Raw genomic sequence first — 144,179 nt, 5'->3', positions numbered from 1 at the left:
ATTTCCTCTATATCTCCTGAAGTGGAAGTGGGGAAGGATTACTGCCCATTCCCAAGATCCCAGCCTACCTTTTCTCCCTCCAAAAGGAAGACTTTAGGTGGAGCAAAGTCTCTTTCCCTAACAAATGCAACAGATGGCCAAATTCCTTGAGGCAGGGATTAAAGGTGATTTATATTTGTATTCTTACTTCCCAATGAGACTCCCATATAGTAGGTGCTTGATAAGCATTTGTTGGTTGAAAGCACAAACTGCGTAAATTGCGCGTGTGTTTGGGTGGTTCAGATGGGGTGGGGATTTTAGAGCACCTCCTCTGGGTGGAGGAGGTGTCAAGCATGGGACTATACTCTTTATATGAGCTATCTCACTCACTCCTTCCACCAGTCCTACACGGGAGGTCACCAGAACTTCTCGAAAAATGGAGGCACATGGAGATTAATTTGAGTAATTGGGAGTTGGTATTTGAATCGAGATCTGTCCACCCCAAAACATGAACTCCTTTCTCACCAGGATGATGGAGACTCACTGACTGTAGTCTCTCAGTCAGTGATCGAGGCAGTGCCATGCTTACGAGGTGTGAAGCTGGGCAATCCCTTTATTATACCATTTTAGGGAAGAAGCTCCAAAACTCAAATTGTTTCCTCCTGCTAGCTGATAGACCAAGTCCATTCTGAGTTCCTTTCTGAAGGAACCTCTGGGACTGAGAATCAGAGTAATGTAAAGATTACTGAAATTGAATCTTTGGATGTATTTCCAGCATTTCCTGTAACTGGATATGATGCTCTGTGAATCAGGTTGCTTTTCTGAGCTTCTGTTTGTTCAATGTCAAACAGGAATGTGTAACATTGCCTCTGCTTTCACCACAGAGAATGATCTTGACTCAATGATTAAATTAGATGAATTTCATGAAAGAATTTGAAATCTGCTAGATTGTTAAGGTCAGACACTGTCTTTTATCTTTACAAACCCCCAAACATCTGGGAAAGTGCTCAATAAATTTGTGAAATAGAGGAAGTAGTGTAACTCCGTATTTAATACAAGATTTCCAGTTTTCTAGGTTCAGTTTAGACAACTGTTCCCACAATCAGTGGTCTCTCCCTTTCCAGTGGCCCGGGGAAGTGGGTGGTAATTTAGAAGGCATGGGTTTCCTGGTATAACTAAGTAGAGGTTTGAGATGTGTGCCTTTGAGATGTATGGAGGGATCCAACTTCAGGAAAACCCCTAGAACCCAAGGCTGACATGGAAGTAGCAGGGCTGCTCACTTTCAAGGGCACAAATGTGCTGGACAATGAACATATCGATGATGATCAATGTTGAGCAATGACACAAAGGTACTCTGAATGTTCTGGATTGCTTAAGGTTCTCATAGTTCTTGAATGATACAGAGGTATAGGAGTTTCATTTCTTGCTACCCCCTACTAACATTGCAAATGCCTGGATTTTAATTTTCCACCATCCTGATTGGAACAGATTAAATTGGCTTTAGAGGAACAAATGTATGTGCCATTTAGTGCATACTGGTATTGTGAACTAAACTTCATACTTGTCAGAAAAACAATATATAACTTATTTTTAATTTTTATTTATTTATTTTTTTAACATCTTTATTGGAGTATAATTGCTCTACAATGGTGTGTTTCTGCTTTATAACAAAGTGAATCAGCCATACATATACATACATCCCCATATCTCCTCCCTCTTACGTCTCCCTCGCACCCTCCCTATCCCACCCCTCTAGGTTGACACAAAGCACAGAGCTGATCTCCCTGTGCTATGCAGCTGCTTCCCACAAGCTGTCTATTTTACATTTGGTAGTGTACATATATCCATGCCACTCTCTCACTTCGTCCCAGCTTACCCTTCCCCCTCCCCATGTCCTCAAGTCCATTCTCTACATCTACATCTTTATTCCTGTCCTGCCCCTAGGTCCTTCAGAACCTTTTTTTTTTAGAGTCCATATATATATGTTAGCATACGGTATTTGTTTTTCTCTTTCTGACTTACTTCACTCTGTATAACAGACTCTAGGTCTATCCACCTCACTACAAATAACTCAATTTCGTTTCTTTTTATGGCTGAGTAATATTCCATTGTATATATGTGCCACATCTTTTTTATCCATTCATCTGTTGATGGACACTTAGGTTGCTTCCATGTCCTGGCTATTGTAAATAGAGCTGCAGTGAATATTGTGGTACATGACTCTTTTTGATTTATGATTTTCTCAGGGAATGTGTCCTGTAGTGGGATTGCTGGGTCATATGGTAGTTCTATTTTTAGTTTTTTAAGGAACCTCCATACTGTTCTCCATAATGGCTGTATCAATTTACATTCCCACCAACAATGCAAGAGGGTGCCCTTTTCTTCACACCCTCTCTAGCATTTATTGTTTGTAGATTTTTTGATCATGGCCATTGTGACTGGTGTGTGGTGATACCTCATTGTAGTTTTGATTTGCATTTCTCTAATGATTAGTGATGTTGAGCATTCTTTCATGTGTTTGTTGCCTATCTGTATATCTTCTTTGGAGAAGTGTCTATTTAGGTCTTCTGCCCATTTTTGGATTGGGTTGTTTGTTTTTTTGATATTGAGCTGCATGAGCTGCTTGTAAATTTTGGAGATTAATCCTTTGTCAGTTGCTTTGTTTGCAAATATTTTCTCCCATTCTGAGCGTTGTCTTTTGGTCTTGTTTATGGTTTCCTTTGTTGTGCAAAAGCTTTTACGTTTCATTAGTCCCATTTGTTTATATTTGTTTTTATTTCCATTTCTCTAGGAGGTGGGTCAAGGGGATCTTGCTGTGATTTACGTCATAGAGTCTTCTGCTTATGTTTTCCTCTAAGAGTTTTCTAGTGTCAGGCCTTATGTTAAGGTCTTGAATCCATTTTGAGTTTATTTTTGTTTATGATGCTAGAGTGTTCTAATTTCATTCTTTTACATGTAGCTGTCCAGTTTTCACAGCACCACTTATTGAAGATGCTGTCTTTTCTCCATTGTATATTCTTGCCTCCTTTATCAAAGATGAGGTGATCATATGTGCGTGGGGTTATCTCTGGGCTTTCTATCCTGTTCCATTGATCTATATTTCTGTTTTTGTGCCAGTACCGTACTGTCTTGATTACTGTAGCTTTGTAGTATAGTCTGAAGTCTGGGAGCCTGATTCCTCTAGCACCGTTTTTCTTTCTCAAGATTGTAGAAAAGCAATACATAACTTTTGACCTAGGAAAAGTTTATACAGCTCACATGAAATGTGTGTAAATGATTTAGCAACACATGAAGAAGCTTCCTAATTAATAAATGTGGCTATACGAAGCCCTTTGGGAAGCTCTGGTAGAGACCACTCCCAATATATCACTCAGAAACTTCTTTAATTCTATTTATATTCACATTATTGTTTACTCTTTACCAAGTGCTTTATGCATATTAATTAACCTGAGCCACACAACAATCCTACCAGGTGGATGATAGTATTACCATTTGACAGATCATGGTACATAAGTAACAAAGACGAGATAAGAATACAGCACTTTTGACTCCTCAAATTTCTGTCTTTTAAAAGCTGTCTGTGTTCCCACAGACTAGCAGTTATTGATTCTGAATGCAAAGTCCATATGACAGGTGTCTTGGCAAACAGGAAATGGATCACAGAGCTTTCTAATAAGTGTGTAATTTTAAAAGGCAGATCAAGAAGACATGATTATAAGATGCGGAACAGATAGCTGTCCTCTCCTGTTAACCACAGCACACAGTGAGGAGAATGCAGAGTCCACTTGAGTGTTGGAAAACAAAAATTTCCTTGCATGTCCAACACTTAACACTCTCCTCTCTTGCTTAGGGGAAATAAACACATCACAATAATTGAACAAGCACACTTGAAGTTCTGCTTATCAGTTCCTTTTAAAGAGGTTATAGAGAGAGAAGAAGAAAGAAAAATAATTAGAACAAACAAAACCCAACACTTTGCTCTTTGTTCTCACTGTGTCATCATAGCTGACTCACCAAGTTGCATGCAGATATTAACTCTGAAAGATGCATGGAGATGTGAAGGGAAATATTTATGATTCTGACAGTTGGTGATACACAACAGCTGGGGTCATGGATTCCGCAGCTTTTGTGGGTATATTGTCAAAATGTTTTGTTTGAGGAGAATATAAAATTAACAACTTTCCTTTCAGAACTTGCCTACTCTAAAATATTTTCCAATAAATGAAGTAACACATCCATGAAGTCATAAGATTTTCAGTCGGTAGAACTTTGTTTCTCCCATCCGTTCTGCACACTTTTCTTCTTCTTTCCTTGATTGTTGCCAAAGCGTCAGAACCACTCCCCACTTCGGTTCCGAAACCGAGTATGCAGACATACTCAGCCTCGTTTAGATCAGTCCCCACTGGGCTTAGGTATTTTGATTCCAACCACAGATTAACTGACCTCTCATCCTCCCATTTTCCTTCCAGGGACGCCTGTGGTTGAAGCCAAATACTATGCATCTCTAACCACTTAAAACAGAGCTACTGGTTAAGACACAGATGGCTATAACAATTGGAGGCAAAGCTCCTGTTCTGAGAGTGACCAGTGCCCTGCGCCCTGACAAACAGCCAGTCCAAACACACTGGAGACTAAATGGAGCTTTGGTGGAAGGGTGGTTAACTGTGTGTTGGTTCCCATGGACAAAGTCCATGTTTCCATGTGTCATTTCCAGAATATCCAAGAGGAATTATAGGAGAGGCCAGATGAAAGACTTGGTATGAGTGATAAATAGGGGCGAGAGAAGCAAAGAGTGGTTGGGTTAGATGAACTTGTCAGAAGGTTACTTGTGGACATTAAAGCCGGGCGTTGTGCCCTACATGGCTTGAATATGGGCCATCCTTGCTTTGATTCCTGAAGCAATATCTTCATAGGCTCCACATTAGGATCCAATTACCCACGACAGAGCTTTATTTGATCCATTTTGGTTTCTGTTTTTCTACTGATATTTATTGAGCACCTTCTATATGCCAGGCCATATGTGCAAGAAATAAGTAATGAACAAGACAGACAAAGTCTCTGGCTTCAACATAGTTTGAGTCCAGTTGGTGGAAAGAGAAAAGTGACCACTAAACAAGGTTACTTTGGGACATAAATAGTATTATAAACAAAAATAAAAGAATTAAACAGGGAGAGATGCTAGAGAGTGACTGGGATGCAGGAAAGCCCTTTAAATTGGATGTTCAGGAGAGGCCCTCCCATAATGGAAAGTGGAGGAAATTTTGGCTAAGAGTTTAAAGATGAGACAGAGGCAGCCACAGGAAGATCTGGGGGAGAAGGGAGGATCACAGAGAGCATTTGGAGGGAGAAGGAACACTACATGAGACAGTTGTAAGGCAGGACCTTAGGACCTGCATGTTTTAAAGGAGGCCATGTGGCTGGAGCATGGAGAAGAGGGTAGAGAGAAGACCAGAGGTGGTTGGGAAAGCCATCAGAAGCCACATTATGTATGACAATAGGCCATGGTGAAGAGTTAAAATTTTATTCTCAATGCAATAAGAAGATTTTGAACAGTATGGCTACAAAAGACTTGTTCTGCTTTCTTCACTTCAACTCAGTAGTCCATTCCCCTAAGTTTGCATTTGGCAGTTGGATAGCTACATTAAGGACATCCACTCCTAATCTTTGGCCAACACTGAATTGAACTCTAAGTATATAGAATTGAACTAAAAGTATATAAGATTGCAAATCATTCACTAATGACTCTTTATATTAAGCTTTTTATGGCAAGAATCAGTTCTCTCATTTGGCATATCCAACCTAATAGCTCCTCATAATTTACCATCCTACTTTGGCAGAAAATAGACATTGATTTAAGTGAATGATTTCTGAAGGAAGATTTTTACCTTTGTCGGCTATCCATCATGGGAAGACCATGAAGGATGTCTTGATGAGAAAGGGGCAGGTGATCTCTCTCTTGGTCTACAGTTAAATCCAAATAAACACTTTTATGTAAAAGAAACAAATTGAGATTACAACCCAAACTTTCCAGTATTAATGAGAAACTTTGTGGTATGTAAGGCAATGGACCTGCAGCTAAATACTGAGTAAAATCAGAGACTCAAGACTGGAACTTGTTTTCCCCAAAACATACATTGAACAGTTTCCGCTACACAATTTCACCAGAGTATCAGTAATCTGACATTTCCTAGGCATCTGGGTTCATGAATATTCAGATAGATAGAGTGCTGAATACTTTATTGAATGATGACATCTGGCACTCCTAGATTAAGTGATGCTTTCAGTCCTAGCAGAAATAAAATAAGTTACTTCTAAGAATACTGGCATTTATACAGGATTCACTTATTAAGGAAAAAATTCATTCTCAGGCCAAGTTTCTTCTAGGTAATAACCTTGTGCAAGATGTTGTGTTAAGGTCTAGAGAAATATGAAGTTTCATATTTACAACCTTATACCTGACATTTACCAGTTTTTTAGAGACGTTTTCTTTGTTTTTAAGCCTCAGGTACTATTCAAATATTAAGTCTGCTTTTGCCTCTGAGAAACTGGATGATCTCATTTGATAAGCTGCAAAAAGCATACTTTAAAAAAAATATGGGGCTTCCCTGGTGGTGCAGTGGTTGAGAGTCCGCCTGCCGATGTAGGGTACATGGGTTCGTGCCCCGGTCCGGGAAGATCCCACATGCCGCGGAGTGGCTAGGCCCGTGAGCCATGGCCACTGAGCCTGCGCGTCCGGAGCCTGTGCTCCGCCACGGGAGAGGCCACAACAGTGAGAGGCCCGTGTACCACACACACACACAAAAAAATCTGTAACTCTAGGATCTAAGTGTTAAATTGACCCTAAGGAAATTTCTGGAAATGTACAGGACCACAGTGAACCAAATACATCCTAGCTCAGGACTGTTTGGCCAAGGACCCTTAGGGGTTATTAATGTGAGTGAGAATCTTGTACGCTTCTTGTCTTTCCATTTCTAAGGCACAAAATGTACAAGTATAGATTGTAGGTAAAGCACATTTACATTTCCTAAGCCCTTGTTTTTCAGTCCAAACTATGCATTCATGACAGGTTGTTGGTGCCATAAGGAATCCTTAGACTTTGACATTCTATGCTTTAAAGTGTAGGTTATTGTATATTTCCCTGATATTTGTGCCTTACTGCTCCTTTAAGAACACAAATTCTCTGCATTGATGCTTCATTTCTTCACTGGCAACCCTCACCTTCATCCTGAATACATAAGCCACATCAGTTCAGGTCTTAATGATCATGGTACCTACTATACATAAGTCTTTTCTCTAAAAATATCAAATTGTCCAGAACTGATAGCTTTCATGGAAAGTTCATTACTTTGTTACTTCTGGCAGGCACATGTGTTTTTCTTTGGCTGGCCAGGCTAGTGGTGTTTCCAGCAGCATGGATAACTGGAGATCCTGCATAGTTCCTTCTCTTAGGCCTGTCAAAGTCTTGTCTGACACAGGTAAACTGGACATGACTATATAAACATACCAGGCTTTCAGTGCTGCCTTGAAATGGTCACACCCTGCCAGAAAGTCTCCCTAGCATGTCAATGGCTGGTTAGAGCTTTCTGGGCCCAGCACAGTGCTTCCCCACAAGATAAGATTTCTGCAAGCAGAACTTTGTCTTCAAGGTTTACGTTTTGCTTAAAACTTAAGCTCCAAAGGTTTCAGGTCAAATTCCATTGGCACTTATTTCCCCTCTCCATTTAGGATTGGACAATCCCCCAGGGTTCCTTTGTGGAACCCTGGGTCCATTACTTGCCAGTTTTGTTTCGGCCCCTTTCACTTCTCGGCCGTAAGTGTGTTTATATTGATCCATATTACTGGCCTTCTCTTCAAGAACACTTTTGAATAAAATTGTAAATAGGCCTCCAAGCTGCTTTTTCATTTCACATTCCATGGTATGAGTGAGAGGGAGAGGGACTACCCTACTGCCAGAACACCCTCCATACTCTTGCGTGGAACTGCCCTCAGAGGAGCACTCAATTTCTTTGCACATTCTGCTGAAGCTGATTGACAAAGCATGGGAAATTCAGAAATCTGCCCTGTAAAATGTTCCTACAGTATGTGTTGCACACACTTCTAATTTCTAACATGTTAAGTAACCAGTTTAAAATATGCCTTTGTTTCCTCTAGACTAAAACCCTCTTAAAATAATGATGACCACAGTTTTCACTCAGCACTGTGCCTCTTGCACTTAGTAGACTCTCAATGAGTATTTGATGAGCTGACTATAAAACCATCTTCATAAACTTATTAGATTTAATTTGGCCTTTTTTTTTTTTTTTTTTCCTTTTTTGCGGTACGCAGGCCTCTCACTGTTGTGGCCTCTCCCGTTGTGGAGCACAGGCTCCGGACGCGCAGGCTCAGCGGCTATGGCTCACGGGCCCAGCCGCTCCACGGCACGTGGGATCTTCCCAGACTGGGGCACGAACCCGTGTCCCCTGCATCGGCAGGCGGACTCTCAACTGCGCCACCAGGGAAGCCCCTAATTTGGCCTTTTAACATAGCCTGATTAATTGACGGTCCTTCTCCTTAAAGTTATATTTTAGGGTAGTACTCTTTGAATTTTTCAAGCGTGAAACTTTTAAAAATAGGAGGTTGAAGAATTCCATCCACAGCCAAAGTGGCTGAGATATTTTCAGTCCAAGGTAAAAATCTATATTGCCTCATCTGTAGCCTAAGTATAGATTTATGCTTGACTCTTTAGGATAAATATGCCTTCCAAAAGATCACCTAGGATAACGGAGAAAAGCTTCCATCTATCCTCACTAAAAATAAAGCCTTTGGGCTTAATGGAACACAAGATGTCTCCCTTGCACGAGATATAATGCAGCTGGGATAGAATTCTCTGATGGGTTTTTATCGAAAAATGCCCTTGTCTCCTTCTCATTCCCTAAAGCGCTGGGTGGCTGCCAATATATTCAGAATGTGTAGGCATCTGGTAAAGCTCTGGTTTGATTGCCTTGGTCAGGTTGGATAGAAGTAGACCCAGGCATTGCTCTTCTAAGCATGGGTTCACTATTACTACCTTGAAGTTTATCCACTCTGTAAGTTCAATCACCTTGAAAATTACCCTCTAGTTTTCCAGCGCTCACATTACCTTAGCTAGTCAGTTTCTTAGCTACTCGGATTTTGTGTGGAATATTTACTAAATTAAATCACACCAGTGGGCCCTGGGATCCATGAACTGTAAATATATTTATAGTTAATCATCTGACTAAATTCCTTCCTGAGAGGAAAACAAAATAGTCAAAAGTCTATCTTGTTGTTTCCAGATTGCAAAAATGCAGAACTTGCCAGCATTCCATGATTTTCATTTAATAGGGCTCTGTCTGGCCTTGAAAGGGATGAAGTGCTTTAGAGAAAAGTGTTAGTCCCTGCTTATTCAGAAGTGAAGGGTGACTTCAGTAAATTTTGGGGGTTTTGTCAAGACTAAGCATAAACAGAGGTAATTGTGGAGCTAATCAGATTTCAAATCATACAGAATTTTTAAGTCTACGTTTGTACATACCATGACAATGCTTTGTTAATAAGAGGTTCTTGATCATACCATTTGTTAGTGGAAGTTTCTTCATGGATAAATGGACTGCCCAGTCAGAAAAAGATTTATTTGAAACAGTTTGTTTTTTCACAGTAATAGAAAGGTTTAATGTTTTGATATCTTTTATTTGTGGACAACTTTCAAACACTTAAAATGTCTAACACAACATGTCTAACACAACACCTTTCAACTTAAAAACTCAAAAAATATCTGAGAACTTACTAATGGTAACAAAGCCCAAGTGAGGGTTTTAAAATAGGTAAATGGGTAAATGAGGCATAAAATTATAAAATTGTACAAATATTTTACAAGCAGACTTATCATTACCTAAATACCATCCATCTACAAATGCTTCTTTTTTTAATCAGTTTTTAATTGAATTATAATTAATTTATAGTGTTGCATTTGTTTCAGGTGCACAGCAAAGCGATTCAGATATTATATATATTATATATATAATATATATTATTTTACATTACAGGCTATTATAAGATATTGAATATAGTTTCCTGTGCTATATAGTAGGTCCTTGTTTATTTTATATATAGTAGGGTGTATATGTTAATGCCAAACTCCTAATTTGTTCCTCCCCTCCCCTGCTAACCCCTTTCGTAACCATAATTTTCTTTTCTATGTCTGTGAGTCTATTTCTGTTCTGTAAATAAATTCATTTGTATCATTTTTTTTTAGATTCTACACATAAGTGATATCATATGATATTTGTCTTTCTCTGTCTGACTTACTTCACTTAATATGATAATCTCTAGGTCCATCCATGTTGATGCAAATGGCATTATTTTATTCTTATTTATGACTGAGTAATATTTTGTTGTATATGTGTACCACATTTTCATTATCCATTCATCTGTCAATGGACACCTAGGTTGCTTCCATGTCCTGGCTATTGTAAATAGTGCTGATATGAACATCAGGGTGCATGTATCTTTTCGAATTAGAATTTTCTCCAGATATATGCCCAGGAGTGGGGTTGCTGGATCATATGGTGACTCTGTTTCTGATTTTTAAGAAGTCTCCAGACTGTTCTCCATAGTGGCTGAATCAATTTACATTCCCACCAACAGTGTAGGAGGGTTTCTTTTTCTCCACACCCTCTCCAGCGTGTATTATTTGTAAACTTTTTAATGATGGCCATTCTGACTGGTGTGAGGTGATACCTCATTGTAGTTTTTTTTTGTTGTTGTTGTTGTTGTTGTTGTTTTTTGCGGTAAGCTGGCCTCTCACTGCTGCAGCCTCTCCCGTTGCGGGGCACAGGCTCCGGATGCGCAGGCTCAACGGCCATGGCTCACGGGCCCAGCCGCTCCATGGCATGTGGGATCTTCCCAGACTGGGGCACGAACCCGTGTCCCCTGCATCGGCAGGCAGACTCTCAACCATTGCGCCACCAGGGAAGCTCTCCTGAAAGCTTTTGAAAAAAAAATAGGACAAGCTTTATGCTGTGGGAACACAAGAGACAAAGTGGGTGATGGTGGTACAGGATGCCAGGTGGAGGTCTGAAAGGTGTATGAGCCTCAGAACTTTCTTTAAATAGAGGCTTTCAGAACAACAGAAACTTATACAGCTTCTTATATCCTCAATGGCTCCCAGTGAATTCTCACTTTCACAATTGCCTAATACTGATCACGTAGAGCTTGAGAGATGATATAATAGAAGTGACATAATAGAAGGACAAGGTATCTATCACTTAGCAGTATGTTACATTCTGTCTTTTTAAAATTGCGTGGTGTGTTATTCCTGTGTTACTGTGGTCTCATTAATTAAAATATGTAGCTTGTGGGGAGGGATGACATATAATACCCTTTTAAAGGCAAAAAAGTGAAATATATTATCTCATGTAACTAGATGCTGAAGCAAGGGATTTGAATTCTATCAATCTGTCTCCCCTCCACCTTTTATTCTCTCCTTCTCTCTCTTTGTTTCGTTCTCTGCTTGCTGGTCCCATTCTTTTGGGCGAACTTATAAGCATGGCTGCTGCAGCCCTCAGGCTCATATCTCAGCTTTGGCACCAGAACAGAACAGAATCAAATATTAATGTTTGTATTTGTATGAAAAATGTAACACCATGCTCAATTGTCCCCCAAGAGTGATTTTATCTTGAAAGGCTTTCGTCCATAGATGAAACGTCAAATGGAAATCTTGAGTATTTTAAAATATATAAGGAAGAGATTTTCTCAGTAACATTCAAATAAAATATGAATTTAAGGAATAATATAGTAATAAGGCAAATGAAAATCTCTTATACCTCAGGTGATAATGTAAAGTGGCATAACCACTTTGGATAACAGATTCACAGTTTCCTAAAAAGTTAAACATACATGTACCATATAATCCAAATTTTCCATTCTTGGGTATTTATCCAAGAGAAATGAAAGCATGTATCCATAGAAATAGATGTACACCAATACTCATAGAAATGTTATATGTAATAGCTATAAAGTGGGAACCACTACAACCAGTGACAACCCGAAAGTCCATCAACATGTGAATGGATAAACAAATTGTGGTATATCCATAAAATGGAATACTACTAAGCAATAAAAAGAATAAACTGTTGAAATATAATATAACATAGATGAATCTCAAAATAATTATACTCAGTGAAGGAAGTCAGATAGAAAAGAGTACATATTATATGATTCTACTTATTTAAAGGTGTAAAAAGCAGACTAATCTACAGTAACAGAAAGCAGATCAATGTTACCAGGAGTAACCAGAGTGAAGTGAGAAAGAATAAGAGGGAGATTACCAAGAGATTGTTTATAATAATAAATTACTTGGTATCACGGAAATACTTGGTAGTGTTTGATACATTCATTATCTTGACTGTAATGATGGCTTCAGGGTACATACATATTTGAAAACATTTCAAATGATATCCTTTAAATATATACATTTTAATGTAGGTCAATTTAACCAAATAAAACTGTTAAAATTTTTGTGGAATTCAACTAAATTAATGCTTAAGGAAGAAATTATAGTAATAAATATTTACATTAGAAATGAAGAAAGGTCTCAAATTAATAGTCAGTGCTTCCATCATAAGAAACTAGAAACAAGCCTGAAATACTTAAGGATAAATTTAACAAAACATGTGTAAGACCTGTACATTGGAAACTACAACACATGTGAAGGTAAGGTTAAAAGAACCCAAATAAATGGAGTACATATTTGGGTATAAATATATACCCATTTGGGTATATAAATGGGTATATATCTATACCATTTTCATGGTTCATAAGACTCAATATTAAGTTGTCAATTCTTCCCCAATTGATCTATTGATTCAATGCAAACCCAGTCAAAATAGGCTTTTTTTTTGTAGAAATTGAAAAGTGAATTCTAAAATTTGTATGGAAATTCAAAGGACCTAAAATAGTCCCCCTGAAAAATTTGAAAGTGAAAAATCAAGTTGTAGGATTTATACTACCTGTTTTTAAGCCTCTAGAGGTACAGCAATCAAGATAGTATGATAGTATGGTGTTGGCAAAAGGATAGACATATAGATCAATGGGATAGATTTGAGAGTCCAGAAATAAACAATCACATATTTGCTCAATGTTTTATGACAAAGGTGCCAAGGTATTTCAATGGAGAAAGGATATTTTTATCAACAAGTAATGCTGGAACAATAAGATACAATTAAAAATATAAATCTTGACTCTTTCACCATACAGAAAAATTAACTCAAAATAGATTGTAGACTTAAGTTTAAGTGCTAAAATTAAAACCCCTATGGAAGAACATATGAGAAAATCTTTGTGAACTTCAGCTAAACAAAGATATTCTACATTGAACCAAAAAAATCTGCAAATGAGAAAAAATAATTGATACATTGGATTCCAACAAAATTTAAAGGCTTAGCTCATTAAAAAAAACAGTATTGGGCCTCCCTGGTGGCGCAGTGGTTGAGAGTCCGCCTGCCGATGCAGGGGATACGGGTTCGTGCCCCGATCTGGGAGGATCCCATATGCCACGGAGCAGCTGGGCCCGTGAGCCATGGCCGCTGGGCCTGCGCGTCCGGAGCCTGTGCTCCGCAACGGGAGAGGCCACGACAGTGAGAGGCCCGCATACCGCAAAAAGAAAAAAAAAAAAAAAAAAAAAAACAGTATTAAGAAAATGAAAAGGCAAACGACAGACTAGGTGAAAATATTGCCAAAAGATGTATCTGACAAGAATCTGTATAAATTACACAAAGAACCTCTACATCTCAATAATGAAAAGACAAACAACATAAAAAAACAGGCAAAAGGTTTTTATAGACATGTAACCAAAGTAGATATATATATGATAAATAAGCACGGAAAAAGGTGCTCAAGGTGATTAGTCATTAGGTTAATGAAAATAAAGCCACAATAAGTTATCAATACATACATACATGCATATACATATACATACATAGAATGGCAAAAAAATTTTAAACCAGCCATACCAAATGTTGGCAAGGATATGGCAAGTGGAGCCCATATACAATGCAGGTGGGGATGCAAAATTGTACAATCACTTCTATATGATTAACCATACAAGTAACTTATGTAGTGAAATATACATACTTACTAGATATCCCACCAATTCTACTCTTTTCCTTTAGTCAAGAGAAATAAAAACATAAATTCACCCAAAGATTTGTACTCAAATGTTTATAGCTGATTCATTTATAATAGCCCCAAACTGGAAACAACCCAATTTCCATCAACTAGAAATATTTTTAATCAGACTTAATTTTGAAAAACAAACAAACATGTTCTGACCTGATTGGAAAGCCTAAAATCACAAGTTTTTCTGAGTTTATATTCGTAGCCAAATGTCTTAATTATCAATTAAAAGGTTTTAGTTTTAACTAAAATTTAGAAGACACTCCTTTAGGGCCCATTAGTACCACTCTCAGAAAGGGGAGGATAATGTGGCTGCCACCTTGGGTTTTACTCTCCTCAGCAACTGCCATACACATAGCGTAATGCTAAAAGCAATTTTAAGAAGAGCTTCAAAACAAATGCAATCTCCATTTAGTTTTTATAACCAGGTGTTTCTCTCCACATGTCTTGATAGAAGGGAATCTTTTCAAGTGGACAGTCACTCCCTGGGCTCTGCAGAGAAACCCCAGCGGATCTGACAAGGTTGAGTCATCAGTACCCCATGTCCTTGTTTGTGCACCACAGTTCAGCAGCCTTTTCTGAATCATCTTGATAAGAAGCCAACTAGAAGAAAACATGAGAACCAGTTGAGAAACAGGCTTTTCCTTTGATGTGTGTTTGTAGGAAAATCCAGTGTCCGTCATGGGGAAATCTCCATCTTCTAACACACACACACACACACACACACACACACACACACACAAACTGCCTTTATTACAAAGTTGTCACTTGAGTAAAAACTTTTATCTTTAGCTGATTCACTGACGGGAAGCTGTTTGGCACAGACTTAATAAAACCTTCATATAAAAACAGCAGAGTAACTGCCAGAGCTTCCATATAGAGTGTAACTGGAGGAGTTATCCTGATCCTTGAAGAGCCGGCCAGCTTTCCAGAAGGAGGCCAGTTAAATGTGGGGAGGGGGAAGGCTAAATTGGAAACGCTGAAGGGGAAGCTTGTACTTCTAAATATTCCTTCACATTTTATTTCAGATTTCAGTCTTCACATCCACTCAAGATTGGGCGGCTCAGTGTCAGAGCGACTTCTCGAGGTGTCCAGAACTTCTGCTTTTTTGGGAAGTGGTTATATTAGGACTACAAGAGGGTGAAAACTGGTAATGCATGAAAAAGTGATAGAGCATATTAACATAATAATTTGTATTAGCTAAATCTAATGGAAGCGTGGATGATTCAAATCCTACGATAATTCAAAATTTTCATTTCATCAGTTAAATTCCTACTATTTCACATGTAGTCTTTTTGAGGAAATTGTTGTACATGTTTTCTCCTAAGTTCATAAGTGTCCAACAAAAGGGAGAAAGAAAAAAATAAATTTCGTGGACAATTGACACACATTTGGAAATTTGCTTTTGAACAATTGAGAATTTGATCCATGTCTATGAAAATGATGCAAAAATATCAACTAATTCACTGTGGGTTAGTAGGCTTAAATTTTTCTCTAGACAGCAACATACAGCTCTTGCCTTTCTCTTTGTGCCCTACATCCAGTCCCAAAGAACTTTGGGAAAAGCTCTTTGCATTCCAGGCAATGCTTGTTCAAACTTCCCTTTAAAGAAGGAAAAGCACCATCAACGGAAGAAATCCTTGTTATAATGTCACCCCAAAGGATAGGTGGTCTCCTAATAGACTGTAGACCAGCAGGGTTTGATCCAGCCAAGACCTCAATCTTCAAAGATGAGGAGCTATTAGAGAGAAAGCATCTGAGAAATCAGACCTTGTGTGCTGTTGTAAGAGATAGCCGAAGACTGAGTACATTACAGAGTGCCAAGGAAATAAGGCAAAGGATAAACTTGGTTGAATGAGAAATTTGATTTTCAATTACCTAGTGAGAAATAACTAATTAAATTGAAATGAAGAGGAAGGGTTCTTAAATTACACATGTATTGTTCTTATCTACCAGGGAGAGTCAACTGCCACTACGGTCTAATAGATAAAGATGGACAACTGAGATGTGTGCTACTCAGAAACAAACTGAAATGCCTATGGCAGGCTTGTTGAAGCAAAGGTGAGAAATGTCTTCTTGTTCTTGTTTCTACAGATACTTCCCAAATCTCATCATCAGGTGTTGACATTATTTTGGTTTCTAGCAAAACCATAATTTGTGAATTTCCCTTACCTCTTTGGATCATGAAACTCTAGCTAGCTAGACATGGGAGCACAAGAAAAATACATCTTTAAAAATGTGTGTTTTGTAAGAATTTAAATATGCTCAGGGAAATAACACTAATTCATCTTGGTAGGAAAACTTCTTTGAATAAATGAAATTATCTGAATTAACTTTTTAAAGTGGAACTTTATAACTTTTCTATGCTTAAAATAATCAGAGTTAGGCTAACAATATGTTGCTTGTGTGAGTGACACTCAGGGGATCTATTTAGTGAATACAGAAAATGATTTAACTTATACATACCAAATATTTATATTTAGATTGCAGCTGTAAATTGTTTGGGAAAGTTTTTCACCTAAATTGCTTTAAAATTCTATTTACAGTCTTTTTAAAAGCCAAGAATTTATTTAACAAGCTCTTTCTCCTCACCCCATGGAACTTAAACTATGAAAGTTCCCATCCAAGAATCATTAATTATAAATTAAGGTATTATAAATTTTCCTTAAATAGCAACTACTGTGATTGTGCTCCATGTACTTTATTTGTCTTGTATCTTGACTGTATAAGACTGGAATCTACATTAAATATTATCTTCTCTGTTACTTCATCTAAAATTTTAAACCTCCTTATCCTCAATACTCCTATTCTTCCTTCTCAGTGTTACTTTTTAAAAAAATATTTATCATTATGTAGTATACTGTATATGTATGTTGCCATGAGGGCAAGGTTCTTTGCACATTCATTGGTATATCCCTGTCATCTGGAATAGTGCCAGGAACATAATATTTGCTCAATAAATAATTGAATAAATGAATGAATGGGGTGTATCTGAGTTTTGACGTCTTTTCATATAGAACACAGACATTTGAGGAATAAAATTATACCTGGTTTACTATCCACTACATTCCACTGAAACAGAAGAGAGGATTAAATGATGAGCAAGTCAGGTCTCTTCCTTTATTGAGGACGTTGCCTATGTAGGTATACAAAAATGATGACCATTACAGAAGAGGGAAAAGTGGCTGACTACTCTTGAAGGTGGGAAATAGTTGAGGAATGTTTCCATGGAAACCTAAATTTCAGTTAAATCTTGAAGGAAAAGTATGGCAACATTCCATGTAGAGTCAGGTCCAAATTAAAACATATCTTACTCTCAGGAGATGCTACCAGAAATAATTGGGGGTTGTGTAGCTTTTCAGATTTTATTCAACCAAATGCCCCAATACAAGCCCCAAATTTGGTCAACCCTGCCCTTAGTCTAATCCCATAATCTAGTCAACTTTACTTTATTGCTTCTTCCTCAGAACAATCCCCCATAATTCAATCACCTTCTCCAGTTAATGTGAGCACTTTGAGCACAAGTGTGTACACACACACACACACACACACGCATGAGCACACACACAGACACACACATGCAGAATCTAAAAACTTGCATAAATCTTTTGAGAGTTTAATAAATAAATAAAAATGGCAGATAAACTTCTCTCTGAGAATCTGAAATTCTGATTTTTAAAAAAACTTTTTTTATTATTTTTGTGAAGCTGATAACCTTCCCCTTCCTCTTTGGTTTCCAATGTGATAAAACGTTACTAAACTAAAAATCTACTACAGTGTTTTAATTTTATAAGAAGAAACCAGAAAGACAATAGGCAGATTACTTACTCTAATCTGAATTGTCTAGGAAAAACAAAGATGCTACAAGCAGCCTCAAAATTAACCTATGCGTGGATCCTTTTCTGCTAGCCATGATAATAGGTCCCAACCTATGGTGAGGAATTTTGTCCAGTCTATAAAAATGAAAGCCACGTATTCTGTGTGCCTTATGCAAGTGTTAAGTGGTGTGACCATATTTCATAAGAAGTTTTAAAAGGGAATTTTCGTGGTAACCGGAAAGCAGCCATTTATTTGCTAAAAATAAGAACAGAGCATAATTTCTATGTCCAGATCGAGTTTCACTGGCCCAGATTCTCTCCATAGATATTTGGAACGACTCCAATTCTATCTTTTCTTGATTGTGAGAACTGAGAGAAGCTCTCTGCTATGGGTGACCCAATACAAGAACAGGGAGAAAAATATTTGAGGTTCATACTTTATAAGAGTTAAAACTTCTTCCAATGTTTGCTTAAAGTGTGGAACTGATTAAATAATTCTATTATCCCTGTCCTACATGAAACAAAACAAAACACAACCCTGCACAATTTGAGCCAATAATCTAGGACTTTTACAAGTGTATATCAGAGTAGAAAAAAATGACAGCAGCTGTTTCCCCTGATTAAAATAATGGAAGATTTAGTCCTGGCTGAAGATAACACAGACTCTAAAATGGACCATCTCAGGCAAAGCTCTGTGTTCTGTGAGATTCCCTGAAGTCATTGAGAGCATTCCCAGGAACCCACTGCGTGGTCAATCAATGCCAGTTCCACACCCTCTGACCTTTCTCAACAAAAGGGAGCAACAATGTTCTAAATCATTTTGTGTGCCCTGGGTCTGGATAAGTTTGGACTTAAGAGAGAATAATATTTATGGATCTAATACATCGCAAAGACGTGAGTTGCTCTCTGTTGCTGTTTGATTATTTTGTTTTGCTTTTAAACTCTGTGTATGCACAACACACACACATACACCCAAAATCCAAAAGAGTTTTCATTACCTCCTTGTTGTTTTCCCCTCGACTAGGCTAAAATGTCTGATGGCTTACATGAACAAGTGGCTATTATGAAAGTTCATGGTATTGATGTCTATTTCTTCAAACCCTACAGCTTGCCTAACACATAGTGAGAAGCTGTTTAGCATGTGATAAGATGATTTGAGATGGTCATACAGGACTGAGTTATATCCAAATATTCTAGCAGATATAAAAGTATCACACACACACACACACACACACACACACACACACACACAAAGGGCTTCCTTGGTGGCGCAGTGGTTGAGAGTCCACCTGCTGATGCAGGGGACATGGGTTCGTGCCCCAGTCTGGGAAGATCCCACATGCCACGGGGTGGCTGGGCCCGTGAGCCATGGCCGCTGAGCTTGCGCTTCTGGAGCCTGTGCTCTGCAACTGGAGAGGCCACAACAGTGAGAGGCCCGCGTACCGAAAAAAAAAAAAAAAAAAAAAAAAAGTGTGACAGTTGCAGGGTAGCCCAATTTAGATAACTATTTCATTGTTGCCTGAAGCCACTTGAGAAGGGGTCGCTCCATCAAATACCTTGCTTTTGCACCTCACATCTATTCAAACTTTTTTGTTCACAAAATTTTCACATGCACTGAGTCTTTCACTAGGACTTGAGAGGGAGGTGGGGGGGATTTTTGTTGTTTTTTTAGCATAAACCTGGGCCCAACTGGGCTTAGAACTACTTTCCATCTTGCCAACTCATGGAACCTAAGAATGAAGCCACAACTTAAAATGTTGAACTGAAAGACATAGAGCAATGAAGGTCTATTGGCACTTGTTGAATCCTTCTTTATAGCTGCATCTAAAACTTGTTCCTCCCTTACTCTGTTTGGTTGGGAGAACCAAAAAATTCACTCCTCCACTCCCTCCCTCCACCTTTTTTTTGGCTTAAGCCAAATTTAGTTAGGTTTTCCATCATTGCACAAGAAGGAGCTGATACAGATGGAGAACCACTGAATCGTCAAGATCTATTCCAAAATTAAACTTGCCAATGTTCTGAGGATAATTCCATTATAAATTGGGTGTGGTGTGTTTCACAAGCAAAATTGAAATCTGAAATAAAAATAATATAAAACATAAATTAAGTTGGAAGATAAATTATTTAAAGCCTACAGTGTTCCATCATTGGAACTATTTTGTAAGATAGATGGATGGATAGAGGTTTACTTGGAAGTGTTGGATGATGCTGATGTTGCTGAGGTATTTGTAGCCCTTGGAGAGATGGCCTTATAAGGTATAAACTTTTCTTTCCTTGCACAAAACATAGAGTATTGTCCTGAAGCCGTTGGAATTGAGGGTACTGTGAATGCCCTCATTCTCGTGATGTCTAAATCACATATTTTTCCTTTCTAGATTATAGTGGCATACCATAACAATACAATTTCTTAATAAGAGGTGCTAAGTGTCACTTTAGCTTTTAGCATTTCTGGATACAGTGAAATTTAAAACTACACAGAGAAAAATCTGTAGTGGGTGGTGACCTTTCGGGGATGGTGTTGAAATCTGGTTCATGATTAAAACAGGGTGTGGTTAAGGGGCAGGGATGGAAAATTCTCTTTTGGCAACTTGGTAGAGATGTGGGGTTAAACTGTCGAAACAACCACAAAAATCTCTTGCAAGGAGAAAAAAAAAAAAAACTCTTAACAGCAGCTTTAAGCTGTGCCAGGCACTGTGTTAAGTGCTTTATGCATGATCTCATTCAATTCTAGAAGTGATGTTGATTTCATTTCTATGCACATGTTACAGATGAGGAAGTGAAAACAGAGAGGTTAAATAATTTGTCCAAAGTTTCACAGATAACCAGTGGTGAAGGCTGGGTTTGAACCCAGGTCTACCAAATTCCTAGTCTCATATTCTTAGCAGCTAAGTGATAGCTCATCCCTGTTGCCTTTCTCTAATCTAGAACAGATTCATAAACACTTATTTGCTTCCTTTCATACACAGGGTGTTTTTTTCCCCTTTGATGATTCCCATACCAATATCTCTTTTGTTTGAAAATCAATATGCATGAAATACTCACAACGGTGGAAAAGTGTTTTATTTTTCCTGGAAATTTCTCAGTCTGGATTATCACAAGGAAAAAAAAATTCTTCTTCACTGCCTTTGAAGTAAAGAAAAAAAAACTACCATTTAATTTTTTAAGGCATGAAATCTCAATGTTCTTTCCTAACTCTGTCAAGGAAGTTTTTTTACACCAGTGAATATTTTCAAAGCCTCCAAAATTTCAAGAAGGCAGAAATAGGACCTGCCCTGGCTTAGCATGCATCTTTCGATGTGTTTTGGAAATCACTGCTCTGCTGCTCAGTCTCCTGATAACCATCACTGTTTAAGAGGAGTAGCTTTCTAGAAAAAGAAATCCACTCTCATAGCTTCTGTGTGAGGGGTTAAGTGCTACTTGACCCTTGCTGAGGAACAGCAAATGTGCATGCTTGTGAGAGTCTCATACAGAATACTTGGGGTCTATTTTGCTTCTAAAAGGAGCACATTCTTAGCTTATTGAGGTGTCTAGAGAGCAGTGAGCACCTTGGCCAGTTAGAATCAGTTTCACCAAGATTTCATGTTGGTTAAGGTAGACTGATTTTTCCTTTTATTTGTCAAATTTTAAAAGCACCTTTAAACACTGGGTATTTTCACATTAAAATATAAGGGCATGGAAGTTTACCATTTCTCAGAATCAAAAAGAAAGTTAACATATATTTTAATTTTGAAAGAGATATAGGCTTACTATTGCCGACCACTCACTTATCACACACAAATTACTTTTATTTCCATTCATACATCCCAGTTTAGGCCAAGAAGTAAGCATTTCCCTAAAACTAGTGTGTAATCTGAACATAACACTTTTGGAAACAAACTTCTCTCAAACATCTGAATACCCTGGAAGGAAAGTAAGATGCAGTTTCTAAAAACTTGAAAATGAAAGTGGTTAGAAGAAACGTCAAGGAAGGGTAGCTCTGGTGTTGGGAAAAGTAGAATCCAGTTTCTCTCTGTCCAGTAGAAGCCTCTGTGAGGAGAGAATAGAGGAGGCCCTGCACGGGGTCCTCAGGCCAGCCAGGTGCCCTGAAGACAGAACACGGGATTGGAAAGCATCTTTCTGGTGACAGCAACCAGCCCACCTCTGAGAATATATGACCAGAGAACATTCCTTCTCCTCACTGGCCACAGTTTATCACATTGGTAAGCAAGAGTACTTAATTTATCATTCAACTGTGATCACATTACATAAAGCAATAACTACCCAGAGAGCTATCACCGTGCACTGCGTTAAGACAATGGAAAATCTGGCATGGCTGCCATGGTAATCATCCTGGCAAAACAATAAGAATCCTGTCACTATTTTTAAATCGTGCTGGAGTCTGGGTGGTCTCTATCCATAGAAGTTATTTTCTTGTTTCCTTATAAAGGTTCCACTAAAACTTTTTAAAGTCTTTTTTTTTTTTTTTTTTTTTTTTGCGTTATGCGGGCCTCTCACTGTTGTGGCCTCTCCCGTTGCGGAGCACAGGCTCCGGACGCGCAGGCTCAGCAGCCATGGCTCACGGGCCCAGCCGCTCCGCGGCATGTGGGACCTTCCCAGACTGGGGCACGAACCCGTGTCCCCTGCATCGGCAGGCGGACTCTCAACCACTGCGCCACCAAGGAAGCCCGTAAAGTTTTAAAAATACTTTTTAAAAAACTTTTTAAAGTTTTAAAATACTTTTAAAAGAAGTATTAGATTTAAGAAGGGAAATAGATCATAAGAGATTAATCTCATTAGCATGAGATTCATACTTTGACACACTTAACACAAAATTCTGTCTTTAGGAGTATATGGCATAGAAAAGTCAAACCCAACCTGAAAATTTTAAGTGCAGATAAAAAGTGAAGGTTGTCAGGGTCATCCTTCCATTTCTCTTAAAAAATTAAAAGAGAGAGAAGTGGATAGGGAAATGTAATCCACTTTAAGTCACATGCCAAAAAATGACCAGCTTTACAATGACAGATTCTTCTACTCTAGGCAGGCTTCTCAGATACTGAGAACAGTATCTGACCCTTGGGAGGTATGCAAATGATTGCCCATTAATCTGAAGTGAATCATTCAGCATTCATTCAACAAGTAGATATTTCGATATCGTTTATTGATGGATAGTGAATTACAGTTCTAATAAGATTTTCAAATGAAAATTCTGGACATAAGTCATGAATAGAAGCTCTCTTTAAGGAAAGGAATGATGAAAAAAGAGAGAAATAAGAAGTCCCATTAGATGTCCTTAAACATATGGATATGTGTTCCAGCCATTGCATTTAAGGAGAAAAGAAAAGAAGAAGAGAAAATTCTGCTTTAGAATTCTGGACTTTTCAGGAGCCACTCAGGAGCTTCATCTTATCCAGACTTGGTGCAAATCAGCACCAGTTCAACATCAAATCAATGGGCTGGATTGTTCCTCTTTGGGGTGGACAGCTCTCAAGGGCTTGGGAGAGTCTGAGCATGAGGGTATGTGATATGCCAAGGGGCAGTTAGCTGAGCTGAATCCTTTGTAAATAAATATTTTGCTATGCAAAATTTCTGTTTAAGACACAGGGCTATTTGAAATAAAGAAGAAGCTTAGCTGGGCCTCCACCTCAAACTCAAAACAAAACCTCTTTTAAGCTCTAAAAATATTTGGCTAAACATGCTTTTAATGACTCCAGTTTTTGAGATTTGGGTCTGCCCCAAATCAATGACAGTGATTAAGTACCCACTGGGTACAATGTACTAGTGAGTTCAGGGGTCTATGGGGAGTTACAAAGAAAGCAATGAATTCGTCCCTGTCCCCTGAGAGCTTATGGCTCAATAGAAAAAGGACTACCAAATAATTGCTTACAAGAAATGCTAGACTAGAGCAGGCTTTCAGCCAAATTGCTAAAAAAAAAAAAAAAAAGAAAAAAAATCCCAAACTGTGTAATCAGTGTGCTTGTTGGCAGAATTTTTCCATTCAAAGATCCCTCTCTGCCTGCTTTGTGTCTTACACCAAGTCTCATGTGGCACACGCAGGAGCCCTGTACTCCGGGAGGCCGCCCACAGGACACACCCGTACCCTCACAGAGCAGGGCCAGAAGCTGATGTGTTCCTTACTTGATATTTATGTTATCTTCCAGGCTGATAGAAGTTATTGTTGCATTACCATTGTAAGGATTTTCTGGCTGAAGAAAGTCAAATAAAGTTGCTATTAATTTCTGAGCCTAGAAACCAGTGCCGCATTGCTGATGACTGCTCTTTCTAATTATTTGCAGATGACCACAGTCATGTCCATGTGCAGATGAAATGGCAGATTTCCAGCACTAGTTTTTTTTTCTTTATTTCTTTTTAACACCCAATTTGTTTACTGGTTACTTTAGTCAAGCTAACTTGGACTAAGGAGAATGAAGATGGCAGTGACTGCAAGAAGGAAACTTGTGACTTACATAACAAGTATCAGAACCATAAACTTGAGTGGGACATACTAACAATGTGAACCACCTTCTTACCTTCAAGTGGGGCCGTCCTTAGACAATTGAAACTTTTCATATATATATATATGTATATATATATGAAATATATATATACATATATATGTAATATAGGTATATATATTTTTAAAAACCAATTAAATTTTTATGGGCTTATATATATATATTTATATGTATATTATATATATATATGTATATTATATATATATATGTATATATATATAAATATATATACATATATATATATCTCCCCATGAAGCATACCTCCCCGCTATGGTTTTCATGCCCTTGTGTAGGCCATACCCGCATTGTCTCTGGGCTCATTGAGATATAATCAAGCTTGATGCCGAGGCTTAGTAAGCACTTTCACATTGGGGCTTGTCATCTTGTAATATTTGCTGTTGGAACCCTGAGCCACAATGTAAAGTGGTCTACTCTGCCAGAGAGACCCCCATAGAGAGAAAGGTAGCTAGTGAGCCCTAGATGTAACAGTCATCCCTCTGAGGAGCCCCACATGTGACTGGAGAGACAATCTTAAAAAGTTCAGCCCTTGTCCAGCCAAGCTGGTCAACCCACAGGATCATAAGAACAATAAAATACTGTTATTGTAAGCTACTAAGTTTGGGTAAGTGGTGTGTTACACAGTAATAGGTAACTGAAAAAACCATGTATGTATAGCATATCTATGAGTAAAACAAAGTAAATAAACTTTAATGTACATTTTAATATAATTAACAAATAATTGTAAAGCAAACACCTATGTAACCACTACCCAGGTCAAGAAATAGAACATTACTAGCACTCAAATACATTCTTTTTCTTTTTTTTCAAACACATTCTGTATGCTCTTTCCTCTCATAACACCCCCGCCCATAGGTAACCATTCTAATGATTTTTGTGACTTTAATTGCTTAACATTTCCTTACAGTTCTACCACTAATGTATACATTCTTAAATATTATGGTTCATTTTACCTGTTTTGAATTTTCTATGAATGGAGTCACTCTGTATGTAATATTTTATGACTTGCTTCATTTGCTGAATTTATATTTGCAATACTCACCCATACTGACACACATAGCTGTAGTTAGCTCATTTCCACTGTTGCATAGCAGTCCATCCTGTGAAAATAACAGTGTTGTTTTTTTTTTATTCATCCTACTCTAAATGGACATTTGGGTTGTTTTGATGAGCATTCTGGACATACTGCTATGAACATCTTCATCTCGCATCCTGACACATGAGTTTCTCTTTGGCAACAGTTCTCAAAGGGTGATCCAGAGACTGCCGGGGTTCCCAGGACAGTCTCAGGGGGCCCATGAGGGCAAAACAATTTTCGTGATAATACTGAGATATTATTTTTCTTTTCCACTCTCAGTCTCTCATGAATGTAGAGTGGAAATTTCCAGAGGCTACATGACATGTGATACTGCACCAAGTCAAAAGCAGAAGCAAATATGAGAATCCAGCTGTCGTCTAGTCACCCAGACATTAAAGAGATTTGCTAAATGTAAAACCATGCCATTCTTCTCCTTAATTTTTTGGGGGGGTTTGGAAATTATAGTTATTTTGATTAAAATATGTTAATGTTTATTTTAATATTATTTTAACAACATTGTTTTCTAATGAATTAATACATATTTTAATTTTTTTCTTAGATTTGATTTCAAATACAGTAAATACCTACAGATTTGACTCACATAAACAAAGTTCTTAATAATTTTTAAGAGTATAAAGGTGTCCTGAGAGCAAAAGATTTGAGAATCACTACTCTGGGTCATGAGGTATATACATCTTAAAATTTCATACATAGTGCCAATCTGTTTTCTAAAGATATTATATGTTTCTTCTCTCCCATCAGCAGCATATGAGTTTCCACTGCTTCATATACTCATCAACACTTGGTTTTGTCAGATTTCTGTTTTCAAATCTGGTGGAGTATAAATGTTTCTCCTTGTAGTTTGGTTTTGCATTTCGCTGATTACTAATAAGCTTATATCTCTTTTCAAAGGCGTATTGGCCATTTAGACTTCTTTTATGAACTACGTATTTAAGCTTTCTGTCCATTTTTTCTATTCCATTTCCTTTTTCTTATTGATATGTAAAAATCTCATACATTCTGAATACACTGTCTTTGCCAATTAAACATGTTGAAAGTATGTGTTAAAAGCACACTACATGTTGTCTTAGTCTCTCTATGATTTTCTTTTTTTTAAATAAATTTATTTATTTATTTATTTGGCTGCATTGGGTCTTCATTGCCGCACGGGGGCTTTCTCTACTTGCAGCGAACGGGGGCTAGTCTTTGTTGCAGCGCATGGGTTTTTCACTGCAGTGGCTTCTCTTGTGGAGCACAGGCTCTAGGCGTGCAGGCTCAGTAGTTGCGGCTCACGAGCTCTAGAGCACAGGCTCAGTTGTTGTGGTGCACGGGCTTAGCTGCTCCCCGGCATGTGGGATCTTCCCAGACCAGGGCACGAACCCGTGTCCCCTGCTTTGGCAGGCAGATTCTTAACCATTGCGCCACGAGGGAAGTTCTCTCTATGATTTTCTGATGAACAAAAGTATTTAATTTAACACAGTCAAACTTATCAATCTTTTAGTCTGTGGTTATTCAAAGAAATCCTTTCCTGTCCTGAGGTTATTTTTGTTTACTTGAAGTTATTCTTGTTTATGTTCATAAAATCTTCGTAGTTTTTACTTTCAGATTTCCGCTTTAACCCTACCTGGAATTTATTTTTATGTATGGCCTAATATAAGACCCCACTTTCATTTATTTCCCACCTGGATATCTAATTGTCCTTGTATCATTTCTTGAAAATTTCTTTTCCCCAGTAATCTCTCATGCCACCTTTGTTGCCCTTCAGGTGCCAGTCTTCTAGTGGGCCTGTTTCTGGGTCTCTTTAATCTATTTCACTGGTTTATTTGTTTGTCCCCGTGCAAAACCACATTGTCTTAATTACTGTCTTTATAATAATTCTGGATATATGGTAAAGCAAGTTCCTCCCACATCCTTGTTCTTCAAAAGTGTCTTGTCTCCTTGGCCCCCTCTTGTATTTTAATCTTCCTCTAACTAGCAATCATGTGAGGTGTGGGGAGTGGTGCATTAGACACAACAGTAGGTAACCATCTGTAGGTAGCAGATGAGTGCAGAAGTGAGCAATTAGGACCCACAAAGATTTTGTTGATTTTTAGTCTAATAAATAAAGAAATATGTCAATGGCTTCTCTTAAGAGTAAATTTCACCTATTAATAATAAAAATGAATTGGGTTGAGAAATTCCTTTTCTGTTAGTCTTACTTGATTTATTGGGCTGGATCTGATAAGCTAATGAAATTCAAGCAAAGGAGGAGACAAGCATGGCTTTCATTTTTCTAAATCTGTGGTTAGAGCCTTTATTTATACACAACCTACAGAGCTGGAACACAGTAAGTACCTAATAAATAGAGATTGCATGAATGAACGACCTCATCATTATTATGAGTCAGAACTCTGCAACTTAAAAAGAATCTTTAAATATGCTTCTAAAAGATTTAATCATTAAGATAAGATGAAATATTCAGTCCTCTCTGTTTTAAAACAAATGGCTTCCCTCACTTTAATTTTTCACCCACACCAAGTTGCTATCTTCTTTTACAAATATTGAATTAAGAATCTACTTTCTCGCTAACTCTTCGTTCTCAATCCTGTGAAATTTGGCTTTCGCCCCTCTATTTCTTCAGCCACTGCTGTCTCAAAGGTTAATGTTCTCCAAGTTGTCAGATTCAAAGCTTTTTCTCTGATGATAAATAGGGTCCTTTATCAAGGATGATAACTCCTTATAACTCTATTGTCAACTCCTTTTATGAATATTTTATCCTTGCTGAGAAAGGATTGCTAATAATCACTGGGCATAGCTCAAATGCCAGCATCTATATGAGACCTTCCCTGATCACCCTCTCTGGGAATGATCTCACCTTCCTTAAGATGCCTGTCTATTTGCCTGAACTATAATTTCCCAAACTGTGATACATATTACACCAGTGTCCAGATACACTCTATTAGTCAGCTGTGAAAATCTCCAGCACCAAGTAAGTCCAGAAAGCTCTATACTAAAACCCCTCATGCACAGTGATAATACATATTAGCATGTTAAATCTTCAGATAAGTCCTATAATAAAGAAAGCTTAGTTCAGCAATCTTGGGTGTTTTTGGCATGAAATCCTTTTTACTTGTAACACCTGCTAACATCTCAAGTGGACATGAACCATGTGTGTCAAACATGATTTAAAAAATGATACTCAGCTATTCATTTGACTCTTCTGGGGCATCAAATTTTAAGTACTTGCATACACACTTTTCTCCCTCTCTAGAATAGAAGTGATCTCAAAGCTGGAACCTTGTCCTATAAACTTTGGTGTCCCCATGAAACCATCTTCTTTTCCAAGAGTTTCTAAAACAAATATTCAGACACAGACAAAGTTATCAGCCTATAGTCCTGGACACTATGGAGAGATTACAATTCTGAATCTGGGGGATTTCATTTATAATCCAGTAAGAGTTATTAGCTTAAGGTCATAGCGAAAAGTTTAGCTATCCTACATGAGTTGAAACTGAGAATAACCATAAGAGCCCAAACATGGTATTAAGCTATGTTGAGATAGTTTAAGAAAAGAAAACATGGCATAGTCAAGTCACATTCCTGGGTGTATAGCATGTGGCTATACAGTAATCTGTCCAGATGAGTGTGTTGTAGAAAATGGCCTGTTGATCGTGTGCATGAGAGGCCCTTGGGAGAGCTTGTTAAAACACAGATGCCTGAGCCCTACTACAGATCCACTGGATTATTTGGGACTTGGACCCCGGGGTATCTGCGAATTTATTTTAATAAGATTCTTAAATTATGTGATGCACATTGAAGTTTGAGAACAACTGCTTTATATGTATAAGGTTTGGCATGTTCAAAGGAAGTACTTCTCACTTTACATTTTAAGAAAGCAGTTGCCTTTGGAAACAACATATTTATTCCAGTGACGTTGCTGTTTCTCAGTCCAAACATTTTTTGTGACTACGCCTTTTGTGTTGCCATAACGGCCTCTAAAACATTCTTTGGTATCTTCTCAGTGCTGCAAATCTGTACTTTTAAAGAATGGATTTGAATGTTAACAACAGTCATGATCATTTTGAAGCACGTGAATGAGGTAAATGACCAAGCCATGTAATATGGTTGGGGACCTAATTAGGGTGTGATTATGAGCAAATTAAAACCAAAGTTTTCTTGGGTGTCTCTCATAAAATACGAAGATGAGTAAGTTTAACAAAACCTATGCATATTTTCACAATCACTATATTTATTTTTAATGAAAATTGTTAAAATATTACATTTGGCTTGTAGAAACAAATATTCAAAATGTTCTGTTTCTAAACATTCTTGAAAATACATTTATGAATTTTTGTTATACCAGAAACACATACATGCAGACATTAATTCAACATGATGCCTCAAATTTAAACCATGTTGATGACTTTTGAGCACAGATATGTTCAGATCAAGTTTTCAAAGTATGAAATCAAGAGAGTTAGAATACAGGCTGGAAGGGACCCATAAGGACAGCATTCCCCAATTTTGAATTATACTTTCACTCATCTTGATGATGTAAATTCATTGTTTTATTATTTTAAGTTAATTTTTATTGGAGTATAGTTGATTTACAATGCTGTGCTAGTTTCAGGTGTACAGCAAACTGAATCAGTTAAACATGTACATCTATCCACTCTTTTTTACATTCTATTCCCATATAGGCCATTACAGAACATTGAGAAGAGTTCCCTGTGCTATATAGTAGGTTCTTCTTAGTTATCTATTTTATACGCTGGTGTGTAGATGTCCATCCCAATCTTCCAATTTATCTCTCCCCCACCCCCATCTTTCCCCCTTGGTAACCATAAGTTTGTTTTCTACATCTGTGACTCTATTTCTGTCTTGTTAATAGGTTCATTTGTATGTCAAATTTTTTTGTCCTGATTTCTGTTTTGACTGCAGGTTCTGCCCTAGGTTCTTGGTTTCTGAATCCTGCTGCCTCCAATGAGCTCAGTTATTTGAGCAGCTCACCACAGATTCACATTTTCCTGGCACCGAGGAGAGAATAGCAATGGCCAGTCATCAACAAATCAGTAGAGATGGCCCCTGACTTATGATGGTTCAACGTGTGATTTTTCTACTTTATGATAGTGCAAAAGGGATACACATTCAGTAGAAACCTTACTTCAAATTGTGACTTTTTATATTTTTCCAGGTTAGTGATATGTGATGTGACCCTCTCTCATGGTGCTGGGCAGCAGCAGCCAGAGCTCCTAGTCAACCGCACAGTCATGAGGGTAAACAACTGATACTCTTACAACCATTCTGTGCCAGACAATTATTCTGTTTTTCACTTTCAGTACAGTATTCGCTAAATTACATGAGATATTCAACACTTTATTACAAAATAGACTTTGTGTTAGATGATTTTGCTCAGCTATAGGCTAATGTAAGTGTTCTGAGCACATTTAAGGTAGGCTAGGCTAACCTGTGATGTTCGGTAAGTTAGGTGTATTAAATGCATTTTCAACTTACAATATTTTCACCTAACAATGGGTTTATTGGGACATAACCCCATCATAAGTCAAGGAAGATCTATATATGATTTGTTAGGTTTATGGATTAAATACCATTGTAATTTTCTAGGCCTTTTGTGGTCTAAACAAGTTTATAAAAACACTCTCAACACTATGGAAACAATAAAAAATTCTCAAAGCAGTGTTTCCTTAGCTAAATTTCCTTTTAAGAATATCTTACTGAGAGTAACTTTGAATTTAAAACTTAAGCCTTAGTTTTGTCATCGGTAAAATATACGTAATAGTGAGATGACTTCAAGTTCTTGAAAGAATTACATGAAATAATTCAAGTAAAAAAATAATTCAGGGCTTCCCTGGTGGCGTAGTGGTTGAGAGTCTGCCTGCCGATGCAGGGGACACGGGTTCGGGCCCCAGTCCAGGAAGATCCCACATGTCGCAGAGTGGCTGGGCCCGTGAGCCATGGCCACTGAGCCTGAGCGTCTGGAGCCTGTGCTCCGCAACGGGAGAGGCCACAACAGTGAGAGGCCCGCGTACCACAAAAATAAAAAATAAAAATAAATAATTCAAGTGTGTCACACTGTGCTGTTAGCTATTGTTACTATTATCATGTAAATGTTAGCTATTATTACTATTATGTAAAGCAACCAGCACGGTACTTGACATATGTGGTTGAATAAAACAAAGGTAGCTATTAATATTGTTATTATTATTTTTTAATTACCGATGAAATAGGCAGGAATATACTTTAATCAAAAATTTAATTGACTCAGTGATTATACACCCCAGAGTAGACACACTGTCAAATTCTTAGTTTTTGGGCACTGCCTAAAGTATTTTTTATTCTAAATAAATATTATTAAAAGCATGGATTCCGTTGTTGAGTCTGACTTTCTGATTGGAATTAGAGCATATGTAAAAAATGTCACTAAATGCTGAGATTTCCTAAGACTTTAGTCTAGTACTTTCCCACTAGGGAAAAGACAATCAAGAAATTAAACTGAGGCCTTATGCATTTAAATAAATGTTTACAAAGGCTAAAGAATGATCAGTTTATTCACAACTAGTAAAAATAACCTAGGGTGAAGAAAGATGACACAGGCATCGTATATTCCAAGCCAGACCCACTTTTTAAATTCTAACTTGATGGTCAAAAATAGTTTAGCAAACTCACTTCTACGTTTTCCCTTTTTCTCAAAATACTGTGCCCTTCTGTACTTCTTGGCTCTTACCAGAGCAGAGGGAACAAAACTGCCAAAATATCATAAGATGGGTCGCTCTCAAGGGTACTTCTTGTCAAGCAAGAAGTGCCAGAAATCTTGTCGAATGGCCAATACAAATTTTCTTTTGCAGACTCTAGAGGTTTGCATCTGCATACACATCTGCATTTTCTGAGTGCTGGGCCAAACTGAAACGTTCAGTTTATCCATTGCTAATAAACATGTCAGCAGTTTCTTTGCTCTCACATCTGTTGTGAAAAATGTTATCTTTCCTGAAGTGTATTTATTTTGTCTTTAATACCAGCTTTCATGGATTACAAAATAGAGATATGCTTTCACTTAACCAATTCAATAGCATATGTTGGAAGGTGCCCCACAAGAGTGATGAGATAAATTAAATATGTGTATTATATCTTGGGTCCTGAAAAGGAAATCAAATGTAAAGAATAACAGCGACTCTCAGGAAGGCCATGCCAATGGAAACAATTTGCCTCTTAAGTTCATCTCAAAATCTATCAAGACACTATGCATCACAGGAATTCAACAAAAAGTTTTAAAAAAATCTATTATCAGTTTTTTCATTATAAAGCCTGTCTTCAGTCAAGCTGATGACTTTCTTTCCCAAGGAAACAACTCCCAAGCACTTGCCTCTCATTCTATATTCACCAGAATACCTGCCCTGCCAACTTTACTAAGATTAGGGTTGTTAGAAGATCAATTGGGGTTTGGTTTATTAAGATGCTTTAAAAAGAAAATTTTTAACTATCATATAGATGGTAAATAATTGCCAACATTTTCTCCCCTTTCTGTTCTTTCATTTTATTCCACAGTCTTTTTATTTCCATTTTCCAAGGGTACATTCTATCTTCAGCAACTCTCCTTGCCTTTCGCCACCAATATCCCAGAAAGGTTATGTTTCTCACACAGGTAAAGAATAGCATATTTGGAAATTTACCAGTATATAGTTTAAAGAAGCAAGTAGGAAAATCCTGATAACAGGTGTGTGGTAAATGTGATTAGGGTTATCAGAGATGTAACTGTGTCCACTTCAGACTCTTCTTCTGAGGTTATGGATATTCCTAGTACCACACACCACTCTCTGAAATCCAAAGCACTTCTGGTAAAGTCAAGAAGGGAATGGGGTGGAATTCCCCCACCCCACTACTCTGTCCCTTCAGCCCTGTAACATAAACCAGCAAATGGTGTACTCATATGTGAAGTTCTTTGCTAAAGAATTAAGTCAATATCAGAAAGAAATGTACCATTAAATGGACAGTGATTAGTTAATAATAGAAAAAAACAAAAGATTTAAATAGGATCAAAAAAAGCCAAAAATTTGTTTTAAAAGATGCTCGATTTTGTTAGTAACTAGGGAAATGCATATTTCATAACACCATAAATGAGACATAATTTCACACACACACACACACAAATTAACAAAACAAACAAAAAAGGCCCTGTTTCTATAGTGTAGTGGTTATTACGTTCGCCTCACACAAAAAACTTGGCCAATCCAAATGTTGTTGAGAATGTAGAGTAAATAGAAATATAAGTTGGTACAACCATTTTAGGAAATAACTCAGTATTATCTAGTTATGTTGAAAGTACTTGTAGCCTATGACCTAGGAATTTTCCTCTTAATTTTACAACCTACTAAAACTATTTAATAAATAAACCAGGATATATACATATATATATATCCATAACAGCTATTTTTTTTTTTTTTTTTTTTTTGTGGTAGGCGGGCTTCTCACTGCTGTGGCCTCTCCCGTTGCGGAGCACAGACTCCGGATGCGCAGGCTCAGCGGCCATGGCGCACGGACCCAGCCGCTCCGCGGCATGTGGGATCTTCCCAAACCGGGGCACGAACCCGTGTCCCCTGCATCGGCAGGCGGACTCTCAACCACTGCGCCACCAGGGAAGCCCAACAGCTATTCTTATAATAGCAAATAACTGAAAATAACCCATATATCTGTCAAGTAAAAGTAGAAGGAATTAGTAAATTGTGGTATAGTTACATAATAGAATTTCTTGCATTAATGAAAATTAATTAAGCACCGTGTATTGATAAGCATTAATTTAAAAAATAGTAAGAAAGAAAAGCACGTCACAGAGGCTATATACATCTGATGCTATATTTGTAACCCTCAACAAAAGCAAAACTAAGCATCTCTTATGTATGCAGAAATGGTAAAACCATTAAAAAATGGAATAACAAAAACATTTTGAAGGGATAGGAACACATGTGCAATCAGGAGGAGCCTAAAAGTGCTTCAACAATATTAACAATATTCTATTCCTTGAGCTTGATAGTGTACACATACATTAATATTATCATTATTTTTTAAAACTGCACACAATGAGTATATTCAAGAGTTGTAGAAATGAACTAAGTTGATTGACATATATAATTTCATATCCATATATTTCAAATGTAATAAATATAGAAATTAAGGAAAGCAAAAACGGGTCAAGAATTTAGGATGTATTAATAGAAAGAAGACATGACGCTCAGGGGAACTTAGCAGAGTACTGTGTGCAAGGACTAGATAAACAAACATGTCAATAAAGACCAAGGGCAGTAAAGAGGTGACAATGAAAGTGTCAGATTATTTAGGCTTCTTGAAGAGCAATTTTGATCTGGAGTCAAAAAGTGTTGAATATGGAGCCAAGACAGAAATATCTAAAGAGAGCTAAAAGGATAAGTGGATTTAGACCAAAATGGGGAGGAAGGCAGTGAGTAAGGGTGAGGTAAGCAAAGCCTTAATTCTAGGAGAAATGGGCACCATTAAAGGGAATTTTGGAACTTTTCCAGTGTTAAAGCTGCATCAAAACTCTGTTGCTCTTTAAGAATGTACCATTAACATTTCTGTTCACATGGGATCAAATTTTCCATTTATATGAACCTGGAGTGTATAAAACATGTTCTCATGATGGCCTTTTATAGAGATGAAGTAAATGGACTAAGGGGTGATATGTGAGCTTCTTCCTCCAGAAGTAGTAAGGCAACCCTTTGTAAGGTTTCAAAGGACAGCAGAGGGGCACATGTTAGGTCACCAAAGACGAAAAAATGACTATATCACAATCAGAATATCTACATTTATTGTCAATCAACTATACTCCAATAAAATTAAAATTTTAAAAATATACAGAACAAAAAACATTATAATAGTAACATCAGAGATCACCGATCACAGATCACCATGACAAATATAATAATAATGAAAAAGTTTGAAAGATTGCAAGCATTACCAAAATGTGAAAATGGACACAGAGACACAAAGTGAGCAATTGCTGTTGGAAAAATGGCACCAATAGACTTGCTCAGTATGGGGTTGCCACAAACCTTCCATTTGTAAAAAATGCAGTATCTGTAAAGCACAATAAATCAAGGTATGCTTATCCTCTCTTTTTTTTTTTTTTTTTTTTTTTTTTTTTTGCAGCACGCGGGCCTCTCACTCTTGTGGCCTCTCCCATTGCGGAGCACAGGCTCCGGACGCGCAGGCTCAGCGGCCATGGCTCACGGGCCCAGCCGCTCCGCGGCATGTGGGATCCTCCCGGACCGGGTCACGAACCCGTGTCCCCTGCATCAGCAGGTGGGCTCTCAACCACTGCGCCACCAGGGATGCCCTGCCTATCCTCTCTTAACAGCAACAACAACAAAAGAATATCTACGTTTAGTGTTTATTTTCAAACAGACCTAGGAGATTGGGAAGTCACACCTTTTTTTCTGTGCTCCAATTCTTTCATCCGTAAGATAGAAAGGTGGGCCTCTGCTTTCTTCAACATTTTCTAGACCTAACATGTGACAATTCTAGGATTCATAATGATTCAATTCTAATTGAGGCTTCTATGTTCAAACAATTTTCTAAAAGCTAAAAGAGAAAAATGTCCACAAAGATTTTATTTCCCCCAGTTTTTCTTCTCCCATTTTGGCTTAGCAAGCCCTGCTTTCTCTAGGAAAGCCATGTACTGGTGGCTCACCGGGCAATCACCTTTTCTTGCTTTGAAGTCCTACCCACCGCTACACCATCATTGGACATTGGACACTATTCTTGAAATATTTTTGTGGAACTGGCACACTAAGTAGCTCAGCCTGGAGTGCCCCTTCAAAGTGCCCCTAGAAAGTGCCTTGCAAAGTTAAAGGCAATAGAGGCTCTTTGGTTTCAGTAAAGAATGCTTGAAGGTGAGGATATCACATTTTTTCCCTTCTTTCAACTCATGGAATTTGTTTTTATGGCCTTCAAAAATGAAACAATTTTTATCTTAAAAGAAAAATTTCTCCTGCTCTTAATATGCCAGCATTTGAAAATCAATATATAGTGGCAAATAACGTGGGAAATAGACATGCAGAACACTTAATAATGATTGAATACATAAAGCATTTTTCTTCTGTTGTTATGTGACAGCCTGATGAGTTTCAACTTCCTGTTCGCTGCACAGGCTCTAAACTTCCAATTCTGGGATTTTTCCTTTTCTGTTTCTTCCCTGCCTCCCCATCCTCTTCTTGCCTCCTCCTTCTCTTTGGGAATAGACAAGTGGTTTTGATTACATACTAGCTGCAAACTTTATATCTCCCACTTCAATAGTTACACATCATAAACAGAAGAGCGAACTTCAGACTCCATTAAGACAAAGGTTGGTCTGGATTGTTGGGAGGCCTTTCATGTTAGCACAGTTTAAAAAAAAAAAAAGAAGTTTCTATAGGAAAAAGGAATGTACTGGGCCTGGCTAGAGATAATGCTCTGACTACCAACCACTCAGTCTAAAGAGTGATAAGATCTCATTCCAGTCAAGGCAAGAGTGAAGCCTGGAGCCCAGGACTGATACAGCCCCAGCAGGACTTGCTCAACCCAGTGAGAGTTTTAATATGTGAGGACCAATAAATATCTAAATGTTAAGCAAGGATAGCCAGAGCCTGTATGAAAACACTGTGCAATGTGCTTGAATCTACTGATTCTGATTCTCCCTTCTCTACACTGACGTTTTCTCTTGAATTTTCTTTTATAAATGAGGTTCTATTACTGTCATAGTGCTCAGGTAACCAAATTGGAAACAGAAGGAGCAAGACAGTGCTTTTTATTCTTTATACCTTAATTCTGAGTACATTTAATTCATTATAATATAATAATTTTTATTGAGCCCCTACTAGTAACAGGTACTGTTTTAGGTGCCGGAGATACATCTTTAAGAAGGTAGATAGGATCTCTGTGCTTTTGGAGTCACTATTCTAAATAGGTGGGGCAAATACATAAAATAACAAGATGTTTTCAGATAGTGGTGAAGGTTACGCAGAAATAAATAGGGTAATAGCAGGGTGGTGGAGAAACAGATCTCAGATAGGATGTTCAGGGCCAGAATCTCTGCCTTTGATCTGAGAGCTCAATGAGAAGTTTATGGTGGACAGGTGAAAGTTATTCTCAGCATGAGGAAGAGGAAGTCCAAAATCTCTAAGAGGAGTTGATGCCACTGACCTGTTCTAGGAACAGAATGAAGGCCGTAGGGCTAGAGCAAGAAGGGGAGGGGCAAGAGATGATATCCGAAAAGTAGACACGGTTGTGAACTGAACTGTGTCCTCTAAGAAGATTTTAAGTCCTAACTTCCAGTACCTGTTTGTGGATCTTATTTGGAAATAGGGTTTTTGCATGTTAACGTGAAGTCACTAGGATGGGCTCTCAGCCAATATGACTGTGTCCTTTGTAAAACAGGAAAATAGGAAATTTGTATATGGAAATAGACATGCACAAGGAGACTACCATGTGATGAATGCAGGGGTTGGGATAATGCATCTACAAGGCAAGGAGCACCAAAGATTGCCAGCAACCCACCAGAAGTTAGGAGAAATGCATAGGACAGATTGTCCCTAGCACCTGTCAGAAGGAACTAACACTGCTGACATCTTAATTTCAGATTTCTAGTCTCCAGAACTGTGAGGCAATGAGTTTCTGCTGTTTAAGGCACCCAGTTTGTGGCACTTTGCTATATCTGCCCGAGGAAACTAACATAGGCAGGGACAAATGCCCTGGACATTTATGTTTTAGTCTAAGTGCAATGAGAAGATACTGAAAAGCTTTAAGTATGATCTGATGGATACCTTTAGAAAGATTATATCAATGTTGCCATCTGGTCCCGGCAGTATAACCATGGAGAGCTTGATGATTTCCCCAAAAGAAGCTCAATAGAACTTTATAGAGTTATTAGAGAGCAACCATCATATCTAGGATAGTTGTCGCAATTCTTAAGCATTAACATTTACCCTTCTCAATCTTTAAAAGCAACTCTTTGGATAGAAGTTTTTTTTTTTTTTTTACATCTTTATTGGAGTATAATTGCTTAACGATGGTGTGCTAGTTTCTGCTTTATAACAAAATGAATCAGTTATACATACACATATGTTCCCATATCCCCTCCCTCTTGCGTCTCCCTCCCAACCTTCCTATCCCACCCCTCCAGGCGGTCACAAAGCACCGAGCTGATCTTCCTGTGCTATGCGGCTGCTTCCCACTAGCCACCTACCTTACGTTTGGTAGTGTATATATGTCCATGCCTCTCTTTCGCTTTGTCACAGCTTACCCTTCCCCCTCCCCATAGCCTCAAGTCCATTCTCTAGTAGGTCTGTGTCTTTATTCCTGTCTTACCCCTATGTTCTTCATGACTTTTTTTTTCTTAAATTCCATATATATGTGTCAGCATAAGGTATTTGTCTTTCTCTTTCTGACTTACTTCACTCTGTATGACAGACTCTAGGTCTATCCACCTCATTACAAATAGCTTAATTTCATTTCTTTTTATGGCTGAGTAATATTCCATTGTATATATGTGCCACATCTTCTTTATCCATTCATCCGATGACGGACACTTAGGTTGTTTCCATCTCTGGGCTATTGTAAATAGGGCTGCTATGAACATTTTGGTACATGACTCTTTTTGAATTATGGTTTTCTCAGGGTATATGCCCAGTAGTGGGATTGCTGGGTCATATGGTAGTTCTATTTGTAGTTTTTTAAGGAACCTCCATACTGTTCTCCATAGTGGCTGTACCAATTCACATTCCCACCAGCAGTGCAAGAGTGTTCCCTTTTTTCAACACCCTCTCCAGCATTTATTGTTTCTAGATTTTTTGATGATGGCCATTCTGACTGGTGTGAGATGATATCTCATTGTAGTTTTGATTTGCATTTCTCTAATGAGTAAAAATGTTGAGCATCCTTTCATGTGTTTGTTGGCTGTCTGTATATCTTCTGTGGAGAAATGTCTATTTAGGTCTTCTGCCCATTTTTGGATTGGGTTGTTTGTTTTTTTGTTATTGAGCTGCATGTGCTGCTTATAAATTTTGGAGATAAATCCTTTGTCAGTTGCTTCATTTGCAAATATTTTCTCCCATTGTAAGAGTTGTCTTTTGGTCTTGTTTATGGTTTCCTTTGCTGTGCAAAAGCTTTGAAGTTTCACTAGGTCCCATGTGTTTATTTTTGTCTTTATTTCCATTTCTCTAAGAGGTGGGTCCAAAAGGATCTTGCTGTGATTTATGTCATAGAGTGTTCTGCCTATGTTTTCCTCTAAGAGTTTGATAGTGTCTGGCCTTACATTTAGGTCTTTAATCCATTTTGAGCTTTTTTTGTGTATGGTGTTAGGGAGTGATCTAATCTCATACTTTTACATGTCCCTGTCCAGTTTTCCCAGCACCACTTATTGAAGAGACTGTCCTTTCTCCACTGTACATTCCTGCCTCCTTTATCAAAGATAAGGTGACCATATGTGCGTGGGTTTATCTCTGGGCTTTCTATCCTGTTCCATTGATCTATCTTTCTGTTTTTGTGCCAGTACCATACTGTCTTGATTACTGTAGCTTTGTAGTCTAGTCTGAAGTCAGGGAGCCTGATTCCTCCAGCTCCATTTTTCGTTCTCAAGATTGCTTTGGCTATTCGGGGTCTTTTGTGTTTCCATACAAACTGTGACATTTTTTGTTCTACTTCTGTGAAAAATGCCAGTGGTAGTTTGATAGGGATTGCATTGAATCTGCAGATTGCTTTGGGTAGTAGAGTCATTTTCACAATGTTGATTCTTCTAATCCAAGAACATGGTATATCTCTCCATCTGTTTTTATCATCTTTAATTTCTTTCATCCATGTCTTTTGGTTTTCTGAGTACAGGGCTTTTGCCTCCTTAGGTAGGTTTATTCCTAGGTATTTTATTCTTTTTTTTTGCAATGGTAAATGGCAGTGTTTCCTTAATTTCTCTTTCAGATTTTCATCATTAGTGTCTAGGAATGCAAGAGATTTCTGTGCATTAATTTTGTATCCTGCTACTTTACCAAATTCATTGATTAGCTCTAGTAGTTTTCTGGTAGCATCTTTAGGATTCTCTATGTATAGTATCATGTCATCTGCAAACAGTGACAGCTTTACTTCTTCTTTTCCCATTTGGATTCCTTTTATTTCCTTTTCTTCTCTGATTGCTGTGGCTAAAACTTCCAAAACTATGTTGAATAAGAGTGGTGAGAGTGGGCAACCTTGTCTTGTCCCTGATCTTAGTGGAAATGCTTTCAGTTTTTCACCATTGAGGACGATGTTGGCTGTGGGTTTGTCATATATGGCCTTTAGTATGTTGAGGAAAGTTCCCTCTATGCCTACTTTCTGCAGGGTTTTTTTTTTTTATCATAAATGGGTGTTGAATTTTGTCAAAAGCTTTCTCTGCATCTATTGAGATGATCATATGGTTTTTCTCCTTCAATTTGTTAATATGGTGTATCACGTTGATTGATTTGCATATATTGAAGAATCCTTGCATTCCTGGAATAAACCCCACTTGATCATGGTGTATGATCCTTTTAATGTGCTGTTGGATTCTGTTTGCTAGTATTTTGTTGAGGATTTTTGCATCTATGTTCATCAGTGATATTGGCCTGTAGTTTTCTTTCTTTGTGACATCCTTGTCTGGTTTTGGTATCAAGGTGATGGTGGCCTCGTAGAATGAGTTTGGGAGTGTTCCTCCCTCTGCTATATTTTGGAAGAGTTTGAGAAGGATAGGTGTTAGCTCTTCTCTAAATGTTTGATAGAATTCTCCTGTGAAGCCATCTGGTCCTGGGCTTTTGTTTGTTGGAAGATTTTTTTTATCACAGTTTCAATTTCAGTGCTTGTGATTGGTCTGTTCATATTTTCTATTTCTTCCTGATTCAGTCTTGGCAGGTTGTGCATTTCTAAGAATTTGTCCATTTCTTCCAGGTTGTCCATTTTATTGGCATAGAGCTGCTTGTAGTAATCTCTCATGATCTTTTGTATTTCTGCAGTGTCAGTTGTTACTTCTCCTTTTTCATTTCTAATTCTATTGATTTGAGTCTTCTCCCTTTTCTTATTGATGAGTCTGACTAATGGTTTATCAATTTTGTTTATCTTCTCAAAGAACCAGCTTTTAGTTTTATTGATCTTTGCTATCGTTTCCTTCATTTCTTTTTCATTTATTTCTGATCTGATCTTTATGATTTCTTTCCTTCTGCTAACTTTGGGGTGTTTTTGTTCTTCTTTCTCTAATTGCTTTAGGTGCAAGGTTAGGTTGTTTATTCGAGATATTTCCTGTTTCTTAAGGTGGGATTGTATTGCTATAAACTTCCCTCTTAGAACTGCTTTTGCTGCATCCCATAGGTTTTGGGTCGTCGTGTCTCTATTGTCATTTGTTTCTAGCTATTTTTAAATTTCCTCTTTGATTTCTCAGTGATCACTTCGTTATTAAGTAGTGTATTGTTTAGCCTCTATGTGTTTGTATTTTTTTCAGATCTTTTCCTGTATTTGATATCTAGTCTCATAGCATTGTGGTCAGAAAGGATACTTGATACAATTTCAATTTTCTTAAATTTACCAAGGCTTGATTTGTGACCCAAGATATGATCTATCCTGGAGAATGTTCCATGAGCACTTGAGAAAAATGTGTATTCTGTTGTTTTTGGATGGAATGTCCTATAAATATCAATTAAGTCCATCTTGTTTAATGTATCATTTAAAGCTTGTGTTTCCTTATTTATTTTCATTTTGGATGATCTGTTCATTGGTGAAAGTGGGGTGTTAAAGTACCCTACTATGAATGTGTTACTGTCGATTTCCCCTTTTATGGCTGTTAGTATTTGTCTTATGCATTGAGGTGCTCCTATGTTGGGTGCATAAATATTTACAATTGTTATATCTTCTCCCTGGATCAATCCCTTGATCATTATGTAGTGTCCTTCTTTGTCTCTTCTAGTAGTCTTTATTTTAAAGTCTGTTTTGTCTGATATGAGAATTGCTACTCCAGCTTTCTTTTGGTTTCCATTTACATGGAATATCTTTTTCCATCCCCTTACTTTCAGTCTGTATGTGTCCCTAGGTCTGAAGTGGGTCTCTTGTAGACAGCATATATATGGGTCTTGTTTTAGTATCCACTCAGCCAATCTGTGTCTTTTGGTGGGAGCATTTAGTCCATTTACATTAAGGTAATTATTGATATGTATGTTCCTATTCCCATTTTCTTAATTGTTTTGGGTTCGTTATTGTAGGTCTTTTCCTTCTGTTGTGTTTCTTGCCTAGAGAAGTTCCTTTAGCATTTGTTGTAAAGCTGGTTTGGTGGTGCTGAACTCTCTCAGCTTTTGCTTGTCTGTAAACGTTTTAATTTCTCCATCGAATCTGAATGAGATCCTTGCTGGGTAGAGTAATCTTTGTTGCAGGTTTTTCTCCTTCATCACTTTAATTATGTCCGGCCACTCCCTTTTGGCTTGTATAGTTTCTGCTGAGAGATCAGCTATTATCCTGATGGGGATTCCCTTGTGTGTTATTTGTTGTTTTTCCCTTGCTGCTTTTAATATGTTTTCTTTGTATTTAATTTTTGACAGTTTGATTAATATGTGTCTTGGTGTATTTCTCCTTGGATTTATCCTGTATGGGACTCTCTGTGCCTCCTGGACTTGATTAACATTTCCTTTCCCATATTAAGGAAGTTTTCAACTATAATCTCTTCAAATATTTTCTCAGTCCCTTTCTTTTTCTCTTCTTCTTCTGGAACCCCTATAATTCGAATGTTGGTGTGTTTAATGTTGTCCCAGAGGTCTCTGAGACTGTCCTCAGTTCTTTTCATTCTTTTTTCTTTCTTCTGCTCTGCAGTAGTTATTTCCACTATTTTATCTTCCACGTCACTTATCCGTTCTTCTGCCTCAGTTATTCTGCTATTGATCCCATCTAGAGTATTTTTCATTTCATTTCTTGTGTTTTTAATTGTTGCTTGATTCATCTTTAGTTCTTCTAGGTCCTTGTTAACTGTTTCTTGCATTTTGTCTATTCGATTTCCAAGATTTTGGATCATCTTAATATCATTATTCTGAATTCTTTTTCAGGTAGACTGCCTATTTCCTCTTCATTTGTTAGGTCTGGTGGGTTTTTATCTTGCTCTTTCACCTGCTGTGTGTTTTTCTGTCTTCTCATTTTTCTTCTCTTACTGTGTTTGGGGTCTCCTTTTTGCAGGCTGCAGGTTCGTAGTTCCCGTTGTTTTTGGTGTCTGTCCCCAGTGGCTAAGGTTGGTTCAGTGGGTTGTGTAGGCTTCCTGGTGGAGGGGACTAGTGCCTGTGTTCTGGTGGATGAGGCTGGATCTTGTCTTTCTGGTGGGCAGGTCCACGTCTCGTGGTGTGTTTTGGGGTGTCTGTGGACTTTTTATGATTTTAGGCAGTCTGTCTGCTAATGGGTGGTGTTGTGTTCCTGTCTTGCTAGTTGTTTGGCATAGGGTGTCCAGCACTGTAGCTTGCTGGTCGTTGAGTGAAGCTGGGTGCTGCTGTTGAGATGGAGATCTCTGGAAGATTTTCGCCGTTTGATATTATGTGGAGCTGGGAGGTCTCTTGTGGACCAGTGTCCTGAAGTTGGCTCTCCCACCTCGGAGGCACAGCACTGACTCCTGGCTCCTCAATTTGGGATGATTCATTGTCTATTCATTTATTCCACAGATGCAGGGTACATCAAGTTGATTGTGGAGCTTTAATCTGCTGCTTCTGAGGCTGCTGGGAGAGATTTCCCTTTCTCTTCTTTGTCCTCACAGCTCCCGGGGCTCAGCTTTGGATTTGGCCCCACCTCTCCATGTAGGTCGCCAGAGGTTGTCTGTTCTTCGCTCAGACAGGACAGGGTTAAAGGAGCAGCCGCTTCGGGGACTCTGGCTCAGTGAGGCCGGGAGGGAGGGAGGGAGGGGCACGGAGGCGGGGCGAGCCTGCTGCGTCAGAGGCCGGCGTGACGTTGCAGCAGCCCGAGGCGCTCCGTGCGCTTTCCCGGGGAAGCCGTCCCTGGGTCCCGGGACCCTGGCAGTGACGGGCTGCACAGGCTACCCGGAAGCGGGGTGTGGACAGTGACCTGCGCTCGCACACAGGCCTCGCGGCGGCAGCAGCAGCCCTAGCGTCCCACCCCCGTCTCTGGTGTCCGCACTTTCAGCCGCGACTCGCGCCCGTCTCTGGAGATCCTTTAAGCGGCGCTCTTAATCCCCTCTCCTCGCGCACCAGGAAACAAAGAGGTAAGAAAAAGTCTCTTGCCTCTTCGGCAGGTCCAGACTTTTTCCCAGACTCCCTCCCGGCTAGCTGTGGCGCATTAGCCCCTTCAGGCTGTGTTCACGCCCCCATTCCTCTCCCTGCGCTCCGACCGAAGCCCGAGCCTCAGCTCACAGCCCCGCACGCCCCGGCGGGTGAGCAGACAAGCCTCTCGGGCTGGTGAGTGCCTGTTGGCACCGATCCTCTGTGCGGGAATCTCTCCGCTTTGCCCTACTCAGATACGTGGGGAGTTTCTTGCCTTTTGGGAGGTCTGAGGTCTTCTGTCAGCGTTCAGTAGGTGTTCTGTAGGAGTTGTTCCATGTGAAGCTGTATTTCTGCTGTCTCTGTGGGGAGGAAGGTGATCTCCGCGTCTTACTCTTCCGCCATCTTTGGATAGAAGTTTTAAAAGCAAACATAACCTATAAAATTTTGAATATTTAATTCAATTATGTGGTATTTAACCCTTTTTATGATTCAGAAATATCCATTTCGGTTTACAAACCATTTATTGTTTGGAATGTGAGGTGATGTGCAAGGCATTAAGGTATAAAAATGAACAAGATTGTACTCTTGAGTTTATAGACTGATGGAGAAGACAGATACCTAAAGAGGTATTGAATAATATCAATTGTTGAGAGTAAATAATAAGGAAAGGTGTTTATAGGGTTCTACAGGAGCACAATGAAGTATTCAGTGATGTTTTCTTGGAGATGATGTTGAAGCCAAGTATTGAAAGTAAATAATAATTGGCCACATGAAATAAGGAGGGGGATGTGCCCCAGGAAAAGAGAAGGGTCCAGCAAATCCATATGGTTTCCAGCTAACTTTCAGCAGACTAGCGATCCTAGAAATAAGATTGGTGACAAAAATGTGAGGGTGAGAGAGGCTCCTGGTTATGGAGGCCCTTGTATGGGCAGCCAAGGTCCTTCTTCTGCTCAGTAGGCAATGGGGATCCCCTGGGGAGATGTAAATAAGAGATCAGATGCTCATTTGAGCAGATGTATCAGTCAGAGTATGTGGGTTGTAAGCAACTGAAATTGACCCCAACTAAAAAGAAACTTTTTTTGGCAAAACTTTAGAGGCTGGAGGAAAAGCTGAAGAAATAGTTCTTGGGAAAAATAACCCCAGAGCCGCAGGACAGAGGTGGCAGAATGGTAGTGAGCATCCTCCTCAGGGGTGAACCATTTACAACTGTGTACTTTGGGAAAAAAATGATTTTATCAAATAAAACCTTTCCATATGTACAAAATGCCACAGTATTGCAGAAATGATATAAGAAGAAAGAAATCATCCCCAAACTGATTTCCACTCCAAAGAGCTTCTTTCAACCATTTTAGCTGTTCTTTCTTTCTAAAATTTATGTCTTTATTTCTAAGTTTAAAAATGCCTATACTGCTAACCAAAAATAAACATAAAAAGATTATACTGTCTGCCATGTGGAGAATGAGTTGAGGGCAGTGGTGGAAATGGAAACAAGGATATGTGTTGGGAAGCTATTATCTTAGTACAGAAATGATTTGTCTTGTTTCTATAGATCTGAATAACTTAAATGTATGCATTAATTGCCAAAAATGTACATTATTTATTCGTAATATAAACATAGCATGGCTATGATAGGACAAAATATTTACTTACCATAAATCAGGGAAATTAGGACTGTATCCAAACATTTTTGTAATGCAAGCAAAGTATGAATATATATTTTAGGATTAAAAGAAATCTCTTTTGCAGAAAAAGATGTTTGGAATGTATGGGTTTGCTTAAGTTTCTATTTTGTTTACTAGCAGAAATATAGGCTCAGTCAAAGCTTTCATTTATTGACTGAGTAAACTTCATAAGAAAAATGAAAACAAGCTTTTAAATCATATATTTAAACATGTTTATAAACACATCTAGATATGTACATAGGACATACAAATATATGTGGATATACATGTGCATATATGTATCCATCTACAGTGTATACGTATATTATTTTTACACTCTACACTTTTGTCTGGATACATTCCTGACTTTTGGAACTGCAAACCATGTTAACCATTTAGGTCTTGTAAGTCAGCACCAATTTTGATGACCGTTGAAATAGATAAACCATCTGCTACAAAAGGAGGTTCTTAGTAATGAAAACTTAGGGGGAAAAGTGCTCTTAAGTTAGCTATTTCCTTTATCTGTTCTGATTGACTTTTTCTTCTGAAGGTTTGACTACTTTATTTATACTTTATAAACTTTTTGAATAAAATCCAGAATATGGAAAATTCACAGGACGAAACACCGAGTTTCTTCAAGAAATAAATAGCAGGTGAAGTGGCCAAGTTGGCAGAATAGGAAGATCCTGAGATCACCTCCTCCCATGGACACAACAAAACTACAACTGTTTACAAAGACACTAGTGATGAGAAAAACTTGAAAACTAGCAGAAAAGATATTCTACAAATAAAATATAAAGAAGGACCACAAGGAGAAGGGTGGGAAGGGCAAAGTCATGTATATATTTTTGCATAACTATACATAATACAGTATACAGACCATAAAAGATGTTCAACACTTTTTAAAAATAAGTAAATGAGTGAGAATCCGTAGAGAAAATGTGAGCATTTTTAATAAGCAGCAAAGCCACGTGCAAAAGAAGTAAGTAGTATATAAAGTGGGGCAAGCAGCAAGTAGTACAACAAGCTCTGCTTTGGGGAAGGATTGGAATTGATTTTGTGAGACATTTAGGAAGAGTTCAAAGAAAGAGGTTGTGTGGGGGAAAGCTAGTATAATACGTAGAGATATATATGGAGCCAGTATACTCCTGAGTACCCCTGCCGTTTCTCCAAATACCAGATAGGCTGAATAATGACTCCTCAAGATGTCATGTCCTAATCCTTGGGATATGTAAACGTTACTTTATGTTGCAAAAGGAACTGTGCAGGTGTGGTTAAATTAAGTATCTCAGGATGGAGAGATTATCCTAGATTATCCAAGTGTGCCTGATGTAATTAAGGGTCCTTACAAGAGAGAAGCACGAGATCAGGGAGATAGAAGGCAATGTAATGATGGAAGATAAACAGGTAGAGAGAAAGATTTGAAGATACTATGCTGCTGGCTCTGAAGACATGAAAAGGCAGCTATGAGTTCAGGATATAGATGGCCTCTGGAAGGTGGAGAAGGCAAAGAGACAGATTCTTCCATAGAGCCTCCAGAAAGAACCACTCTTGCTGGTGCTTTGACTTTAGTCTAATAAAGTTGATTACAAACTTCTGACCTTCAGAAATGTAAGATAATAAATTTGTTTTTGTGATCATTTGTTACAGTGGCAACAAGGACCTAACAGCCATGTTTGTAATCAGTATTATTTTAAAAAAGGATTTATAAAAATTAAATTTAAAATAAAGATAAATATATATGACATTCTTGCCAAAGTACTATAAATACCAGTTGGTTTTAGAAATGCAGTAATTTGGCCCAGGATAATTTTAAAGGAAAAGCACTTTGGATAGTGAATAACAATTATTCTTCATAGTTGAGGGTATAGGAATCATGATTAGGTAATTGGTAAAACTGGCTAGACCACCCACAAATGGAAGATCTCCTGCCTTTTTTCCACTACCTCCTCATGGGGAATTTTCCATAATTCACTTTGGGACAACGACCATTTTTCTTTATCCCTCATGAATTTTCTTATTCCCTGATAGGCTGAAATAAAACCGTTTAGAAGGCAAGAACACTAATGATCATTTTGGTACACAAGTTATATTTTTGTAAGTAGATAGAACTTTTTTGACTTTAGCATCCTAATCAGGTTCTAGTCCTCTCTAATTCAGTTCCCCATGGCTGGCCTGTGTCACTTTTATCCTGTCCCTCCATGCTGGGTACCAGGCAAATCCTTCGGTTGGTAGCAGAGGCCAGGAGGAAGACATTGTGAACCAACCCAAGCTGAGGGAAGTGGTCAAACTAAAGAGCAGGTGTTCTAAGCCTAAAGTGTCAAGGTCCTCTCTATGGGGCTGTAAAGAAAGCTACAGCCCCAAGTGAAAGAATGGGGTTAAAATTTGCTGCTGTTCAAAATAACCAAGCTAGTCTCTAGAGCTTTGCTAATGACTTTTGTCATGTGGTGAGACAGAGAACTTCAAAGATTTTATATATATATATATGGCAAGACTTTCATATCTACATGAAAAGCATTTGACCATAGCAAACATTGGAAAACTTTTCCTGCAGGAATAGCTTACCTAAAGACCAAATAGAATAGTAAGATCCCTTAGTAATTGCTTTTCAAATAGAAATCCAGCTCCTAAAATATGCCTAGTGGGGAATAATTAGTCCTAGATCAAATACTCTGGTCCCATCTAACAAATCTTAAAGGAGGTACCCCAAAAGATCAAACTGTTTCTAAATAACCACATCTCAGAAGAAAGCTCAAGAAGATTTATAGGAATACAAAAATATCCAGGACCCCAAAGTATAAAATTTAAAATGTCTGGCCCCCAGTCAAAAATTACCAGGCATGCAAAGAAGCAGGAAAATACAATCCATAATGAGGTGAGAAGGCAATCTATTGAAATTGACACAGAACTGACACAGATGTTTGAATTAGCAGACAAGGATATAAAAATGGTTATTTTAACTGTATTCCATATGTTCCAAAGTTATGTAGAAGCATAAAAGAAATTTAAAAAAAACAAATCAGACTTCTAGTGATGAAAACAAAAAGTCCAAGATGAAAAATACATTGGGTGGATTAACAGCAGATAGGATCTTACAGAAGGAAAAATAAGTGAACTTGAAAATAAAGCAATGGTGGGAGGGAGATGCAAGAGGGAGGAGATATGGGGACATATGTATACATATAGCTGATTCACTTTGTTATACAGCAGAAACTAACACAACATTGTAAAGAAATTATACTCCAATAAAGATGTTAAAAAAAAGAAAGAAAGAAAATAAAGCAATAGAAGCTGTCCAAGATAATGCACAGAGAGAAAAAAAGAATTAATACATAAAATGGCATCAGTGAGCTATGGGACAACTTTAATCAGCCTAACATAGGTGTATCTGAAAGAGATGTGGGGAGAGGCAGAAAAAGTACCTGAAGGAATAATGGCCACTTTAAAAGAACTTTGATGAAAACTATAAACTGAAAGATCCAAAAAGCTTAATTAATTCCAAGCACAAGAAATATGAAGAAAACTATCCACCAAGTCCAATCATAATCTTTATGGGAAAAATTTAACTACAAATGCAATGTCTTTATTAGATTTAGGGCTATTCACATTATCTATTTCTTTTTGAGTGAGCTTGGGCAGTTTGTGTCTTTCAAGGAATTGGTCCATTTCATCTAAGTTGTTAATTTGGTGAACTCCACCAAATATTAAAGGAAGAAATAATACCAATTTTACACAAACACTTTCAAAAAACTGAAGAGAAGAGAATACTTTCCAAATTATCATTTTGTTCCAGTACTACTCAAATACCAAACTGGAAAAAGACATAAGAGCAAAGATAGTGATAGACAAATATCATTTATGAACAAAGATACAAAAATTCTAAACAATATTTTATGCAAGCAAATGAAACTATACAAAAAAATGATAACATATTATTGACACATGGAGTTTCTTCCATGAGTGCAAGGTTGGTTTAACATACAAAATAAATTAATGTAATTCACCATATTAAACTATAAAGAGAAAAACTATATGATAATCCCAATAAATGTATAAAAAGCACTTGACAAAATCAACATCCATTCCTGGTCAAAACTCTCAGTAAGCTAGTAATAGAAGGAAAAATTTTCAAATTGATGAAGGTCATCTCTGAAAGAACTAACATCATCTTTAATGGTAAAAGACTAAATGTTTTCCCCCTAAGTACAAGACTAAGGCAAAAATGCCTACTCTACCACTCCTATTAATCATTAAATTGGAAGATCTAGCCAGTAAAATATGGTAAGAAAAATAAATGAAAGGCATCCAGATTGGAAAGGAAGAAATGAAATTGTATTCACAGACATGTTCTCTTTAAAGAAATTTTCAAGTTAGTTGTAAAATTCACATGAAATTCAAAGAACATAAAATAACCAACACATATTTAGAGGAGAAGAATAAAATCTTTAAAGCAAAGACTTATCATACTAAGTAAGTCAGACAGAGAAAGACAAATGTATGGTATCACTTACATGTGAAATAAAAAAAAATGGTACAAATGAACTTATTTGCAAAACAAATAGACTTACAGACATAGGAAACAAATTTATGGTTATCAAAGAGGATAGTGGGGTGGGGGAGAGATAAATTAGGAGTTTGGGATTAATATATACACGCTACTATATACAAAATAGTTAAACAACAAGGACCTACTCTATAGCACAGGGACTATACTCCATGTCTTGTAATAACTTATAATGGAAAAGAATCTGAAAAAGAATATATGTATATGTATGTATAATGGATTCACTTTACTGTACACTTGAAACTAACACACAATTGTAAATTAACTATACTTCAATTAAAGAAACCTTTTTAAAGTTATTTCTCCTAGTCATCTACAGGTCCTTCTCTGGTTCACTGGTTTAGTAAAAAAAAAAAAAAAAAAAAAGGCACCTTTGTAAATTACATATTCAGACAGACACACACACACACACAATTTTTTGGAAGGCCTTTGCAATATTCTTTTTAGTCCTGTCCCTTCATTCCCAGGCCTGTTTTAATTCATTTTAGACTCTGTAGTTTCAAGGTTGTTCTAGCTTCAAACCGTCTCCTGTGAGGTGAGGTGAGGAACCCAAGGATGTAGAGTTAGCAAATGTCAATAATGTACTTCAAAGGGATTGGAATATATAAATTGAACGTTGTTATTCTTCCTGTAATAGAAGAATTGGTTGAAATGTTGAATTTCCTTTAATGAAAGGTTTTGATACCTTTCATTGGTAAAATGGGTTACTGCCAAAGAAATCTAAATAACTAGTGATTTGGTGTATGGTAAGAATTTCTGTAATAACACCTGAACAGCAGGAGGTGCAGGTATTTTTCAAAGTAAAAGAGGACTGGAAGCAAAGGGGTCATGCACCTTGCAGTAAGGTGAGACATCAGTTATGCCCCATGGGCTGTTCAAAGGGGCAGAACAGATGTAAAGAAGGGGAAGCTGGAATAGAGCCATATAACACATGCCTTTATTTCATCCATGGAGCAGACAGAGCCCAGAGCAGATGGTCCCCGACTTTGATGAATGATCAGAAAGGAAGCCCATGGATGCCATAGAGAGTAGGAGAGTACAAAATGCTTTTAGGGACCATGTGTCAAGGAGAGCTCCAGATGGGGTGATTGGCTCCCTTTTCTCACCCTCAGAATCAAAATCCATCAAGAAGTTGACATTGGAAAGGATGGTCAGTAAAGAGACAAACAGGATCAAATGGTTAATGGTATGGGAGTAAATGTCCTCTTCCTCATCAAGCTTCCATTCCAGGCACACAGATCTACATGCTTTCTTTTCAGAGTCTTTGCCCCCACCATTTCTTCTTTCTGAAAATCCCTTTGCATTATCACACTGATTTCATGTCTACTGGAGAAAGTATAAAAGTAAATCCAAGGCAGTCTCATTTTTCTTTGTTCTCACTCCCTGAAGGAATTTTTTTTGCCACCATCACATTAAAAGATGGCAAAAATTCTAGAGAAAGTACAAATTGCTTCAAAATATTAAGATAGTTCAACTATTTGTAAAATTTATTTTCACAAAGATAAAAACCATTCCAAACTGATTGAAGACCATTGTTGAGAATATTAAAACACTTATGAGGCATCCTTGTAATTTGTATCTGAAAAATAAGCATTTGACCATGCTAGTTTCTAAGCATATGCAAATATCACTGAAGAGACAATTAAGAAATTCTATTTGCATTCCATTGGAGGCTTATACTCTGCTTTGGAGAAGTACCCTAGCTCTAGTGTATATGCCCTCCATTGTCTGTTACTCTGTTTCTTGGCTTCTCAGATAGAAACTCTAGCTCAAGTTAAATCATTTCATCTTTAACTATGCGATAAGCCTGGGCCCAACCAGGGCCACCACTTCTACAAGTGTGCCAGACCCTGGGGTCCTCCCACTGACCTTTTCTCCCACTGCAACTTCTTCCTCTGGAGTAGGCCCAGCTGATCCAACCAAGGCCGAGGATGTCTGGCATAGCCAACCCTGTCCATGATCTGAAGCCACCACCCTCCTCCTCCCCCAAGTCCTCCTTTTTCTCCTCCACATCCCCTTCTCCCTCCATCTTCTCAAGAACACTTCCGTTTCTTCCTTCTTTTCCTCTTCAAGGCCTCTCTTCCTCTCTCTTCTTCCTGCCTAGCTCCTCCTCATTGGTGAGGTTCTTGTGCCTAAATACTGTGACCCAGTCCCCACTCCACTTCCCACCTTCCTGTCAGAAGTGCATAGGAACCAGTTGCCCCAGGAAGTTGTGATTTTAAACCCCTTCCTTCCTTGCTAGGAAATGTATCTGTGCCTACATAGAGTCCATGCCCTTTTTTAAAGTGCAAAACAAAACAAACCCCCAAAAAACCCCAAAAACAAAACCAGAAAACCCACTCAGCTGAGACCTCTTGCTAGCTTTTATATACATTCAAAGCAAAAAAGTAGAAAAATGGTCTCTTATGGACTCACTCATATCTGAATGTGTCTCCTAGGAACAGATTATTTTAGCCTTCAGCCTTCTCCCCTTTGGGGTCTCCTTCCACAGGCTTATTTCCCTGACCCTCTACATTCTTACAGTAACCCAGAGTTTCCCAAAGTTTCTAATCAGAGTTTTCAACTTCATTAGTTTGTAAGAAAGTATCATGTCTACCCACCACCTGCGTCTTTTCCCTTTGGATCTGTGCATGATGAGGCAGATTCAGTGTTAAATAACCACCCCATTTATCAAACAATGACCCATCCTTGGGGCTCTCTGGTGCTCTAAATCACAGTCTACAATGGGCCACATGTAAATGGCCACATTTTTCTTCATTAGTTAAGATTAATGAAAGGAATGTCTCATTTAAGAAACGTATTCATGCCTAACAGCTTCAGAAATCAGAGGTCATGATTGAATACTAATTTTAGGAAGATTAAAAAGGGTTATAATCTTTAGGTTTTGAATCCCAAAATTCCGTGGAGTATACTCCAAATTATTAAAAATCCCTTTTAAGGAAGCAAAACTCAAATGAGCTATTTCTGTACTCTTTTCTCATTTCTTCACTGAAAAAAAATATTTTTCCCATAATGTGAACAAAACTCCCTCTGGAGTATTTTTCCCCTCCCTTTGTTGATGTATACATGAATCATCATTGTACTATTTAATGAATATTCTCAAAGTAAACGTTCTCATGTAATAGGGAGCCAGATCAAGAAAAAGAAGTCATCACAACCCCTAGAAGCCCCTTGTGCTTCTTTCCAGTTACTATACACACACCCCAGGTAACAAAGATCTGACTTCTAACATCATATGTATTTTTGGACTGTTTTTGAAATTTACATCCCTGTCCAATATATACTCTTTTGTGTCTTGCTTCTTTCACTCAGCATAATGTTAGCGAGATTCACCCATGTTGATGCATGTAACTCAGTTTGATTATTGCCATTGCTATTTAGTACTTCAGTATATACATAGAACACAATTTATTCATCCATTCTTTTATTGATGGACATTTGGCTTATTTTCAGTTTTCACTTGAATAATGTTACTATAAACATTTTCATACATGTCTTTTGATCATCAAATGTATGTACTTTCTATATACCTAAGGGTAGAATTGTTAGGTCATCGGATATACATGTGTTCATCTTTAATATATAGTATCAAACTGTTTTCTAACTTTGTTATACCAATTTACACTCCCACCAACACTGTATGAGAGTTCCATTTGCTTAACATCTTTGCCAATCTATTCTGGTAGCTGTGTAGTAGGCTCATACTGAGGCTTTAATTTAGATTTCCCTGAAGAACTATTGAATTTGAGCACATTTTGATGCACTTGCTGGCTACTTGAATCTCCTCTTTTTCAAAGTGCTTCTTCAAGCCTTTTGGCCTTTTAAAACTAAGTTGTCTTTTTCTTATTGATTTGTAGGTATTGTTCATATATCCTGGGTATGAATCCTTTGACGGATACGTGTATTGCAAATACAATTTCCCACTCTATGGCTTGTCTTTTTACTCTCTTTTTGATAACTCTTAGTGGGAAGAATTCTTAATTTTAACCATCATCATTGGTTCTTAATGCTGTTATAAGCTCTAGTTTCTACTTATAATGGTTAAAATAATAATGAAAGATGTGTGGTATATGTTCAAAACTGCATCTGAGTCTAAATCCAAAGGCTTCTTGAGGTACACAAAATGACAAAAATCTTCATGCTACAAGTCTCTCCCAGACCTGAAAGCAGCTCAGGCTCTCACAAAGTACAAAGCAAGTTCAGAGTCAGAGATTCACATCTCAAAGCTCTAGAGTCACTTAATGTAACCTCAGGTCCAACGAATGCATATCTCCTCTAAGAATTCACAAAACATATAGAAATTCTCCAACTTTGCCAGAGTCAAGTTTCTTGGACAGAAAAAAAGAGAGGGGAATAGGATGATACCCACCCATGTTTTGCTTAGAGGCAAAATCATCAAACCAAAGTTCTAAATAAAAGAGAACCTCTATCTTCTCTCAAGATCAGTGATGTTCCCAGAATACCCTCCCCCATTCTACAATCCTGAGTTTTAGTTATTTTTTTCCTTGAATTCTTTGAGTCAATCTTTAATTCCATAATAGTCCCCATTTTAAAATCTAAGTTGAATAGTTTTCCTTCATCTAAACACATGTAGCTAACATAAATTTAGACAAAAACAAAACCATGAGTGTTCCTGAACATCCTGTAATGCCCCCTGGAAAACTGTGGGAAATTTTGCCACTCAGGTATCTGGAAGGTTGGTTTATGGCAATGAATCACAGTGCCTCTCTCAATAAAGTTAAGTTCCTTTTCATATCCTGGAAAACTATAAAGGAAGGTGGAAGTTAGTGAACAAGACTGTTACAAATTTCCTAAGAAGCGGTGACTAAGACAGAGATTTGTGTGGAGGATATTCATTAGGAAACACTCTTGGAATTAACACTTGTGGCAAAAGAACAGAAGAACTTGTGACAGGGAGCATAACAGAAGATAGAGATGTTAGGCTGCATTGCTGTCACAACAAAGGACTCATCTGAACTCAGTAGCAACTCTGAAACTGGAATGTTCTTTCAAAGTTGTCCAACTTGGGGTCGGGGCAGGGCCTTTATAATCTCCAGTCATTGGACAAAGGCAGCCCTGGAAAGAGAGTGTGATCATTGGTGAGGGGATTCCAAGGGAGAGCAGACATATAAAGGCTTTCAGCTAGCAGCACTCTCGTCAGCTATGGAAATGAGTCTTCCCCACCTAAAAGGGGAGATGAACAGGTGAAGGCTGGAGCACACAGCACAGCATCCACTACAAAACCTTTCCATACACATGCAAAAATTTTCCAACATAATTCTTAAGTCAATATCCCAAATTATGAGGTTATATTTTCCCATGATACAATGGGGAAAACAAATTGTCAAGGGGACAACTAAGAACCTCACAGAAACAAATGTCTTATTGTAACCCAATGATCCTAGGTAGAAATAAAGTAACCAACATTTAAAAACTCAAATTTTCAAGAACCTGTGTCTTTCACCTCCAGGGTACCTTAAGCCCCACAATTTCTCCAAGTTATCTCTGCAAGCCTCCAAGGGAGGCTTTTACAAGTGGAAGGAACAAGTGGGCTCTTACATCTCTCTGACAGCCTCCGTATCAAGGGATTCCACAGTTGCCTGTCTTGCCAGTGCCCTGCCCTACTAGGCAAAGCAATCTAAGCTGGTGGACATTTTGAGCCTCAGAGTACTAGACCTACAGTGTAAGGCAAGAGACAGAAAGAGTTCTTCTTTCCTATTCTGGGTTGCATTTTGTTACTGGCCCCAATAGTAGTTGTGCTTGTGCCCAGAGTTCCTTCAAATCTTTCTGGAAAAGAGACCCTGAAGCTTTGGTCTGTAATATCTCTCTACAAAAAGGTTAAAAATCAGTTCATGAGGCCAGATGAAAAGGCAGACATAATGCCATTCTCTTGGCCATTCTTGTCCATCCTTACTTTTACTCTTTCACATAACTCCTTTCTCTGCCTCCTAAGCAAAAGCCTTTTACTCATGTTATTTCATACAAACAGATACATGCAGAAATCACATATCTATCACCTCCACAAACTACGTTCATTATGACAGCCCTAATAAACTAATATATACATTTTAGGTCAAAGCATTAAATTTCATTCATTTTACAATCTTTTGATAGAAGGCCAAGACCTTTATTTTGAATGCACTGACTGAAATTTCAAATTTTCTCTCTTGTATTGATATTAACCACACTCACAAATCACACAAAGTCTTGTCTATGATTTTCACTTCTAGTTTCTTTAAGTAGAGAAAGAAGGCAAAGACACATGTAAAGCAACTTACACGATATATATCTTTAGACCTTTTTACTTTCAATCTTTTATGTACTTAAAGTGTGTCTCTTATAAGTAGCATACAGTTGTATGTGTGTGTTTTTAATACAAGTCTGATGATTTTAGTCTTCAAGATGGAGTATTTAGTCCATTTATATTTAAGGTAATTACTAATACACTTGAATTTAAATCTATCATTTTACTATTTGTTTTCTTTTGTTGTTGTTGGTTGTAAATGTTTCCACTATTTTTAGTGGTTACTCTAGATATTATGATATGCACCCTTGACTTATAAAAGGCTTATGTAAATTGATACTTTCAACATTTTCTATACATGCAATTACCTTAGGACATTAACTCCTTTACTCCTATCCATACTTTTGTGCTTCTCAAGTCATGTGTTTTGATTTATATGTATCTCTTAACCCCACAAGATATCATCACCATCATCACCATTGTTATTATTATTTATTTATTTATTTAAATATCTACCCTTTTCATTTCTCTGTATTTCACTTTAACTTCTCTTTAGCTCTTCCTGTATTCCCATGCTTCCATCTAGGATCATTTTTCTTCTGCATGAAGAACTCCCATTACAATCACCTTTAGTGATGTTCTTCTGATGAAGAATCCTAGTATTTGATTGCTTGGAAATTTCTTTATTTTACCTTAATTTTGAAAGATAATTTTACCAGGTACAGAATTTGGGGTAAGAAATTCTTTTCTTTCAGCTATTTGAATATGATTTCCATTATTTACTGGCTTCCATTATTTTGATTGAAAAGTCAGTTATTATTCTCATTGTTTCTTCTTTGAAATCAAAATATTTTTTATCTAGCTGCTTTTAAGATTTTTCTCTTCTTTGGTTTTCAGTAGATTTATTATGGTTTTCCTTGGTGTCATTTTCTTCATATTTTCTTATTGGGCATTCATAGCATTCCTCAAATCTATGCCTTGATGTTTTCCAGCAGTTTTGGAAAACTGTCAGCCATTATGTCTTCAAATATCGCTTCTACCCCATTCTCTATCTCTTTCTTCTTCTAGGATTGCAATTAAACATTTATCATTCTTTCCATTTCTATATGTCTCTTATCCTCTGAACTTTTTTTTGTCTTTCTATATTTTATTCTGGATTTTTTTTAACTGATTACCTTAGAATTCACTAATTCTGTCTTGGCTGTATCTAATCTGCTCTTAAAACCATCTATTGTTTTAAAAATTCAGTTATTGTACATTTTAATTTTAGAATTCCAATTCAATTATTTGTATAGATTCTGGTTCTCTGCTAAAACTTTTCACCTTGTCTTATATTTTCTTGAAAATATTAGTCATATTTATTTAAAAGCTCATGTCTCATAACTCTAATAAATGTTTTTCCTTATAGGTCTTTTTAATTTTTCTTTTCCCTGAGTGTTTTTTTTTTCTCTCCTTTTGATTATTTGATCTCACTTACTGGAATGTCTGATATTTTATTCAATGCCAGCATTGAGTATGGAATATTTTAAAGATCGTTGGAGATTTTGATGATGTTATCTCCCTGCACAGAGCACTTACTTTGCTTTTGGTGGACCATTGGCTTGCACGGGTCACTTTATTTTAATCTGGGATTAAACTGATTTTAGAGCTTGTTCCAGTCTCTGTTAGGGATAATTCTGTTCATTCTTACTCTCAGTTTGTAGTCCTTGAGGGGTCCCACATGAAAGCCTGATTATTTACCAGATACAACACCTTCACAGACTGCAATATCTAATTCTTGTCCCTTTGATCCCATAAAACTGCTAAAAGTTTCCCTCAGTATATTAATTTCTTGGCTGCTTTTAAACTGGGAAATCCTTGATGGGAAAAGCAGCACCAAATGTTAGGCTCATCTCTTTGCTTTTTCTATTATTTTGAAGATATTGAACCCTCTATTTCTAGCTGTCTTATAGTTTTCCAGTGTCATCAAAAAATTTTTTTGAATTTATCCAGCTTTTCAAGTTGTTATTGTTGGAGTGTTGGTCAGATACAAGCTATTCTGTCATCACTAGAAGTGAAAGTTAATCACTGCTCTAGAAATTATCATCTTAAAGTTTATCATATCTAAATTGAAGTGAGCACTTTTTAATATAGTGTTTAGCTCATTAACACTAAAGGATGACAATATTCAAATTAATACTTAGGACTAATATTTAAGAACAGTTTTTTAAAAGTCACACTAAATATATGAGATTTCCTTTTCAGACTGCTAAAGGGCTTTTTTGTTTAAATTTAAACTCTTTACATTGTTCACTGTTTTAAATAAGGCAGTGATAAACATCATTGGATATATGCTTTTGTGTCATAATTTCCTGATTATTTCCTGAGTAGGCTTCTAAAGGCATAATTTCTTGATCAAAGTTATAAACATTTTTAAAGTTCTCCTACATTTTTGCCCTATTTTCTACAGAAAGGTTTGGCTATTTTAATTCTAATACTTAAGCTTAATTTTATGTGCATATCTATAACTTTGTACTTTTGTTAATTCAAGAAGAAATGAGAAAATATTTTGATCCTGGAAAATATTTTTCCCTACCCATCTAGCCATAAAATTTTATAAAGGGAATTTTTATTTTATTCTTCACACACAGCAAAAGATCTCCTTGAACTTGATTCAAAATATATTAAATTTTATCCATAAAGATCTTTTATTCCTAGCAACATGTTTGAGTTCATATCAAAGAGGGTGTTCCCATTAAATTCATGTTGTAACATTAAATGCTTCAATAATTACTGAAGTAGAGGTCTGGTAAGTGAAGTCTAACAAGGAGAAAGGTACTAAAGTTTTGCACATGGTTTAAGATTTCCAACATATCTGGGTGGCATGACAGAGCTTACACATCTTCTGTTGCCATCCATTGGGAAAGCACCATTTGTGTATGTTTAATAAGAGTTAGTATATGGCTTGGTTCGGTTCACAAGACATAGAAGAAAATAGGGTTCTGAACTTTGGAATGACAGGACCAAACATTGTGTGACTACCTCTTTAAAAAGTTACAAGAATATGGGGTGGCCTAGGGCACCTCAGTGAGGGAGGCTGACTTCAAATTACCAGACAGGTCTATTATGAAGTGTTGAAAGGAGAAAGAAAAACAAATAATAAAGTTACAAAATAAAGTTTATTTTATCAAAATTAAGACTGTTTCCTTCTCTCCACTTCAGAGCAACCTTGAGATGGAACAGTCTGAGGATTACATTGCTATATCCCTTAGCAGTTAGTTCCACAGCAGGAGATGCCTGCTACAGACAAAATTATAGGGTTAGGAATGTTCACAGTTCAGCAACCTGATTGGCTGACTATTCCTCAGGGCTTTTGAATCAAATATTTATACATCTAAATGGGAGGAAAGAAAAGAAAATTGTTCATAAAGAGAGTCCCAGAGCATGTATTATTAAAATAACAGATGGAAATATTATATTTTTGAAACATTCTTTCTATAAAGATGTCTTTTGAAGTGTGTTTTGGTAGGATAAACTGAGCCAAAAGTAGAGGAGAGAGAGAGAGAAAAAAAGTTTTATTTTCAAATGTTTAGTGTCAGCAGTGTACAAAGTTAGCACTTTCCAAAAAAGGCATGTCTCAAAATGCACTGCAGCACAATGTGTTTGCAAAGTCTCTACTATACATAATAGTCTCAGGCGAGGAATAATTCAGAAAACACTTGATTGTTGTTGCTCAGTTTGTGTGTATCGTCTCCTAAATCTTGACCTCTGAAATCTTTACAGAGGGTGTAGGGCCTCTCCCCACCGAACTTTTCAAGTCTCCTAAACTTATTGAAACCTAAGCTAAGAATCAGAGCATCGTCTCATAAAAGCTATTGGCCACCTCATTCTTGCTGAGATTTTGGAAACAAGCAGATTAAGAGTGTGGATTTTAAGCCACATGGCCAATATAGCTGGGCCATCTAGTCAGGGTTTAAAGAATAAAAATAGAGGCATGAAATACAAGGCAAAAAGCAAGAAATCCAGGCAGAAGGCCAAATGAAAAGTTCATCACACTTGCTTTATTTTCCTCTACATGGGAGTTTGTACCCTTGACAAAATCAATAGTTCAGAATTATCCTGTTCTTTCCAGGAAAAATACCCCGTCACTAGGTCATCAATTTGAAGTGCTCCATGTCCAATTTCTCCATCACTTAGCTCTCAGGACATGGTTCAGTTATCCTGCTAGTCTCAGCTATTAACTGGATCTGCTATATGATGATGTAATTTATTGCATGGCAACTGGCAGTTACTCTGGCCAAGGAAAGAGAAAATTCACAGGGCCACAATTATTTTGACCTTGTATCCAGACATGATCTATGTGACAAGGATCTGAATGTAATACCTGTTTGAATCTATTTTTATAAGGAACAAAGAAAGACTAGCCTGGGAGAAGGGATAATGGTTATGATGTGATAAATAAAGGAAGTTCATTTCCATATTGATATTTGCTGATCAGGTGATCTAGGTATTGCTAAGAGTTTGAGGATTTGGTTTTTGTATACATGCCCTGAGCATCAAACAATGGCCAGTTAGCAAAGCGTAAGAATCCAGTAATCTATGGCTTCTGAAAAAATCAAAGTGAGCAATCAGATGACAAACTCTGCCAAAAGGAAGGAGCGAGAAAGAGAAAAAAAGAGAGAGCAACTCACTCCCACCCACCAGTGGGGCCACCTCAGAGCAAAGCAAGAAAATGCTTTAGTAATGGCTCTGTAGGTGACAGCATCTGCTCAGGGAGCTGACTTAGAGAGCCTCAGAAGCTCAGGGTTCCAGCCAGCAGCAGAAAGGACTCTTGGCAGAGCTACTTCCTGTACCTCTTTTGATCACAGGGCTCAGGCTTGGAAAGGTTTTCACCAGTCTGTGGTTTCCTGGTTGTGCGTCAGTACATTCTGGCTGAAACACTTCACTTCCTTCAGGCCAGCCCTTCCACCAATGGCTCCCAGCTCCATGGTTCACTTTCTCCAGCTTTGAACTAGACTCCAAGGACACTGCTGGCTGTGGCAAGAGCCCTGAATGAGAGGCTTACAGCTGGGATGATAGCTTTCTCCTACTTGTGACAGGGATCCTAAGTGGAAAAAAATAGGTTTAATGGGGTCACACCAAAAATCCACTGAAGTATTGAAGCATGGAATATTATGTAGTTCTCACACAATCTCTTTTCAGAGACATTCTGCAAAATAGAAGCACCTGGGCAAGTAGTTAAAATACAGAGATTCCCAATCCAATCTCAGACCTTCCCAATCCAATCTCTAAGTGGAGACTGGGAATCTGTATTCTTAAGAATCTCTTTCACCATGCTGATGTATAGTCACTGTCTAGTATAATATACTCAACTTTATAAATTAGGATACTCAGACCCAGAAAGGTTGAGTAACTTTGCTAAGGTAAAACAGGTTCTAACGATGCTCCTAACCATGGAGTGTCCTTGTGTGATTTGACTCTCCAAAAAGAACTCATTCTGCTTACATAGGGCCCCTTTTTAATCCCACTATCCTCAGCTCAGGTCATATTAGAAAAATGTGTAAGTTCAGAACAGCTATCAGAAAAGGTAATACTTTTGTTCATCTGTTTTGGGTGAGGAGATTTATATAAAGGAACCTGAGACACTGGACGTTCACAATAGCTCACACACAAAAAATGAATTCCTCAGACTGATAATTACATACAGTCATTCAAAAATGTCAGGGTTGGCCATAGAACAAGGTTTCTGCCTAGTGATTTGGGGGATTGGTAGAGATCAGGAAGGACTGAACAGAAGACCAAAGAATTTCCCAAAGAAAATGGATGATTTTCCTCTTGAAAATGAATGGTATTAGAAACATTACAATTTACAATGGATCAGAACCATTGTAAGCTGAAAATTGTACCAAAAATAATATATGCTTTTATCATTCACACAGTTACAGACCAGAGTTTAGATTGTGCCAGGAGTCACAGACTATCTCAGAGAAATCATAATCCCATGTGATTAAGTACTTAATAGTAAAAGCATGGAAGAAATTTTTTAAAGAGTACAGGAATAAAAATTGTGGTTGGTTATACAATTTTTGGAGTGAGATATATATGAGTCAAAATCCCAGATCTACCACTGACTAGCTGTGTGGCCTTGAGTAAGTTATTTAACTTCCTTCAGTCTAATTTCCTCATCTATAAAATGAAGCCTGACAGGGCTCTTAAAAATATTAAAGAATGGTGGAGTGTGGGGAGGGGGAGTAATTGGTGAAGGGGTCGGGGGCTGAGGTTACTGAAGAAAACAAAAGGCAAAAGGAAAAATGCAGGTGAACCAAGATTATCCAAGGAGAAATACATCTAGACTAATAAGGCCCAAAGAGTAACAACCTAAAAATATTTGTATGATAATTAATCTAAAAATTTAAGCTGAGTTTTTTCATCAAATCTCCAGAGTCCTGTGCCCATAGACAAACTATACCCAGCCTAAGGAGTATGTAAAGATTGTTGAACATGACTATAATATATGCATTGTATCTGCTCCATGAAATTAAGAATTTTACCTGTTTTGTTCACTCTTGTGCCCAGTGTTTTGTTGTGGAATGAATGAGTGGGTTGGTGGAATCTAATAAGGTCCAAAAGCCTCGATACGTCAACAAGGGAGGAGATCAATGAGTATGTAATGAGTGTACTTCTGGATGATGGTCTATCCTGTACACATCTGTGCCATTTCTGTTAGCCATAACAACCAAGGGATGAAGAAAGTTGCTCTATTATGTTGCCAAAACACCTTGAATGCTACATTGATATCAATGAAATTGAAGAACAATTGCCTAGAGAGAGGTTCTGATATCAGTAATAAACTGCCCAATAAATAGAAGGTATTACTGTTACTATCTCAAATTAGATGACATGTCACAAAAGTCAAAAGTTTGCTCTAGATTCCACATATGCAGAGCAGGAATAGAGACGTAGATGTAGAGAACGGACATGTGGACACAGCAGAGGAAGGGGAGGGTGGGACTAACTGGGAGATTAGGATTGACATATATACACTACCATGCGTAAAATAGCTAGTGAGAACATGCTATAAAGCACAGGAAGCTTAGCTCGGTGCTCTATGACAACCTAGACGGGTGGGATGGGGGGCAGGAGGGAGGTCCAAGAGGGAGAGGATATAGGTATACATAAAGCTGATTCACTTCACTGTATAGCAGAAACTAACAAAACATTGTAAAGCAATTACACTAACAATAATAATAATAATAATAAGTTTGCTCTAAATGTCTCCAAAATATTGCTTCAATTTAATGAAGACTTGGTGGATAGGTGTTGGAAATAGACGGCAATTTAACAAATCCTTTTTTAATAGAATTGAAGTTCAAAGCCATTAACTTTTAGAAAGAAAAGAAGGAAAGAGGGAGAGAGGGAGGGAAGAAGGAGGATGGAGGTGGAAAAAGAGGAAAATGAAAGAAGGAAGGGGGCTTCCCTGGTGGCACAGTGGTTGAGAGTCCGCCTGCCGATGCAGGGGACACAGGTTCGTGCCCCGGTCCGGGAAGATCCCACATGCCGCGGAGCGGCTGGGCCCGTGAGCCATGGCCGCTGAGCCTGCGCGTTCAGAGCCTCTGCTCTGCAACGGGAGAGGCCACAACGGTGAGAGGCCCACATACTGCAAAAAAAAAAAAAAAAAAAAAGAAAAGAAAAAAAAAGAAAGAAGGAAGGAAGGAAGGAAGGAAGGAAAGAAAACCAACAAAGACAGCATAGGACCATATACTTAAACCAAATTATAAGTAAGCAGAAAACTGTAGTTATTTTCTAATTTATTTTCTGTTAAAATATTCTTAGCATAACAATACTTGTTGACACAAAGGACAAGAGTTCCCACTTCACAGCTGTCTGCTGCGAGCCCAGTGCCTTGGTCAGTGAAAGTGATATGGTATGCTGGTTATGAACTCAAGCTTGATGTCAGAGAGGTGAGAGTTTTTCATCTCACTAATTCTGTGAATTCAAACAAGCCACTTATCTGGACTAAGCCTCAGTTATTTTTGTTTTTCTTCAAAAAAGAGATAGTAATACATATTTCTCAGGAGTTTTGTAAAGTTTGATCCAGAATCTATTACACTCTTAAGGCTCAACAAAGGCTATCTATCATTTTCATCATCATCATTGTTAATATTATTGAGATTTAAAAATACCTCAGATTTATCATTTAAAAATGTGTTATGTCATTTGGTCTTGAAAATGGAGCTGGGAAATATACTCATTGCCGGGCCTCATGGGAGAAGGATCTGAAAGCTCTAATCCCCTGCAGCAGTTGGGATGGCTATATTTAGCTTTTATATATAGCCTTAAGCTCACAAACTGCATGCAACTTTTACTATTCTTTGTAATCGACCTTCTGGTTACACAGAATAGATTTTACCTTTTGCTGATGGAGCAATGAAAGCAAAGAAAAATAAATACTTGGCCTGGGATCATAAGATGAGCCATAATTATCATAATTCCCCAAATCCCAGTCCCAGATTCAGCCAAACAAACTAGAGTTTCCATGAGGTTTAACAGTGGCGTCAACCCTAGAGATATTTGGGACAGTTTTAAAACAATCCAAGTATACTTTGTATTTCCGATTTGAATAAAAGAGTGAACTAAAACAGAGGAATCAAGAATACAAGACAGTGTAAAGGAAGCAAAAAAATCTTTTCAGTTCTGCTGTAAAAACAAAGTACATTTGATTCATGAGCTATAGGAAGATTATTCTGCCAACAGAGAACCAAGAGTGAGGTCAGTTTCAGAGAAAAATTATTAACATAGTCTATGTTGTTACTAAGGTCGTTGCACGGAGACCTAAAATTTTTTTAATAAAATAAGAAATATTGAGTCAAATTCTGAGAGGCCAGAGAATGGAACAGAAAGAACATAGAAGTAGGAATAAGGTGACCTGACTCTTTCTATCAGTAATTGAACTGCTTTATGGAAATCACATAGTTGTTCAAATAGAGATATCTAATCTAACCCTACAGAATTGTTTTAAGGACACAATAAAAGTGCATTTTTTAAAATGTTTCCAAAACTTTATCCAGGGAACTCCCTGGTGATCCAGTGGTTAGGACTCCACGCTTCCACTGCAGGGAAGATCCCTGATTGGGGAGATCTTGCATGCCATGGGGCATGGCCAAAAAAAAATTAAATTAATTAAAAAAATTAAAAAATAAAAACCTATCCACTCAAAGCAAACAAACAAAAACCAACAACAACAACAACAACAAAACCCTGGGAAAAATGTAGCCCTAAATCCCACTCTCCTTTACCCACAAATAAATGTTCATTAACCACTAGGTATTAGATATTACAAAGGGTTCAAAAATTTATAAAACATGAATTCTATACTTGAAAGTTTCAGTTAAAGGGTAAAACATAAAAGGATGTAATTATATAAAGATAAATCAAGACATATTTTGAAAATTACTGAAAGAAGACTGTTGTAGAAATGCATTCATGATGATGAGAAACTGCTAAAATCTGGAATGTCAAGGAAAACAAAAGGAAGTTGAATTTGAGATACAACATGAAGGATTTAAATTGTTAAAATGAAAGTGTGGAGGGGTTTATGTTATACTGAAGAATTAGAAATTTATTTTATGAACACTAAAATAAAATCCAAAACTTTTTGTGTAGAAATGAATCTTTTGGAAGACTCATTTAGCCAAAGTGGTTTGGATGAAGATTATAAGTAAGAAGACTCTTTAGAAAGTATTTGTGAAAATTCAACTATAATAACAAGAACCTGAAATACAGTGATGGTTGTGGGAATTAAAATGAAACGAAGTGTGTGAGAGCTCGTCTGAGAGATTTCTTAAAAAAAAAAAAAAACCCTACAAAGTCTGACAATAGATTAGGTGGATAAAGTAAAGATCAGGATAAAAATTAGGCAAGTGTGAGTGTGGTTTTAAGCCTAAGTCTAGAAAAATATGGTACCATTTATAGACCTAGGATATCAAAAGGAGAATGTTTTGGTAACTTCTGAGAATAAAATTTTCAGTACAGTGCTTATGGAGTGGTAATAGCTGTAAAAATTCATCTGGCAGGTATGCTCAGAGATGTCACAAGAAATCAGGGGTAGGCTAGAGGAAAATCAGAGACTGGGAACCAAAGAATTTAGGGCCATATTTGGCAAATCCCAATTATCTGTAAATATGTTATCTACCTTGTAGACAAAGCATCATCCGTTATGACATAAGCAGTATATCGACTTCACACAGCCTCAGGAAAATCCATAGCAAAATCTGCTTAAATGTTACCAAAACCCAGGTGCCCTCATGTCTTTCAGAGTGTATATGGAATATGTCAACAGAATAACTTTTGTTATAGTACATTCTAAGAATGACGATTTTATTATCCTAATAATTGGTGACAAATACCTTAATAACTGTGGTAGGCAGAATGATGGTCCCCCACAGCTATCTACATTCTAATCCTTGCAACCTATGAATATGTCACCTTACATTGCAAAAGGGACTTTGTAGAGGTGAAAAAGTTAAGAATCTTGAGGTTGGGAGATTATCCTGGATTATCCAGGTGGTTCCAATGTAATCAGAAGAAATTATTTCAGTGATAAAGTAGGGCAGGAGAATCAGAGTCAGAAAGAGATTGATTTGAAGATGTTATGCTTCTAACTTTGAGATCGAGAAAGTGGCCATGAGCCAAGGAATGCAGGCAACATCTAAAAGCTGGAAAGGGCAAAGAAGCAGATTCTCCCCTAGAGCCTCTAAAAGGAATGCAGCCCTGTCAGCACCTTGATATTGCCCAGTGAGACTCTTACTGAACTTCTGACCTACAGAACTGCAAGGTAAAATTTTTGTGTTTTTAAAGCCACTATGTTTGTGGTAACTTGTTACAGAAACAATAGAAAACTCATGTGATAATATTACATATATTTTCTGAGTAATACTTGCTCGTTGTAGAAAATTTAGAAACTATAAACAGATATTTTTAATAATATAAAGATCAAAATTACTTTTCTGACCATGATAGAATAACTGGTACCTGACTTGCCTTCCTGTCATAAAAAAATCTAGAAAACTGGACAAAATATAAGAAATATATTAAAAAAAATTGTTTTCAGACACAGAACTTTACTCTCTATAGGAAGTAAAGAAAATGAAGTGAGCTCTATAATCCCCCAGCTTTGTCCCTGAAAACACATTTGAGACCACATTTGTATTCCAATCATCCAAAATGGAGGGACTTTTTGAACACGCATAGCATAAAGTAGAGACTCAAGAAGTTTACACCTTAGTTGTAGGACAAAATTAGCTCTAGAGGAGAGACAACTCACACTTCCACTAAGAAAGCTTTTTTTTTTTTTTTTGTGGTACGCGGGCCTCTCACTGTTGTGGCCTCTCCCGTTGCGGAGCACAGGCTCCGGACGCGCAGGCTCAGCGGCCATGGCTCACGGGCCCAGCCGCTCCGCGGCATGTGGGATCTTCCCGGACCGGGGCACGAATCCACGTCCCCTGCATCGGCAGGCGGACTCTCAACCACTGCGCCACCAGGGAAGCCCAAGAAAGCTTTTTTAAAACAAAGCCTGAAAAAACTAAGTGGAATCTCAATTAATCTAACCAGCACTGCAAACAAAATTCAACACTCTTTAAAGAAAGAAAACATTCAGGAAGCCTTGTTGAATTTGCTATTTCAGCTTCCCCTTATGGGTCTCACAGATTCTAATAATATTAGGTTAATAGGAGAAAGGGGAAAGGAAGAGGACAGAATCAAAAGGCTAGTCTTAGGGTGGAAATTTTTAAAACCTTATTAAGGAGTAAGATGAATAAAGCAAATACTGATAGGGACAAACCAAAGAAGAAACAGGAGAGTCACAGGATTCATCCAGCAGGGTGGAAATTGTTAGAGAGCTATTAAACTGTGGGATGAACAAAACAGATATTGATGGGGTTAAAACAAAGGTTTTAGTACAGCACTACCAAAGGTTGAGTGGACCAAAGGAACTCCCTGCTGGTCCCTAAAAAAAAAAAAAGAAAAAAAAAGAAAGCAAAATACCCAAACTCATCAGTGTAATAGTCACAATCAAAAAGGACTAGATAAACAAAAATCTTGGAAATTCGACCCATAACCAAAAGAAAAATGAATCAATAGAAACAGATGCAGAAATGATAGAGATGGTAGAATTAGCAGATAAAGAATATTAAAACAGCTATTACAAATATGATCATGAATTTAAAGTAAAAGAGGAACATAAGAACGAGAAGTGGAGACAGTAAAGAAGAATCAAATTGAACTTCTAGAGATCTTAATGTGTATAGAGTTAATAACAGGGCTTCACATTATCTACAATAGCCAGGACATGGAAGCAATGTAAGTGTCCATCGACAGATGAATGGATAAAGATGTTGCACATATATACAATGGAATATTACTCAGCCATAAAAAGAAATGAAACTGAGTTATTTGTAGTGAGGTGGATGGACCTAGAGTCTGTCATACAGAGTGAAGTAAGTCAGAAAGAGTAAAACAAACACCATATGCTAACACGTATTTATGGAATCTAAAAAACAAACAAAAAATGGCTCTGAAGAACCTAAGCGGAGGACAGGAATAAAGATGCAGATGTAGAGAATGGACTTGAGGACACTGGGAGGGGGAAGGATAAGCTGGGACAAAATGAGAGAGTGGCATGGACACATATACACTACTAAGTGTAAAATAGATAGCTAGTGGGAAGTAACCATATAGCACAGGGAGATCAGCTCAGTACTTTGTGACCACCTAGATGGGTGGGATAGGGAGGGTGGGAGGGAGATGCAAGAGGGAGGGGATATGGGATATATGTATATGTATAGCTGATTCACTGTGTTATACAGCAGAAACTAACACACCATTGTAAAACAATTATACTCCAATAAAGATGTTAAAAAAAAACAGGGCTTCAAAAATACATAAAACGGAAACATAAGAATGAAATGAGAAATAGAAAAGTCCATGATTATAGTTGGGTGCAAAAACACTTCTGTCCTAGTAATAAAACAAGTTCATAGAAAATCAGTCAGGAAAGTTTGAACAACACTAGCAAACAACTTGAAACCTATTTGACATACACAAACAATGACAGGATAGACATTCCTTTCAAGTACAAATGGAACATTTACCTAGAGAAACCATATGCTGAACTATAAAATACATTCAGATAGGCTAAAAAGAATTGAAGTCATACAGAATATCCCCTCTAACTCCAACAAAATTAAATAAGAAATTAATAACACAAGATATATAAAAAAATTCCCATGTATTTGGAAATTTAACAACATACCTCTCAAGCAGTGAATTAAAGAGGAAAATTGCAAGGCAAATAAGATAATATTCAACTGTATGAAAGTGGAAACAGCATATCATTTAGCTGGGATGCAGCTAAAGCAGTGCCTGGAGTTAAATTTATAGCTTTAGTGCTTATATTAGAAAGAAAGAAAAAAAAGAATGTCTGCCATCAATGATCTAAGCTTTCATTTTAAGGAGCTAGAATGTGCTGTATAAAAAGTAAATAAAATAAAATTCAAAAATTAAAAAGCTAGAAAAAGATGACTATTAAACATAAAAGAAGTGTAAAGAAGAAAATTATAAAGATGAGCAAAAATCAGTGAAATAGAGAAGAGAAAATCAATAGAGAAAAATTAAAAATCTAAGAGCTACTTCTTTAAAAGTGTCCATAAAATTTATAAACATCTAGCTAGGTTGATTAAAAAGACAAAGATTTTCACTAACCATAATGAAAAAAATATTAAATTAACTTAATTAAAAACTTTTAAAAAAACCAAACTCTGGTCTTCAAATGACATCCTTAGGAAATTAAAATGCAAGCCATAGACTGGGGGGGAAATGTCTATAAGACATTATGATAATACAATATCAGATAATATGTAATACATGTATACATATATATATGTATATATGCCTTATACAGTATTAAAAAACCCTCAAGTTTTCAAAAATGGTTAAAAAATTTGAATAGAACTTTTGCAAAAGAAAAAATATATATGACCAACGAGTAGCAGAAAATATGTTACACATAATCAGTAATCAGGGAACACAAATCAAACCCACAATGAAGCATTATTATACATGCATTTAGAATGGTAAAAAAACCTGTCAATATTCACTGGTTTTATGGATGAAAAGCAACAGAAAGTCTCATACATTGATGGTAGAAGTGTAAAATAGTACACCTCTTTAGAATGCAGTTTGACAATTTGTATTAAAGTACACTTACTGTTTGACCAGTGATTTCATTTCTAGGTATTTACAATAAAAGCTGAAAACATATGTCCACAAAATGTCTTATATACAGATGTTCATAACAGCTTTATTTTTAATGACCCCAAACTGGAAACAGCCTAAGGGTCTATAAACAGGTTAATGGAGAAACAAATTATGAATACTACCCAGCCAAAATAATTTTAAAAATAAAAGAGGAACGAACTACTGCCGCACTCAACAACATGAAGTTTCAATAACATTGCACGGACAGAAGAAAGCGAGAAACAAGAATATGTGCACTTATATGTATTTTCCATTACACTGTTGTATATTCCATTATGTGAAATCTAGAGTAGGCAAAACTAATATCTCAATTTTGTTAGAGTTAGTTCTAATTTTTCCAAACTTTTTGTTTATAGTTGAGGTAATATTCTGTGCACTATTTGATACCATTTTCTCTACCTCTATCACTTATAGTCAATTTACCATATCATCAATAATTATTTGTAGACATTAAACAGCTTAATGATCCCTACTTTATTATTTTAATAAAAATTATCTTATAGTTTAGACTGTCAAGTTTTCAGTTTTATAAATAATAGTCCAGTGATCATCTCTGCACATAAAGCTTCGTCCACATTTGTATCATTTCTTTAGGAAAGATTTCTAGAAAAGAAATATTGGGTTAGGTTAAAGGATAAAGGAAGACAATATTTTTATGTGGCTCTTATTTTTCTGGATTTGCTTTATAAGAATTCTACTTAAAAGCTTAGACACATTGACAACCTGGCCTGTGATTCTTATTTCAGGTTAGTGATTTGTTTGGAAGACACATTTTGATTAATTAGCCTCTTAGGAATTAGGGCAAAGACCATAAGGAACTGTTAACAAAACATAGTGGCAAAATGCCCATGGAAGTTTGGTTCTGTTGCTGGTAGATCCTTTGCTTTGTTGAGTCCTATAAGGAGTCATCTATGAACTTTGGTGGTAGAAGCTGGAGTGGAGGTGAACTGTTCCACTGACTCCTCATGGTTCGTTCTCCTTATTCCTCAGGTCTCTCTCGATGTCTTCTTCTCGGAGAGGTCTTCCCTAGCTTCCCCTTGTAATTCAATGACTCCCGTGCTTGCGTGCACACACATGTGCACAAACACTCCAGTCACTCCTTCTTTCCCCTTAGTCTGATACATATTTTTTCTTCATGGCACTTGTTCTCATCTGACATCTGCCACATGCACCATTTCCGTCCCCTGGAAGAAAGTAAGCTCCATGAGAGCTGGGATTTTTTGTTGTTGTTCATTGTCATATCCCTATTACCTGGGATGTATTTGTCTCACAGTAGGTGAGTGACTGCTTCTCAATAAGCCTTTAATTATTTGTTGAATGAAAGCTTGAATGAATAGGGATGAGGAGCTTTAAACTGCTGGCAGAAAATCCTGGAGTAAAGAAAAATTAATGCAAGGCTGGGTATTGCCGGAAGAGGAAACTACACCAAAACAAAGCAAACAACTCCTGGGGAATAATTAAAATGTCTCCTGTGATTGTTTAAATAGCTGATAGTTGTATTTAAATTGTTTGCTATAAGTTTATGAGGAAAGCTCAACACCTTACCTCCCATTCTGCTACAAAATCTTTAGTTAAATCTATAATATATGAGTGATTTTGGTGGGAAATGTGGAATGGGTTGAGTTCTACTGTAAATTTGACAAGAGAAGTTCAGAGTCAAACAGTAAAGCACTTGTAAACAAATGTAAGAAAAGGTGCTTCCAGATTCTTCCTTTCTTGGCCATAGATAATGTTGTCAAGAATGAATCACCGGGCTTCCCTGGTGGCTCAGTGGTTAAGAATCCGCCTGCCAATGCAGGGGACATGGGTTCCAGCCCTGATCCGGGAAGATCCCACATGCTGCGGAGAAACTAAGCCCTTGTGCCACAACTACTGAAACCTGCACGCCTAAAGCCCACGCTCCGCAACAAGAGAAGCCACTGCAATGAGAAGGCTGCACACCCACCACACAAAGAGTAGCCCCCGCTCACTGCAACTAGAGAAAAGCCTGTGCGCAGCAACAAAGACCCAACGCAGCCAAAAAAAGAATGAATCACCACTCATGATTAGCAGTACACTAGTACACTATTTTTAACTTACACACATCATATCTCTTCAGGGTCACATAAGTGATTTATGAAGAAAATGAATTTTATCATGGAAGACATTAGAACAGAATAAACAAAGACATTGGAGGTAAATGATGACTTAAGGTCTTAAAATTCATAAACCATTTAGATAGTAAGTCCACAAACTCTCGAAAGGTGTACTGGAAATAGTAGACCAAACTCATGATTAATGAAGACTATTCAACATGATCATATGTTCTATTTCAAAGTTTTATATTAAAATCAATTTAGTTCCTCCTTTATTTTGACTAGGTAAGATGAGAACACCATAAAAAGAGTATCTCCACAGGAAGGCATTTTCTCACCAGCGTAATAACACATTTTACAGATTCTTAGATTATGGTAGTAGTAAAAAATCCAGACGATTGCTTATTAGTTCAAGGTTTCTGTCTACTGAAACCAGTAGTTACCATATTTTCTAGATTCTAAGATGCCATTGACTGTCATATGCACCATTAATTTAATAACAAATGTGGGCACAAAAATAAACAAACTTACTGAATGTTCACACTAAATATGAGATGCATTCCAACCATGGAAAAAGTAAATTATGGGCAAGTGCATTTTATCATTGGGAAAATACTATACTTTGAAAATAGATGATATGAATTCAGCAAGTTCATTGTTTACTGGTTTTGAGACCTGTATCAAAACACTGGATCCTTTTGGTTCTCAGTCATCTGACACTACAAGGAGACCATTCTCTTCTCCCTGTAAGGTGGAGGAAGAGAAGGACTGAGGAAGGGAAAAGCAGATCAGATGATCTTTGAGGAATCATTCTAGCTCTAAGGCTCTAAGGCTGTGGTTCCATGTTTTTTGATAATACAATTATTGAAAGGGAGAAGATTCTGATTTAGTTAATTCATGCAAACACTTGTGTTGATTTTCATTCTCAGCTAAATCTTTATCTAAGTGCTTAGAGAATATCTACCTTTGTAACCTCTGATTTTGAGAAGGCCCTTGAAGTTGACGATTTTAGGAGTTGGTGAGTCATTCTTTCTTCATAAAATCTTCGACGACAAGCTCCAATAGCTAAAGTAGACACGGCTTCCAATGAGCAGGACGGCAGCTCCACTTCTAATAAGTTAATCCAATGGGTTTTGTCATGAGCAAAACAAGAAATCATGTTTTTAATCATACTAAAAGGTCTCTGCATCTTGTTAACATCTGGAGTTCAATCACTTCTGTGCTAAAAACTGGGGAATGCTTCAGCAGGGCATAAATCTTGCCCCTCATGGTACATGCGATCCAGATGCTGGAGGAGAATTAACTTTCGTTTGTAACACATCTGGTGTCGGCAGCTTTGAGTAAACTCTAATAGAAAGAGTGCAGAACTAACATGGCATTACACCTTTCCTCGGGCCAGGGGTTCTAGACTGAAGGTAAAAGCCTGCAGGTGTCCCTTGGGGCTTAGCAATAAACTGCACTAATCAGCTCTGGCATTGTGTTAAGTGCAGGGTGTTTTGAATTTTCCACAGAAATTTCACAGCCAAGTAATTTTACATTCTAACTGTCTGCTTTTGACAACTCTTTAGATTTGCCGCCATCTTGAAACTCCAAATAAAGTGAAAGTCCAGAGTCATTGTCAGGGTTGGGCTACCCCAAAAGATGGAAAGGGCAGATCATGACCAGATTGATAGTGAGGGAAAAACAAGACTGAACTAACTGTAGGTATGAGAAGTAGCTTGGAATCTGCAGTGAAAGGTAGTCTGGTGGAGTTGAGAGAGCAATGAATTTGAACTGGGACATCTGAGCTTAAGTCCCACCTCTGGTGTGTGTGCAGAAGTCCAGAATTACCTAGGTCACAGTTTTCTCAGAAGGACATTTAAGAACCAAATAGGATGATGACTTTTTGTAACAAAAGAATTAAATCCAAATTTCTTAGAAGAGCATCTTAATTCACTTCATAATATAGCTTTCCTTTCCAAATGCCTTTGTCCTCAACATATTCCTGGGTTTTAAACTACCATAAATATCTTGCTTTTTAAAGACCTGTTGTTTAGGGCTTCCTTGGTGGTGCAGTGGTTAAGAATCCGCCTGCCAATGCAGGGGACATGGGTTTGAGCCCTGGCCTGGGAAGATCCCACAGGCCGCAGAGCAACTAACCCCATGCGCCACAACTACTGAGCCTGCGCTCTAGAGCCCGCGAGCCACAACCACTGAAGCCTGCGCACCTAGAGCTGGTACTCTGCAACAAGAAAAGCCATGGTAATAAGAAGCCCGCGCAGCGCAGTAAGAGTAGCCCCCGCTCGCTGCAACTAGAGAAAGTCTGCGCGCAGCAACAAAGACCCAACGCAGCCAAAAATAAATACATTTATTTAAAAAAAAAATAAAGTTACATCAATTAACATTCAAAAAAAATGTGTACTTTTGAGCTTTCCATGCTATTCTTATTGGTTTTAATGCTTTGCTTCGGTTCATTTGCTGACCTGTTATTTCCCACTTAGCTCTAAGTCTCCATAATGCACTTGTACAAGTCTCTATTCATGAAGCACTTTTCATGAAGCATTATATATTTCCCATTGTTTTTTGTGCCTATCTTCTTGGCTAGACTTTGATCCTATTTCATGAGAATCTATTAGAGAAGAGGTGGTATCTATTGGAAGCATTTAATAAAGTCTGAGGGATACATTTCATGTTGTTGCAGATGGCCTCCAAGTAAATCATACTTCTAGAAGAAAATTATTTGTTATAGTCAAGTGATAGAACATGCAAATGCTGCTGGGTAATTGGAGGGTTTATATTAGGGTTTTAAAGAACATCTAGTTAACTATGTGTTTTTATGATGGCATTGTGTTCTGTTGGGGGTCAGGCTTTGAGGTCAGGGGAGTAAGATGTTCACACCACAAGAGCATCTAAAGAGAGATCAGATTCACATCTTCCCATTCATGCTCTGCTGGGCCCTTGTGCTCATTGAGGGAAATCGTGGGTGAAATCATCCACCCTATTCAAAGTGTTCTTCTTTATTTTAATTTTGTGCAGCATGTATGGTTGAATTATATGAGTTAAATGTGCATATGATGTGACTCCATTAATCTCTTATGTTTTGAATTTGGTATTTGTAACTATAACTAGAATGCCAGAAGAAGCTTCTTTCCAATTTAGACTTGAAAACCGCCACACCACAAAATGAATCATATAGAATAAAAGAGATAAGACATGAACACTGATAAATGTTTATCATCTCATTAGAAGAAAAAAATGTGAACTAAAAAAGTAAGATTGACAATGGTATTGATGTCTTAAAGGGACAGATCTCTAGCAGTGATAAAATCCTAACTTGAATTTGCTTGGATAGCACTTATGTTTTCCCCAGTACTTGTTTCATTCATTTCATGTATTTGCCATTTCTGTCCATCTGTGAAGTAAAGCACTAGGGAAGCAAGAAAACTAAAGAATGGCTATAACAATCTAAAAGTAGCCAGGCAGGATTCATCAGTTGTTCAGTAGAAAAGTTTTGTAAGTTAACTTACAAAGGTTTATTGAGGAAAGCAACTTTGATTGAATAAGACATATTCAATTCAGGTTTGATGGATAAATAACTAATAGAAGATAAGGCCACTGATGTGCTGAAAGAAAACATACACACACACACACACAAATGTTGACAGAATTCACAACCAAGAGACATTTACTATAAGAAATACTAAAGAATGTATTTTAAGCTACAAGAAAATAATAACAGGTAGAAGTACAAAAGCAATGGACAGTTCTGAAAAGGGTAAATATGTTGATAAATATAAAAGAATATTGACTGTTTAAAATAACAATAGTGTAATGTCTGTGGGGCTTACAACATGTAGAAGCATATGACAAAAGCAAAAATGGCAAGAGTGAGGTAGAGAATACCGGAGTTATATTGTTCTAAATTTCTTGAATTGTTGAAAAAGCAGTAAATGTATTAATTTAAGATAGACTATAAGTTAGAATGTCTCTTGTAACTTTTAGGGTAACCACTGAAGCAAGGACGTTAAAAAGTATAACGGCTTCCCTGGTGGCGCAGTGGTTGAGAGTCCGCCTGCCGATGCAGGGGACACGGGTGCGTGACCCGGTCCGGGAAGATCCCACATGCTGCGGAGCGGCTAGGCCCTTGAGCCATGGCCGCTGAGCCTGCGCATCTGGAGCCTGTGCTCCGCAACCGGAGAGGCCACAACAGGGAGAGGCCCACACACCGCAAAAAAAAAAAAGTATAACAAAAGACTAACAGAGGAGATAAAGTAGAATATTAAAAATATTTGACTATTACAAAAGCAGGAAAGGAATTTTAAAAAACAGAAAGAAAAAGGAAAAATAGAAAACAAATAGCAAGTATGGTAGACTTAAACCCAGCTATATCAGTAATTGCATTATATATAAATGAATGAAAGACTTTGGTTAACAAGATTTTTAGACTGGATTTTTTTTTTTTTTTTTTTTTTTTTTTTTGCGGTACGCGGGCCTCTCACTGTTGTGGCCTCTCCCGTTGCGGAGCTCAGGCTCCAGACGCGCAGGCTCAGTGGCTATGGCTCACGGGCCCAGCCGCTCCGCAGCACGTGGGATCCTCCCGAACCAGGGCACAAACCTGTGTCCCCTGCATCTGCAGGCAGACTCTCAACCACTGCGCCACCAGGGAAGCCCTAGACTGGATTTTTAAAAGAATACAATTATGGCTGCTTATAAGAAATACACCAGAAATATAAAAATACACAATGTTTAAAAGTAAAAGAAGAAAAAAAAAGATACACCAAGCAAGCATTAATCAAAGGAGAGTTGGTATGACTATATTGATATCAAAGTAGACTTTAAGGTGAGAAGAATTAAGAGAGATAAAAGCGATATTTCAAAATACGGCAACGGGAGAGGCCACAACAGTGAGAGGCCCACGTACCTCAAAAAAACCCCAAAAAAACAAAAGGGGAGAGAGAGGAGGAGCAGAGCGAGAAGGTTGGGAGGGGAGGGAAAAAGGGTAGGAGGAGAGGGGAGGGGGACGAGAGAGAGAACAAGTGACCAATATCAAGATAAAATGGGAGAAATCATTACAAGCATTTAAAGGATGAAAAATATTAGAAACAACTTTACACCAATAATTTAACAACTTAGGTTAAATGGGCAAGTGCCTTTAACACCACTGCTTAGTAACGCTTATGATAAGGTGGAAGAGTACCTTCCTGGTCATGCTCAGCTTGGTCCATCACAACAGAGCTGCAAGAGCTGAATGCCCACGGGGACCACAGGATCTGCTGCAGACCCTCCAGCGCGCACAGACTGCTCTGAGGTAGGGTGACAGTACCTGTTTGCCTGAGACTGAGGGATTTCCCAAGATACAAGACGTTCAGTGCTAAAACAAGGAAAGTCCCAAACAAACCAAGAGGATTTCATTATCCAGTGCCCTCCAAAAATCCTCCACGGTGGAGGGGACCAGTACCAAGCAGTTCATGTCTCTCCTGGCATCCTCAAGGGCTGAGAGGATCAGTATCTCAGTATCTCAGAACACACCCATATCTTGAGGCTCAGCTTTTGGGGAAGCTCATATGTGATGACATCTTTAAAAGATGTCTCACCCAACTCACCTAGGAAAATGGCTTAATCTTTGTTCCTTATTGGTCAGTAATAATAATATCCTCAGTACTTATTCAAAATATCATCAACATCTTACCCTTCATCCGTGCACAAATGTATTTTCTAAATGGAACTTTGTGTTCATATTCTGTTACCTAAAGCTACCCTGGCTTACATCCTCTACCTTTCCTAAGTCCTCCTCCAGCCCAGACACTATCTTCCTTAAGTGTATGCACAAACAGCCGTAATCCTATGTAGCATCTGACCATTCCTTCATTTAGTCAGCTAAGGGAAGACAATGTGAAAGCCCCATATTCCCACTTTGCTGCAGGTTTTTTAAATGAAGGAAAAAAGCAACAACCCTACAACTGACTACTTGCATTTCAGTTTCCCCTATTTTTTAAAAAATTGAAGTACAGTTGATTTACAATATTGTGTTAGTTTCGGGTGTATAGCAAAATGATTCAGTTATACATATGTATATTTTCTCAGATTCTTTTCCCTTATAGGTTATTACAAAATGTTGAACATAGTTCCCTGTGCTGTACAGTAGGTCCTTGTTGTTTATCTATTTTATATATATAGTAGTGTGTATTGGTTAATCCCAAACTCCTAATTTATCATTCCCCCCATTTCCCCTTTGGTAACCATACATTGGTTTTCTATTTCTGTTAGTCTTTTTTGTTTTGTATATAATTTCATTTGTATCTCTTTTGTTTAGATTCCACATATAAGTGATATCATACGATATTTGTCTTTCTCTGTCTGGCTTACTTCCCTTAGTAGGTGAATCTCTAGGTCCATCCATGTTGCTGCAAATGCCTAGTTCTATACAGTATAGGCACTCAAAATTGGAACTGACTTGAAGTTATTTAAATAAGTCAGGACTTCCTAACTGCTTGGGGTTCCAGAGATTTAAGTTGTCATCAGCCAGAGGAAGAAGCTAGGTGTCACCGAAAACTATTTCCTTAAGCTATAGGACAATTTAATTTTGGAAATTACCAAAAAAGCAAAACATAAATTAAGCAGAACACACTGTCTTAACCTTGAAAGGAAAAACCTCCATCGCATTGCACCTCTTATTCTGGGTGAACATTTTCCAGTAAAAACAAAGCAGTAAGAGGCACCAGGAAAGAGGAGTGGCTGCCTGAGAAAGGTGCAGGAGGGGAGGCTTGCATATGAACAGGGGCTCTTAAAAAATAACAAGTATTCTCTTTAATCCAAAAAAGGGAAGAAAACAGGTAAGTGGCTTAAGTTTACAAAAAATAAAGAACTAAATGTATATAGGATGCCCTACTATCTTGAGAAAATTGGCTTGTATATCAACATTTTGAAGGTTTTTTTTTTTTTAAGATGTTGGGGATAGGAGTTTATTAATTTATTTCTTTATTTTGGCTGTGTTGAGTCCTCATCCCTGCGCGAGGGCCCTCTCCAGCTGTGGCAAGCGGGGGCCACTGTTCATCATGGTGCGCGGGCCTCTCACTATCGTGGCCTCTCTTGCTGCGGAGCACGGGCTCCAGATGCGCAGGCTCAGTAGTTGTGGCTCATGGGCCTAGCCGCTCCGCAGCATGTGGGATCCTCCCAGACCAGGGCTTGAACCCGTGTCCCCCCCACCGGCAGGCAGACTCTCAACCACTGTGGCACCAGGGAAGCCCCTGAAGGTTTTTTTTAATAAAAGATCAAAAAGACATAAAATTCTTCTCCAAGTATACATTTCTGGTTAAAAAGTAAAAAGGTGTTTAGGGAGCCTTTGGATAAACTTGGAGATAATAGATTGGATGGCTTATTAAAAGAAGTCTGGAGGGCTTCCCTGGTGGCACAGTGTTTAAGAATCCGCCTGCCAATGCAGGGGACACGGGTTTGAGCCCTGGTCCGGGAAGGTCCCACATGCCGAGGAGCAACTAAGCTCATGTGCCACAACTACTGAGCCTGCACTCTAGAGCCTGTGCTCCGCAACAAAGAGTAGCCTCTGCTCACCACAACTAGAGAAAGCCGGCGTGCAGCAACAAAGACCCAATGCAGCCAGAATACATAAAAATAAAATAAATAAGTTTATTAAAAAAAAAGTCTGGAAAATATGGAATAGGTGCCACCTTAAGTTTTCTTTGGTCTGAGACAAGTACAGTTAAAGTTGTGTTCTCTGTTAATCACTTAATTTTTTCCTGGTGTATCTTTATCACTTTTAGTTTCAGACTTATGTCATTTGGTTTTATTTTGTAAATAGTATATTATTAAAAGATTTGTCAGATGAATTCATTTTTTGTAGTTATATATTATAGATATGGTGAACTTTTTACGCCATTGTTTTATCTATTTATCATGAGGTTTTTTCCTCCTCTCCTAACTTCCATGAGCTACATCATATTTATGTTTCCTTTACTTTTACTATATATTTTATTATTTTAGCCATTACCCTTTAAATTTTATCCAAGATACTTATATTTTGCTTTTAAAAAAGGGATGAAGAATTAGTATTTGTATTTGTTCCCCTGAAGACAATGAGATTAGTATTCTTTAATTTCTTCCAAAATCCTCTTACCAGAGTAAGAAGTTAGGGACTTCCCTGGTGGTCCAGTGGTTAAGACTCTGCGCTTCCAATGCAGGGGGCTCAGGTTTGATCCCTGGTTGGGGAACTAAGATGCTACATGCCATGCAGTGCAGCCAAAAAACAAAAATAAAACAAAACAAAACAAAAAAAACAGAGTAAGAAGTTAGTGTTATCTATATTTAGATCTACTTTAAAAAGCCAATAATTATTATAACAGAAAATGTTCATTTAGAATGATCAATATGTTTTACTGATTTATATGCTTAAAGTTGCTCCTTGCATTCCATTCTACTTCTGCTTCTCTACCCAGACATCCAGTTCTCTACAAAAGCAATCACTCTGAACAGTTCTTCTTTGTCCTTATAGAAATAATCTATGTATCTACAGACAGGTATATATAGATAGATAGATATATGTACATGTGCAAGTCTCTGTGTGTGTATGTGTATGTGTACACATACATAATATTTTCGTATATTTTTAACACTAAATTACTGGGTTGGCCAAAAGGTTCCTTCAGTTTTTAAATAAAAATAAAATACACATTTTTCATTTTCACGAAGAACTTTATTGAACAACGTATTCACTGTTTTGTTCCACTACCTTCTGCCATTTTCCAGGCAACTTCATAATTCAGTCTTCCCCAAACTCTTTATCTTTTCGAGCAAAGAACTGTTCCAGGTGCCTTTTACAGTCTTCCAGGGAATTTACATTTTTTTCATTAAGAGAATTTTGTAAAGACCTAAATAAATGGAAATCCGAAGGTGCAACGTGTGGTGAATACAGCAGATGAATCAGAACTTCCCAGACAAGCTGTAACAGTTTTTGCCTGGTCATCAAAGAAACATGTAGTCTTGTGTTATCCCGATGGAAAATTATGTGTTTTCTGTTGACTAATTCCGGACACTTTTTGTCAAGTGCTGCTTTCAGTTGGTCTAATTGAGAGCAGTACTTGTTGGAATTAATCATTTGTTTTCCAGAAGGAGCTCACAATAGAGGACTCACTTCCAATCCCACCATATACACAACATCACCTTCTTTGGATGAAGACCGGCCTTTGGTGTGGTTGGTGGTGGTTCATTTCACTTGCCCTACGATTTCTTCCTTTCCACATTATTGTGCAGTATCCACTTTTCATCCTCCGTCACAATTTGTTTTAAAAATGGAACATTTTCATTACGTTTAAATAGAGAATCTCCTGCAGAAATATGGTCAAGAAGGGTTTTTTCGCTTAACTTATGTGAAACCCAAACATCAAAGCAATTAAAGTAACCAAGCTGGTGCAAATGATTTTCAACACTTGATTTGGATATTTTGAGTATGTCGGCCATCTCCCGTGTGGTATAACGTTGATTGTTCTCAAGTAAAGTCTCAGTTTGATCGCCATCAACTTCAACTGGTCTACCTGACCATGGAGCATTGCCCAGTGAGAAATCTCCAGCATGAAACTTCACAAACCACTTTTGACATGTTCCATCAGTCACAGCACCTTCTCCATACACTGCACAATCCTTTTTTTGCATTTCAGTTGCATTTTTACCTTTCTTAAAATAATAAAGCATAATATGCCGAAAATTTTGTGCTTTTTCTTCCATCTTCAATATTAAAAATGGCTACACAAAAGTTCACCAATTTTGATAAGTTTTTTTTTAAATGCACGCTGATATGAGAGCTGTTGCAATACAATCTAACAAAATTGTTTCGAATGAAGTTAAAGACAACTAAGTGCTACTAGAGCCATCTTACAGAAAAAACTGAACAAACCTTTTGGCCAACCCAATATAATGTGCTGTCCTTGCTTTTTAAACTTAAAAACGTATTTCAGAGATAATGCTTTATCTATACCTTATTCTTTTTAAGGAATTCATATTATTCCATAATGTAATCATGCATAACTTATTTAATCAAACCCATATCATTAAACATTTAGGCTGTTTCAAAACTCTTGCTATTATAAACAATACTGAAACAAAAATCCTTATAAAGACACACATTTCAGTGTGCTCATAGGGTAAATTTCTACAAGTAAACATGTGAAAACGAATTTATAATTTTGATACCTATCACCATGTTGGCCTCCAGAGAGGTTTACCAATGTACACACTTACTAATTATGTATAAGAGTGCCTGTTTCACTCATCCTCACCAACACACTATGACGTTAAACTTTATGATTTTTGCCAATCTGGTAGGTGAAAAGGTATAGCTTAATATAGTGATTTGTAGCTTTCTCTTGCATGGGTCAGGTTAAGCATTTTTTTTAACAGTTTAAAAGAGATCTGAGGGTTTTTTCATTTCAACTCTTCCAAGGCATCTATTTTAGGCATAATTTTTATATAAAACATAGAGTTGAATTTTTTATTATGATCAAAAGTGATTTTTTTAATAGGTGAGTTACCCACTTACATTTATGGAGGCCAGTCTTGTTGGGTCTTAATTCTGTCATTTTTGTCATGCTTTCTGTTTTTATTGCCTCTATTAAAAAACTTTACACTACATGATCTATTTTCTTCCCTTTGTTCTCTATTTACATGTTCTTGATTTTTAAAACTCTTAATAAGAAGGGAATGATAATCATACTTTATAATGCAAAGAAGTGTACATCTCAATCATCATCTGACTTAATGGGCTACTTCTGCCAAATCTTCAAAACATTGATCATTCCAATGATATTAAAATTGTTCCAGAGAAAAAATTTCTACTAAAGTCAAGGATAAAGCATAAATGTTTATTACCATTACCTTCATTTAACATTATCCTGGAGGTATTAGCCAACACAATTCAAAAAGAAAAATAAACTAGGGTCTAAAAAAAAGGAGACAAAATTACCATCATGCAGATGATATGATTGTATACCTGGAGAAAACAAAGAAATCAATTTTAAGAAGTATTACATCAATAAGAGAACTTTATAAGGTGGTTTGGTAAAAGATTAATGAATAATCACAGTCCTTATACTATAAACAATACCCAGTTGGATGATCTACAGGAGAAAAAGATTTACAAAAGCAATAACAACAACAAAATCTAGGAATACACTTAATGAGAAATCAGATCTATATGAAGAAAAATTTAAACTACTCTTGAGAATCACAAAATATACACACACATACATAGACATATACACACCTGCACACATACACACTTGAACATAAGGAAAAGTGTAGAATGTGTTTGGAAAGGAATATCAAAAAATACTTTAGAAGTCAATGTCACCTAAATTAATTTATAAAGTTGATGTATTTGTTTTAGAGGGTAGGTGTGGGACACCTCATTGACTCTAAAATTCTTCCAGAAAAATAAGCAAGTAAAAATAGTCATACATTTTCTGAAAAACTAAAGCAAGAGAAAGAAACCATTTTTACCAGGTTTTGATACATATTATAAAACTAATATAAATTAAAAATTTGCTACTTGCACATAAATAGACAGAAAAGCCTATGAAACAGACAAGAAAATCCAGAAATTGATCCAAATGCATATAGTTATATAGTAAAATACAGGAAACATTTCAAAATGGCATTGAAAATATGAATTATATAATAGTCTGTGATGGGAAAGCTGGGTAGCCACCTTAAAAAAACAAACTTGGATTCATATCTCTCCCCACAATAAATTTGAAATTGATCAAAGATTTAAGTATAAGAAATGAAACAATAAAATAGATGAAACCATGAAAAAAAATTCTCTCAAGTGAGAAAAGTTTTTCTAAGTATAAACAAAATCCAAAAGCCATAAAAACCTGATAAACTTCACTATATAAAAAAATTTTTAAACAGTTTGTGTGGTAAGAATCACAATAATCAAAATCAACAAAAAATTGAGAGAAAATGTCTGCATAAGAAACAAAAAGCTAATTTCTCTAATATATAAAGAATTTCCACTAATCAATAGGGAAAGTCCCAATAATCCAGCAGCCTAATGATTAGAGACTATGAACAGATAGATCACAGAAAGGAGATACAGACAAATCTTAAATACATAAAAAGACGTTCAAGAAATGCTTCTTCAAGTACATTAAAATAGCATTTTTTTAATCTAGAAGATTTTGGCCAAATTCAGAAACTATGATTAACTCTGTATCAACTAGAGTCCAGGGAAACAGTCTCATACATAGACTATGTATGTTGAAATCAATAAAACATGTTTGCAGGGCATTTGACCAGACTTATGGAAATTACAAATACAGCAGATCCACATTTAGGACTCTATCCTACAGATTTACTTACACATGTGGTAAAGTGATGTGTATACAAGATTATTCACTGCAACCTTGTTTATAAAAGTAAAATATGGTAACCACCTAAATATGCACCACTAGAGTACTGTTTATATAAATTGCAGTATATACACATAATGGTATATTATAAATAGTAAATAAAGAAAAAGAAGGAGCTTTATGTACACATAGGATGATCTCCAAAGTATGTTTTTAAAAGAAAAAAACAGAATATTGTGTGCAATATACAAACAATTGAGTAAAAATTAATTTATAGGTCAAGAGATAGAAACATAAAATATATATCTTAACCCTGGCCAATAGAGTCTACATTTCAATAGCATCAGGAGACTTATTCTCCACATACACCTTTTAATTACAGCCATCATACATTTGATTACATTCTTCCCTGGGTAGCATGTCCTACATCCTTCTTTTGCTTGTCAAAATTCAATCCATCTTTAGATCCTCCTGTAAATTAGTCTTTATCTCCTTTTCTTTCAACATTACCATCTGAAACTGGATTTTTTTTCTAATAAAAGTTAGTAAAATCTATTGTCTACATAATGCTGAAAGAAGGGAAGTAAGGGGAAAGAAACAGCTATTAAATATGTGTCTGCCAGACACTTTAATGCCCCATGTCACTTAATTGTATAACAACCATATAACTTAGGTATTATTCCAGTTACAAATGTTGAAACTAGATTGAGATTAGAGAATGTTCCCAGTGTCACACATCTAATAATTGGACATGCAGAGGTTTGGACTCAAGTACCCAGGATCCCCCAAATTTCCTTTTTCCACCATACAGACTTATACCCATGGAATTTCTGCCACTTTTCTTTAGAACCCAAACAAATGTGAGATCATCTAGTTCAATACTCTTGATTTACAAGTGAGGACAAAAAACGCTGGAGAGGTTAAGTGCTTGTAAACTAGTTTGTTGGTGTTGAGGTTGGATAGAAGGTCTATAAAAACACATGTATATAATTAGGGCAAGGGATGCAAGGTCAACCTGGTACTTTACACTTTTATAGTAGAATTTAGAATTAGCAGGATAACTGATAGTCTTTAAAATTAAAATGTTGTCACATACCACAGTCTGGGGAGGTTCAGGAATGAAAAGCATAAACATCTGAGAATGAATAACCTTCTGTGAAAATTAATGTCCAGCCATGACATTTATAAGAATGCTTTAGTGTAATTAATTCTTTGCCAAGCATCTTTCTGGGCTAAAGACAAAATGAGTTCTTGACATTCTGATACAAAGTCCATGCGCCCGACGATAAAATCCTGAGGTCTCCAGTGCTTACATGCCTCCTCCCTCCAATATCTGGCTCCCATCCACAGCCTCTACCACTCTGGCTCAGGAAGTAGGCAATTTCCTGCCCTGACTGAGCCGGATATTAAGACCTCTTTGTTCCTTATCTCTGAGAAATAACACCTCTCTGTAATACTTCAAATGGCTGACTGACTAGTGGTCATACCTACCTAAGGCCTCTCTGCTGTTCTTTAACATCAGTGTTAACTGAGGCAGAGCGATTTGCCCACATTCTAATTGTAAAATGTTGTTGGGTGATATGGAGCATGTTGGATTATTATAGTTTGTGGATTGTCTATTAGGACAAAGAAGATTTTTTAAAGAACTATAAAGATACAGGATCTTTCCTTCTGTGCCCCCCTGCCCCCCAACTCATCTACAAGCAAACAAACCCACCATTTTATGTCAATTTGCATTTATGGAAGCATCCTCTCTCCTATGAGACATCTTAAATGGATTCATTCATATTGGTGCAGACAAAACTAAAACTTTTAGGCTGCATAACATGGGCAATTTGACTCTTCTCCTTGGAGGCAATACATACAGAGATAAAAACTGCTGACAAATTCTTGGTACATCCCAATGTATAAAGGCACGTGACATATTGATCCGCATGCATAGGCTGTGTTCTCTACTTGACTGATGGTTAGTAATAACCATCTGCACATCCACAGTTTGTCCAGTTTCCAGGCTTCTTCCATTTGGTGGAATGTTCTTAATACAATATTCCTATTCAACACTTCAAAGCCCTTTCAAAACATTTTACTTTTCATGTAATGCATGCCCTACATTCCAGCCTCTACTGTTTGGAGCTCTGATACCAGGTATAGCTAAAAACAGTTCATCATGGTAACCAAGCACAGAAAATAAAATTTAGAAGTAAAAATATAGGGAGCGCATTCTGCCCTCCTCCTTCACTAGCAGGGTTAAAGGAATCAAAATATTTTAGAGCTAAGAATTTTAAAGATTATTTAGTCTCACCAGCTTATTTTATAATACTGGAAACTGGGCAGGATTATTAAAAGTATTTTAAGTAGTGGGATGGAAAAGCTTCTAGGTAAAGAAAACTCCAACTCCATGGACACAGGAATGCTGACTGGGCTACCAGGAGAAGAACCTGACTAAATGGGCCAATCAGGAAGAAAGAGAACACAAGATTTAATAAGTAGGGTTGAAAAAATTTACAAACCACCTTGAAATTTCCATCTGCAATTTGTGGATCAATTTTCTACTTTCCTGGAAATTTAAACATTAAATCATGTAGTTTACATTTGGAAAGAAACTCAGCATCTCAGCTTTTATTTCTTGCCTTCATTACAGTTACTTTATTTAGTTGTAGTTTTTTATTTATTTAATTTAAAAATCTTTGCCATCCGCTAGATTGTAATCTTCATAGTATCTGGCCCAGCTGGCAGGCATATAGTAAGTACTGAAAAACTATCTCTTGAATGAAGGAGGTCATCTGAATTAACCTTCTACATAGAGATGACATCTTTTTTTTATAGTTTCCTGAATAGTTGACTCCCTAACCATGGTCTCCATAAATATCCTCAATGATAAAGCCTGGCCATCACCAAGGTATCCCATGTCTTTGTCAAGCTGCCATTATTGAGAAGGAGCCCACTTCCTCTGGAAGAAGAAGGATGGACTTTAGGTTACTAGGATATTCTAGGTCAAAGGACATGAGAATATTGAATGATCCTTACGTTTCTGGTAGGCACTAGGCTTTAGGTAAGATACAAAGAAATGAAATATATAAGGGCCTTTTTGCACTTCTCAAAAAGCCTTATGGAATTAGACATCACCATACTTATTTTTCACATAAAATAACTCAGGCTAAGCTTTGAGTACTTTATTCAAGACTAGATGTAGTAGTGAAATTGATTTGAAACCAAGTCTGGCTTGGAAGTTCAGATTCTTCCTCACTTGCTACCCTGTTTGTATTAAAAAGTATAAAACAAAATTGCTACCCTAAAATAAGTCACAATATAGCTGGAGAGACAGATTTGTAAACACCCACTATCATGTTTATTGCAAGTATGTAAAATGCATTAAGCGCAGAGAAAGCTATTAGTTTGGCCTGGAGTTTGGAAATGTCAAGGAATGCTTCACCAAAGCAATGGTTTCTGACCTGGTTCATGAAGATGACTATCAAGTGGAATCAACTTGACTCATCAGAAAGAGTGTCCCAGAAGAAGGAGTCCAAGAACTCAGTGCAGCCAGAAGACTTTCTCACTGGGGCATATAATACATTCCAGCCAGGCTGGGAACACAGCCAAGTCAATATGTGATATTTTCAGTGGGATTCTTATAAGATCTTGTTTGCTTGATACATAAGTACCCCCTAAATCTCTCTACCTATGTGTGTACATGTGTACACACACACACATATACACGCCACCTGCCACCACCATCACCATCACATACACCCCATTGTCATGCTTGGACAGATTGTCTCAGTCCCCTTTCTACTACACCCACTGCCTCTGAGCATTAATAAACAAGGCACTCAGTTTATGTGATAATAAGAGTACAACCAAAGGAATTTTAAATGCCAGACATGGTTAATTTAACTGACTTGAATGTTACAAACAATTGTCTAACACCAAAATTTAGCATAGAGAATAAATACAGACTAGGCAGCAGTAGAGAAATTCCCTGAACTTCTCAATTTCATAATAGAAATTGGTGAATGCCCTCTGCAATTTCTTTTAATGTGGATGGAATCAGTCTACCATGGAAACAGATACCTTCCTCTGTGTTTATTGAGCATTAAAAAAAAAGAAAAAAAGACTGTCTGGCTTAAGGCAGCCACATAGACCACCTCGCTCTCTTGCTTAGAGGAGACTCAACAGGGAATTTAAAATTAAAACTCCAGCTTGTTCATCACACAGAAAACTATCCAATACTAATCGGCTAACTGCAAATCAAATTTGCTGGTATTACGGTATTCAAATAGACCAACAGGGGTTATTTGAGACATTCAGTAAGTGGTTGATTTGTGATTATTGCTTAGCTGTTAATAGGTATTGTGAGAATAATGATCTTTCAAACAAAGCATTGTTATTCCTGAACAATGCCCCTGGTCTCTCAATAAACTTTGAGTCTTTGGCAGCAAATTTTAAGTTTCTTCTACCCAATACATATCCATACAGCATCCAATGAAGCAAGAAGTAATTGTGTATCCAAGATGGACTGAATGTAACACCGATTTCATAGCTCATCAATGATGCTGAGGCTGAGGGTGGCATGTGTCAGGGATTTTGGCACAGTTCTACTAACAGGTTAAGAAAAATATTGAAAAGTGATGGTGGAAAGTGATATGAACAGTGTGTGGAAAGAAGTCTAATTTGAGAGTGGACCTGATTTCCTTAGTCTTGAACTTGATATGCCTCAAATTCCCAACACTGCATGGTTTGTACAACTGGACAGTCTTAATGAGGTCATGGAAGATGATGTGGAAGTGACATTAACTCCTTAAAATGAGTCCTTAGAGAGCAAGTGCTGCTGCTGCTGCTGAGAATTCAGAGTTTTCCAGTGCAAAGAGCTTTAATATGTTCAAAGGAGGCAAACAGACTTCTGAAAAAGAGGTCCTAGAAATGGGAACCACAGCAGTGAGCTGTTAAAAAAGATGCCAGAAGCACTGACCTATAATGAAGTGAATAGGAAGAAAGGAGAAAAGACACATCTTTAGAAAACTCAGCTCTATCTGGATTCACAGAAAGAAGCAAAGGAATATCAACCTAGGAAGAGAAAGTTGAGGAAACTATGCCTCTAAACAGCATAGTCTTTCTTCCACATTGTCACATTACCTTTTGCAGGGAAAATAATCTTGGAACTTTAGAACTAGAAGGACCATTAGGACCAACTACTTCAACTCCATTATTATACAGCTGGGAAAACTGAGGGCCCAGAGGTAGTGACTGAACCAGGGCTGCACAGCTAGTAACTGGCCAACCAGGACTAGAGCTTATCTTTCAGACTTCTGATGCTCTCAGATTTGGGGATCAGAAGACTCTGGATCTAGTACTTGTTCTCCTACCAACTAGCTATTGTATATTGAAAAGATTCTGCAAGCTCTCTATGCCCAGCTTATTCATCTACCCTGTTTCATACAATTATTAGAATAAAATGAAGATTTGGCATGTAACATTCATTGTAAAAGGCAAATAGTACTATTCAAAAATAATTCAAAAAGAGACATGTACCACAATGTTCATTGCAGCACTATTTACAATAGTCAGTACATGGAACCAAACCTAAATGTCCATCGAGAGATGAATGGATAAAGATGTGGCACATATACACAATGGAATATTACTCAGCCATAAAAAAGAAATGAAATTGAGTTATTTGTAGTGAGGTGGATGGACCTAGAGTCTGTCACACAGAGTGAAGTAAGTCAGAAAGAGCAAAACAAATACCATATGCTAACACATATATATGGAATCTTATTAAAAAATGGTACTGATGAACCTAGTTGCAGGAATAAAGATGTAGACATAGAGAATGGACTTGAGGACACTGGGTGGGAGGGGGAAGCTGGGGCAAAGTGAGTAACATCGACATATATACACTACTGAATGTAAAATAGTTAGCTAGTGGGAAGCAGCAGCATAGCACAGGGAGATCAGCTTGGTGCTTTGCGATGACCTAGAGGGGTGGGATAGGGAGGATGGGAGGGAGGCTCAAGAGGGAGGGGATATGGGGACATATGCATGCATATGGCTGATTCACTCTGGTGTACAACAGAAACTAACACAGTATTGTGAATCAATTATACTCCAATAAAGATCTATTTAAAAAAAAAAAGGATTCCTACTAGATGGTATCTCTTTGGAAGTAAGGGATGAGAATTAACTTTGTATCTTTCTCAGGGTCTAGCACAGACATTACATGAATAACAATGAAATGAACTTCCATTTTAATAAACTCAAAATAACCTGAGATTGTGTATAACAGGGAAGCCATCTAGTAGGGCTACTTCCAAGAAAGCTATATTATGTTTTCGAAATAATAAATATACTCCTTGGGAAAAAGCAACACCCCTCTGCAAAATACTCTGAGATCTAGTAAGAGTTTAAGGATACAGAACTCGTTGACCAAAAAAAAAAAAAAATTGATTATACTTCCAAACTTCGGAATTCAACAAATAATTTCTAATTGCTATGCAACTTATTTTCCTTATTACTCTATTTCATTAGGGAAAAACCCACTGAAAATAATCTTTCCTATTTTAGCAAACTAAATAAATTTAATTTAAAAATATGTACAGGACCACTCAGATAGTTGGTTAATGAATTCAAGGCAATTGGCATTTACTAAAAATATTATCAGCATTTATGAACCAACTCATTCATGAAATATTTCAGTCAAGTTATAATTCATTTTAAGCTTAGCATTTGAACTTTCTAAAAATAGAATTACTCCACTGATACAACCTGACACTATTTCACTTGTTACCCGTTTTGAAGCAAAAGGACATATACCAGATATTTGAATTCATAAAAATTTATTGTTTAAATTTATTTGTTTAAATTTTTATTATCATTAAAAATTTATTGTTTCTATTCGTCCCTGTATTTTCTTAAATAACTTTACTATTAACTAAGATGTGAAATGCCTTATGCCAACATTTATTCTTTTGCATCTTCTCCAGAGGACATTCATAGAGCACATAAAAATGACACCCTCTCTCTCATTTCAGAAGTGGCTGAATTTCAGTGGGTTTATTCTGTGAAATTAAACTAACTTTTTGTCAGCACTGTCAGGGGAAGAAATGGTTCAAATTGCCACACTTGATTTTACATCTCAGCTCTAGAGAATAGCAACATTAGTTATTGTCATCATCAGAAAGTTCTAGGACCAAATTCTACCAGGTGAAACAGTATTGTTGCTAAGGAAATAAGATACCTAAGAGAAATGAAGTTGATCCTCAAATCTGGTTTCCCTCACCGAAGAAATTCCAGATGGTGTATTTTAACATATAGAGCTTTCATTGCCATAAAGACCCTCTTGGGTTCTTAAATTTTTGTCAGCTAACACTTTCAATTTGCAGACATGGAAAAGTGCTCCCAGAGACATGGTCATCCTCCTCATATCTTGTGACAGAGGTGCCGTGGAAAATTCCCACACATTTTGGTTTGTCAAAATGTACTCTTGGGTGGACTTTGCTAACTCACAACAGACAGCAATATTTTAATGTCCATTCAAGACTTCCTGAATTTTTAAGTTTAGGAAAAACTTATTCCTATTTCACTTACAGGAGAAGTTCAACAAGGAAAAAAAATGACTCTATAGGATAAAAGAAGACATCCATATAGTTTGGCCTAAGCAAACTAAAACAACCAGGACTTACTTAGAAATAATCTCTGGATCAGGGTGATGAGGAAATCAGAAGAAAGGGAGCATCAACATGTGACCTCCATATACCAAGGTTGTATGAGGTGGTATTGTCCAAGTGGGTGGACTTTCTTTATCAAAAATCCAGACAAGATTTATCAAGTAAACTGATTGGCTCCAGAAGGAGTTTAGTGAGGGTCCCACAAAATGCTGTAAGAAGGGTCAAGTATTACTTCTAAAAGCTATATGGGGTCACATTGCAGACCATAGGCCTTAGAGTCAGACAGATCTGGGTTTGAATTCTAGTTCCACCACTTACTAGCTGACTGACCTTGCAACACCTGCTTAATCTCTTTGAACCTCAGTCTCTTCATTTGGAAAGTGGACATAATGCTGACTGTCTCCATGGGTTGCTATGGGGTCAGGTGGGCACCTGATTGTGAATGCTTAACACAGTGCCTGGCACACAGCAAGAGATTTAAAAAAATGGCTACTCCAGGGGAAGAGATGTAACCAAAAGGTTATGTGGACTAAACAGGATTAGTGTCTTACCATTTCAAGTGAGAGGGCATGGCAAATCAGAAACCTCATTTAAATCTTCTGATTTTCTAAGTGAAATGCTTGTTTATTAGTAACAATATAAAACAAATGCACAACTAGAATGAAAAGTAGATTCCACTAATAATTAGAGATAATTTGAAGAACTATAAGGGTAAAGGATATCTAGATGTAGTATCATCAGGCAGTAGAAAAGTGTACCAACTAAAGAAGACAAAAAAGTCGAAAGCACTGTGGTCTTCAGGGTATTACTTGCTTATGATCACTAATAGTTTCAAGATACCCCTTAAGAATTCCTTCACTTGGCTGGATAAATGGAAAATTATACAGTAGTGTTTTCATTGTCCACTAAAGTCAGTTGTTGCCCATCGTGTCCCCAAACCATTTGTTCCATAGTTTAAAAACTAGATTTAATTTTGAGGTTTACATAAGCCAAATACATATTTTTATACCCAAAGAGGCTAAAAACATATCCTGTGCTCCAAAAATTTAGTTTGTTTTTAACATTTGAGAAAAACAGTGTTATTTCCATTTGTCAGAGCAAGTTGCTCTTGTCTTCCATATCTAGAGGGGATAATAGAATCAAAGAGTGGAAGATACATAGTTTGAATAAAACATGTTCAGTATTATAATTTTTAATATCTAAAAACATGTAAATCAATAAGATTTTTCAAAAGCTACAGAAAAAGAAACAAAAGCTTGATATAAACTTCTTGGCTGGTGAAACCAGAAAACAAAAAATCAGAAACCAGAAAACAAATGAAGCAATCATCCCTCCTCCACGCCTCACTCATCTTGGTCTTTCCCCTTTTTCAGGCGGGCCATAATATAATTTCCAGAGAAACATGAAATTTTTCTTATCAAAGAGGGGCAGAGGTTATAAAAAGGTTGAGAAACACCTTTAGAAACCCATCAGCTGGAGAACTATTTAAACATCACTAGGGACAACATATTCCCCCCATGAGGCATGCTACAGGAAGGAGAGGAATTGAAGCCTTTAATTTCTTCTGTGGTAAAAGGAGCCCCCCAAAATCAGATTATAAACATTGGAATACTAGCTCGAGTGGTTCCACCAAAGATTTTATTGCAGTGACTGTGTCAGACCTTTGCTCTTATCAGTTCTCTTAGGAATAGTCAAATGAACAAGATCCCTGAATAAGGATCTTTACACACTGCTAGTCCTACACTCACTTAAAAAGAAAAATGAAAAAATAAATATTACTCTTATAAATGCCAGTTTTATATGCATTTAATACAGGTTACTCTTTTAAAAATGACCTTTCACTTAAATGAGACTTGCACTGATACACACAAATTTTCTGTAAGAGCCAAGTATTTTTTGCTTATACTGAGAGTCTGCTTGCCTTCTGCTATGAAGTATATGACTTCAGTAACTTCCATTGGATTTTTATTTCTTTGCATCATTGAGATTTCTGCTCAGTGTGTTTTCAACCCCATTTTTTTCAATGTGGTTTCTCATTAAGATTAGATTTTTGAGTTGAAATAATATTTCACACACAAAAAATTGCTCTCTTTGGGCAATAATGACCAATTCAAGATGATTTGAACAGTGCTAACTAAAGAACCATAGATATGGCAAGTTCTGATATCTCATCTGCTGCTGAATTTCTGAATGTTTCAGGAAAGTTTATGTTACTAATGACAGTTCATGGTTTTTTTTTTTTTTTTTTTTTTTTTGCTGTATGCGGGCCTCTCACTGTTGTGGCCTCTCCCGTTGCGGAGCACAGGCTCCGGATGCGCAGGCCCAGCGGCCATGGCTCACGGGCCCAGCCGCTCCGCGGCATATGGGATCCTCCCAGACCGGGGCACGAACCCGTATCCCCTGCATCGGCAGGCGGACTCTCAACCACTGCGCCACCAGGGAGGCCCCAGTTCATGGTTTTAAGTACATATTTATATGGCAAAATTATCAGCTGACACTTAAGCTTACATTGATAGAATCACTGCAATATTTACATTATAAAGGGAATAAACATGCTAGAGACAATTGAGTTGCATCAGTGCTGGGCTGTGTGTGATGGTTAAGGGGGTTGTGACACTTTGAGTCTTGCTAGGGCTTGGTTGATACTGCAGTTAGAATAAGGATGGGCTCAAGGCCAAACGGATGTTAAGAGCTGAGAATCTCAGACAACAGTAGAGGCTACTTCTAGAGTTGTATAAAAGAAATGCCTACGCAGCTCAGTAAACAAGTTACATCTCCTTGCGTGAAGGATACTTAGAAACACTGTTTACTACCATTGATAAAGCCTCACTGTATATGTGGCAAGGCTGGGACTGGCTGAAACGGCAGAGCAGGGCCACTATGCAAAGTGCTGGACAAGACAGTTGAGCTCATCCAGAAACAGACTCAAATAAGGTAATAAAATCAGTCATGGACAACAGACAGCTTTGAGATCATATGTAGCAGCTGAGTCAATCTTCCCCTCATGCCCAGATGGGCAACTCCAAATTCTTTCGCTGTATGCAGATGGTTTATCTTAGCGGACATCTTGGGACTAGTTAACAATGGCATGAGGTGGATTTAACTCCTGAGATGCTTCATTGGCAGTGGGTCCCTGATATCAAACTCAGAAGACTTCTTTGAAAACTATTTAATTGTGGGTAATTTGAATCATCCATTGCATTTGTAAGACTGACCACTGGATATTTTTGTGATTTCACTGTCTTGCAAGCCAAGACACGGTCACATAAATCAATTTTCTAGTTGATGAAAAAATGAAATAGACATCGAATATAAGATGCCATTGGTGATTGGATACATATTAAGGAAAAAATTATGACATGGACCTATACCATTAGGACTACTCTTAAATGAAGGATCAGTTTCAAAGGATTCACTGTATATAGCTTGGTGAAGAAAATAAAATAAGAGTAGACTCTCCTAAGGCTTTAGTTCAGACTTAATTATTTGCTCAGGACAGTGAATTCAAAGAATTACTCTTGGACTTAATGATGACTTCTAGATTTTCTTTGGAAGCTAATGAATCATTTCTGGCATTTCAGCCTCCACATAATATAAAAGGGACCCAACAATTTGGAGATGAGAGACACAAACTTTCTACATATTGGTTAGCTCTCAATCAACACGAGCTGGATAAATTTGAGAGTATGTTCACGATTTTGATGTCAACTTTTAGATCACTAACATGACTAAGACTAATATCCCATTTTCTCAATCCTTATAATGTCCTAAGTTTAAGAATGTAAGTTCCACTTAATATTTGAATATCTAATACACCCAAAACACTGATACTCAGATAAATATGAAATATTTTTTGTCCAAGAGGCAGTAATTGCATAAAAATGTAAGTTAACCTCAAAAGGAAATGGAGTTAGTTACCTGGAGTACAGTTTCTTACTAACAGATACATAGTTGTGAAAGGATGGAGGCAAAATTTGGTGTTAATATACATTTTTTTTTCTGTAAAAGGGAACCATAGCTTTCATCAGACTAAAAATTGGTCAAGATTATTGTTTTGTAGTTTGAGTTGTAGATTCTGTTTCCACATAGCACCAGATGCCTATTATTTCTGAGATAAGGGTGCTGATAATTTATTATCAAGAGAGAATACTTGCTAGGATCTGAAGTAACCTCTACTGATTTTAATTTTAAAAACTGTTTTTCTTGGTGTAACTGGCCATAAATCTTCCATTCAGATGGACCTGGTTTATTGCTTTGGAAAGGGAGGGGAAGGAAGATTTTCTAAGGTGAAAGTCTTAGAAACGATTAAAAGTTAAAAAAAAAAGTTAAGATATTTAAAAAAACAATTAGAAATGTGAAAACATGAGCAGCAACATATAATTCTTAACAAGCAATTGAAGTAAACTCAAATTTTAAACAAACTTAGGAATAACAGTAGTTTTAAAATTACTTTTTGCCAAAGCCAAACTTTTGAAACTACTTGGCCTATTTTTAGGCTAAAGATAGATATAGCTAGATGGATAATGGAGACAGATGTAAATAGATCAACTGTGGATACAAGATCACCTAAAATTAAAAGTCATGGAGTAGCCTTATTTTATTAGCATTTTTTGAACAACAGAGCAGGCAATCTTATATAAGTTTTAAAATACTGTGAACAATATGAAGTAGTAAGAGCCAATATAGAATAAAACTCATCAGAACAATAAACGGAATTAAATGAAGCAAAGTTTGCCCTATTTTCAAGCAAACCAGAATACGCTATTTGATATATCATCATTTGGGGCTCTCAGCTTTAGAATGAAGGGACTATCTTGTTGAATAGCATAACCTGAGAGCCTGTTACACAATAGACACTTGATAAATATCTGTTAAATGAATGGAGTTTGATATTGCAGAAACTCCCCTACCATCACAAAACCTGTAGCACTTTGAAATGCTAATGTCTGGACACTGAGATGAATCCACTGGGAAGAGAGCTCTTAGTAATACTAAAAACATGGGACTAGTTCTTCAGAGCTGAGTCAGAAGGTGCCAGTGACCTGGGGAGCAAAGGGAAGAGGGGAGGGAGGACTTTGAAAATGAAGTATATACATCACATTTATTGGAATACCTAGACCAGCTTATATCTATAACCAGTATCTGATTGGTAAAGGGGGTAGTAGTTTATTCATTCTTATAAAGAACTATAGTGGTTCCTATCATATATCAGCAAGTCAAGCTTTTTGTGATTTAATAAACGCCTAAACATGGATTTTTCTTACATATATGTGCATGCTGGGTAAGGTGCAGCATGCATAAACCAGAATTCAATACAAAATTCTACTCATAAATGACAGATTTTCAACAGTCTGACCTTAACCTTTAGTTAATAAAAGCATTTTTGTGTTTGAAATATACCCATTCACGATATGCAACTCACTTTATCTTGTTTCCATATGGATGGGGCTGGCAATGGGGGAAACAATGACAAATCTGTCTTGACTGAAAGTGTTCTACCAATCCTCCCTCCTCTCCAATCCATCTCCGGTTCCCTGCCTGCTTCCCCCATTCCCCGGCACCCCGCCCCAAACAAGTGGCTTCAAGAGAGGAGTAGCATTAGATTGCTACCAGTGGTAACTGCTGTTGGCTGCATCTTTGAACTTAGGCACATGTCTGTCTAGCAGTGGAAACAAAGGTCTCTGCAGCCCCACTAGCTGGTGCTGTGCTGCTTCTGTCTTCAGCATTCATTAATGAGGCAACGTGAAGGCAAAACCTTCCATTCCTGTCCTCAATCCCTTCCCCCAGCGAAGCATGGGATAGGCATTAAGTAAGACCTCCTTCTCCGAGACCATTTCCCCCACTTGAGCATTCTCTCACAAGCCCCCTTTGTTCCCTGCCCTCCGCCCCCATCTATATGCTGCAGCAGCAGTTGCCCAGATGTTCTCTATCAAAGCCGAAGCCATGGCAGCAAACTTTGGCACACATGAAAGTGCACTGAGTACTCGCTCTCCAGAAATACCTTTTCCACCCCTCTGATTTCTGCAAATATTTTTAAATGTTAATGGGTTCCACTCACCCACAACCTAGGGGGAGGTTACAGAACAGGGCTCTGTGTGTCCAGCAAATTAGCAGCCCAAGGATACTGCTTGGCGCCTGGGTTCTGTCCCACCCTCAGGCATTGGCTGTGGTTCTCCAACCTTGAATTGTTGAGGCCAGTTTGCCAGCGCATAGCTTTCTAGTGACAGAGGTTAGATGGATGGTTGACAGGAAAGTTGCTTCAAGCTACAAAAAAAGAAAGGCCCCTATCTTGCTCTGAAGTTTCTGAGAGCAAGAGAGATCCTTTGAGCATCATGGAAATAAGATTTTGAAGTGTTTATTTTGCCTCTTACTCATCCTCTCTCTTTTTCTTTTTTTTTTTGGTTAAAATTTTTTTCCAATTCAATACACAGGCACAGAACAATGTGATGTGTGCTCTGGGACTTTGGGTATCATGTCCATTTTGAAGTACTTTAAATATACAATAGAAAATGGTATATTAACAGCAGCCTTTGTGCAAATTTTAAAAAATAAAAATTTGGATCTTTCATATGGAGGCAGGAAAGTGATATGTATTTGGAGGAAGAAGAATGGATGGCACAAGAAAGGCTTATTCATCTTCCTTGCATTGAGACAGTATGACAGCTGTTTTAAGGCTCAGTTTGAGGCCTCTAAAATGCCCAGTTTCAAAAGATAATTGAAAGCTACCTTTGAAGATTCTTTGTTTCTAACCCTGTCCTCACAATCTCACAAGTCACTCTGGAAACAAATTGCTTCAATGTCATCACCTCTAGGCCCTTGTTCTCCATGGCTAAGGCTCCCTTGATACTCATTGAAGTCACAGTGCTTGAGCCAGCTAGTCCATATGCTTTGTTCCTGCCCACGCTTGGGAGTGGAGAACTTGGCCTTCAGGTCTTAGGGCCTCCTAGATTTGAGCTTCAGATAATCACACCATGATTCAAAGACTTCAGAATGTGCCAGTCAGACCATCAGTATTCCTGCTTCCAGGCAAAATTTTATTCTACCACTTTTTAGAGAGGAGTAGTTGGAAAATTAGGAGATTTGACTGCAGAGCAAATAGAAGAGTACATAACCTGGATAACTCTTGAGAATCTTGAGAAGTAAAACCAACTACCCACACACGCAGCCTGGGCACTGAGGAAGGAAATAATAACTTACTGCCTAGATTCATGTGATTTTGCTATTCCACTGTCTTCATTAGCATTTTAAATATTTATTTATTTATTTATTTATTTAACTCTTCCAGGACTGTCCTACTGTTTGATTGTTCAATACAGGAATTTCCCCAAAGACCCATCAACTCTTCAACAGAAAACATCAACAGACAAATGCTCAAATTCTTTGGAATCCCTTGGTTCAAAACCTTCCCCTTGCACTTTCTACCAATCCTGGACTTCTTACCCAATCCTAATCTAGTCCCCACATTAAGAGAGCAGATTTAGGGCCTCCCTGGTGGCGCAGTGGTTGAGAGTCCGCCTGCCGATGCAGGGGATACGGGTTCGTGCCCCGGTCTGGGAGGATCCCATATGCCGCGGAGCGGCTGGGCCCGTGAGCCATGGCCGCTGGGCCTGCGCATCCGGAGCCTGTGCTCCACAACGGGAGAGGCCACAACAGTGAGAGGCCCGCATACCGCAAAAAGAAAAAAAAAAAAAAGAGAGCAGATTTAAACCAGACTTCCAATCCTCAACAAATTCTGATCTTACTGTTCCCCCTTTCCCCTCCCATATACTGCCAAAGCTTTGTGAGGTGGTACTTATTACCTTACCTTAGCAATAAATTCAGCTCTATCTTACCCACAGATTGTGTTGGTGATATTTAGGGAGCCAACTGTTGATACGCTTTTGTTTAACTATAACCTGAGATGGAACTAAAAGTTTTAGATTGAATTTCACGTGAAAAACTGGGGGAAGTAGGACAGTTTTTTTTCAATTCTCTATCTTCTTTCCCTCAAAATTCTTCTTCTCTATTATTTGAAAAGTTTTGAGATAATTAAAAAACTGAAATTAAGAAGAATTTCCATTATGAGTTAGTTCTAAAATGAAATTTAAATAATGTTAAGAAGCAAAGCTTTATTTAACAAATTAAAAATATAAGCAGAGACCATGTCTTTAATCTCCAATTTTTAGTGATCACAAATTAATTTGGTGCAAGCCAAAATATCTGTAATATTTATGTCAATGTCAAATCACTGGGACTTTTTAGATGTGGGAAAACTCAGCATACAGAATTCTATTGTTGGCAGTCCCTGTAAGTGTGACTCATCCTGGGTGCATATTGATAAAGTTCCAACAAAGGAACTACCTTGATATCAGACAAGAGTGTAACCAGACAAATAAAGCACACATGGAACTTCACTAAATTTATTTTTAAACAGCAACCAAACAAATCACAATAATAGATGTCTGATATGAGACAGGTGTCTCACCAAAGAATATGATGATAGTTACACAGACCACTAAAAACTCTGGAGAGGTGTGCTGAGTCAAAGGAAAGAACTGTAAGATAAACACTGCTCTATTTACAAATGCCTTAGTTTAAAAAAGAAGCAGAAGCAGAAACAGAAGAAGAGAAGAAGAAATCCAATGAAGATTTTATATACAACAGTGTTTCTCAGGCTAAGTCAGTAGATACTAGGAGCCTGCAAAAATTTTGGCTTTTCTTTAAAAACGTTCTGCAAGTTTGAGGACCACTGTTAAAACACTCTAAATCTTTACTTAAACCAATATAAAGAAGATAAGACTTCTGGTTTAAGAAGGCAAGCTAAACATAATCATCTGTTTCACCTCCTAAAAATCAGAGAAAGCGTAAATAAATAAATTTTTAAAAAGGTGTTAACAAAAAAAAATTACATCAACCAAAACAGAATGCCATGGAAAAAGAAGTTTCCAGAAATTATCATGATTAATGAAATATATGCTGAATTGTAGAATGAATGAGACTCAAGATTAAATCAGTGAGCCAGAAGGGTAAACCAAAAGATTCTATCAGAATTCAGTTGAAAAAGACAAAGAGATTAAAAGGATGAGAGAAAAGATGAGATATGTGGAATATATCTAAAAGTTCTGCCATGCATTTAGTAGGAGTTCAAGAAAGAGAAATTTAAAAAGTAGAAGGAACAAAATCAAATAAATAATAAAAACACTAAAGAACACCAACGACAAAATTTCCCCTAGATAAAGAAAGTCCTTTCATAGTGAAAGAACCCACTGACAGCAGGGAAAGAATAACATCTAGACACATTTTATTAAACTATATGTACTCCAACAATAAGTAATAAACTATGAAAGAGACAAAGAGTATAACTAAATAGAAATGAAAATTAAAACAGCATCGGACCTCTCATCTGCAACAAATACCTAGAAGATAACAGTACAATACTTTAATAAGGGACAATTAGAATTTACATACAAAGTAAACTATCATTTGAAAGCCAGGGCTAATAATAATATGAAAAGTCTAAGAGTTGAACACCAATAATCTTTCTGAAAAAATACAAAATAATGTACTATAACTAAAAACAGAATTTAAGAAAGAGGCTAATATAAGAAAAAACGTGAGCAAATGAAAGATGAAGCCTGCAGTTAAGTTCAAGTAGAAATTGACAATTGACTCTAAAGTTAATTCAATTGCCAAGAAGTGATTCATCAGCAATCACAAACACAATGATAGAAGAGGATGCAAATACACCCAGATCAATCCAAAAGGATTCCAAAAAATCTTCAAATGTAAATTGATGATGCAGTGCATTGTTAAAGAGAAAGTATGGTAAAGGATTTGTCTGCTCTGGGAGATAGAGGAGATTCAGATTCTGATTAATTCTTGATGTTGATAGAAAAGTCAGTATCAGTATGTAATTATAAATGCATAAGTAAAAGTATTTATTTTAAAATTAGCATAACATGGACACTGCATATTATTTCTCCCTTCTGCTTTGGCCCTAAAATGGTTCAGAGCCAAAATCGTTATGTAGCTCTACAAAGTATATGAAACCTTGAAACATGGTTTTGGTAAACTACCCTCATTCCTGGCTCCATTTTATTTTTTCTGCTCTTACTTTCCCTTAACTTGGATTTCCTCATTTCCTTTAAAGTAAAATACATTGGCAAATGTGTGTACATACGTACCTATTCAATATATATGTGTGTGTATACATAAGCATCACCTCAAATTCTTTCGGGCCTAGGCAGGGCTATAAAGAGTACAAATTTATCATTTCTTGATATATGATTTCCATTAACTAAAGGCAAGGGTACACCTTAGCCACATTACTATTTAATCTCCATTTTATTAATGTAATCCAAAGATTATCTGGCCTAGAAATGTCTTAACCTTAAAATGGTTTCCAAACTGTCTACCCTTCTGAATATCAATGAGAGCTTCACTATATCTCTTATCCACATATTGAATCTTATGTAAATTCAGTGACCAAAAAGAAACATTTTTTAATATTCAAAGTGATTGGCTAACTGCCATAATCTTAAAAAAAAACTATACAAAAACAATACTCTTGCTTTTGAAGCAAAAGAGTGCATTAAGAGCATGAACTCTTGAGTCAGACTTCCTGGATTAATCCCAATTACTAGGTGTGGCAACTTGGAAAAGTTACTTAAACTCTTTGTTCCTCAGTTTCCTTACCTGCAAAATGGGAGGGATAATAAGAAGGTTGTTGTGAAGATGTAAAAAGATAAACATGAGAACCTCTTAGAACAGAGAATGCCAAAATAAATGTTAGCTACAATTATTTTAATAAAATATTTTCCTGAAAGACATCTTTCCCAGAAACATTTTAGCATTCTATCATACAAATGATTGTTTCAAGGGATCCAGATCAAAGCTCATTCAGATTCTTTGTGAAAAACAAGTAATATAAATAAAACATGACCACTTTGACTTTTTCTATTTCCATTCATTTTGCCAAGCCACTTATTCAATAGCTACTTAAAGTTTATAACTAGGCATTTGCTCAAAATTCTCCATTTGATAAGGTGACTAAATTCTGTCAAAACTTTCCCAGGTGGTATATCCCCAAAGAAATGGTACTAGTCCATCTTACCCAGTTAAATCAAATTTTCCCTTTAAACTTAGACCTTTATAACTGATGGCTTCCAAAATGTACATTTAGTAAGTATAAAAGAATTCCTCTTCAGTGGTCTGCTGGAGCAGGCTGGCATCAACTGATAAGAGGTGACTGTATGCATCTCTTCTTAACTCCACATTTCATATTTACACTATGGGAATCAAGAAATCAAGGTGGTTGCTGGCTTTTTTCTTTTCTTTCTGGAGAGCCTTTCATTAAACATTACCAGCAAATCATAGCCTCTAGCTCAAAAGAACCAGTCTTTGTGAAATCCCAGATTTAGAGTGTCTACGTTGTCTTTTACAGTGCAGTGTATTTTAAAAGCAGGTATCAGAAAAATCCTGATTTGAACATATGAAAGAAATACAGTGTAAAAAAAAAAGTGTGTTTTTATAATATTCCTACTTGTGAATCTAGCTTTCTATTCTGGTTTAAAATTTTGAGCATAAATCTTTTTAGATGAAATAGCGGTAATGTGGTTTGATGATTCCACATACTCAATTAACTTGGAAATATTGATACATGATAGTAAGTCCTCTTAGAAATTCAGCCTGTTTTATTCAAAGAAGTTTAAATGCAGAATATTTTATTTTGCTCTGGAAATTTTATAAAGATGCTTTGCCAAAAGCACTAAATATTTGATTCCAGTTGTTAAGATTTGCAGGAACTGCTTTAAATTTATTATAAAAAGTAACAGCAACAGCAACACATTTTCCCCTTTCATTAAGGTAGTGAAAAACAGAACTTTAAGAGCTTTTCCATAAAAATGCTCTAAAATATTCCATTAAAATTAAAAGGCAACTGCCATTTCACACGTGGTCAGATTTAACTATTCAAAATTATTTTAGGTATATCAGGCTCCAAAGACCAAACTACCTGAGAATCCAGCTGTGTTCAAAGATCTCTAGAACTTAGCCTCCAGAGATGGATAGGGCTGACCAGAGAAGGGAAGAATAATTTGGGGTGCAATATTAGTATGCTATTCCCTCCAATTCCTCACTTAATTATAGGTTTTTTTTTTTTTTTTTTTTTTCTTTTTGCGGTATGCGGGCCTCTCACTGTTGTGGCCTCTCCCGTTGCGGAGCACAGGCTCCGGATGCGCAGGCCCAGCGGCCATGGCTCACGGGCCCAGCCGCTCCGCGGCATATGGGATCCTCCCAGACCGGGGCACGAACCCGTATCCCCTGCATCGGCAGGCGGACTCTTAACCACTGCGCCACCAGGGAGGCCCCAATTATAGGTTTCTTAATGAAACAGTCATCCTGCACTGATCAGGGAGAAATCCACAGTAGAGACTTCCCTGGCGGTGCAGTGGTTAAGAATCCACCTGCCAATGCAGGAGACACGGGTTTGAGCCCTGGTCCGGGAAGATCCCATATGCCTCAGAGCAACTAAGTCCATGTGCCACAACTACTGAGCCTGTGCTCTAGAGCCCGTGAGCCAAAACTACTGAGCCCGCGTGCTGCAACTACTGAAGCCCGTGCGCCTAGAGCCCACGCTCCACAAGCCCCCGCTTGCCATAGCTAGAGAAAGCTCGCGCACAGCAACGAAGACCCAACGCAACCAAAAAATTAATAAATTAATAAATAAATAAATTTATTTAAAAAAAAAGAAATCTACAGTAGAGCAAGGAGCTTGGAACAAAAACCCAATTCCAATATTGATAGCATGTGACCTCACGTCAGCAATGGTGAATTGAGAGTCTTAATGGCAAGCAATCTTCCAAGGTTGTGGGAAATAATAACATTTCAGTTGAAATCTTATGCTCTCATGATTATAAAAAGTAGTTTTTAAATGCTACAATAATATGCATATTTGTCTTTAAATATTATACTCCTTCTGGTATGGTTCTCCTTGCCTAGTTTTGTTTTATAGCAATACTTCTGCATTTTAAATATGGTTCAAACATTAGCTGCCACAAAGATATGTAGTTTCGTGCATGAATCACTCATTAATGTAGTTCTTAGGGTGGCCCATTATTCGTATGTTTAATTAGCCCTAGAATCAGATTGTTAAATATTGTTTAAATGTCCCAAATATCAGGAAATAAGTACCCTATATTTTTCAGGAATTTATTATTGACTTTTGTACTTAAACCTTAACAATCCTTGTTAGGGTCTCTCCCAGAACCCCAACAAACTTTGAAATAACTTACTTTTACTTTAGTGCCAGATGCTGATGTCTTTGGAATTTCATTTTTGGTAGAAAAGAGAGTTATCAAAAAAAAAAGTGAACTAATGACATAAGATTAAAAAGCATGGACACAAAAGATATAGTAACTAAATTAAAAGGCCAAAAGACTTGCCAATAAGTCTTTATCTCCGAACCAGTGTTAGAAATAGGATATGGGGATAGGAGTGTTTTTGTTTGGTTGGCTTGTTTGTTTAGACTTAAGTGAAAAGTACAGGGCTTGAAGACATGCATATTTGGGGTATCATTCTGACTCTCCCATTTACTCATTTGCCTGACCCTCAGGAAATCACTCAACTTCAAGTGATTTCTACATTTCATTAGATTTCCTTTCAGATCCATCAAAAAATGAGAAAAAATAGTGAACATTATTTTAATGATCTTATTTATACAAATACGGTATACATTCTGAAAAACTATAAAACAATGATAACTTTCAGGTTAGGCCACTGCCCTTCCTCAAAATATTCCGTTTAAGAACTTCTCAGCCTCTGCTTTAGAAAGATTTCTTATGGTAAAGTCTGGCTATAATGTTATTTCAGGTGAAGGACTCCTTCGACTTCACACACACATTACTTGCTGGCAGGCCACTGGCTTTTCTTCCCCCTGAATCGAGGAAAGGGCAATTTCTTGTCTACTCACCTATGCATTTACTGTGAGCTCAACTCCATTTGGTGGAAAGCTGCCATACACTTATAAGAGCCTAAGGGATACTGGCTGGTTGTCATCTTTCTCTTGCTCACTCCCACCACACCAAGTGCCCTGGCAAGGTTGCTGCACCTGGACTCTGCATTCCCTACAGAGCACCTTGTTACCAAAATTGTGGAAAACTTGTACTAAGTTCAGAGAAGAGCTACTAAAATGATTAAGTGACTGAGGGGACCAATTTATAAGGAACTCAGAAATGTTTGGTTAAGTGGTAATTACCCTAAAAAAGGTGTGGTGGCTCTGGCATTAAGTTTGAATTCCAAACCATTCTTGGCAAAAAGACTTCCTTTCAGGCCTCTACATTCAGAAATGCTCCGAAGAGGGGGCAGAATCTCCCTCTTGTTTGGGCCCCCGAACCACTGCACAGGTTGCTTGGGTGATATCCCCACTTAAGTGTAATGACTTCTACAAACAAGCATGGAAGGAAAACTATCAAAGCAGAGAGCTCACTTAAGAAGGCTGAAGGATGCTTAAAGGCAAGTCTTCTTGGGAATCATGAAGAACAAGCCTGGGCTGTGACGGGCCAGTCCCTCCACCCCTGTTAAGCACCTATTCACACCCCATTGCCAATCTCTGCTCGATGGGTGGTACCATTTAATAAGAGCTGCTGACTGAGTCCAAGTGTGCAAGTCTGCCTAAAATACACTGCTGGGAATGTGGAGTCCTTCAAGAATGACAGTTCCCACTTGGCCAAAGAGGAAAATCTAAGAACACCTGTAACAGTTAAGGAGGCTGAAAGAGATAATTCCTCATAGCAGTATTTCCCAAAATGTCTTCCAGGTGATGTTACTATGTGTTACACATACTAAAAAAGAAAAGAGCTAAAAACTGGAACAAATGAAGCTTCACCTTGTGTGTATGTACATGATGTGTTTGTTAACAGTAACACCTCTCAGAGCCATTAATATGCTAAAGTCCGTTGTGTCTCACTAAAAGGGGTGGTGTGTACACTCTTTCCCAAATTCAAATTGAGCATGGAATGCTTTATTCCTTAAGTACAGGTTCTTTGAATTCACAGCCACTTCCATAATGCCATTTATTGGGTTAGCCAAAAAGTTCATTCAGGTTTTTGGTAGCATCGTTCAGAAAAACCAGAACAAACTTTTTGGCCAGCCCAATACAATGCTGCACTCAGTAAATAAACAATGAAATGTATGAATCAGCCTAAGCTAGAAAACAAATCTTAAATCCAAATCCACTCCTCTTTCCACCACACTGATATTCTAGTTACACTTCACTTACATGAATCTTTTTATCCTGTATAAATTAAATGAAATTTGTTTACTAGAAGCAGATTGACTACCTGAGGCTACTACAGCTCAAGCTTGAGGGCCTTCCACTTGCTTGAGGCTTCCAAGTCTCTGAAAGTAAGTGTGCACTTATAATATTGTAATCTTTATTTCTTAAGGAGGCCCCACAAAACTGTATAATCTTCATGTCCTACAAAACCTGCTGTTACCATATAAGATGAAAATGACTCAATAGTTTGTCACCAAATTTGTAAGTTATGATTGAGATAGCTGAACTTAAATTACTCATGATATGACAGACTAAAATTCACTTTAGATTACTCTCAGGTCACCTTTGAGAGAGAGGTATTCATCCTTCTGTGCAGGTAAAATGTAGATCCAAGTAAGAACTAAAAGTAGATTCATTCCCTCTATATGCTCCATAAGAACATTAGCTTCAACCAGCTCACTTTTTAGAATTCCTCTTAGGACATTCATCACCTCTATTATTCTGTTTTTGCTTTTGTTTTTTAAAACACCTTACCCAATAGTATTACTTCTACTCTCCCTACTTCTCAATATTTTAAGACCATGAATAGCCACTTTGAAATCATCACATTGTAAATATTACCACAGTTGAAATTCCTTCTGAAGACCATCTGAAGTTTCTGTATCATTTTTTTTTCCTTGAGTAGGGACTGACATCTTTAAACTTGAACCCACAGTACTGCAATTTGGCATTCCACTTCAATTCTTTAAAAGCTTCATTTATACTTGTCTTTTGGAATTTCCTGTAGGCTGCCTCAGATAAAATTTTCCAGTCTAATCTTCCTCTTGTCTGCTCTCTAGTTTGACATTATGCCTTCAAAATCAGATCTTATTATTTAATACAAAACAAAACACTTTATTACAGATTAGTAAATCAATAACATTAAAAGACTGACCTTGGTGATTCATTTATACTATGACTGATAAGCCAAGGTTTAAGCTTTGACTATTGATAGTCAAAGCTTTGTAAATTTCTTCTAGACTATTCATAATTTAACAAGATATTCTAACAACCACACACACGCAGAAATCACTATCCAACCACTTGTGTCTTAGACTAAATCAATGCTTCACTCTCTCATTTTTTAAGTAAACTTATAGCTAAAATTACAAAACTAGGACTGTGTATAAAGGCCAAACATTTTACCTTCCTCTGTTTACTTCCTATTATCTTCCTGAGTTGGTGACTATGAAAATATGCTAAGCCCAAAATAACAGTTGTGCACTGCCAGGTCATCCTCAGTCCCACTTCCAGCCAAATGGGACTTCACAGACCTTTACAAGTCATAGTGTTTGTAAATATCCAAGGAAATTACTTCATTCAGTCAATTATTTCTGGAGAAAGCTGGCAGAATAACACAGTAATTAAACTGAAGACTAAACAGGAGACCTATTTTGCCCAGAGGTTCTAATTAATGCTTTTAATGTATTTTCATTTCTTAAATATGCTTGAAATAGCAGTGTAATGAAAAGGCATTGCCTCTTCATTGAGAAATATATTTAAAATATTCCAGTGAAGACAGTATATGGAAAAGGAAAGAGAAACTCAGTATGATTTCTTATTTTAAGTGTGAGGAATTCTGAAATCAAAAAACAACTGGATTCAAATGCAAATAGAATAGACATCCCAAAGCCAGGACATCATGTGGTCAGGACTCAGTTGTCTCTGTGCTAGATATTCACTTCATAGTGAATATGCTGTCTGCAGCATATTGCCCTCCGGTCTCCCTTTGGCTCCTCCAATTGGCCACCAGCATATTCTGATTCACGCATCCATCCATTCATTCATTGAGTCACCATCTCAAGTGACTTGTAATGTGACTTGTAATGTGACTTGTAATGTAGCCATAAACAGAAATACTTTCCCACATACCTCTCCTAGCTGCCTAATGGTTACACACTTGGAGACAGACAACAGTTCAAACACAAAGAAATAAATTAGAATTCAAAAGCTAATGGAAAGAACTTTGAATGCTTCCCAAAGGAAAATGCAAACTGTTAAATTACTTATAGTACTTCATTTTTAAAAGCCTCTTGCTTACAAATAACCACCATCTTTCCTTGTACCTGATGCCATGAATACAAAGGTTAAAAAAAGGGAAACTTTTAGGCAGTCTGTAACAGTCTAAAGAATGAAGTAAGAGAAGTTGGCAAAAATCAAGACCAGCTAAGGGAAACCAAGTCAGAAAATTCCAAGGTTGAGTGAAATTGGGAGAGTTAATGACTAAAAAGTGCTTCTGCTACACTTCACAAATATTTCTCATTTCTCTTTGTCAGGACACATGGTATTTCACTTACTAAAGATTCTTCTGGATGAATAAGCATACTGTTTTGAAAATGCAAATAACATGGAATTAAGAACTCAGTTACATAAGAATTTAATGAGATGTATGCCACAGTTCTTTATAAACTGAGGAATACTACAAAATCAGAATGGCGGGTAGGTAAGATAATAGATTCTGGAGTCATACTGTCTGAGTTTGAGTCTTAGCTCTATTACTAACAAGCTATGCAAGTTTGGGCAACTCACAGTCTCTTGGTGCCTCAGTTTCCTCATCTACACAACGGGAATATCAGTTGAAAGTATTCCACAGTGTTGAAAGGCTTAATTAATATATGTAAAGCACTTAAAACAGTGCTGGGACTTGCACTGTTGACCAAAATGGAGTAAGAGGGATTGAATTTATGTTTCCTCCTAAAACAACCACAAACAAACAAGCAAATAGAATATATGAAACAATGATTTTCAAGACATAGGCAAAGGAGAATAGTTATCCCTGAGACATGGGAAACAAATGAAACAAGCCCTATGATTCCCCAATTTAATGCCTTGAGAGAGCTCCTAGGCCACCAAATGGGGTGGGGGAGAGGGGAGAATCCAGGCAAAGCCTGCTGGACTCCATAGGTTGAGGAGATGAAGTTCAGAGTACCAGGAAAACAAGGGGGTCAGGATTTCCAAGACAGAGTACCAGAAAGGAAAGAGCTGCACAGGAAAGGAATGATGGAGATCAGCAGAGGGTCCCCTCAAATATGCAGCAGAATAGTGATCAGCACATGCATGTGAGGAAACTGTGTGAGGCCAGGGAAAGAACTATCCAAAAGCACCAGAGAATACAGTACACAGCACCCACATAGGACCAGGAATAGGGGCTATTGCCACCAGTCAGACTGGAAAACCTCATAATTTACAGAGCGTTTGGTAGAGTATTCAACAGATTCTTGCCTCAGTAGTAGGAAATAATTAGTCTTGAGTAAACATTTCTCTGGTCACATCTAACAAATTTTAAAAGTTAAAATTCTCAAAAAGATAAAACTATCTCCAAGTAACTTAACTGCATCTCAGAACAAAGCTCAAAAATATTTATAGGAAAACAAAAATAGCTAACACCCAACGTGATAAAATTCACATCTTGAATCAAATCAAAGGTTATGAGGCATGCAAAGAAGCCAGAAAATATGAATCATATTGAAGAAAATAATTAATCAATTAGAACTGACCCAGAACTAACACAGATGTTAAAATCATCAGACAATGACATTATTTATCACTACTGTATTCCATATGTTCAGAATGTTAAGGAGAGATACCAAAGATATAAAAAGATCCAAACAGAACATCTATAGAAAGAAACTACAATGTCTGTGTTGAAAAAATACACTTGATGGGATTAGTAGAAGGTTAGACATTGGATAAAATATTTGTGAATTTGAAGACACAACAATAGAAACTATACAAAATGAAGCAAAAAGAGGGAAAGAAAACCATGTTAAAAAATAAAAAGAGCATCAGTGAACTGCAGGAAAACTTAAAGTGGCTAACAAATGTGTAATGGAAACCCCAAAAGAAGACAGCAGGGAGGACAGAAAATATATTTGAAGAAATAATAGTAGTCTATTCCTTTTTATTACTGAATAGTATTCTATCACATGAGTAAAACACAATTTGTTTATCCAGTTATTAAGCAATAGACATTGGGATTGTTCCCAGTATTTTGCCTGATATGAATAAAACTTTCTTGTATATTCAAGTACAAAAAAACAAAAACAAAAAAACCAAAGGCAAAATAAAGACTTTTTTACATATATAAAAGCTGAAAGAATTCATCAACAGTAGACCTTAACAGTACTAGAAGAAATGTTAAGCCTTTTAGGAGGAAAATTATACCTGATGAAAATATGGATCTGCACACAGGAATGAAGAGCACAAAAATCTGTATCTATATGAGTAAATATATAAGACTTTTTTATTTAAATCTTTTAAAGAAATAATTGTTTAAATGAAGATAATAACAATATATTGTGAGATTTATAACATGTATAAGTTAAATGCATGAAAATAATAACATAAAGGGCAGAAGAGAAGTAGAATATATATTTGTAAGTTTCTTATATGTGAAGTGTTATAATATTATGTGAATGTCAACTGTGATAAGTTAAAGCTGTATACTATCATTCTAAAGCAACCACTGAAATAATAAAACAGAGTTATAGCTAATAAGTTACCAAAGGAAATAGAATCATTTAAAAACTTTAATGAAAAAGAAGATGGGGAAGGGGAACAAACAACAAAGACAAAGAGAAATCAAAGACTGGAATATTTTGGTTTAAGGTTTAAGGTTTAGCTTAGAGGTTTAAGACCTAAACATAATAATCACATTAAATATAAATGGTATAAACACACTAATTAAAAGGCAGAAGTTGCTATATTGGCTAGAAAAGCAAGACCAATGCTGCCTAAAAGAAAGGTACAAGTATGTTAAAAGAAAAAAAAAAGATATACCATCCTAACATTATTCAAAAGGAAACTAGAGTGGCATATTAATATCAGACTAAATAGATTTAAGACAAATATTATCAGGCAAAAGGAGGACATATTTTATAAGTGGGTCTAATAATCAAGAAGACATACAATCCTAAGTGTTCATGCACCTAATAATAGGGCTTCAAGACATTAACACAATACTGAGAGAACAGCAAGAAGAAATGACAAATCCCCAGTTATAGTAGGAGATTTCATTTCTCATCTCTCAATAAACAGAATAAGTAGACAGAAAGCCAGTAATGATATGGGAGACTTAAAAACCACAATCAAACAAAATTGACCTGATTGGCACTAATAGAACACTCTATCCAACAGCAACAGAATTCATGTTCCTTTCATTTTCACACAGAATATTTTCCAAGAGAGACTACATTGTGGGGCATAAAACATATCTCAATAAATATAAAAGGACTCAAATTATATATACTACTTACCTGATCACAATGAAATTAAACTAGGAATCAGTAGTAAGAGAGGACTCTAGAAATCTCCAAATATTGATATTTAAAATTAAACAACAGAATTTTAATCAATGCCTCAAAGATAAAATCAAAAGAGAAATTAGAATTGAATGAAAAAAACACAGCACATCAAAATTCATGGGATTCTGCCAAAGCAGTACTTAGGAGAAAATTTATTGCACTAAACACCTATTTCGAAAAGAGAAAAGTTTTAAATCAACAACCTCAATTTCTATCTTAAGAAACTAGAAAAAGAAGAGCAAATGAAAAATGAAGTAAGCAGAAGAAATAAAATTGTAAAGATTAGAGCAGAACTCAACAAAATGGGAAGCTAATAAACAATAGAGAAATTTAGTAACACCAAAAGCTGATTGTCTGAGAAAACAGAATTGCTAAACCTCTAAGGAGAGTGATCAGATAAAAAGAGATAAGATACAAATTACCAATATCAGGAATTAGAGAAGTGATAACACTGCAAAATCTACAGATATTAAAAGGATAATAAGTGTTGGGGGTCCCCATACCACCCTAAGTTTTGATGATTAGCACTAGAAAGACTCAAAGAACTCAGAAAAACGGTTATACTTACAATTGCAGTTTATTACAGTGAACAGATACATATTAAAATCAGAAAAGGCAAAACACACAGAGACGAGCCCAGAAGAAATCAGATATAAACTTCTAGTTGTCCTCTCCCAATGTAGTTGTATGGACAGGTCTTAATTCTCCCATCAATGATGTGTGACAACACATATGAAGTATTGCCACCAGGGAAGCTCATGTAAACCTTGTTGTCTAGGGTTCTTATTGGGAGTCAAGTCATGCAGGCATGGAACACCAACATCACTGATTTTAGCTATCCAGTCTCCAGCCCCTCCAGAGATCAAACTGATAAAGTATGGCCCAGAAATCCAGGTAAACAAAAATAGGCATTCACCATAAATCACATTGTTAGCATAAACTATCTGACAAGCACAAAGACCCTAGGCATATAAAGACAATCTTATCATGAAGGATGCTTAGACGTTTTCTCCCAGGAGCCAGTCAAGGGCCAGTTATTTCTTTGGAATGTGCAGAGTTTAAACATCACAAACCCTCTGAGCTAACCCTTTCCTGAACAATAAGAACATTATGAACAATTTTATGCCAATAAATTCAACAACTTAGATGAAACAAAGAAATATCTTGAAGGAAAAACTACCAAAATCACTCAAGAATAAATAATCTAAGTAGGCCTTTATCTATCAAAGAAATTCAATTTGTAGTTAAAAAGTTTCCCACAAAGAAAAATTCAGATGGCTTCACTGGTAAATTCTACCAAGTATATAAGGAAGAATTAATACCAATGCTACACAAGTCTTTCAGAAAATCAAAGAGAAGAAAACATTTCTTATTTGGTGAAACCAGTATTACCCTGACCCCCAAACAAGGGAAACATTACACAAAATTAAACTTTAGACCAATATCTCTCATGAACATATGCAAAAATTTTAACAACATTTTAGCCAATCAAATCCAATATACAAAAAGCATAATGTACTATACTACATCTAAGTAAAGTTTATCCCAGGATGCAAAATTGGTGTAACATTGGCCAGCTGATCAATGCAATTCACCATATTAAGAATCTAATAAAGAAAAATCATATTATCATGTCAATAGACCCAGAAAACACATGAAAGAAAATCCATTATCCATTTCTGATAAAAAACTCTTAGAAAACTAGGAATAGAAAGGACATCAACCTAATAAAGGACATCTACCAAAAAAAACCCCTAAAGCTAGCACCACACTTAATGGTGAAAGACTTTATGCTTTTCCCCTAAGATCAGAAACAAGAAAGGATACCCAATCTCATTTTTCTATTCAACATTATACTGGTGGGTCTAGCCAGTGCAATAAGGCAAGAAAAGAAAAAAAGGTATGCAGATTAGAAGAAAGAAAGAAGTAAAACTGTCGTTTGCAGACAACATGATCATCCAGGTAGAAAATCCAATGAAATCTACTTTAAAAAATGCTGCTACAACTGTTAAGTGTGTTGGGCTTCCCTGATGGCACAGTGGTTAAGAATCTGCCTGCCAATGCAGGGGACACAGGTTTGAGCCCTGGTCCGGGAAGATTCCACATGCTGCAGAGCAACTAGCCCATGCACAACTACTGAAGCCCATGCACATAGAGCCCGTGCTCCGTAACAAGAGAACCCATGACAATGAGAAGCCCGCACACCACAACGAAGAGTAGCCCCCACTCACCACAACTAGAGAAAGCCCACGTGCAGAAACGAAGACACAACACAGCCAAAAATAAAAACAAATAAATACAAAATTAAAAAAAACAAAACTATTAAGTGTGTTTATCATGGTTGATCAACAAAAATTGATTTTATTTCTATATAGTAGACACAAAATATTAAAAATTGAATAAAATTGCTATTTACAATAGCATCATGTTATTAATTACTTATGGATAAATCTGATAGATGTGTAAGACATATATTGAAAATTATGGGCTACTGATGAAATGCTATTTTAAAGGCTTTATAAAAAATAAAATAGCATCTTGATTCTTTTCAGCCTATTTTTTTTTTTTTTTTTTTTTTGCGGTATGTGGGCCTCTCACTGTTGTGGCCTCTCCCATTGGGGAGCACAGGCTCCGGATGCGCAGGCTTAACGGCCATGGCTCACGGGCCCAGCCGCTACATGGCATGTGGGATCTTCCCGGACTGGGGCACAAACCCGTGTCCCCTGCATCGGCAGGCGGACTCTCAACCACTGCGCCACCAGGGAAGTCCCCAGCCTATTTTTAAAATAAATTTATTTATATTTTATTTGTTTATTTTTGGCTGCGTTGGGTCTTGGTTGCTGCATGCAGACTTTCTCTAGTTGTTGTGAGTGGTGGCTACTCTTCATTGTAGTGCACAGGCTTCTCACTGTGGTGGTGGAGCATGGGCTCTAGGTGCATTGGCTTCAGCAGTTGTGGCTCACAGGCTCTAGAACGCAGACTCAGTAGTTGTGGCGCACGGGCTTAGTTGCTCCACAGCATGTGGGATCTTCCCAGATCAGGGATCAAACCCACGTCCCCTGCATTGGCAGGCACATTCTTAACCACTGTGCCACCAAGGAAGTCCCTGTTCAGCCTATTTTTAATGTTTTTTATTTACTAAACCATGAGGCCATGGCTGCAACTAGCAATAAGTAACAAATGGGGTTCATAGAAACTCATACTGGAAAGGAATCTCAGAATATATAAGATGTGGAAATGTTTCAATACTTAAGTTTGAAAGGTTTCTTCTTTCAATATTTATGTGAGCGCTCAGTAGGTGTCAAACACTGTTATACACTGAGTAAATAAAAGATGCCTCAGCTGATCTTGTGGAGATATTAACTAGTAAAGGGAAACAGAAAATAAACAAATGCAAATAATTTAGGAGTTGTAATTAGTGCTAAATGAAAGTAATAAAGAACACAGAAATGTAGGTAAAAAACTGGGGTGCTATTTGGATAGAATAGGGTAGTCATTGAAGTCTAAGTGGACATTCAGGTCAAAACCTGAAGCAGAAAGAGCCAGCCAGATAAGGTAAAGATCATTACAGCCAAATGGAACAGGAGTTGGGAACACCTTGGGTAGGGCAGTAGGGGATGCCAGGAGAGACTGGCATGTTCTAAAACTCCAAAGAAAGCCAACCTGGCTGGAGTGTAGGGAATGTGGAATAAAGGGAAAGACAGCACAATGGTCATGTAAGAGGTAGGCAGGGATCAGATCATGCAGGCTCATGTAGGAACTGGGATTTTATTCAAAGGGCAACGGGAAGCTGTTCTACAGTTTTAAGCAGGCTATAGACATTAGATTTTTCTTTTCTAAAAAATTACTCTAGCTTCTCTGTTGGAGAATCAACTGGAGGCAATATAATAGTCTAAGTTGTCACAGATGGTCCCCTTTTGCTACAAACACAAAAATGCTGTATACTACACAACATGTTTTTATTTAAAAGAAAAAGTACATCACAGAACTTAAAAGAAAGCAAAAAGAGATGCAGAAAGCAAATCCAAGGGGTACTCTACCTGAATGTGTGCTGGGGATTTGATTCCTAAACACATATGAAGACAAGATCACCGAAATAAAGTTCAGAGTGTGGAAAGGATGGTCCACATGGTAACAGAGGACTAGAAAAAACTCAGCCTACTGCTTTGTAAAAGCAGTAAGGAAAACTGTTATCTCTGAGTTATATATATATATATTTTAAGGGCATCTACAGATACTTGAGGCCCGTATCATACTTGGGGGTTAGATCTAAATTTATATTACAAGTTTAAAAATTTACCTTAAATCTGGTTTAAAGCAAATGAAAGTTCTAGGGACCAGCAAAACCAATCTGTAGTCTCTCAATCCAAGATATAAAGGGCTCTTACAGAACTTTTTTGAAGATAAACTCCCAATAAAATATACATTATTTGAAGAAACCAGTCACCATGAGGAAGAGCTAACAGAAACAAAAAACAGTAGATTTAGAAGCTTGCAAATTGGAAATTATAACTTTATACAGACGTTGTCTTTTACCATAATCTTGCTCATGCTTTGGTTCTCATTCAGGGTTAATGCAAAACTTTTTAAAATACCTTAATTTCCATCTCTGATTACTGATACTTCTTGAAATCTACCCAAAGTGAGCTAAAGAATGTTTATGTATAAATTTTAACATGGGCCATACAAGGTGGTTCATTTTTATTAGATGGAACTAGATAGCTGATGCCTGTAAATGGCAAACTGAATTAACTACCAGAATGTACTGATCCCCATCTACTATTTTGAAGCTAGATTATCTGTATACTTTAACGTGTTTAGTCTAGCTTCAAAAACTGGATGAATCGGGCTCCTCCAATCCTTTTGGATAGCATTTTTTTTAATGTTAGGAAAAATGAGTCCCCAGTTAAAATGAAGTTTGTGCACACCTAAATTTATGAAATCGCTTTTAAGTTTAAAAGATTAAAGTTTACAAAGAGAATTCCAAACACCCTTCACCTTCTAATCACCTATTTAAGCTTGAAATATTCATTCCAACTCTTTTCTTGGTGTAGTAGTCTTTATTTCAATTTGTTTAAAAATATTGACACACTAAAACCAGAAACCACACATGTGATTTTTAAATTTAAGCCAAAACTGGTTTTAAAAATGAAAAACAGTGAAAAGAGAAACACGAAAAATGGTCTCATTTAAATCATCCTGATCTATATGTACTTTGACAACGTTTGCATCTTTTAATCTCCAAAATCTTGCTTAAAATGAGAAAATGGAAGCCCAGAGTGGTAACGTGTTCAAGGTGGTACCAGAACATTGAAATCAGGACTCCAGGAGGGAGAAGCCTAGGAAGTGTTTTCCCATCCCCCAGCGCCGACGTTTTTACATTGTCTTCTCTGAACATAAAAACAGAGGACAGATCATTTTTAAGAGGGATTTAGACATCCCTTAGGAGAAAGATTACAGATTAGCGAGAATCTTTCACAAAATCGAAGAACCAACTCCCAATGAACAGAAATCTATGAGTCGCTGCAGCCTGGGGGAGACCTGGCTACGCTGTTAAACGTGTCTGTTCCTTTTCCACTATTATACACCAGCCCTCTGAAATGATTCTTTGTAATTAAAAGCCTAAATCTGAACATTCTTGAGTCAACTTGCGGGATGATTTCGGCGCAGTTTTGGAATAAGCCACTACAAGCCACGCACCGAAACCCTCCACCACCAACACGTAGAGTGCTCCGCCCCAATAAATTCGAGGGCGCCAAGAGGCAGCACTGTCCTCCCTTTCCGCCACCGACTCGTAGTCACTTCCTCACTGCCTGTTTATCTCCACCTTTATTTCCATCGCTATTTCCCCCTTTACCTCTTGAAGCGATAACCCAACAAGTATAGGAGACAGGGAGAAAGAGCAGCCAGGTCAGGGGAAATGAATGTCTGCGAGGCCACGATTTCTTCACGCAGTTTGTCCGGCACTGACGGAGAGAGCCTCGAAGAGAGCCGGGTCCGGCTGCAGGGGAGAGGGGGCCTTGCGTCCAGAGCTCGATGCGCTGATTGGTTGGTCAGCCGCGGCCGGGGAAGAACCCGGATGTACCTGGGTAGTTGTGTTGGCAATTGGGGTTCTGAGGTTTGGGCGTTCTAGGCGTGCAGGCAAATCGAGGCGGATGGCGCGGGGTTGGGCCGGATTCTCTGAGGAGGAGCTGAGGCGACTAAAGCAGACTAAAGGTAAAGGGACGGGTCTGCACAGATTTAATTCTTGGGTCTGTTAAGGGGAAGGGGCGGGGCTGCAGTTTTTGAGGGGAAGGGGGCGGGGAAAAGGGTTATCTGTGTTAGGGGAAGGAGCTATAAGTGGGAGGAGAGGCTTGAGAGGGCGCCAGAAGTGGATGTACTTGGAGCCACGGCTAGGGGAGGGGGGCAGGCACAGAGGACTGGGGTCTACTTTTAGAAAAGAGACTTCAGGTATTTATTTCAGGGATCTGACTTTTTCCGGTGAAAGGAAGGGGACTTGGGAGAGGAAGTGACCTATTAGGGGGATTGCTGCATAGACCAGTGGTTGGAGGGTTGGGGTCTGAGTAAAGGAAGGAGAAGGGGCGCACACCATATTAGATTTGTGATGAATTTATAGAAGCAGGCAATGATTGGGAAAAAGGATCACAGGGGTCTGAATAAATGCAAAAAGTTGGTGCTTTTCATAAGACGTCTGGAGTCTTGCTTTCACCAGCCAGGTGATTTTTGCAGTTCTTTCCAATTCTTGAGAGTCTGCAAACCAAAAGGGTCTTTGAGAAGATAGATGTGAAATATCTAGCTACCTATCTACGCCTCTGTCCATCCATCCATCCATATCTACTGACTTTAGTGTAAGCTAAAATTTTGTGCTTCCTTCTCCAGCTTTATAACGTAATCATTGAATGGACTTGTACAATTTTGTTATCTTTCAATGAAGAAATTAAGTTTGCTGATACTTTGTGAGAAACTCTTGGTAATATAAAGTGTGCTTTGATTGTGGTTGAAATTTCGTAAAGTTCTGTACGGTGATACTGGCAGCGCACACCACTTCTGTGAGCTTACACCATTCTTGGTGCCGTAACTTATACATTCTGGGAGAAAATTAAATAAGCTCTGCCATGCCTTTAATTAGAGTATGTGAGAAAACTGGATGTTTTCTCAGGTAAGCTTGTGCATTTTTAGCATGGTTCTGAAAATAATCTAGGACTGACAAGTGGAAAAGGAAGTAAATTTGTAAGGTAAGGCCAGTGTAGATTATGTAGATGGAGGAAATTTTGACTGGTCCAGAGACCTTTAAAAACATATCATAAAAGTTACACTACAGTTTGTAATTAACTGACATTCCCATGTTCAGATGTATGGAGTACTAGTACCCGTGCTTCTGGTCTGACCAGAAGTTACGGGTATCAGCATCTGCATTAGGGATGCTGATATGAACAAGGCCTCATCCCTGCCTTCAAAGAGCTTATAGTCTAATGAGGAGACAAACTATAATATAATGTGATAGTAGATGTTGTACAAGAGCTTGCTACAGAATTAGCAGGAACTTTACTGTGCTGGTGGTTGGATGGAGCTTGGCAAAATTTCACAGAGATTATGTGCTAGCAGAGGTGAGTTTGCCAGGGGAAAGAAGACTTACTGTAGAAGTCTGAGTTAAACATTGGGTTCATTATGTGGAACTACGTTTCTAAATATCTTCGTAATTTGGCATAGAGAGGGGGTGGAAGGACCTTAACTTAAAGACCTATCATTTCAGTGAGAGGTTAGCGCATAGACGTCAACTCACTAGTCTTTGATCACCTTAAGAAAACATCTCAGCATCTTTGTATACTCATAGCCAAACACTGATTGGTATATAGAAGATCTCCCAGCTCTGCTTCTAAATCTTTTTGTCTTGGAGCTCTTATTTATAAGACTAGAACAGCTGAATCTTTAATTTTTAAGGCTCCTTCCAGCTGTTCTCCAGCCTTAAAAATATATTTAAATAATCTATGAAGATGGAGTTGGTTGCCAGCAAAAATAAAGACAAGACTACTCTAGAGAAGCCCATATGGGCATTTGGGAAAGTCAAAAAGTTCTTAATAATCTTGTTTATATTGTTTATAATATTAAAAAGCTGGAAACAACCCAAGTGTTCATTAACAAGGGAATGGATAAATAAATTGTGGTATAATCATCCACTGGGCTACTATATGAATAATATAGTAAATATATAGGAATATAGTATATATAGGAATATATGAACTATAGTCACATGTATTAACATATATAAATTTCATAAACTTAATATATGAAAAGAACAAATTGCAGAATATACAATCTGATACCATTTATAGAAATTCAGAATCATACAAAGCAGGTATATTCTTTTAGGAATATAGGAGATATATAAAGAAATTCAAAGGAATGAAACACAAAATTCAGGGTGGTGGGAAGGCAAGGGACTATGAACAAGAAGGGGCAAATACACTTTCAGAAGTACTGATAATTATGAAATCAGGTTAAGCCAATTTAAGCTGCAGTAACACATATCCCTAAAGTATCAGTTGTTTGAATAATAAAGATCTCTTTTTCACTCTAGTTTCATGTCTTCCATGGATTGACATGGTCACTACACACCATGATTTGGTATTGTCATAGGAGTTCACCATGGCAGGAGAAGATTGAGAATTGAGCATTGGGAATTAAATGCTTCCACCACTAAATGACAGGTGTCACTCCTACTTATGTTTCATTTAGCAAAAGTAAGTCATATGACTTGGAGGACAGGAAGTAAAATTATCTTACGTGTTCCAAAAGAGGGGTAATGTGTCAGTCCTTGAACATCAGTTACGTCTACTGAAGTCATGTTTTATAAAACTGTGTTATGAGTTTTTATAATTCGTACAAGTTGGATGTGTATATGTAACAGAGACATACATATTATTTAATGTATAGTTTATTTTGTAATGAAAAAAATTGTAAACAAACAGTGCTGTCAATTTCTAATTAAAGAAAATATTCATGAGTTCTTTTTTTTAAATTTTATTTATTTTTGGCTGCATCAGGTCTTCGTTGCTGCGTGTGGGCTTCCTCTAGTTGTAGCAAGCGGGGCCTACTCTTCATCACAGTGCATGGGCTTCTCATTGTGGTGGCTTCTCTTGTTGCGGAGCACAGGCTGTAGGCGCACAGGATTCAGTAGTTGCAGAATGTGGGCCCAGTAGTTGTGGCATGCGGCTCTCTAGTTGTGGAGAGAAGGCTCAGTAGTTGTGGCGCACTAGCTTAGTTGTTCCATGGCATGTGGGATCTTCCTGGACCAGGGACCGAACCTATGTCCCCTGCATTGGCAGGCAGATTCTTAACCACTGTGTCCCAAGGGAAGTTCTGAGTTCTTTTTTCTAGATACTAGTTCTTTGCCAGTTATATTATGAATATCTTCTCACAGTACGTAATTTATCTTTTAACTTTTATTTTTTAATGAAGAAAGTATTTAATTTTAATATGGACAAATTTGTTAGTTCTTCTTTTGTAGTCAACATTTTCTGTGTTTTAAGAAATTAGCACCCTACTGTAAGTTCTAAAAGATATTAATCCCTATTTTCAATTAAGAGTTTTTAAAAATCGTTTTTATTATAAGCTGTAGCAGATTCAAAACATTGCGTAAAGAAATGTGTTTCTGATGTGTTTTAAAGTGTTGATTTGACATTTAAGTCCTTAATCCATTTGGTGAGTGTTTTGTTTGTTTTTATATGGTATGAGGGATAGATCTGATTTCATCTTTTCCATATAGATAACCATTTTTCCCCCGGGTCCATTTATTGAAGAGATCCCACCTTTTGTTGTTGATTTGCTATGCTACCTCTGTTGTACAGCAGTGCTTCAAACATGTATGAGCTTGTTTCTCTGTTCTTTATTCTAATCCATTGGTCGTCTTATCTATTCCTGCACTGATACCACAGTGTTTTAAAGTTTTGCAATATTCCTGATAGCCAGTAGTCTAGTCCCCTTGTTCTTTTTCTTTGTAAGTTTCCTTGCTGTTCTTGAACTTTTACCCCTTCGTATAAAAATTTTGTGATTTTACCAAATTTCATGGAAAACCCAGTTGAAATTTTTATTGGAATTGCATTGAGTCTTTAGATCAATTTGGGGAGATTTCACATTTCCACATTGTGAGCACTACCACTAACACAGTATGTGTCTTCATTTATTTAGGTCTTCTTTAATATCTTCTAATAAAATTTTAGAATTTTTCCTGTAGAGGTTTTGAACACCCGCTTGCTAGGTTTGTTCCTAGATACTTGATAATTTCTAGTATTGAAATATCTTCTCTAATTATATTTTCCAATTGCTGCTGACATATGAAGAATACAAACAAGCCAAAAGAAAAATCAACAAAAGATATGAATATATATTTCTTAGTAAGGGAAATATGAAGAGATGCTTATCACCGTCAACAATCAGAATTGCAAATCAGGACCACAGTGAGATACTACTTCATACACATTTGATTGACAAAAACCAGTCTGATACTATTATATATTGAAGAGAAAGTGCATCCACAGGATCTTATACATTGCCAGAGGGAATGCACTTTGGAAAGCAATTTGACATTTCTCCTAAAGTTATACTTTATGACACAACAGTTCTTAGATGGTATCTAAGGTAAATTCTTGTACCTATACAAGAGGAGACATTAAAATTAAATTAGCATTAAAATTGAATGGCTAAAGCCACATGAACAATATGGATGAATATTGGCAATATCATATTAAGTTAAAGAAGATTACATCCACCATGACACCCTTTATATAAAGTTAAAACAAAATAAAATTTTAAAGAAATATTTGTAGATGCAGTATGACATAAAAAGCAAAGGAAGGGAATGATCAACACATGATTCAAATGATGGTTGTCTTGGTAGGAGAAAGTAGAGCGTAAAGGATATAGAACAAAGTTCACAAACTCAGCCTCTTGGATTGATTTAATGCAGAAATGTGTTTGTCTTTTTATTTTTCCTTTTTTGGATTATCTAATCTTTAAATTTCTTTTTAAATTAATAGTGGTGAAAATACTTCTAGTTCACTTCTCTTCCCAGTATATTCCTATTACCGTTGTTTTTGGATCAGACCAAGTGCTAGTTCAGCATTGAATTGTGAGCAGAAGTGTTATGTCACTACTGGGTCAGAGCAATTAATTGCTGAACCAGGACCTTCCTGAGCTCTCTTCTCACCTGCCATGGGGGCTAGCAACACTAAATGGCTGTGCAGTCAGCCTGGAGCCCTAAGAGACTGATCAGCAGAAAGCTGCTGCTGGCCTTCAGTTGGCACATGGCATTAATGAGAAATAAACCTTTGTTGTTTAAAACCACAAAGATTCCAGGGTTCTTTGCCTCTACAGCATAACCTAGACTTTCTTGATTGATGCAATTCCCTATATTTTCCATAAAAATCTGAATTTTTCTGGTGAAAAATCAAAATGTCTGATAACACTGACCTAAATTTTTTAGTGACAGCTGCCATTTTTAATGGCTAGAGGTGGCTATGGATTGCCCCCTTTAAACTGTACTTCTGCTCCCAGTTTACCACAGTCTTCTGGATACTTGCAGCCCCCAATGTAAGTATGTAAAACAGTATGTTCCTTTTTTTTCCAGTTCTTCCTAAAAACCTAATTTTTTTAAAGAGCAGTTTTAGGTTCATGGCAAAATTATGAGGAAGATACAGAGGTTTCCCATTTACTCCCTGCCCCCACATGTACATAGCCACCCCCATTATCAACATCTTCCACCAGAGTGGCACATTCGTTATAACCTACATTGACCCATCATTATCACCCAAGTCTACAGTTTACGTTAGGGTTCACTCTTGGTGGTGTACATGCTATGGGTTTGGCCAAATGCATAACGTCATGTATCTGTCATAGTATACAGAGTATTTTCACTGCCCTAAACATCCTCTTTTCTCTTCCTATTCATCCCTTCTCTCCTCAGTCCTTAGCAGTCACTGATCTTTTTACTGTTTCCATAGTTTTGCCTTTTCCAGAACATCATATAGTTGGAATCATACAGTATATAGCCTTTTCAGATTGTTTTCTCTCACTTAGTAGTATGCAGTTAAGGTTCCTCCATGCTCTGTGTGGCTTGACAGCTTATTTCTTTTATTTTTAGCATTGAATAATATTCCAGTGTCTGTGTGTACCACTGTTTATCCATTCACGTACTGAAGGACATCTTGGTTGCTTCCAGGTTTTGGCAATTATGAGTAAAGTTTCTATAAACATCCATGTTCAGGTTTTCGTGTGGACATGAGTTTTTATTGCCTTTAAAATATCAGTGAGGGCTTCCCTGGTGGCGCAGTGGTTGAGAGTCCGCCTGCCGATGCAGGGGACACGGGTTCGTGCCCCAGTCCAGGATCCCACATGCCGCGGAGCGACTGGGCCCGTGAGCCATGGCCGCTGAGCCTGTGCATCCGGAGCCTGTGCTCCGCAATGGGAGAGGCCACAACAGTGAGAGGCCCGCATACCGCAAAAAAAAAAAAAAAAAAAAAAGCAGTGAGCACGATTGCTATATCGTATGGTAAGAGTATGTTTAGTTTTGTGAGAAACCACCAAACTGTCTTCCAAAGTGACTACCATTTTGCATTGTCACCAACAACGGAAGAGTTCTGGTTGCTCCGCAACCTCACCAGCATTTGGCGTTGTCAGTGTTACAGATTTTTGGCCATTCTAATAGTTGTGTAGTGGTATCTTGTTTTAATTTGCATTTCCCTGATGGCATGTGATTTGGAATCTTTTCATATGCATATTTGCTGTATGTGTATCTTCTTTGGTGACAAGGTGTCTGTTAAAGGTCTTTGGCCCATTTTTTAATCAGGTTGTTTTCATACTATTAAGTTTTTAGAGTTCTTTGTAAATTTTAGATAACAGTCCTTTTTTATCAGATGTGTCTGTTGCAAATGTTTTCTCCCAGTTTGTGACTTGTCTTCTCATTCCTTTGACATTGTCTTCCACAGAGCAGAAGTTTTTAATTTTAATGAAATTCAGTTTATCAGTTATCTCTTTTATGAATAGTGCCTTTTGGTGTTATATCTAAAAAGTCATTGCTGTGCCTGAGATCATCTAGATTTTCTTCTGTGTTGTCTTCTAGGGATTTTATAGTTTGTAGTTTTACATTAGGTCTATAATCCCATTTTGAGTGAAAGGCATAAGGTCTGTGTCTAGATTTATTTTTTATTTTTTATTTTTATTTTTTGCGGTACGCAGGCCTCTCACTGTTGTGGCCTCTCCCGTTGCGGAGCACAGGTTCCGGACGCGCAGGCTCAGCGGCCATGGCTCACGGGCCCAGCCGCTTCGCGGCACGTGGGGTCTTCTCGGACCGGGGAGCGAACCCGTGTCCCCTGCATCGGCAGGCGGACTCTCAACGACTGCGCCACCAGGGAAGCCCGATTTATTTATTTTTTTGCTTGAGGATGTCCAGTTGTTCCAGCACCAGTTGTTGAAAAGAATATTTTTATTCCATTGTATTGCCTTTGCACCCTTGCCAAAGATCAGTTGACTGTATTAATATGGGCCTATTTCTGGGCTCTCTGTTCTATTCCATTGATCTCTATTCTTCTGCTGATACCCACTGTAGTTTATAGTAAGTATTAAAGTCAAGTAGTGCCAGTCCAGCTTTGTTCTTCAATATTATGTTGGTTATTTTGGGTCTTTTGCCTCTCTGTATAAACTTGAGAATCATTTTGTCAATATCCATAAAATACCTTGCTGGGATTTTGATTGGTATTGCGGTGAATCTATAGATCAAATTAGGATGAACTGACGTGGACATCTTGACAATGCTGAGTCTTCTTACCAATGAATATGGGATATCTCTCCATTTATTTAGTTCCCTGATTTCATTCGAGTTTTGTAGTTTTCCTCACAGATCTTGTACATATTTTGTTAGATTTATACCTAAGTAATTCTTTTTTTTGAGTGCTAATGTAAATGTTACTGTGTTTTTTATATCAAATTCCACTTGTTCATTGCTGCTAGGAAAGTAATTGATTTTTGTATATTAATCTTGTATTCTGTAACCTTGCTATAATGACTCATTAGTTCCAAGAGGTTTTTTGTCATATGTTTAATCCTTAAGTGACCTGATTTGTTGTTTAAAAGTTAGCATTTTTAATCTCATAGATAGGTTCTGTGAAAATGCAAAATAAAATGGAAGCTGCATTACTGACTTTCAGAGGGATATTAATAATTCAGCTAACAAGTGTAACTGAAAGGTAAGCAGGCTCCATGACATTTTCTGATGGTGTGAATAAAGATGAGTAGCCAAGAATAAGTTTCTGTTGCAAGATGTAGTACTCTACTTTGTGTTTCTGTCTAAAGTCAACAATAACATTTTACTTTTGATTGTATGTCTTTTTTTTTTTTTTTTTTTTTTTTTTTTGCGGTATGCGGGCCTCTCACTGTTGTGGCCTCCCCCGTTGCGGAGCACAGGCTCCGGACGCGCAGGCTCCGGACGCGCAGGCTCAGCGGCCATGGCTCACAGGCCCAGCCGCTCCGCGGCATATGGGATCCTCCCAGACCGGGGCACGAACCCGTATCCCCTGCATCGGCAGGCGGACTCTCAACCACTTGCGCCACCAGGGAGGCCCTGATTGTATGTCTTTGAAAATATTTTCTTTAATTCTTACACCAACTCCATGAGATAAGTAGAGCGAGTAAATTTTCAACCAGTTTGACAGATGAAGAAACTGAGGTATAGAATAATTAATTAACTTGCCTAAGGTTACTGAGGTGTGGAGAAAAGCAACACCAGAACTTTGACTCCAAAGCTTTTAACTCTCCTTTGGGAAATTTAAATATTAAGCTTATGTTGTTTCAAAGGTCAATATGCAGGATTTAAAAAACCCATTTAGTTCATTCATTAGAACTTATCATAGTTTCATTTCTCAGGCATTTTGTAAAGAATATCCCTTACAGATCTTATTTAGTATAGTATGAATGTGAGTCAAGATTCTCCAGTTGTCTGACCTACAAGGTTAACACTGGTATGGACAATCCAAAAAGTACAATAGAAGTGTTATCATTTAGTTCATAATGCTTTTAAACAAAATTTCTCCTGATTGTTTTATCTTCCTCTATTGCTTTGCTCAGGCTGCTATTAAAATTAACTTGCATACATTGATTAAAGGCTAACTACACTTTGGGGAACACAGCCCTGGACTGTTTGGAAGATGAAAGAAAACAATGTAGGATTAACTAGCATTCCTAAAATTGAGAGACTTCATTCAGCTATGCTTTGTGTATCATGTCTACCTATGTATCAAATTATCCTAAGATCTGTTAAAATTTAAGAAAGATGAAGCCTATTTGAAAACAACCACCATTGTATTTCAAAAGAACAGACAGAACCATAAATCAAATTTAAGACATATCAGAGAATTCATTTGTCTACCTACTTTGGTCATATTAGATTCTTTTGGCAGTTAGCAAACCAAGTTGAAACCTTGCTTTGTATTCTAAGGCCTAACTCACAGACAAATGGACCTCCTCAAAGATAATTGAGAACTAAGGTAGTTTTTATTAAATATTAACGGTATGATCAGAGAACTGTCAAAACTCTGCAAGAAGATGGCTGTGTTTCTCTGGGATTTTAAGAAAGAGAAGGGGAGAAAAACTCTGCAAAATTATCAGAGTTTAATGTTAATGCTTTATTTTCTTAGAGAAATTATAATTATTTGCTGCTCACACAAAGGAATTTTTCTCCATTCTCTTTTTTATATAGATCCATTTGAACCACAGCGGCGTCTTCTCCCTGTGAAGAAAAGTCGACAGCAACTTCAGCGAGAAAAAGCCCTTCAAGAGCAAAGCCAGAAACTTGGACTTCAAGATGGATCAACCTCATTACCTCCAGAGCAGCTGCTTTCTGCACCAAAACAAAGATTTAATACTCAAAGACCATGTTCTTCTCCCCCGACTCCCCCCACTCTCACCTCTCCTATTGGTGATGGAAAATCACAGGGTATTGAAAGTCAACCAAGGGAACTAGGACTTAAGAATTCCCATGAAGGTCACAAAAATGCTGAGGTTCTACCTCCAAAACCAGATTGCAAATTGGAAAAAAAGAAAGTGGAATTGTTAGTAAGTCTGTACATCCATGAGACTTTTTTCCATTTTACCATTTTTTTCCCATTGGCCTTTGAAGAAATACAGTTTTAACATTTTGTTTGTTTTATATTCTAACGTAGAAATGTAATGAATAAACTATTGAAAAATAGCTACCACCTAAATATAAGTAGCAGTGTTACGCACTTCTTCTGTTCTATGTTATTTAGTCTTTACAGCAGTCTTACAATGCATGTTCATTATTTTCACTTTACAGATGAGATATCTTGGACTCAAAAGATACTGTATTCCCAAAGTGAATACACCACTAATAAGTAGCAGAGTTGGGGTTCACATACAAGACCCTCTGGATCCAGAGTCTATGCCCTTTACACTCACCAGAACCGGTTCTTATATGTATGATACTCCTCCCCTAATTGAACCCATTCTTTCAACTTCCAGATTGCATCTCCGTTGGCCCAGAAAAGGGTACTTCTGAAGAGACCTGAAGGGATGGTCAAAGGAAAGAGTATTGGAAATTGAGAGGACTAATTAAATAATTCAGCTGCATCATTAGATTTCTTTATTTAATGTGTTTGTATTAGAAACCACCTGCAGAATTTGGTTTAGCCACATTTTTGTGGAAATTACCATTCTATGACTTGTGAATTCTTATAATCAGAATTTTTTTATTATATAGTTTATGTTTGAATATCCACTCTTTATTTCCTCCTGATTTATCACTCACAGGGAAGAAAGAATGGTATTTGTTTCTGTTTTCCATTTTCCGAGTCTTTTTTCAAAGTGTCTTACGTTTTTTCTAATCTCACCTATTTTTCCAATCTCTGCTAATCCAGATTCTGTACTGAGTTTTAAGTGTTTCCTGCCCACCAGGGATTTACAGCCAAGAAATCATTTTGACAAGAGATAGAAAGCCACATGAAGTATGAGACCCAAATTAAACAAGTGCATACGTTTAATGTCTTAAGTGTAGTTTACCAGCAAAGTCCTGAGACAAGTTGTTGCAGGGGTGTATAAATTGAGCTGGAGAATTTAGACTGAATGTCATTAGGAAAATTATTCTTTTTTTTGGTACTTGAGAAAATATTCATAGAAGATATGTAATCTCAGGAACTGTTGTTAAAACGGAGAAATTCTGAGGCTCTAAGAGGGGGAAAGGAAAACTATATACTAGAGAAGGTCAGAGATGATATTTCACTTTTCTGAAAGAGGCACAAGATAAGCCAGAAAATAGTAGAGAATTAAGGAAGTGAAGAAAGACTTGGAAGCAGAAGATGCCTGCCTAGTGAGTTCCTTGATGCTGTAATACACCAGCAAGACCCCTGAAGGAGAGATGCCCTGATAAAAATAATGGTTAGAGAAAATCCAGGTGTCACTGTTGCACACCATTTGGGTGCTGGGTGAGCTGGAACTAAGGTATCTGGGGAGGAAGTACCTGCAGATAGTAAAAATGAGAAAGGACCAATGCCAGCACTAAGGTGGAGGCTGTAGGAATGGAGAGAAAAGGATAATTTTGCAAGTGGTTACTAGGTCTGGGAATAGAGATTTTTGATATAATGGCTGTGAGAAATGACACTAATAGGAACAAATAGCTTTGTCATTACCTTGTTTAATTTGAGTTGACATTAAGTTCATGAATTTACAGGAAATTTTAATATATTTCTTTTAGAATTGGAAAGATTGGAAGACAATTCATGTTTGCAGATCTTGGGAGTTTTTCTTTAGCCCAACATTCAAGTCTTAGTTCATAGTGTTTCACTCTGTTTAAAGTGTTTAAGAGCTAGAAAGAAGTGAGCAAATTGTAAGAGAATGTATGAAATAAACATTGGTTATTGTGGTAAGGGTTATTACATGGGGAAGATGTGTATTATAGAAAACTATAAAAGATATGAAATTAGTTACAGAACAACTTATTTTGCTTTCTATTTTGCATATAACGCATGATTAACTTAAACAAGTTTCTTTGTACTCCTAAAAAATGCCATAGTACTCTGGCTTCCAGTTTGGGTTCCTAGATTATATATGTATAATGGATTTCAAAGGACCAATTTATATAAGCCTTCTTTACTTCAAATCATAGTCTTTGTTCCTATTAGAACAAAATAATGAGCTACAGACGGGTTCCTTTTAAGAGGACTTTTGAAAGATGGGTTCCTTTTAAGAGGACTTTTGATTAAATTTTATACTTAGGAACTGAGACTGGTAAGATGTGGAACGGGGTTTCAGAAACTGATTTTTATACTTTTGCTCCCTAGGCAAGAAAAATCTCGTTGGGAAGTCCTCCAACAAGAACAGCAGCTAATGGAAGAGAAAAATAAACGTAAGAAAGCTCTTTTGGCTAAAGCTATTGCAGAAAGGTGAGGCACCTGAACCAGGAGAGCTTGTTTGTAATCTGTAATTAGTTTTGTCATGTTTTATATTTATTTTCCTATGTCTGTTCTAATAAATGGCGTTTCCTCTACAACCATTACTTTTAAGACCTACTAAACAAATTATGCTTTACAAATGATACTGGAATTACAGTCTTAATTTATTAAGGAGGGCTTTTTAAGCATAGATTATAATGTATTTATGAATACAGGGGCATTTAAAACTTAAGGATCATCATCAGTGTTTTTAGTTTTGACCATCTACACGTTCATAAGGGAGCAGTAAATAGCTATCAACATAAGTAAATCAGCAACAAATGCAGGTTTTAATTTTCACATAGGCCTTTATCATCTGACATGTAGAGGAATAAGATTATTCCACATAAGTGACTTATACACCCACAAATCCTAATTGTATTTCCTATGGCCATTTTTCTTAAATGATGTATCCTGCCCCCACTGATAAAAGATACATGATATAATTTAACTTTTTATCCTTGACTGTGGGTCACCATTATGAGCATTGTCCCATACTGTATACAATTCAGTTTTTCTCTCACCTTCCAGAGTGAGCTTGTTAGCAATCTCTTTTCCTTTACTGCACTGTACAAGCCTTGAACAACAACATTCCTATTTGAGCCACTTTTCCCATCCCTCACCCACTCTTCCCTTTTTGTAGTTTCTAGTGTGCTGTGGCCTTAGGAAACCAAGCTCAGTCAATAAAGCAATGATTGAGAATAGTGAGAACTAAATGCAAACAAGTATTCAGAGGCATTTTCTTTTTAGATCTCCAGAAAAGTCTGGCACAACTATTACTCATTAAAGCTGGTGTATGTGTCAGGGGGAGAGGAAGGAATAGGGATGGAGAGAAAGGCACGTGGGTATGAGAGTAATTCAGGATTTTATCTGCCAAAGGGATGTATGTATTTGAAAATAATGATTTTTTTTTCTTACTGGTACACCTTGATCTTTCATGAAGCATAGGAAATACTCAACTTACTGAACTTACGTTTCAAGAAGAAAAACAATGTGATTATTGAAAAATGATTATTGAAAAGCATTTTAGTAGTCTTCAGTTTGGAAGAGGTTGGGGAGGCTGTTTACTCGGGATTTTACAAAAAGATTTACAGGCTCAGCACTTACTCTTCTCTATGTGCTTTTGACTTAAGACAGAAAGTATTACTGTAGACAGAAGTGTAAGGAAATATAACCTGATTAGATTATTACTAAATGGATAGTGAATCACTTGAAGTAAAAAGATCACGTGGTTAACTTTTGTAGGCAGAAAATAAGGGTAAATGCATAATGGAGTAGAAATCAGGAGGATGTATTGCAGTATAGTGGTTTTATTGGTAGTTTTATTCTCCTGTGAGAATGTGTATGAAATTTTGAAATGAGTGGAATTGTGATTAAAGGTTGGCTTTTGTATTTGTTTATTCTGTTTCTTAAGTAGATGATGTACTTGGGGTTGGAGAGAAGGCTGAGGTTGCTTCTAAACAAAATAACAAAAAGAGTGTTTGGTTTTGAGCCCCAGAAAGAAGAATTTTGAGGACCTATAGTTTTCCTAAAGAAGAGGAATCAAAGAAGTTTGGGGAAATGAATCTTAAGAAAATTAAAACCGATTGACATATACCCGCTACTATATATAAAATAGATAACTAATAAGAACCTACGGTATAGCACAGGGAAGTCTACTCAATACTCTGTAATGGCCTATATGGGAAAAGAATCTAAAAAAGAGTGAATATATGTATATGTATAACTGATTCACTACTGATTCACTTTGCTGTACATCTGAAAGTAACACAACATTGTAAATCAACTATACCCCAATAAAAATTATTAAAAAAATAAAACCAAGTAGATGTTCTCAGACTTACAAAGGAATGGTGTTTAATGTAGGCATCTGTTCTTGGAGTCCACTAAGTATCAGACAAATGAAAGTAGGCTTAGCAAGAAGAGTTTAAGGCTGGAATTTGGAAAGCTGTGTTCAGTATTCCAGCATATCCAGTTCTCTATACAGATACGTCCTTTTAGTGCTTATTCTCATCCTTAGGGAATGAATATAGGCCTATGAGTGAACTCTCTATTGGTTTTTTTTATTACTTTTTTTCTTGTGTATAAAAAAGTATATACTAATATATAATTTGGACTAGTAAGGAGGAAAAGTGCAAATGCAGTTTTAGAGATATACCAAAATGTTACTAGCATTTGTTTTATCTCAATTTTTCTTTTTTTTTTAAATTCTTAAAAATTACATATTATAATCATATTGGGTATACAGTAGCTTGCTTTTTTCACTTATATTGTGTATGGATACATGATTTTAAAATGTTTTTAATTTTCCACTCATATTCTTCATTTTATAGATCTAAAAGAACTCAGGCAGAAACCATGAAACTAAAGAGAATCCAGAAGGAGTTACAGGCTTTAGATGACATGGTGTCAGCTGACATTGGAATCCTCAGGAACCGGATTGATCAGGCCAGCCTTGACTATTCATATGCTTGGTAAGTTGGGGGAATGGAACTCTCAACAAGGAGTTTAATTTAGTTAACGTTTATTGCTGGCTAGGCCAGGGCATTTATATATATCATCATTAAGCCTCATAATGACCCTATTAGGCACTGTATTTATTCCAGTTTTATACTAAATCAAGTATCTCCTTTTTGAAGTCTTCCTTAACTCTGCCCTACCCATTAACCTTGTTTATATCCCTGTTAGAGCATTTCTTGCATTATTTATTTACATTTTAGTCTTTCCTGCTAAACCATCAGCTGTTTAATATTTGAGACTCTTTAAATGTCTAAATGACTTGCCCCAGAACTCTATGTATTATTCTAACAGCAAGTCTATGCTCTTTCTTTAAAAAATTTTGATTCTGTGAGATGGTATAGCGACTAGCCTATTTCTCATTTCAGTTTTCATCAAAGGAAGGAGATTTAGTTTATTTTTTAAAACCTTTGAGTATTTGAAAGAAAATACCACTCTGTCTTGAAAGCTTGAAGTTTTTTCTTTTTTTTCAATTATACTCTATATAAAATGGTTTGCTATCATGTGTTTCCTTGGTTTCAATGATTGACATTTTTTTAAAGAGAAAAAATCATCATTGCATATTCTCAAAACAAACTAACACATGTAAAAAATTACATGAGCTTTGCAAACAGACAAAAGCAAAAAATTAAGCCCAATTTCAGGGTTATCAGTCCTTTCAACGTTGCTTTAATCATCCTGGTTTGTCCTTTTTCACAAGGGACTGCTGTGTTAATGACTCGGTTTTGCATCTTTCTCTGTAACACTAGAAATCAATCAGAGTGCCGCATTAGTCCAGGGTAAACCACAGCATCAGAATGTTTATATAACAATTTAATAAAGCGGAAATGCTTGATTGTGGTTTTTAATTCACTGTTTATTGTTTAAGAAAGAGGTTTGTGGTGTCCCTGTGATTTTTGTAATTGTTGTTTGACCATATGGTCTTAGACCTAATGAGTTGCTTTTATTAATTAACTGTGTAAATTAATGCCATCAGTAGCTGATAACTGGTGGTTCCATTTCTATTAATAAGGTCATTAAGAAGGTAACCAAGATTTTATTAAGATTAAACTAAGCCTAGATTTTTAGCACATTTTATTCTCTGTAACTTAATTTTGCCAGAGGAACATTTTTATGCCTTTGTAGCTCCTTAAATGAATTCCGATTATTCTGGATATCTCCACAGAAAAATCATTTGATCGTGTTTTTTTGTTTGTTTGTTTTTTGTGGTTCGCCGGCCTCTCACTGTTGTGGCCTCTCGCGTTGAGGAGCACAGGCTCCGGACGCGCAGGCTAAGCGGCCATGGCCCACGGCCCAGCCGCTCCACGGCATGCAGGATCCTCCCGCACCAGGGCACAAACCTGTGTCCCCTGCATCGGCAGGCAGACTCTCAACCACTGCGCCACCAGGGAAGCCCTGATCATGTTTTAATTTTGTCCTAGGGGAGGCTGAAGAGGATGCCTTTGTACATTGAAAATTATATAAGAAATGTCATAGTTTTAGCCTTCAGAGAACCACAAAGAAGGTGGGATTCTGGTTAAAAGAGAAGACATCCCATAGTATATGAATATTTTTAATGACATTTTAGTACATTTTTATATAGTAAAAAGATTTTATATGGTAAATTTTTACATCTCTTAAGCTAAAGATGACATTTTATCATGATACTAGTATTGACATAGATATATGTGAATATCCTTATCGTATGTGTGAGGTTATTTTTAAAAACATAAGCTCTTGAGTTAAGTCAAAGAGAAGCCACTGACAATTTAGATTAGAACCAGGGTTGTATCTTGTTCATGCATAAGATTAAGACAATATTTTCTAAATTTACATCTGTGGTTATTACAAAATTATAGATTGGTGATATAGTGTTAAGGTCTAGATTTCTACTAGAAGGTAATCCCCAGGGCAGTCAGTTTCTGTGGTTCTGTGGGAGATTTCCTTGATTTTTTTTTTTTTTAATAAAAACATTGTAGTTCTGTAGTGGCTGGTATGGTGCTGTGTCCACAAAATGTTCTTGTATACGACTAGGCCAGAATTCGTCCTAAAATTGGTTTCTGTAGAGCAGTATCAGGGTATCCACCTGTGAGGAGATGGCACTTGGAGTGTCCCAGCGGAGAGAGTTGTCACTGCTGCTGTTCACAGCTGTGATTACAGTGCTGCCATGTGCTGCGCAGGCAGCTTGTAAAACTAGAGTAGCTGCCTGTAGAACATTTCTTTAACCCTCAGTATACCAGGAAAAACAATGATCACCATTTGCCATCGATGTTTAATAGATGGTCCCATACGCGCATGCACACATACACGTGTAAACATATATACATAAATGTTCTAAGTCATTTTATGAATAATTTAAAGAAGTAAGAATAAAGGATTGTGGAAAACACCTTTGTTAAAAAATTTTGTATCAAGTAATGTTTGACTGCAAACATTACAAAAAGCTAAAAGAATATCATTATATCCTTGCAGCCACACAGGATGGTCCAGGTACTTGTAAATTATTGTATGATAAAATTCTTCCTCTTGAAATTATTAACTCTGGGAGAATAACGTATTTCCTTTTTATCCTCAGAAATATATTTTTCACTCATTGATTCTTGAGTTTGAGAAAATTCATCTAGGATGTGTTTTTCTGAAGACTCATACTCTGAGATTTCACTTACATGGTCAGTGTTACCATCTAGAATCTAGCCTGTCTCTGCATTTATATTGATTTGCTAGGGCTGCCATAACAAATTACCAAAAACTGGGTAGCTCAAAACAACAAAAATTTATTCTCTTATGCTTTTGGAAACCAGAAGTCTGAAATCAAGGTGTCAGTGGGGTTGTTATTCCTTCAGAGACTCTAGGGAAGAATACATTCCTTGCCTCTTCCAGCTTCTTCTGGTGGATGAAGACATTCCTTGGCTTGTGGCCACACTACTCAGTGTGGGTCTCCATAGTCTCATTGATTCCTCCTGTTTTCTCAAAAGTTCCTCTGCCTTTTTCTTAAAAGGATACATGTGATTGCCCAGCTGGATAGTCCAGAATAGACTCCTCTCAAAATCTTTAACTTAGTCACATCTTTTGCCATTTAAGGAAATGTTCACAGGTTCTTGGGATTAAGAAATGAGTATCTTTGGGGGGGGATGTCATTTTTTAGCCTCCACAACATGCATCTTTTGATTTGTCTAATAACTGCAAAATGTCTTCATCTGTCAATTTTCTTTGTCATTCTGGGTAGAAAATGAAAAGTAATACTTCTCATCAGAACAGTGAAAGCTAAGAGCAGATTACAAGTGTGGTATATCCAGTCTTCTTTTATACCTTATTTAAAGGTGATGTAATACTTTGGCAAAACAGTGAGGAAACTAAGCGATGATGATTTATTTCATTATAGTATCATCCTTTTAGGTCATTCCATCATTCTCTGTTTTCTTATTATTTTAATTTTTTTAGCATAAATGTGAATAATTGATGAGTAATGAGTAAATAATTCCTAGGGTGATAAAATGGCAAAATGTTTCAAGATATAGGAAAAAAATATATTTCAACAATCCCATAATGTATCTTAGGTTTATAAAAGTGGATCCATATAGTAATTGCAAAATATAATTAAAGTCTGTTTTTCAAAATATAAGTAAATTTTCTCTTTGTTCTCTGGAATACTTCTAAGAAAGGATAAAAATTATGATATGTTGATCCTTACAAATAGAACTGCTCAGGAAAGAAACTTAAGAACTAAGTATTTCAGTGGAACCTAATGACATGCCAAGGGTTAATGGTGTTTCTAAAAATTTCAGGGAACCAAAACCAAGAGACAGTTTCTAGAATTCTTTAAATAAGATTCATTAAATCATTAAACATTCCTTTAAAATAATAAAACAATTCTATAATTACATTTCCAGTTCAATTTGTCTTACTGTGTTGTGTATAATGCTCTTATTATTCTGTTCCAAAGTATGTCTTCATACTCTGATTTGGTATTATCCCCCTGACCCCCAGACTCATAGAGCAGTTTGTGAAACTAATCAATATTTTGAACATAAATCACTCTGTAAAAAAATATATATATATATATATATATATATATATATATATATGCTTGTTTCTGGCCAGAAGGACTTTAAATAAATAAACAAAATGCAGAATCTTCAGTGATTTATCCAGGGTGAAAGATCATTGGAAACCTAGGGACCTATTTGCAAATTTTAATTTCAGTTCAGCATTCATGAGCCCAGTCAGTAAATCTTTACTAACTGACTTTGGCTGAGGGAGACCACAGACTTGCAGAGAAGGGAGGTTTGAGCTGGGGGGAGAGACAAGATATGTATACCAATAGAGAATTGTCAGAGCTCTTAAGCTTGATGAAAGAACATTCATAAACAGGATATGTTATAAAGTATGGAAATAAGGGATCCAGATACCCAACACAGCTCCTTTACAACAATTCTTTTAACATAGGGGTAATTGAAGAACATCTAGTTCTCATTCTTATATTTACTAGATGACAGTAAAAAAAATGAAATATGAGAAATGAACATAATATAAATAAGTTTTCAAATATAAACACCAAGTCCTTAAATTATACATAATTTTAATTTTAGATACATGTTTAGTGGTATACTAACAGTGCTTTTTTATTCTGGCACTCTGAAGAAGAAGTTCTGTTTCTTGAATGCCTACCAGGCACTGGGCTAGACACTTGCCCTGTTTATTATATTTAATGCTTAATTAACACTCCTATGAGGTGTTATTATCATCATCATTCTACAGATAAACCAAGACTTAGTTCAAGAAACCATCCCTGGTCACCATACTGGAATTTTCAGTCACTGCATGCCTTTTCTCCAGCCTCTTCCACAGGAACCTGGCTGTGTTTTGTATTCATGATGCTGAGCCTGGGACACACCTGATAAGAACAAGGATGGGAACTCCAGAACATTTAATCCATAGACTAAACTGGGGTGCATGGCATGGCCTGGCACTAAGAGTTCTGTTTAAACTGATACGAATCAAGCCAAGCCAACCCAGGCCCTCCCTCTGGAATTTTGGGATTGGAGCACTGAGGGATTGAGTGGAGTGAATTTGATGTCAAGGCACAGCTGGTGGCCATATTGGGCTGTGAATATGATAGGAAAGCCTAAATGAGAGAAACTAGTTTCTCAGCATTAGCATGAGCAATAGCCTTTGATTCTGATGACATGCCTGTGAGATTGCCTCTTGTATCCTACAATAAAACCCATTTTTTACCTGAGTGAGTATGACTGAATATCTGCTCATTACATCCAGAAAAAGCCTTCAACAAAGGAGGTACACACATAGTAAATGGCAAAGGCAGGTTTTGAACCCTGGCTTCTCTAAAAGCAAGGCCTTTTATTTTTTCACTATATTTCCCTCCAAGACAGAGAATCTTGCATAAGGAGATATACCTGTTTCTTTTTTGCTATAACTCTAGTATTAGAAATTATTTATTATGTTGAGTAAGGTAAGGCAGTCATAACAGGTAAGGCATCATGGCCTTCACAACTGTTAGTGGTAACTAAATAGAATAATTAGTTGGTAGGTACCATCCTGTTTTCTGGGCAAAAAGAAAAGCAACGCATTATATGGAAAAGGCAAAAAAGAAGAAAAAAAGAAAAAGGAAGATTGCAAAGTGACTTCCCCAAGTAGAATTACCCTACTTCAAAAAAGTCTGGCACTACCTACCTATGGAGTTTCTATATATGTAAAAGTAATAAACTTATCTTAATAAAAGTCTAACAGTAGTCTGTTACAGAGTGGAGAGGGTGAAAACAACTTAACCTGGGGCTTCTCAACTGGGGGCAGTTTTGCCCCTTAGGAGACATTTGGTAATGTCTGGAGACATTTTTGGTTCTCACAACCAGTGGGTGCTACTGACAACTAAGGAGAGAAAGCCAGTGATGCTCTACACATCCTGCAATGTACAGGACAGCTCCCCACAACAAAAATTACATGGCCCAAGTTGTCAGTAATGCTGAGGTTGAGAAACCCTGCTTAAACCTATCCTGAAGTTTTCTTTTCTACTTGGTGTTTACGTCTTACTCTCACCCAGTATCATTGGGCTGGCTGTGCTCTGTCATTTCTGAACCACTGTCCATGTCCTTCTCCACCAAACTTTTTCTTCCTTTTCTACTCCATTAATCAAAAGATATAGATTTTCTACTTTCTCCATCTGTTATTATTTTATCTCATAAATTTAACCAGTTGTGTGCTGGAGCTGGCTTGCCCTGGTTCATGAGAGAGATTTTGTGTATCTCTTCCCAATTCTGTATTCAGTGATGTCACATTGATAGCTTGAAATTGGCCATAGTAATAGTACGTTTACTACAGAAATTGATGAACGCTACAAATTAGGGCTCTCCCCCACTGGATCTAGCACACCACTGAATTAACCTCTCAGCCTGCTTTCATTCAAGCACAGCCTTGGAAAGAGCAAATGGGTGCCGAAGAACGTTGTTAGGTTAGGAGAGTCCAAATGTGCATGTTGTGGAAGTTTCAGCAGCAGTAGCCTACTTTGTCTAACGTGTAGATAAGTGTTCGTAAAGTATTTAATAGCCATATTTTCACTATATATATGTATTTCCCGATTTTGGAGTTTAATTACTATTTCTATGCCCTCCTTTGACTGTCTTCTTCAATGGAAAACTAATGGACCAGTCTTTGTACCTGTCCCTGCAGGAAGCGGTTTGACAGGGCTGAAGCAGAGTATGTTACAGCAAAGCTAGATCTACAGCGCAAGACTGAGCTTAAAGAGCAGCTCACTGAACACCTTTGTACGATCATACAGCAAAACGAGCTCCGCAAGGCCAAGAAGTTGGAGGAGTTAATGCAACAACTAGATATGCACGCTGATGAGGAGACTTTGGAGCTCGAGGTGGAGGTGGAGGGACTGCTGTGTGAACAAGAAGCAGAAGTAGGGAAACAAGTGGTTCATTTAGAGAGGCCATTTCAGCCTTCTGGGGAGAGTATGACCTTAGGGTTTGCTGAAGAGAACAAAAAGCATCAAGACCAGGCTGCTTCCCCAAAGGTAGATGAACAGTGTGAAAGCTCCAGTAGCCTTGCCCTTCTTGATCCAGACCAGCCAAATCAAGAAGTTGAAACTACTGTAAAAGACATTTCAGCTGCTCTGACCACATGAGGTGCCAGTGTTTGTTCTTTACAACTAACATTCAGTAAACTATCTGTTGTAGATCATGCCATGACCTCTGATAAATGCCTCTTCAAAGCAGTGTTAATTTTTAAATCCATTAGTTTTAGTATAACGTTTGAACATTCTAGAAAATCTGTGATGATAAATTTTTATATGGGGGCATAGTTCACCTTGATTTTGATCCAGTTCCTTCATTGTACGCTTCCTACTGGGTGAAAACAAGTGATATAAAAGGATGGAAGAAAAACTACACGGTTAATAGTGTTTTTAGGCCAGAGAATACTGAAAAGTATGGTGAAAAATGAACTCAGTACCTAATTGAACTCATTTAACTTCTCCTGGGAGAAATGTTGAGAATGAGAGTACTATTTTATGTAATCAGTAAAGAGACATAAAAGCTAACTAACATGTGAAAAAGAAAGAATGAGGAACAACCAACAAAAGTAGTAGGTTGAATTATCTTTTTGGATCTCACTAGAGTTGTAAAACACAACTTGGAAGTTGTAGTTTATGAAAAGAACCAGAAAACTTAAACCAGCATCACTTTTGTTTTCAATTTGCCTTTTAAATGGCTTTAGTTTACAACCTGAGTTTTGGTTAGTTGATACACACAAGCGTGTGCACACACACACGCAGAGAGATAGATATACACATACCATGGTATATAAATAATTTCACTATTAATATATTTTCTTCTTTAATTGGCACATTGATTAAATTTACCCTTCTGCAGGCTGAAAATAATATAAAAAATCTTACTGCTACTTCGGATTATCTAAAAAAGTTGATATATTTTCTTAAAGTTACCCTAAGATGTGTTTTATATGTTGGATATAAATTATCATGTCATAAAACATTTAAATTGTTAAAATGATGGTTTTCTTATTACTTCAATAGTTTGTTAATTACTGTCACTAATAGTTGACCACTACATTGTGCTATATGTGAATGTGTAAATAAATATTGTAGTTTCGTCACAGAATCTATGAATATCACATTAAATTATGATCTGTTTATCAGAAATTCCAAAAGTACAAATACTACATTTTAAGTCTTAAAGAACTATTATAAAAGAAGATAAGGGCAAATGTAACATTGTATCCATAATAACTTCTGAAAAGTTGGGGACATACTATTTTTAAATGAGTTTGTTTGAGGGTATTACCTTCTAGTAATGCAGATGAACTTTGTATTTTTATATTATGTAATCTGAGTTGAATTTATAGCTTTCCATTACTGACTTCTCTAAGCAGAGGCTTTTATATAGATAGTTGTTTTTTTATTTATGAATTACATACGTAAAAACGGAAAGCTTCATTGTCCAATACACTCTTATTTTTCTAAGGAATAAACGATTCTAATGCATTTATAATGTCACCTTTCAAAGTTTTAAGCAGTTTAGTGTGTATTCTTAAGCACTATGTGGCAGTAATGTATCCTGTATCTCCATGCGGTAGATACACTTACCTCCTTTATATGAGCCTCTTTTAGGGAAAATCCATCAATTCAGCTTCTATAATATCGGCTAAATGCAGGTAGGTACAATCTAATTCTCAGTCTATACTTTAAGTACTTATAAGATACAAGGAGAAATGAGAACCATGAAATAAATGAATTGGATGGGACCTCAGAGATGATTCGATTTAATCATCTTATTTTACAGTTGAGGAATTTGAGAGCCAGAGATTTCACTTATGGCATGTTGGCCAACTGGCTCATGTTAAAGTGCTAGTAAAGTTGCAGTTCTAAACTCAATATATCTCGTACATATATTAGGCCATGAAGTACACTGCATTTTTCCACTTGAAAATTTTGCTTTATAACTCATTC

At 37.1% G+C, this 144,179-nt stretch overlaps 1 protein-coding gene and 2 long non-coding RNA genes across 9 annotated transcripts; 2 read left to right on the top strand and 1 right to left on the bottom strand.

Annotated features, from left to right (window-relative positions):
• Nucleotides 1-15,190: 15,190 nt before the first annotated feature.
• Nucleotides 15,191-24,320, top strand: LOC132484582 (uncharacterized). The gene is made up of 3 exons (XR_009531234.1): nucleotides 15,191-15,298; nucleotides 16,105-16,209; nucleotides 24,239-24,320. It is a non-coding gene; the product is annotated as an uncharacterized LOC132484582 (long non-coding RNA).
• A 46,906-nt stretch (nucleotides 24,321-71,226) lies between these two features.
• LOC132484581 (uncharacterized) lies at nucleotides 71,227-120,443 on the bottom strand. Of its 4 annotated transcripts, XR_009531232.1 has the most exons (6): nucleotides 120,061-120,443; nucleotides 118,504-118,662; nucleotides 84,467-84,530; nucleotides 81,717-81,818; nucleotides 74,571-74,716; nucleotides 71,227-72,715 (listed from the first exon to the last, which is right to left on the bottom strand). It is a non-coding gene; the product is annotated as an uncharacterized LOC132484581 (long non-coding RNA). The 4 variants fall into 4 exon arrangements; XR_009531231.1 differs by lacking the exon at nucleotides 118,504-118,662; XR_009531233.1 differs by lacking the exons at nucleotides 71,227-72,715; nucleotides 118,504-118,662 and adding an exon at nucleotides 72,723-72,901.
• Nucleotides 119,976-143,243, top strand: GORAB (golgin, RAB6 interacting). 4 transcript variants are annotated; one of them, XM_060091282.1, is made up of 5 exons: nucleotides 119,976-120,419; nucleotides 129,952-130,303; nucleotides 132,548-132,649; nucleotides 135,031-135,171; nucleotides 141,878-143,233. In XM_060091282.1, the coding sequence occupies exons 1-5, from the start codon at nucleotides 120,128-120,130 to the stop codon at nucleotides 142,335-142,337; spliced, it is 1,347 nt and encodes a 448-aa protein (XP_059947265.1). In that variant the 5' UTR covers nucleotides 119,976-120,127; the 3' UTR covers nucleotides 142,338-143,233. The 4 variants fall into 4 exon arrangements, with proteins under 4 accessions (XP_059947265.1, XP_059947268.1, XP_059947269.1 ...); XM_060091285.1 differs by lacking the exon at nucleotides 129,952-130,303 and having other exon boundaries at nucleotides 120,336-120,419; nucleotides 141,878-143,243; XM_060091286.1 differs by lacking the exons at nucleotides 119,976-120,419; nucleotides 129,952-130,303 and adding an exon at nucleotides 120,593-120,653 and having other exon boundaries at nucleotides 141,878-143,243.
• Nucleotides 143,244-144,179: the final 936 nt, after the last annotated feature.

The sequence above is a fragment of the Mesoplodon densirostris genome, chromosome 2, assembly GCF_025265405.1.
Source record: "Mesoplodon densirostris isolate mMesDen1 chromosome 2, mMesDen1 primary haplotype, whole genome shotgun sequence".
NCBI lineage: Eukaryota > Metazoa > Chordata > Mammalia > Artiodactyla > Ziphiidae > Mesoplodon > Mesoplodon densirostris.
Note: the sequence above shows the minus strand (reverse complement) of the source record. Positions and strands in the feature narration are given on the sequence as shown.

Coding starts and splice junctions, on each gene's coding strand:
- GORAB (XM_060091282.1), top strand. CDS start 120,128: ATGTCTGCGAGGCCACGATTTCTTCACGCAGTTTGTCCGGCACTGACG. Junction 130,304..132,547: donor GAAAAAAAGAAAGTGGAATT/GTTAGTAAGTCT, acceptor TTTGCTCCCTAG/GCAAGAAAAATCTCGTTGGG. Junction 135,172..141,877: donor CTTGACTATTCATATGCTTG/GTAAGTTGGGGG, acceptor CTGTCCCTGCAG/GAAGCGGTTTGACAGGGCTG.